This window comes from Ursus maritimus, unplaced genomic scaffold (genome assembly GCF_017311325.1).
Source record: "Ursus maritimus isolate PB19 unplaced genomic scaffold, ASM1731132v1 scaffold_35, whole genome shotgun sequence".
NCBI classification, from domain to species: domain Eukaryota; kingdom Metazoa; phylum Chordata; class Mammalia; order Carnivora; family Ursidae; genus Ursus; species Ursus maritimus.
The window spans coordinates 27,276,774-27,420,952 of NW_024426119.1; the positions used below are offsets into that span (position 1 = coordinate 27,276,774).

Consider the following 144,179-nt stretch of genomic DNA (forward strand, 5'->3'; position numbering starts at 1 on the left):
GATTCTTATTTCTTTGTACTTATCTGTACTTTTTGAGTCTTGTCTGTACAATGAGGATCTATTAGGTAAACCATTAATGAAACTACCCCAGTGCTTGAGTTCCGAGAACTACTGAATAAGCAGATCCTAGGGGAAAGTACAATAGAACCAGAGAACAGAATATCTTACCTCAGAGCATATTGAGATTTCCAGTAACCTAAGCTTGAATTGGAGTCCTAGCCTCAACGGGAGTTGGTCCCAAAGACGGTGTTCAGTGCTTCCACGACTTCAGTTCCAGCTATATGCTTGGGAGAGTACTTGATTCTCATGGGCTGAGCCTCTGTTTTGGAGAACTTCTCCTTCATGCTAATAACAGAAGTACAAAGATTCCTGTTCTAGAAGGTTAGATGGGGGTCCTAATCCTATTCAGTTACTGAAGAGGTAAAAAAAATTTCATCCCCTGTAAAGTAAGGGGTAAATTAGGAAAATTTGAAGAAGGCTTAAAAGTGGCAACTATCTTCAAAGCAGTGTAGGGTTATCACATGGAAGAGAAGAGCCCTGGGGGGCAGGCCAAATTAAAAAAAAAAAAAAAAGTGAAGTTATAGAGCATTTTACCTTGACTTGGGAACACCCCAACCATCAGAGAGGTTAATTCCTGAAGTAGGCTGCCTCCTGAGACAGTTCCATGTTCACCAGAACCAGATTTCCATGCTTCCGATGTGTAAAAGGGCCTTCGTTTATCGGGAGAGTTGGACCTCTGAAATTCTCCTAACCCAGAACTTCTGAGTTAGAGCCCTGGTGGGCTCTTGGCACGATTTTGGTTTATTTTTATTACAGCATGGTCCCTCATAGCCCCCAGGCTAACGTATAGCCCAAAAAAGCCAGCATATGATTCAACGAATCATTGACTGTGCTGCCGCTGCAGCTGAAAAGTACCCTCCCCTTTCTGGAGCTGTGTTGAGCCGGCGCAGGGCTGGTAAGAGCTGCTGCCCTCTTGCGGAAATGAAGACTACAGCTGCTTACAAGTAATCCACCGTCAGCACAGACAGCGCTGTATTACCTCACCTCCAAAAAGCTTAACTTTTTGGTGTAAGCACTGAAATTCTGGAAGCCTAGCACCTCAGGGCCTTTTGTTCACATTCACCACACCATTATGTCCCACAGAATACTGGAACTCTGGGCACAATATAAAATTCTCGTTTCCAGAGTCATCAGAAACTGCGGATGCCATTTCGGTTTATGAAGTGAACTTGGTTAACGCCACATTATGGAAAGAGCACCGGATTAACTTTAAAGGTCCAGGTGCTAGCTCATGTTCTGCCATTCCTTATCACAACTCTGTTAGACTGATAGAACGCTCTGGAGTTTGGAGATGCAATCCTCTGGGAGAGTGGTCTATCGCATACGTGCGCGACTTCCAGCTGCTCACCACAGCAAATGGCTGTCTATTCTGTTCTAGACGAGGGGACCCCCAGGCTTCTAACAAAGGGAACCAGACAGCTGGAGGTGTCATTTATTTGTGTCTCCAGCCTCAGATACAGCCACGGGCAGAGAGTCTTCTCTTCCTTCCCCAGGAACTGTGGCAGACCGATCAGAGACAGATTGCCCCGGTATCTGAAAACACTTAAGTTTTCCAGGCAGGTTTTGCCACTCTTGCTGAGAACACAAAGCTCTGGGACTGATGAGTCACTGAGAGAGATTTCTCACTGTGTCTCAACATCATCTGCTCACTGTTGCCACTGCAGGACTTTATAGAGGAGGGGGCAGCTAAGGACACCACACGGTTCACTTAAGCACTAGGCAGGTGTTCACCCCAACTTGATAAAAGGGTTTAGAATAAAACTACAGTTGGTAGCTGAGTAAGGCACGTAACTTTCATTTTAAAAACCCGTTTCCTTGTACTTAACTTTTTCCCAAAAAATCATTTTTCCCTTCAGAATTGCTTTGCCAAATTTTTCTTGTAGTCTACAAATGGCATAGTTTAGTCTGGAGAACTATTTTCTGTTGTTTATAGATTAAGCTAACTTTCCCTCAGTAGGGTTAACAATTAGAAAATCTTAAAAGCACACAATGCTTTGTTGACCTCAGAAATCTGAAAATAAAACCGCTCAGTGAGATATTTATTACATTGGTCTGAAAACATTTTTTCACTTACATGAAATCTCACAAACTGAAGTGACAGTCAATTGTAAGCAATAAATGTTTACTGAGTCATTTAGTTAGCCTGACCTTTGAAGATAATTTTTCTCTTCCCAGGTATTTTTAAGCTGACTGAAATATTTCCTTTTTTAAATGATGCAATCACAGAAAGAGTCCATGTTAAAACCTCACTTTAACTGGTCCTTTAGTTAGGTCTTATCGCTGGTACAAAAAGGCATATAATAAAAGTTTATTAATAAAAGCAGCCTGCTATGAGTGCCTACCACGGATCGGGCGCTGTCTAGTTAGAAAAAGAGTACTAGTACTAGACACTGTCTAGTACACAAAATCTCTGGTACTTCTAACCTTAAAAGGAACCTAGGCAAACAGACTCAAATTTGTTAAAAGACTAAACAGGGTCCTACAGTTACTGGCAGAACCAGAACTAGAACACAGGTCTACCTAGTTCTTCCCTGATTGAGCCTCTTCCTCTTCATCTCCTAAAAGTTGCCTTGAATTGAGAGAAATGGAAGGTCTCCACGATGCCACACCCTGGTCCTTAACCAGCATGTTTTCTTTATATTCTGGACATTTAAGATTTTATTTAAAGCAAGTTTTGGCTTGTTTCAATATGTATTTCATTTTCTATTTATCATCCTCTATCATTCATTGCGGATTGGTTTGAAACAACGCCATACAACACTTGTAGTAACTCTCAAGCTTGGATCAAAATACAGTATGTTGGAGATCTATTACTGTGGAAAGTGCTTGAAAGGGTAGAAAGGGTAGTCTGAAGACAGAGGATATAAAAATTGAGCCATGTCCCTATAACACGGGGCGGCTGGTTCACAACAGTGGTTATGATGTTCAAAACTTGTAAATCAAAGACATGCATTATTATATATTATAGAGCCACTTGATACTGCTTTTCTGATTAGAAGATACACAGTCACTTTAGGTAACTTCCATTTAATTTAACATTTATTTTCATTTTATATCCAGATGTCACATTTTCTACATTAAAATATAATCATGCTGACTCCCCCCACCCGCTATACCCTCAGAGAAAAAAGTGAAGAACTTTACACAACTGGAAAGATGGAATGCACAGAGAAGTTGCCATTGCACCAAGTAACAAAGAACACGAAGAGACCGAACAGTAGACATGGCAGAAGTGCATAGAAGACAGCTCAGGACTCACAGCAAGAAGAAGCGGCAATTAAAAGGAGAGAGCTTTTAAATGCTATCACTTGTGCCACAAGATTACCCCAAAAAGGCAGAGATGGGTCAGAAAACAGGATCAAATAGGGGATCTTCCAAAGGCTGCTCTCTAACAGAGTTTAAAATATCCATACACAGAAGAGCTTTCTCCTCCCCACCTTGCCCTCAGCATCTGGCAAACACTTGAGAAACTTAAACCACTGTTAGCATGTCAGAATGTAGAATGGACGTGGGTTTTTCTTTCTTCTTTTATTGTACTCCAACTCTTTCCAAGCAACAGTTCTATTAGTTATTTTAATTATGATTCCTCTGCAGGGAAACCCAGTAAGGATCATTAAGACAAGGCATCTCACTAGTATCAGATCAATGCCAGCTGTGCAAAAGCTGCAGGATTCTGTGTTACTCAGAGGGACGGAGAACAGTAAGACACAGGAGTCCCGGAGTCGTAAGGACTAAAGAGAAAAAGGAAACTCCTTTTCTAGTCATTAAATAGGAAAGAGCAGGTGGACAGTAAAAACCATCTGCTTAGAGCAGCTGCACAGACCTACGGGCACAGCAACAATCCAAAAACAAATGCTCAGGGAAGAGGCCCTCGGCTCTTCAGAAAGGAGGCTTCTTTTAGACCTGATCCTGGCTCTAAATTGGAGATCAAAGCATTATTACTTCAGACAGTGATACTCTTGAGGGGACTGAGAGGTAAGGTCAAGGAGATCCATATAATGAAGACATTATTAGGCAACTAACTACACCACTATGTACAAATACACACATCTGTAGGAAAACTTCACCTCCATCCCTGCAGCTACTTTAAAAAGAGCACTGATGATCCAGGTTTTCAGAACAGGGGATATTTTAAAGTCTGTCAGAAGTTTAAAACATTGCAACACTGGCACAATATGTTACCTATTTTTTGTTTTTAATTACAGGGAAACAAGGTAAACTCCAACACAAAGATGGGGGAACAGGGGAGTGCAAAAGGAATAAAGAAAACAGAACCAGTATTTCAAAAGTGTATCGAGCCAGCGATGAAAGAGCAGCTAATGCTTCGCAGAGTCTCGAGGGTAAAATTCACTCAGGGTGCTCTGAGGGATCCTCTTCAACATTTCTTTGGGGAAGATTCGGAGCAGTTGCCAGCCAATGTCCAAAGTCTCATAAACAGTGCGGTTTTCATAAGGACCTTAGACAAAATTGAAATTGAATGAATAAAGGCAAACTACTTCCAACTTATCAGTGTTATTATTTATTCCACTATATGACAACTGTGAGCGTCAAGTATTACCAAAAAAAAAAAAAAAAAAAAAAAAAAGTGACAAAGCAGTTAGGTCTCCTAACACTGGATGCAACCAAATGTGTAAGTGAGGGTACAAGAGAGTAAGTACCATTAGGAATCAGAGAAAAGGGAGAGGCCTGCAGACTAGAGGCAGTGGGCAATCTAGCGCGTGTGGGACAACTCTGTGGACAACTGGGTAGGATCTAAATACCTGGAGCAATGCAAACTAGAACCAGTGTTTTGTCTATGGATTATTGAGAAAGGCAGTTTTTCCAGGAACAGAGGATGAATGTGAGGGAGGGTAGTACAGACACTTAGAAAACCTTAAATGTCAACTGAACACCTTGAATAGGTCGGCTGTTTTCGAAGTTGTTATTAATTATTTTTAGTAGTAGAGTCATTCTTATCCTGCAAATAAATTCCATTTCTTAACTAAGGAATCAGAGTGGCTGGAGTTCTTGGTTCTTTTCTCCACCAGAGAATTTCATTTTTTATTTCTTTAAGGTATTATGGTTCTGCAGTAAAAAAAAAATTATACATATTTTGGGGGGGTTTAATGTTAATAAGAAATGCATCAAATAAATAGGAGAGTGTAGTGTGCATGATGCATTATTCCAAAGTTAACACATCCGTGTTGAGTACCCCTGAGGTCAGAAGTAGTGGCAAGGAAGAGACCAATCAAAACAGTTTGAAAATTGTACATGTGCCTATGGAATGAAAACCATTACAGCCTTTTTACTAGAGGGACAATCAAAATTAGTAATAAATTTATTCTGGCAACTATCAGAGGGATATAGGGAGTCAGGAAAAGTAATGAAAAAGCTGGCACTAATGACCAGGATGATGGGACAAGGGTTTGGATTAGGCCTTAAGACTCAAAGATGGTCAGAAATCAGTAGCTTTCCACATCATCCAAGAACTTGTGCAGATATACAATCTCTGGCCCCATCCAGTCCTACAGAATCTGCAATTTACCAAGATCTCCAGTTGATTCAAAAGCATATTAAAATTTGAGAAACACTGAACTAAGATACTATAATAGAAATGAAACCAGAATAGGATATTTTAAATAAGAACAACAGAAATTATTACATATTTGTTTACTGGAGAATAAATTTATAAAGTTACGAATAATACCCAATTACTGAGCTTGGCAATACTCATGCAAGAGGTAGACAAACTGAAAAGGGAACTTCTAGGCAGGTAGTCAGCTTAAAAAAAAAAACTTTGGGTTCTGACCATGCTGAGCCTGAGATGGCAGCATAAACAAAGGTATCCTCCTAGTTAGCAGTGTGGGATTAGAGCTTCAGAAAGAGGATACGGATCACACATAGCAATTTAGTTAACAGCAAAGGAAAAAAGTCAAAGCTGGGGAGGAAGGGGGAAGCACAAAAAGAACAGGGAGCTAGGCCTTTGATAACATAAACAATGAAGGAGCACAAAGATACAAAATCAGAAAAGGAGATGAAAATCGGTGAATTACAAAAGCCCCAAACTCCCAAAACATGAGGAGATCACTGCAGAGAGGTGAGGAGGAAGGAGAACCAGCAATGGAGGCGGCAGAGCAGAAAACCAAGCATAAGGAAGGAAAAAATTCAGATGGGAGCTAAATGGATAATGCACTTGAAGGCAGAGAGGAAGATGCCAGACGGCTAAGTGCAAAAGACATGACAGGAACTTGAAAGAACCTCTTCTCTAATCAGAAGGAAAATCATGTAGAGATCAATGCAAATTCTCTCAAAATGGGAAAGATGTCTTCAAAACTATGTATGAGCTTGTTTATGTTTGTAAGAAAATACTCATCTTACCCTGAGCAATGAAGTTCCTCTCAAACTTCTGCAGAAATTCCAAGTAAAGAAGATCATCTGAGGTTAGGGCTTCTTCTCCAACAACAGCTTTCATGGCTTGTACATCCTTACCAATGGCATAACATGCATACTGAAGAGAAAAAAAATATTTATATGAATACAGATTTTATAAATGTTAAAAGTAATCTGGGCTATAAATTGAGTATTTCTGTAGCTATCTTCATAAGAGACCACAGAAGAAATTTCATACTATTTACAAATACAATTCACATGAAGTTAATATGTAAGTATCAGAAAGATTTTATTATAAAGCAGTCTTATTGAGAAAGAGTCTTCAGGCATGCAGTCCGCAGACACTAACACTCCAGAAAATACACTTCCTTAATACATCAATGAGCTTACATTTTATAGAGCAAGTCAAAGTCAGAACTCATACCACAGAGAAATCCATCTCGAAGTTCAAGTAAATATTTGTGGTATGAGTAGGTTTACCATTTCTACTTTAAGGTCAAAGGTATTCTTATTTGTGCTTGGTGTACAATCTCATACAACTACAGAAACCAAGGATTATGGGGCGCCTGGGTGGCTCAGTCGGTTAAGTGTCTGCCTTCGGCTCAGGTCATGATCCCAAGGTCCTGGGATCGAGCCCCGCATCGGGCTCCCTGCTCAGCGGGGAACCTGCTTTCCCCCTCCCTCTGGCCCTTCCTGCTGCTTGTACTCTCTCGCTCTCCCTGTCAAATAAATAAAACCTAAAAACAAAACAAAACAAAAAAACAGCTACAGAAACCCAGGATTTCATAGAGTATATAAAGCTGTACCCCTTAGTGTTCTGATGACTGCTTAATTTCTTAAGTAAGAAATTAGAGTATCTTTTTAGGAATATTCTGTAATTATTACGGTTACTAATAAAAACCTAAAATGGCCTTATAGCTGGCTTATTTGTTTGTTTTTAATTTAGAAACTATCTTGTATAGCATTAGATGTGGGTTTCAAGCATATGATTTTTAATCTTGGTTATCAGCATCTATCCTTATAAAAAGAGAAGACTGTCTGCTTCCAATGCATGATTGTATCTTCCATATGTAACCTATACTAAAATTCTACTTGGATGGGGGATAAGTACAGTGATATGGGAGAAAGACAAGAGGTGTAACAGCAGAAAGAATGGACCAAGAAAGGTGTTCATTTCTTTAAACACCATCCTTAAGAGGATATACATACCAGCTGGTTCGATACATCGGCGTGATCCTTTCTGGTCATACCTTCTCCAATAGCAGACTTCATTAACCGTGATAATGAGGGCAGCACATTAATAGGTGGGTAAATCTTGCATAGAACATGAGGGAAAAAATATTATTTAAGTACAAAATTCAAGATTTACCAGTAGTAAAGAAGCATTTTGAAACTCACTCTCCCTTAAATTACATTAAACTTCTATTTATTTCTTAAAGGAGTTATAATATCTTCTCCTAGTTAGAAAATGAAGTGAGACTTTATGGCACAATATTTCTCTTGAGAATCAAACTCAGAAAGTGAACTCTACAAAAAACAGTACAAGGTGATACTGAAAAACTAGATTTTCAACATTTGCCTATAGTATCAAATCTAAATAGCCTCTAAGCTCTGACTGATATAATCACATACCAAATAAAAAATTTAACAGTAAGTAATTTCACCTAAAAGTTGATATTAGAAGCCAGCATCTGTTACGGAACCATCAATCTTTTTTTGATTATTCCAGTCATTTAAAAAAAATGGTATCTTGTCATTTAAGGACATGGATGGGCCTTGAGGGGATTATGCTACGTGACATAAGTCAGACAGAAAAAGATAAATACTATTATAATCTCACTTCTATGTGGAACCTAAAAAACCAAAAACCTATGAGCTTATGGATAGAGAGAGTAGACTGGTGCCTGCCTGAGACAGGGATGGGCAAAATGGGTGAAGGGGGTCAAAATGTACAAACTTCCAGTTACAAAATGAATTAAGTCATAAAGATGTAATCCAGAGCATGGTCACTATAATATAATACTGTACTGCATATTTGAAAGTGGCTAGGTGAGTGGACTTAGAAGTTCTCATCACAAGGGAAAAGTATTTATTTTTTAATTATATGTATTGATGGATGTTAACTGGACTTACGGTGATCATTTTGCAATATATATCAGTATAAATCATTACTTTGTATACATAAAGCTAATATAATGTAATGTCAATTATACATTAGGAAAAGAATAGAAAAAATATATTTTTGTATTAATAATAAGATTAGTAGAGATTATGGAATAGAATACCCCCCAAAATTCTTTGAGACCAATGACTCCATTTTAAGGCACAATAAAGAAATGTGGAAACTTAAATCTTAATCCTGGCACTCTTATGCACAACAGGATCTTGGTACACAGAGATGACAATCATATAACCAAATGAAAAACAAGTTGATATTTTCTAACAAAATAATTCCTAAGAGCAAAGTCAAAGTCACTAATCACTGAAGAGTAACTGAAGAGTAGACTTGTAAGCTTTAGAGCATTGCTTAAATGTCAAATACCTGTCTATTGTGCAGCTGTCTGTCCACGTAGATCTGCCCCTCTGTAATATATCCAGTCAAGTCAGGGATGGGGTGAGTGATATCTACCAGAGCAAGAGGTCTGACATTAGTTAAAGTGTCCACATCATATAAACAAATCACAGGAAGTCAGTGTACCTTACCTATAGCATTATATAAAACAGTGCTCTTTAAAGTGATTTTCTGTGATGACAGAAAAGTTCTGTATCTGTGCTGTCCAATACGGTAGCCAACAGCCAAATGTGGCTTGAAATCGAGTACTTGAAATGTGGCTACTGTAAGTGAAAAACTTTATTTCAAGTTTTATCTAATTTTAATGAACTTTAGAATTTAAATAGCCAAATGCGATTATCATACTGGATGGTTTTATTTACTGAGTTGCAGCACAGTTAGACATGCATTGGCACATGAGGTAAATAAGCTGCATTCAGAAAAAGTACTGTTTTTCCTAGTTTTTTCTCCCCAAAATAAATAAAACTCCATTTTAAACACGAAGTTCCCTGGAAGAGGTTTGCCAATTTAACATATACTGAGAGAACATTCTTAGTTCATAAGGTATTCAGATGGATACACACCATTTCAACATGGAAAATATAGTAATGATAAGCAAAACACCACTACGCAGCCAGCACCAAGACAGTTCGACAAAGCAAGACATTTCTAAGTTGGTTAAATTACATAAAGTTTATAGGTACTTTCTTTGAACAAATAAATCGTTTTCATGTCAGAGACAGTACAGTGTGAATTATGAATTCAGACTGCCCGGGTTCTAAAACTATCACTTCTTAACCTCAATAGATTACTTTACCTCCCTGTGCCTCAGAATACAGCATTTACCTCAAAGCTGCTGTGAGGATCAGATATTTATAAAGCACTGAAAGCTACTGCTCAATTATAGTGCGTTATTACTGTTTCTGAAAATACCCTGTAAAAGTACTTTTTAAACACAGATTAGGACCAAAAAGCAGTAATAGAAGAGGACTACTGACTTGTTTCACCCCCGAGCATACACTCAAACAGGTACTGCACTATGTACTGTCATATGCAAAGTCAAACAGTCACCTTTAAGCAGCCTCTGGTGATCACTCTGCCCTCAAAGTCTTATGGCATTTAAACTATTTGCGTTCTTCATTTGGCACTTAAGCTACCTCAACTTATTGGTGGATGTACATAAAAAATACCCAACTCAATCCAAAAGATAGAGTAACTTACATTAGAGAGTGAATTTAAAAAAAAAGAATTTCTTTATATCTAGATCAGTGTCCCACAAATAGCAGACACTCAGTAGTAACCTAATAAATGAAAACTGAAAATTCTAATTACAAAGAAAATTGTTTTTCTTCTTCTACAAAAGGATGATTATTATGGGCAGTTTACAAATGAAAAATTTCATTTAGATACAAATCACCTAGTTAAGGTAAACTCTTAAAGGATAAACCCTCAAAAGAATTTCAATTCCAAAAGAAATGACATAGGGGGAGAAAGGCAAACCAAGAAACAGACTCTTAACTACAGAGAAGAAACTGAGGGCTGCTGGAAGGGAGGTGGGTGGGTGGATGGGTGAAATAGGGGATAAGGATTGGAATGCACTTGTGATGAGCACCAGGTATTGTGTGTAAGTGATGAATCACTAAATTCTACACCTGAAAATAATATTACACTGTATGTTAATTAGCTGGAATTTAAGTAAAAACTTGGAGGAAAAAAAAAAGAATTTCAACTCAAAAAGGGAAATGTTCTCAGAATCAAGTCCTTATATGATTACATCTGCTATAATCCAAAGACCAAAAACTTACCATCATTAGGCATGGTGAGAATAGGGATTTGAGTAATGGAGCCATTTCTACCTTCCACTCGACCAGCACGTTCATATATTGTGGCTAAATCTGTATACATGTAACCTGGGAAACCTCGTCGACCAGGAACCTCTTCCCTGGCTGCTGAAACCTGACAGCAAGTCAAGGAGTAGGATGTCACATACCAGAATATGAAAAGCAAAGCTTAGAATACGTTTGTTTGAACATACCCAATTACAAAGTTGGAAGTATCATCTTTTACTTTTAAATACTATCTCTGGAAGATGATTTAAAAATCTAGCAACACAAGGTCAGATTATTCTGCAAAAAAATGTTGACAATTGGGGACCAAAAGTTTTTGCTACAATTATATCACCATAATGCAAATCTTCAATTAGCTCACTAGAAAAAAAAATGTGCTTGCAATTTTATAAATCAAAGGAAGTTATTTTTAAAACCAAGAGAACATTCTTAGTTCACAAGATCTATTTCATGCCATGGATCTTGCCATCTTTATGTAAGTGAATGCTAAAAAGGTCAAAAGGGAAGGAAATACATCCCAGGAATCATTTGATGAAGTTTACATATTTAATTTAATCCTCACAACAATCCTATGAGGAAGGTAATGTTGTCAACCCCAATTTACGGTTGGGATCAAAGGTCAGTTAAATAATTTCCCAAGATCACAGTGCCAGGAGTCCATTCACTGTACAAAATAAGAATAGTTATAGTCTTTCTCTTGGAGATATGCACATTAAAATATAGCTGTAATATTAATCTATGACCACCAAGAACCCTAGAGCATTAAGCCCAACTTTTAGGTGCTACTTTGGCACCTCCAAAAGAGTATGCTGTAGCAGTGTTATTCAAAGTGTGGTCTGCAGACCAGCTTTTGTTAATGTGCAATGAGATAACACAGAAAGTACGATAAGCATTTAAAAACTCTAACGGCAATCTGACAGATTAATTTTATGTCTGTTGACTCTAGTGAAAAAAGAAAAATCCCAGGCTTGTAAGTTGTGTATCTTCTTTAAAATATGCACTTTTCTAATAACTCAGTTTAATTGTACTTCAGAAAATTACTGGTCTGTGATGGACGGGAAAAAAAGTTCTTCACTGAAAAAGCACTGCAGCAGAGTGAGGTATGGTGATGGATCTTAGGGACTTTTAAGAAGCTAGATATTTATATAGTATGTCTCTTCAGAAGTCATTTTTCCCCTTTTTACATGTTTAAAAGAGTAACTTACTCAAAATTTCAGTAACTTGTATTAGAATGAACACTCCAAACTTCTGGGTGGTAACTGCTAGGACCTTAACACTGTTCCTAAATAAACACCAAGTTTTCTGAAGGAAAAGTTTCTAAAAAGGGTGCTGTCAGAGTATGCTCTTCATATATTTAAATACTAACATTACTAAAAACGAAATTCTAAAGGTTAAAAATTGACAATCTGGACAAAGACAGAACATCCTGGGAGAGTAACTGAATAAAGAGCTCGCATCATTTGCTGCCTTTTAGAATCAAGTCTCAAATGCATACAGATGTGACGGTATGATAACTAGGCTAATAATTTAAATCTCATCCTATAATCATTTCAACGAGGTTGACAGAAAAAGAAGTTGCGTTTTTCTTTTTGATTAATTAAGGTACTCTACTAATATATGAGTGATGAAGCTTAAAAAACATGATTAAAGAAAAACAAAAAACTTGTACAGAGACACAATAACTCTGAAAAGTAACCCATTTTGAGAAAAAAGTTACCTCTCGAAGTGCTTCAGCATAAGAACTCATATCTGTTAGGATAACCAATACATGTTTCTCACATTGATAGGCCAGAAATTCAGCTGTAGTTAGAGCCAAGCGAGGAGTGATAATTCGCTCAATACTGAAATGGAACATTAAGTCCTTTGTTACTCCAATGAAAAGGCCAAAGACAAAATAACAATAATTCTGGAAATTACAGACTCCCTTCAAAAGTTTTAAATAAATTGAGGAAAGTTATTTGTTTTAAGTAAATAAATAAGTTTATTTTAATAAACAAAAAAGCAATTATTACTTTAGAAGTTAAGTAAGCATTATGTATCTTCATAATAAGAACTACTTAATGCTGTAAAGTTAGATTATTTTAGAAATGGGCCCACAACTTCTCAGAACTATATTTCTCTCAAAATTGAGTGAGAAACAGAGAAGGAGGGAGGGAAGAAACAGGGGAGCGGCTAGACTTCTCAGGTAAGAGGAAAAGATCATTTGCTGAGTATGGTCTGGGTACTAGGTCATTTATACGTATTACTTCATTTAAAATGCACAACAACAGCATGAGACAAGTATTATTTGTTATATTTTCTCAAAGAGAAAACTGAACTTCAGACCCTATGTGATTTGCCCAAAGCCAAATAACCAGCAAGAAGTACAGCTGAATTTAATTAAACACAGCTCTCCCATTCCTAGCCTCATGTTGCTTTCACTGTAACATTTTACTTCCCTTGTCTTAGGTAACATTTTTTATCTGAAGCCTGAGTGGACAGAAAGAAATAGCTCTATTTACTTACGTTGGGTCATTAGCCAAGTTCAAAAAGAGGCAGACATTGTCCATTGAGCCATTTTCCTCAAAGTCAGATTTGAAGAACCGGGCAGTTTCCATGTTTACCTAAATAGCAATGACTTCATCAGTGCTGGGAGAAGAAAAATTCTCAGTATTTCTGATGGAGGCTAATCTATGGATCTACACTGTTCCTTCTTTTGAAGTCAAGTACCCACAAAATTTCACAAAAGCCAACAGAGTAAACAGCTTGCTTTGGGCATAAAGAAAATTATTCTTAAATTTTGCAGTCAAATGTTAAATTTTAATCCTGAGTTTACCTAAAAATGCCAAGTTGCAACTTCTCTGCCTAGAGATAAATCCAATGACGTATGTGTTGTTTTCTACATTGTTCTAATAAAATAAACAATCTTTTATGTCATACCAAAACAGAAAAAAATTATACTTACACCCATAGCAGCAAATACAATTGCAAAATTTTCCTCACTGTAGTCCACTACATCTTTGGATTTCTTTACCAGACCAGCTTGGCGACAGATTTGAGCTGCAATCTGATGAGAAGTACAAAAGAACTAAGTTGAAATTTAAAATAACACTTCTACAACAAGTTTTATCCTAAACTTTTTGGAATTGCAATTATATAAATGAAATGATGTTCTAAAGGACTTTACCCAAAAAGCTACTTTGTACTTTTTGTAAAGATTTGTAAGAATAAGCAGGAAGATGAATATCCAGTATGGAAAAAGATTCAGTGTAGTCAGATTATATTAACAATAACAATGAGTATTGTTGAAATGGGTATTGGGTACAAGTAAGTATTGTTGAAAACCTTCTATTTGGCTTCTTATTAACACTGAAGCATTTAGAAATTCTCCCTTGTTAAATTTCACACCAAACAGATCCTAGCTCTCACCTCATTGTGTGGTAAGCCAGCAGCAGAGAAGATTGGAATTTTCTGCCCCCGAGCAATACTGTTCATGCCATCTATGGCCGAAATGCCAGTTTGAATCATCTCCTCTGGATAGATTCGACACTGAGGATTGATTGGCTGGCCTAATGCATTTCCAAAAGAGAAAATTTTAAGACATTAAGACTATAACATATAAGCCATTCTTTCTTCTCTTAGAAAATCAGTTATTTTTTAAAATCTGAAACTGTTTAAGAAACTTTCCCATTAGTCTTTTGTAGGCTCACAAAATATATGGTAGGAGAACAAGTTCCTAAAATGAAATAAAACTATAGAAAATAAGAGAAAAATCCTAATTTAGAAGCCATTTATATTTCAAAGCTATTTACATTTCAGATATACCACAGTGATATTTTATAATATCTTAAAATCTTTTACATAAAATTTTAAGAGGATTTCTAGAAAACATAAATTTATTAAATAATAAAGCAATAAATATGGACCGCATTGGTTATCTACTTAAAGTATCACAAAAATCACTCTCTATTTGACAAAGATACAAAACAGAGGCTATTTTCTTCAAAACACAGAAACCCATTTATCATCCTACCCATAATGTCAAGGAAATCTTCAGCCAGTACAACAGGACCTCTGTCGATGGGTTTTCCTGATCCATTGAAGACCCGACCTGTGAAACAGTAACAAGATAGTACAGAGTGGACTAGGACTCAAACTGTCGTAATTTTAAAGGAAGACTCCATGGAAGTATGTTTAAAAGAAAACAGATCTCTGCTCAGAATGCATAACATCCATTTACCAAGCATATCCTCGGACACTGGTGTTCGGAGAATATCCCCAGTAAACTCACAGGACGTTTTCTTGGCATCTATACCTGATGTCCCTTCAAATACCTAGTGAGAAAGAGAAGGATTCAGAAGGGCAAAAGGAATTTAGATCATAAGTACTTAAGTATTATTTCTGTCTGTTCAACAGCCCATATAAAGTAGAATACATAAATGCATACTATTTTCAATATAACTAACAAAGAATTGTCCATGGTGATGACCCAAACTGCCAACCTCTAGACCAAGGATCGTGACTCTAGTCCAACTCCATCAAGCTAAGAATGTTTTTTACATTTTTAAAGGGCTTAAAAATAAATAAATAAATAATAAAGGGTTAAAAAAAAAAGAAAGGAAGAAGAAGAATATGCACCAGAGACCTTAGATGGCCCACAAGACCTAAAAAATTTACTATCTAGCCCTTTAGAGAAATCTTGCTGACACTTGCTCTAGATTACTTTTCAGGGGAACACGTTATTTGAGAAAACTGGCCATTTCCCATAATTGGTAACATTAAAAACCAGGTATTACAGGAGACAATTTAAAGAAACAGACTCGTATCTTGTTTTGGTTTCATCCTATAAGTTATAAATTCTGCCTTTCATCTCTCTTCTTCCATGTGATCATCTGCTTTGTTTAAAAAAAAAAAGCCATTTACCAGTGTCAGTGGAGCTAACTGGGCTAGAATGGATATAGCAGGCTAACATTTGGCAAGACACAAGAAAAAATTTTTTCTCCCCGCAACCAGTAATCAATCTCTAAAGACAGACTTACTCAATGATCTCTGGAAAAGAAGAGGTGTTCCTTATGTTTTTGTTCAACTGGCTAGGTTTTGAAAGTGATGCTTACCTGCACCACTGCTTTGGAACCACTAACTTCTAGAACTTGCCCACTTCTCTTCGTGCCATCTGGTAATGTCAAGTGGACAATCTCAGCATATCTGGGAAACTATACCAGAAAAAATACAGGATCAATAACCAATATTTAAAAGCTCCCCAAATTACTCTATATGCTCTATCTCTATCATAGCATGTATGCATGTAAATCTCCCCACCTCCCCAAACCATACAGGTATATACTGAGAGTTTGTAACATCCTCAGGTAGTTTACATCCTTTAAACACTTACACTGGCGCATATAATTTGGTAAACACAGTATAAGGTACAGAGAAAGGTCTTAAATCCATAAAACGGCAGCAATTAATTTTTTCTCCTGTGTATAGGTTTTAAACTGAGACTAAAGAAAGGCACAAAACTTACAATAACCACATTCCCACTACTCAGAACTGATGTATGCTTCTGGGCTGTGTGTGTACTCACCTGTATGCTTTGTGGGGAAGGGGATAAAATGCCAATTAAAAATACAGTAATCACTATTATAATAAGATAAATGCACCCCCCAAGTTCTCTTAACCAAGTATATATTCCTCTTTCACTTTTAGTATTTTAAAATGCAGGTTTCCAAAAATAGATTTTAGTGTTTTATTTACATAAATACTAAATATATTATCCTGCAACTTTTCATTTTCTTCACTTGACCTTATGTTTTAGACCTGTTATGGTAATATTTACCTCATTTTATCAAAATAATCTATTGAAAAGAACATCACTACTCTGAGTAATGTGAAGGAAAATATCACTCAGTTAAAATATGGTGCACCACTGATTGTAAAACTCTTGATTATGAAGATGGTAACATGGTGAATAAATGGACATCTTAGAATTAATGTTAAAATAAAACAAATGTAGTTAAAATGAAATGACACATTTTACTCCATAGTTCTCTAACAATGGGAGTTCAAAGCTGTTCCAAATGTATACTATGAGAAACATGCTACAAGAGCACTCTTGCACGCAGCTCCTCAGGCCAAGTGTGTTTTCCCTAAGGTAGCTGGTTACCAAGTGGTGGGCTACATACAGGCTGTGCCCATTCTGTAAATTTCCAAATTACTCTGCAAAGGAATTGTATTAATTTACAATCGCCCTAGCCATCTTTTCCCTACAGCTATGCCAATCTTACAGTACTGAATTTTTGCCATTTTGATAAAAATTAGCATCTTTCAAACTTACATTTTCCTAATACTAAACAACTTTTCATGTTCACTGACAATTCAGACTTTATTATCTACGACTGGCTTATATCTCTTCTTCACTTTTAAAATGGATCTGCTTTTTCTTTAACATGTAGGAGCTTAAAAATTCTGGATATTAACCCTTTTGTAAATATGCACTTCCACTCTGTATCTTGCCTTTTAATTTTGTTTATGGTATCTTTTCATACAGATGTTTCAAAACTTAAGTAATAAAATAACTTGCCCTCCTTTATGATTTGTGCCTTTTTTATCTTGTTTAGGAAAACCTTCTAATTTAAATTCATACAAATGGTTTTCGATTTTGTCCTCTAATAGGTTCTTCAGGTTTAGACCTTTAATCCAATTGGCTTTGTTCGTGGTATGCAATTTTATTTTTCTCATTTTCATTCTTTTTCATATAGAATGCCAACTACCCCAGTAATATTTACTAACCAGCACAACATGCCCTCTATTGAGTTGTAATGCTGCTTTTATCATTTACCAACTCAAATATCCAGCATGACAAGAATTGGTTTCAGGATGCTTAATTTTGCTCCACTGATATAATTGCTTACACCTGCACCAAATCTTTAATCTTAATTACTCCATCTCTAACGGATTCTGTTGCCTGGGTGGAATATATTCACCACTCAGAGTCTTTTTATTCACAAACATGGAATCTCCATTTATTTTAAGTCTTCCTTTATGTCTTTCAACAAAGTTTTATTTCTGATTTCTGTAGACTGATTCTTGTATCCAGCAACTCTGTGTTACATCATTGTTTCTAATAGTTTGCCCACTGAATGACTTGGTTTTAGTTACTTGTATCACCAAGAAATGATGACAGCTGTGCCTTCTCACTTTATACCCTTATTTCTTTTTTCCCACAGCACTGGTTAGGTTCTAAGTACAAAGATGGGTGGTGGTGGTAACAACCAGGCATCCTCATCTTGTTTCTGATTTAAATGAGAATGTTACCAGAGTCGCTTCTTAACTATGCTATTTGCTATAGGTTATGGTGGATATCTTTTAAGAGGTTAAAAGTTTGTTCTACTCTCTATTGCCAAGAGACCTTTCTTTTCTTTTCTTTTTAAGAAATGAGTAACTTTGGGGAGCCTGGGTAGCTCAGTCGTTAAGCGTCTGCCTTCGGCTCAGGGTGTGATCCTGGCATTCTGGGATCAAGCCCCACATCAGGCTCGTCCACTGGGAGCCTGCTTCTTCCTCTCCCACTCCCCCTGCTTGTGTTCCCTCTCTTGCTGGCTCTCTGTGTCAAATAAATAAACAAAATCTTAAAAAAAAAAAAAAAGAAAGAAATGAGTAACTTTATCAATTACTATTTCTTTATTTATCAAGAAGGCCATAAGCTCTTTCTAGTTTAATCCATAAATGAGCTGAATTAAGCTAAGTTACTGACATATTTCCTAACATCAAATCATCTTTGTAATACTGGGATAAATTCTACTTTGTCATAATTCTATTGATTTTTTTACATAATTATTTTTGCTAATCTCCAATACATGAGTGTACTTTTATTAAGAATTTTGGAATCTGTACTTATAAGTGAGGATAACTGTCTTTCTTCTTTTCTAGTACTACTGGTTTAGAAATTAAAAATATGCCAATTCCAGGAATGCCTGGGTGCCTCAGTTAAGCGCCTGCCTTCGGCTCAGGTCATGATCCCGGGGTCCTGGGATCAGAGTCCCGCGTCAGACTTCTTGCTCAGCGGGGAGTCTGCTTCTCCCTCTGCCTGCCACTTTCCCTTCTTGTGCTCACTCTCGTTCTCTGACAAATAAATAAAATCTTAAAAAAAAAAAACCCTGCCAATTTCATAACATGAATTGAGTAACAGTCTCCACTTTCTACTCTGACAGTTTATCTGTTCCTTGACCGTTTAAGTTAAAAAGCCACACTAAATCTGGTGTTATAAAACCATTCCTACAACTACATATAATTTATTTACCAGTTTTTTCCTCAGCTGGAGCTCTACTCCAGGCAAACATTCAATGAAACTTTTTGAACATGCTTAAAGTTACTTCCTCAAAGATGTTTTCTCAAGTCCCTCTCCTTACTGGCCCTCATAGCACCCCACACTTAGCCTTCATAACACTTACTAATTACGTATGTGTTTATCTGCATCATATTTGCTTCTCTACTACCTGGTGCTGCACTGGGGAGGACCCATTGTTCACCATCGTATCCTCCGTTCTGAGCTCAGTGCTTACCATAATTGAAACGTGAATATTTTGGGGGCACCTGGGTGGCTCAGTCGGTTAAATGTTGACTTCAGCTCAGATCATGATCTCAGGGTCCTGGAATTGAGCCCTGTGTTGGGCTCTGTTTGTCCCTCACCCTCTGCCCTTCCCCCTGCTCATGCTCTCTCTCCCTCTTCTCTCTCAAATAAATAAATAAAATCTTTATTAAAAAAAAAATGCAAATATTTTTGTTTTCAATAACATATTTACTAACAAAAAAGTTTCATGTTTTTAAAATATGAGCCAAAAATATTATCTAATAAAGATTATAGAAAAAAAAGTATTAAAAAAAAAGTGTCCTTGGGGCGCCTGGGTGGCGCAGTCGTTAAGTGTCTGCCTTCGGCTCAGGGCGTGATCCTGGAGTCCTGGGATCGAGCCCCACATCAGGCTCCTCTGCTGGGAGCCTGCTTCTTCCTCTCCCACTCCCCCTGCCTGTGTTCCCTCTCTCGCTGGCTGTCTCTCTGTCAAATAAATAAAATCTTTAAAAAAAAAAATAAAATAAAAAAAAATTAAAAAAAAAGTGTCCTATCTTTTCCTCAAAAATAGAAGTGTAGATTCCACTCTTTCACAAAACATTAATGGGCACCTGCCTAAACCTTGTACAAACTGAGTGCACTATATTGAGACTGTGAATCAAATTGTAGATTAGTATGAGACTGTGGCCCGGAGGTAAATGTTTAATCCTGAGGTTAATTTGTATAGGTACCTTGTCATGCATAAAAATATAATCTAAGTGATAAAACTGAAGAGACAATCCATTTTGCTCTTTCTTTTATGAAATGTTTTTTATTTTCTGCTTCCAGAGGAGTCGCATGCCAAACATATTTCATATTTCCATCACTTTTCTCAACAAATAATTGTGTACCTTTCCCCCTAAACCCCCCCAACACCAACCACTATATAATTACTGTTCTAGAGAGCATACTATATAAATTATTTTCTCTGAAGATATTTTGATCAGAGAGCTCAGGTAGGAGGCTTTCCCTAGGGTATTCAATTACGGTCTATATTCTATGTCACTTTTTGTATGATAACAGGTATGTGTTTATAATTCTTATGTATAGGTGTGGCTAAAAAACCAATATATAACTAAAGATCCTTACAACAAACTGAGTAAAAATTGTTCTTTGCTTTAGGGTTTTAATCACTGTTGAGATAATCTGTTCTTGTTTGTTAGCTGAATACCAGGGTCAGGGCCTCAAAGATAAAAGTAACTTTGTTTATTCACTCAAAGACCTAAGGTATTTGAGTGAAAAAGACAAAAAAGAAAAAAAAAGACAAATACTATTAACAAATAATTATAACACATGGCAATCTATGATAAGAGCCATAAGACACCATAAGATCGTATAGCTTATACGATAACCTATAGGTTATAAAATACACTCATATCTTATTGTTTTCCCTCAGTAAGCCTATGAGGTAGGATTCACCAAAAAAAAAAAAAAAAAAATTTTTTTTTTTCTTTTTTAATTTTGCAGATGAGGTATTCTAACAGAATCCATAGTAGATCCACTACTGGAATCCAGTGTTCTGACTTTTGATTTAAAACTCGTCTCCTATATAGCACTGACATTCAGACCAAAGAGTGGGTGAAAAATCATAACATAAAATGTAAAGTGTACTGAACAGGACTCAATGCCACGTTTTTACATAAATGGTTAAATGATGATCCCAGTGGTATTACCTTAACATGATCTAAGATCACTAGTGGACCATTGACTCCTGATACTGTCTTGTACGCTAGAAAGAAACATAGAAGAATCAGCTTTAGTCGAACAGGACAACAACCTATAATTATCTCTGTAGTATTACCAAAAAGGTCCTCTCTCTATGGCACCTATTATACTATGAAGCACTCAAACAGTCGCAAAATTTTTTTAACTGAATTTATAAAATAAACCTGTGCCTGTACAACTTTTCATAATCCACCTTCATCCAACCAAAAACATTTTGCATCATTATTTATTTTTTTTTAACATTTTGCATTCTTACTGTAAGTCACTTTAAGGACCCAGGATACAAAAACAAGGCACAGAGGAGCAGAGTTCTTTCAAGAGTTCCCAGTTTTATATGGAGAAAGGGGAAGAGTTAAGGACTGTAACAGATGTGTACAGAGGGTTTGTGGGAGCAGAGGAAAAACCTAGCAGTAGTTCTTACCTAGAAGAGAAAAGGAAATGCTTTAAAGAGGTGGCACTTAGCAAAGTAGATAAGGGAAAGGAAAGCCTCATCTTTAAACACAAGTGACAAAACTCGCAAAGGAAATCTGAGAAAATGTCATCTGTGAGGTAAAAAGCCATGATTAAATGATGTCATAAAAACTATAGGGAAAAGAGCTTTAGGAAGAGGGGAGTGGGCAATGGAACGAAAGGCCAGAGGTCAAATAAGAGCCTTAAAAAAAAAGTCAAATATTACCATCAGTTTAGAGGCTTCTATTTTCTACTGGAAATTATTCTCTAGGAATAAACTACCAGTCCATAAGGCAGTACTCAAATCCTTCATTTTACAAAGGAGGTAGCTATCCTACAAGCCTACCACACCTACAAACATGTCAAATGTATTGGTAATTAGGTATAAAACAGAATGCTCAGGAGACAGTAATTCTAACAATGTCAGAATTAACTAAATTTCATAATCACAACAACTGAAAAAAAATAAATGAAGAAAACTTACTACAAGGCATTGAATACGTTGTGAGAAACTGTCAACTAATTGAGAATTTTTCACTTGCTTGATTTCTTGTCTTGGGACAGATATTTCTGGCACAAATGTAGACTCCCAAGAATGAGGAAACCATTTAATATATCTAGTCTGTCCACTCAAGGGGCTTAAGAACTTAAAAACAATTTTTTCAGCCAAGAAGCAAGTGTCCTGGTACAAATGCTGCGAGCAGAAAAGCACTATCAGGGGCACTTACTTGTCATTCATACTCATAGGACATTTAAACCTGATACCAAATATTTGCCTGAATATCTGTAATCATAATTACCTCAACAGAGGCTCCCAAATGACTTTGTTAACTTTAGATAATAAAAGGCAAGCCACAAATTAAAAAAGTTAAGTTACTTGAATGGTTGATAATATAAAAAAATTAATAATTGTTCCCTTTACAGAAAAATCTCAGCTGCCACACTCACTTTTATGAAAATCTTCCCATTGTATGAAAATAAACTAATACTCTTAAAAATAATTACCCCAAAAAATTTGTCCTCATTTTTAGTGTGTTCGAACATTCAACTTTTCAATGACTTTCTAAAATTGCTACGTGGAAATGCAGGGGGAGCTACATTTAAAACATGTTTTCTTCGAACCCAGTTTTTAAAAATATAGAAACAACATCTCAAAACCTTCACTTAAAACAGGGACAGGAGTAGGGTGTGGGCTGTTGAGGTTGGGGAGAGGCTCTAGTTTTAAGATTTAGAAGCAACTGTTCTGAATAAAATGCAATCAACAAAATCCTTCAGGTTCTGAAAATTCTCTCTACTTTTTCCAGCATGATTTTCACCTCCTTTATTTTAACCTCTACAATAAAGTTGCTTCAGAATCTCATGTTTAAATTCAAGCTCATCTAAAATTATGAAGTGTTGCCAGTCACAAGCAAAAGCATGACCAAGAAAAAGAAACACTAGTCATTGTTTTTGCTGGAAACAGTGAATCAAGCTGACTTCTATTAAGATTCTACTTCATCAAAAGCAGTCTCTAAATTTGCAACAATGTACATAGGCTTTAACAAGCCTATAAATAACCATTCAAATTAACTGATTAATAACACCACCACCAACATACATTTAATAAGTACTTGTCAGGAATTCTCACTTAATCTCCATAACAAATCTATGAGTTAACTAATATTCCAAGTTTTAGAAGAGAAAAATGACACTCAGAAATCAAGTAACTTGCCCAAGGATCTGAATTTATATAGTCTGGCTCCAAAGTCACTTGTTCTTTTAACTCTGTACTGTAGCTCAAATTCCAAAACTGAACTCGTTGTTTTTTGTGGTCTGGTACACTCTTGTAATTATCTGCAAGGCTTACGTAGCTATACTACTCAAAATAATTTCACGCGTCTGCAACTTTAGTTATGAAAAAGTAAGCTATTTTTACTATTTAATGCACCGACAGTATTTCCCTTGTGTCTACATTTTGTCACTACTGCTAAACAATCTTTCTCTAATGGGAGTATAGCCACTGGAAGAGTTTTTAAGCAGAAAAGGGAGAATCTAATGGAGATGCTTACTTCAGCAGTTTCCCCTCACTGAAAAACACCAAAAAATGCAAGGAGACTACTTCAGATACAAATCAGAACTTAAGCAACATGCTTGATTTAAATTAAACTGACATATAAAAACTGAACTAATAAATGTTATAACCCAAACCCAAATAAAAATATCACCAAACTCTACATTTGGAAAGTTTTTCACACTTAACACAGAACGTCTTCAGACAGGTTACCTCATTTCAGGTTCACAAAATGCTGGGAGGTAGGCAAGGCTGATATACTCACTCTACACTTAAAGAAACTAAGGCTCTGAGAAATCTGTTACTAAAGGGGAGAACCAGACTTAGAACTGGTTTTTTGTTTGTTTGGCTCCCCCCCTAATTCTAAGGTTGGTATTCTATGACCATATAATATTTCTGAACTTAGTCTCCAACATAACTAAAAAATATAGATGACACAGTTTCTCACATCTGGATTATAAACAGGTACTAGAAGACAGTTTATATAGCAACTACAGCTCTTTTCTATGGTAATAAAATTATTTTAAAAAATACAAGCAGAGAAAATGATATCAAACACTATTTAACTCTAAACAGTATTTATCCAGCCTTCCTCACCATTATCATTAACAGCCCAAAGCAGAGAGAACAGTTTCGAGTAAGGCGGCCAAAGACATTAAGCTGCTCTTCTAAAAAGTCAAAACCTATTCACAAGTTATACAAACATTTCTATTTACCAAAATAATGAACACTCTTCTTATGAAAATTTCCAAATAAATAAGAAGTTAGGTCCACAGAGGATATCCAGAACTTCCTAGAACACTGACAAATGTTTACGTTACATGGTGAACACATTTTACAACCAAAATGTTACATCTTTGATTCTGAACTGTCAATCAGGCAATAAATATTTATGGAGTAATATTTCAAAACCAAAATCTACAAAGGTTTTAAGAAGCACATGTTTTGTCAGATGACATCCTCTTCCTCCTGCAGGATATGAGATTGTTCAACACTAGTAACACCACTTAATGATTGTGAAATTTTCAAAGAGAAAATTAAGACAGTAATTGCACAATAAGAGATCCAGTGCTCTAGCCTCCACCTTATTAGCAAAACAAAAACCCCAGCAATCATCTTCTATTGTGCAAGAATAGTAGAGACCCACACCCTAACAGGTGGGCAATGAGGGAGAGGTTCTAGAAAAAGTAGGCCTATGATTCCTTCACCTAACTTTTCATTGAGGCTACCTCTGCTTTATGAAATAAGAAACTTAAGGTTAGTTCTGATCTAAGGTCTCAAGAACAATGGAGATTATCTAATTCAGAATGTTCAGTGTCTAAAAGTTCAATATGTATTACTGACCTTTGCTTCAACTTTTAACAACAATTAAGTTTTCTTTCCTTGTGAATTTAGAAATTCAACTAAAGTGCTCAAGATTACTTTAAGGCTCCATATCTCATTTTCCATTTCTTGTTAACAGACCCAACATCGTGAAGTTGTTTTAAAACAGGATCCAATTTGTAGAGTGGTACTGCCATTATCAGTCCCATTCCTTCATTCAAAAGCACATATTAAATAACTATAGTACATGCCACCTAAGACTGTATAATCAATCTTTAGAAAAATTAAGAGGTTAATCAGTATTTATTCAGAAGCAATTAAAACTGTGGGGCTAGAATCAAGAATGTGGCAATATAAGCAAAGGAGGACATTCAAATTTAGTTAGCTGTAAGTCTAAGTACAGTATCATTTATGCTTTTTAGAATAACCCAGATACAGAAAAGCAACTCAACCAAGTGCCCCAACTCCCTACTCTGATTCCAGCCACATTAAAAATCTATTAAACTATTAGAACAAGGGGTTTAAATGCAACTTATAAAACAATTACAAGACACCTTCTATGTGTCAAGCACTGTGCTAGGCACTGAGGATACAAAAAGGATTCCTGAGGTTCAGTTTTAAGCATTATATTGCAACAACTTTGTCAGGAGGAATCTCATCTGGAATTCTTTAGCCATTGGCTAAGCACACAAAGAATACTGAAAAAGCATACTCATCTCCCTTAAGGGTTAACAATCATGGAATACTCTTGAAACCATTTTATTATTTCAGTTGATATTCTTCAAATTGACATAGAATGAATAATTATATGGAAACTGATTATCACACCCTTATAATCTTTTCCTAGAAGCACCACTAACGTCTACCTATCTACCCAAAGAAAAGCAAAGCATGCAAATGCAATTCATAAAAAAGAATGTGAATTGTTAGGTATAAATTTATTGTCAAAATCTATGTAAGAATGCAACATCTGTTAATTTCCTGGGAACATCCACTTCAGCTTATATAAACCTCCAATAGGCATTCTCAGATAATTCATATAATTCCCACTGTAAAGAGCACATCTCAGCAAACCATGGAATCAACTGTGTTTTCCTTCTTCCTCATACTGCAGTGCTGTCATATGACCTAGTGACAGATCAGGATAGGATTAGTCAGACTGGAGGGCGGCTAGACTGAAACCCTTCATCTGAAATTCTTTTTAACCAATGAGCCACCCACAAACAGGCATTCTGGCAACTAACCAGGGCAAACATAGACTCACCACCTGAGGAAACATCAGCTTTCCCAAGTTTTAAAAAGAGTCTATTTCCAGGGCTCATCCCCAATTCCAAAGGAAGCTGTGAAGAGATCTGGTTCTACACAATTGTATTGTTTAGTAATAAAAACATTTATTTTTGGAACTACTGGGTAGTCCACTTAAAGCCTCACTTATTAAGGCAGGTTTGTTGTTGTTGTTGTTGTTGTTTTTTAATAATCACAACACTTAAACATGCATATGATATATTTTGCACATAATACTATATAACATGGGCAAAGCTGCTTGGCTTCCCCAAGATAGCTTTGCACTTAATTGTGTTACATTTAACTCGTCAGTAAATGAAGACAATGGTAAAAAAGGACCAGCGAGAATTAAACGGAATTTTAGAGGCGCCTGCTGGCTCAGTCTGTTGAGCAGGCGACTCTTGATCTCAGGGTCTGAGTTCAAGCCTCGTGTTGGGCTCCACTCTGGGCGTGGAGCCTACTTAAAAAATAAAAATAAAAATAAAAAAAGAAAGAGAATTTTAGTTTCTGCTCTGCCAATAATTGTTTAAAGTCTGGCAAGTCCTGTCCCTCCCAGAACCTTCAGTTTCCCACTGTAAAATGATAGGGTTAGACTTGATGACCTGCAGGGTACTTTGCAGCTTTAGCTTCTCTGATATCACGGTGTCCTCCTGTGGAGCAGCCCCTCCACAGAACATCCCCCTCTGGCTGCGGGCCTGACCTCCATCAACGAAAGGACAGACCACGTCAGCGATGGCACTACATAGTCTCCCACGGCAGGAACTCCTGACCAGCCCTGAATATCTACACTGGTGGGAGGAGATGGGAAGGGGCGTCCCTTCGACCCGTACATACCCAATTGAAGTCAGGGAATGATTAAGACTGAAGAGAAAAGAAGCAAGAACCCCAGTAGGCTCCAGTCTAGGGAAGTTGAAGAGGGCGGGGCAACAGCCAGGAGCCCACCAACCCCAGGAGAAAGTTCTCGTCAATGTTCTCGCCCTCCGCCCACCTGTGTTACGAAAACATCACGTACACTCAAATCTCCTTCTAGGGACAGACTAATGAGTAAGAGTAGGTGGGATGAAAGAGGGAAAAATACCACCACCGCCCCCCCTCCCCCCTCCCCCCGTTTAAGCAGGTGAATGGAGGCAAAAGACTGAGGAGCAAGACAGAATTCGTCTTGTTCTCTGATACTCACTGAGGCGAGGCTGGGAAAGGTAGTTCCGGCTAACTGCCAGCGCTTGCTCCCGAGATCCTACCACAGGCCCACTGGTGGGCACTGGTAGCTCGGGTGCGGCCCCATTCACGATACCCCGCATCGCCCGCAGCGCCATCTTGTCTCCTCTGTCCCGACTGGCCCCGCAGTCGCGCCGCGCAGGCGCAGATATAGCAGGGGTGGTCTGTGCTCCCGGCTCCGCCCACGCGCGCTGCGGAGCCCGGGCCTCGCCCCTCCCCCTTCGCAGCTCCCCTCCGGCAGCCTCGTGACTCGGGTTCCGCGTGGGCGGGGTTGAGCCCGCGCACTGCCGAGAGGAGCTGACCAGCGTGCTGCGAGGGAGGGTGCTGGGCCAGGGACTAAAAGGAAGCGTTAAGAGGGTCCAAGAGAGAAAGGCAAGACTTAAGAGAGAAAAAGAAGAAACGAGGAAAAAAGGATGCGCATGAAGGGAGGGAGGGGGAAGAAAGGAGAGCACTTACAAGAAAAGGTCGATTGCTGTCCATTTTCATGACACTGAATGAAGAAAACTCTGACAGTGCTGAAAAAGCACTTTGAAAAACAAAACAAAAACATTAAACTTATTCTAGTGATTAATATAGGGAACTATGTGCCATCACTTCTTGCACTTTACTATCTTCCTATCCAATTTATTCACTTATGTATCCATCCAAAAAACATATAGTGGACTATTTAGGGCGGTGTGAAGCACAAAGTGTAACATATTTCAGTATTATTTTAGAGATAGAACTCATGCGAGAATGACTAGGTGTTTGTGGGAGGTGACAGTCCAGGCTTAGGGCCTGAGCGATTGAATTGATTGTGGTGCTGTTTATAGGTAGAGAATAGAGAAGAAAGTGAAAAACCTTGCGGGTCGTAGTGGAGGAAAAGAGAAAAGCTAATTGGGGATGTGTTAAGTTTCCAGTGGAATATTCTGAATGAGATTTCTATTGGATTATATAGGTCAGTGCCTCACAAGAAGATAGCTAGGCTAAACTGAGATCAAAATTTCTGACTTATCACCAGGTAGGTAATATGGAAATGAAAGAGGTAAGTCAGAGAATGTGTGTACTGTGGGGAGATGCTAAAGACCACCTCTAAGGGATACTAAGATCAGGGGATGAGCAAATGAAGAGTATCCTGCAATCAAATTTGGAATGATATTAGAGTTAGGAAACCGTGGAACACATGTCCTAGAAGCAAAAGGAAGAGAAAATCTTTTGGACAGATTATTGTATAATGCCAAAAAAAAAAAAAAAAACTGAAGAGAAGGCAAGTGATAGATGTATTACAAATATTCATTGTATTTGGCCATTAGAAAACCATTGTGCTGTGATAGGGAGATGGATGCTTAATAGAGAACAATAAACTTTTGCACATATGTGAAAATTTTAGGGTTTGAACTGCATGTCTGGATGGTATATTACAAATTAAGTGAACATTACTTGGTTATTTAAAGTCTATTCTAAGTGAATCTCATTTCCATGCCCTTTGGTATAAATGCCCTCAGCTTTTTGAACCATATCACTGAAGCAAGAAGTATTCCTTAATTCTGAGTGATATTGAGTATCATTTAGTATGTCTTAATAATTATAGAAAAGAAAGGAAAAACAATATGAGACACCATTTTGTTTTGTGAGAATGACAATTAAGTTGGCAAGAGCATAAGGAAACAAGAATTTTCATATTTCATTGCTAAAAGTATAACTGGTATGTTATCTAGAAAAACAATTTGGTGGTGTCAGACTCAGCTCTCTATCATCCGTCCATCTATATCAGTATATATAATAAATATTTTCAATTACATATTAAGTACATACATACACATCACATATATTATTATATGATATGTGGTCTATATTGATCTATATACATATACAAGGATATGTACAGTCATATTCATTGAAACATTTTGAAATACCAAAAATCTAGAAATAGTCTAGATACCCTTTCATAGGTTACGGCCTAACCAGTCAAAGGTATTCCTTAACCTTTGAAGAATTCAGCATACGCTTACGTGTTGAAATTAAAAACAAAAAATCCTTCAAAATAAATTATTACGTTTTTTAAAAAGTAATTGCAAAGTAGATTAACTTACATACATTTTAAGTAGGAGCACCTGGGTGGCTCAGTAGGTTGAATATCTTCCTTCGGATCGGGTTGTGAGCCAAGGGTCATGGCATCAGGTCCCGCGTCGGGCTCTTTGTTTGGTGTGGAGCCTGCTTCTCCCTCTGCCCCTCTCCCCTCTCGTGCTTTCTCTCTCTCTCTCTGACAAATAAAAAATAATAATTTTTAAAAAGTAGTATATATAGTATTGTAAGTATATATGTAAAAGTTTATATAAGTATAAAAGTAGTTATATATATAAAAAAGTATATACATAGGTATATGCATATATGTACATATGTGAGCAAATTCTACTTTTTTAAAAAAGATTTTACTTATTTGAGAGAGAGAGAATACAAGTGGGGGGGAGGAGCAGAGAGAGAGGAAGAAGTAGACTCCCTGTTGAACAGGGAGCCCGACATGGAGCTCAATCCCGACCCCAAGATCATGACCTGAGCCAAAGGCAGACGCTTAACCAACTGAGCCACCAGGCACCCCAAGAGAATTCTACTTTCAATTTAATAATCTGTCTGTGTAGTTTCAATCCTTTAATATATTTTTGCATTGAGTTTTTTCCATATATATGACAACTTCTTTTTTTATGTATAAAAATTACAATCTGATATTCTTATGTTAATTTTTCACAATAGTAGATATGTTTCAAATATGAATATCAAACTATTAGCTATTGTTACACCTGTTTTTCTTGTTTTCTAAAATTTATATTAAAACAAGTAATACAGTAATTTATTCTTATTTTTTTAAAAAAATATGCACAATACAAATAAGTCAAAAGTTTCTCTTGATTCCCACCCAGTTCCATCCAGAGGGAACCACTCTTATCAATTTGATAGGTATCTGTATAGATTTGAGGTGTGTGTAGGTATTTAATATAAATAGGATGATGTTGTACATACCATTCTGTGTTCTATGACTTGCCCTTTTCATTTAATAATAAATCCTGGGCATCATTCCATATCAGTACATAAAAATTTACTTCATTGATTTGAAACTTCACACAGTATTCCATAGTATAATTTACTGTAGTTGATTTAACATCTCCTTTTTATGGACACTTAGGTTGACTCTACATTTTGAATAACAAAAAAAAAATCCATGTGAATTAATATAATTACACCTTTTATCTTTTTATCTTAGGAGCAGTTCAAAATTCTTAATTTTTGAAAAGTTTTGTGTAATTGTTATTCTGCAAGCAGGAATCAGTTGTGGTCTACAGTGCAAAAGCAAAGTATTAACCTCAAAACTTATTTTTTTAATTTTTAATTTAAATTCAATTTCATTAACATATAGTGTATTATTAGTTTTAGTGATTCATCAGTTGCTTACAACACCCAGTGTTCATTACTTCGAGTGCTCTCCTTAATGCCCATCACCCAGTTAACCCATTCACCCCACTCACCTCCCCTCCAGCAACTCTCAGTTTGTTACCTATAGCTAAGAGTCTCTTATGGTTTGCCTCCCTCTCTGTTTTCCTCTTATTTTATTTTTCCTTCCCTTCCCCTGTGTTCATCTGTTCTGTTTTTTAAATTCCAAATATGAGTGAAATCATATGATATTTGTCTTTCTCTGGCTGACTATTTCACTTAACATAATACCCTCTAGTTCCATCCATGTCATTGCAAATGGCAAGATTTCATTCTTTTTGAAACCACTTCTTCTTCGTCCATTCATCTGTTGATGGACATCTGGGCTTTTTCCATATTTTGGCTATTGTGAACATTGCTGCTAGAAACATTGGGGTGCAGGTGCCCCTTCAAATCACTATGTCTGTATGCTTTGGAAAAATACCTACTAATGCAATTGCTGGGTCATAGAGTAACTCCATTGTTAACATTTTGAGGAAACTCCGTAATGTTTTCCAGAGTGACTGCCCCAGTGTGCATTCCCCCAACAGTGTAAGGGGGTTCCCCTTTCTCTGCATCCTTACCAACATCTATCTGTTGTTTCCTGAGTCGTTAATTTTAGCCCTTCTGATGGGTGTGAGGTGATATCTCATTGTGGTTTTGATTTAAATTTCCTTGATGCTTGCTGAGTGATATTGAGCATTTTTCATGTGTCTGTTGGCCATTTGGATGTCTTCTTTGGAGAAATGTGTGTTCATGTCTTCTGCCCATTTCTTGACTGGATTTTTGTTGTTGTTGTTGTTGTTGTTGTTGTTGTTGTTTGGGTGTTGAGTTTGATAAGTTCTTTATAGATTTTGGATACTAGCCCTTTATCCGATATGTCATTTGCAAATATCATCTCCCATCCTGTAGGTTGTCTTTTAATTTTGCTGACTGTTTCCTTTGCTGTGAAAAAGCTTTTTATATTGATGGAGTCCCAATACTTCATTTTTGTTTTTGTTTCTCTTGCTTGTGGAGATGTGTCTAGCAAGAAGTCACTGTGGCCGAGGTCAAAGAGGTTGCTGCCTGTGTTCTCCTCTAGGATTTTGATGGGTTCCTGTCTCACATTTAGGTCATTCATCCACTTTGAGTTTATTTTAGTGTATGGTGTAAGAAGGTGGTCAAGTTTCATTCTTTTGCATATTGCTGTCCAGTTTTCCCAACACCATTTGTTGAAGAGACTGTCTTTTTTCCATTGGATATCCTTTCCCGCTGTGTCAAAGATTAGTTGAATTAAAGTGGAGCTAGAATGAACTAAGGTAAGCAGAGAGCAGTAGGAGAGAGGTCTGGGCCAGGTTAGATAGAACCTTGGAAGATATGGATGGTGGTTTAAATTTTATTAATGTGAGTAGAAAGTTTTCTGAAGAAATAATATTATCTGATTAGGCTTTAAAAAGACATCTTGTTCTACTGGGCAAAGAACTGAGACAGAAGACAGAGAAACTGAGAGATAAGTTAAGATGCTATTTTAACTGGGTGAGCATGGATGACTCAAATTAGACTGACGGCTCTCCTACAGCACCTCCACAGCAATCTGGCCTTATCTCTGTCAGAGAACTCGGGCTCTAATGACAGCACTGGTATGTGTCCATTTATATTTTTCTCCTTTGCTGTTCCTTTCTGTAATCTCAGATACAGAGCAAGGGGGTTGGCAATGGGGTTATAGAGAAAAGTACAGTTAGGAGAAATACTATGAAAGGAAAAATAATAGAGGTAAGTCTAAGATTTCTGTAAAACAGGTGTCATTATCTGGGAACACATGGAAATCTTGACTCCTTATACAAAATGAACATTATTCATATGAGCATTTTTCATGGAGATGACCCATAGATTTTTATCAGATTCTCAAAGGAACATGGAACTCTTAAAGAAAACAAAGTAACTAAGCATCACTGAGTAATTGGATAAATGGTATATCCATTTATAGATTCACAGGTGTTAAGTCTAATTTCTATGATATAAATATAATTTATATGATAGTGTCAGATAGCTGATATTAATTGGCACCATCTCCAATTTCTTGGACAATTATAATTATTTTTATTTTATAATTCCTTAGGATTTTATGATTATATCAGCAGATAACTCAAAAATATTAGTCAATTGAAATTGAACATGAGAGTTTCTCCGTTATTTAGAGCATTAATATTTAAACACTTTTCCTCATGTTTAAAAAAATATTTTCTTAATATAAAAAAAGACAAAGGCCAAAACAAATATTTTACCCATAGAAAAATACAGATAGGAAAATATGGAAAAATTTTAGCTTCCCTAATAATGAAAACATTCAAACTGAAACAACCATAAGATTCTACCTCATCTGTTAAAATTATCAAAACTAACCAAATGATTTTTTTTAAGTGTTGGCAGGGTTAGGGACTAAGAGGTGCACCAACATGTTTCTCTTTCCTTTGTAAATTGGACAGACCCTTCTATAGAGCAACTTGGTATGGGTTAGGGATCACAAAACTATTCATAGTGCTTGATCCAATAACTTGTTTCGGTAATCTCAAGAATGAAATTATTAACCAAAGTTAATGCAACTATGTTTATAGCTTGTTATAGCAATACTATTATTCAACATAACAAAAATGAAGTAATAACCTAAAATGTCTAACAATGGTGAACCAGACAAATAATTTGTATCTATATCTATACATGACTATTAACAATTTTATATTTTAACTAATTTTTAAAAATTTAAGTGTAGTTGACACACAATGTTACATTAGTTTCAGGTGTACAACATAAAGAGTCAACAACTTTATATATTATGCTATTTTTGCCACAAGCGTAGCTACCATCTGTCACCATACAATGCTATTACAACACCATTGACTATGTTCCCTATGCTGTACCTTTCATCCCCATGACTTATTCTTCCCATAACTGGAAGCCTGTGTTCTAACTCCCTTTCACCCATTTTGATCATCCCTGTACCCCCTTCCCCTCTGGCCACCACCAGTTTGTTCTCTGTATTTATGGCTCTGTTTCTGTTTTGTTTGTTTTGTCTTGTTTTGTTTTAGATTCCACATATAAGTGAAATCACATGGTATTTGTTTCTCAGTCTAATTTAGTTCACTTAGCATAATACCCTTTAGATCCATCCATGTTTTTGCAAATGTCAGGATCTCATTCTTTTTTATGGTTGAGTAATATTCCATCACACACACACACACACACACACACACACACACAGAGATCATGTCTTCTTTATCCATTAAATTACTGATGGACACTTAGCCTACTTCCACTCTTGGCATAATGCTGCAATAAACATAGGGGTGCATATATCTTTCTGAATTAGTGGTTTTATTTTCTTTGAGTAAATACCCAGTAATAGAATTACTAGATTGTATAGTATTTCTATTTTTATTTTTTTGAGGAACTTTCATACTGTTTTCCACAGTGGCTGCACCAATTTACATTCCCACCAACAGTGCACATGGAGTTTTCTTCCATATCCTCACTAACACTTGTTATTTCTCGTCTTTTTGATGCTAGCTATTCTGACTGGTGTGAGGTGATACCTCATTATGGTTTTAATTTGCATTTCCCTGATGATTAGTGATGTTAAGTATCTTTTCATGTATCTTTTGGCCATCTGCATGTATTTGGAAAAATATCTATTCAGGTACTCTGCCATTTTTATTTGGATTATCTGGTTTTTTGGTGTTGAGTTTTATAGGTTCTTTATATATTTTGGATATTAACACTTTATTAGTTATATCATTTGCAAGTATATTCTCCTAATTTAGTAGGTTGTCTTTTTGTTTTGTTGATGGCTTCCTTGGCTGTGCAAAAGCTTTTTTATTTTGGTGTAATCTCAAGTTTATTTATGCTTTTGTTTCCCTTTTCTCAAGAGACAAATCCATGAATATGTTGCTAAGGCTGATGTCAGAGAAATGACTGCCTATGTTTTCTTCTAGGAGTTTAATGGTTTCAAGTCTCACATTTACATCTTCAAACTATTTTGTGTTTATCTTTCTATATGGTGTAAGAAAGTCATCCAGTTTCGTTCTTTTGTATGTAGCTGTCCAGTTTTCCCAGCACTATTTATTGAAGAGACTGTCTTTTTCCCATTGTATATTCTTTCTTCCCTTGTTCTATTTTTGTGCCAACACCACACTATTTTGATTATTATAGGTTAGTAAGATATCTCAAAATCTGGGATTGTGATGCTGCCATCTTTGTTCTTTCTCAGGATCACTTTGGCTATTTGGGTCTTTATGGTTCCTTATGAATTTTAGTATTATTTGTTTTAGTTCTGTGAAAAGTGCTATTGGTATTTTAATAGGAATTGCATTGAATCTGTAGATTACTTTGGGTGGTATGGACATTTTAACAATATTAATTCTTCCAACCCATGAGCATAGGGTATCCTTTCATTTGTTTGTGATATGTTCATTTTCTTTCATCAGTGTCTTATAGTTTTTTACAATATAGGTCTTTGACCTCTGTGATTAAGTTTATTCCTGGGTGTGGAATTGTTTTCTTAAATTCTTTTTCTGCTACTTCATTATTAGTGTATAGAAATGCAACAGATTTCTGTATCTTAATTCTGTGTCCTTTAACTTTAGTGAATTCATTTATTACTTCTAATACATCTTTGGTAGAAGGATTCTATACTTAATGGATACTGGTATACTTAAAATCCATTAGTTCTGTATTATATGTATATTATTTGTACAAAATAATAGTAAAAAGAGCTAAATGCAGATACAGACCAATTGCAATAGTATAAAACACTTTTGTACACTAATAAAAATCAGGAGACATTGTGCAGTGATATAAATAATTCATATTGCAGTATTTTTAGGGGTTTCATTTTTTTTCTTTTTAAGTAGACAGTAACTATCCAAACTCACATACACTCACACAGACAGTGTAATCTGAGGAAAGGGATTGGAATACAGTATTAGGGTTAAGAGCCTAATCTGTCTGGAGCCAGACAGATTTAAGTCCTGATTTTATTAGTTCTATGACCTTGAAAAAAATTTATTCGTTTATTCTTTCTAGGTCTCATTTGCAAACTGAGAAACATAATACTACCTTCTTCATAAACTTGTAAACCTTAAAAGAGATTAATGCCTTAAAAGAGATTAATTTGGCAAACAGCAAAAGCTAAATATGTTTCAGCTACTGTTATTATATTATATACTTTGATTGATTGGCCATTTACATATTAATTCCTATGTGTCAGGTTCTTTTCTATAGCTTTTATACATGGCATGTCTCCCTGACTAGTTTGTAGTAAGCAGACATTACATGTCATAATTTTCTTGTGTCTTTTATCTATAATACCTAGCAAGGTAACTTGCACATAGTATTTAATACATACCTATTAGATGAATCAAAATGTGTTCCTCCTTTCCTAAAGATGAGCAGCTCCTCACCAATCTTATACTTCCATACAGAGGTTTTTGGGTGTTTTTTTTCTTCCTAAGGAATACTCATCCTGTGTGCTGGTTATTGTCCTTTTATTATTTGTTGAAATCCTGTCCTTACTTTACCCCCGAGGAATGCAAAACCAGCTGGCCCCAGCAGTAGGGAATGTGATCAGAACATGAGACTCAGAGTCAGCAGCTCCAGTCTCAGTGTGGACTATCTTCTAATGACAGTGTGACTTTGGGCCAATCTCAATTCCTTCTGTCTCTGAGCATCCATATGTCAGTCAGGAATATTTTATGTGGATAGTTCTCAAGAATCTAAAAGAAGGCTTCTAGAAATCAACATCTCAGAAAGACATGAAAAACCTTATTCTTTTATTACAAATGATTATTGGGGAAGAAAATCAGAGAAGGGAAGTGAAAGAAAAGCTCATGCCAGTGATCTAATTTTCCCCATATACAGTGTCTCTCTCTCCACTTGCTGGAAAATTTTGATCAAGGAAAAAGCATTATGAAGACAAACCACAGCAGATTAGATGAACAGAGCTGTACATTTCCATGTAACAAGGCAAAAACCAGTATGAAATCATCGATACAAAATTGTTGATATCAGATTGGAAAGGAGACTAATTAATTCCCATGATGTGTGTGTGTGTGTGTGTGTGTGTGTGTGTGTGTGTGAATTTTCTCTTTGTTGTTGTTTTTTATGTTGGTTATCTTGAATTTCTGACCATCAGACGGAAAGTGAGCTTTATAGGCTGAAAACTGTATTTCCTCCTGAAAACAGATCTTTGGTTTTATTCTATATTATTTTCATTGTCACTGGGGTCACTGATGTGTTGTAGAAAGAGAGGGAACAATAGAGGGCCCCCTATTATCAGAGCAATCGCTACTGAGCAAATGGTACAAATGTCTAGACATGTAAATCCAAGAAAAAGACAATGGTTGGAAGTTCCTTTACCAGGTGCTGGCTGTTTCATCCCTAGTAGTGTGAAGTGGGAAAAAGTTTGAAACTCCAGGTGCCCTTTGTCAAAGCCTTTCTTTTTTTATTTTATTTTATTTGCCAGACTGAAGTAGACTTTTCTCATCCAAAATATTCCAAAAAAAAAGGAAATCATTTGGATAAATGCTGATGTGTCTATTTGATGGACTATTATTCAGACATTAAGACAGACAGAAAAAAATATCTTTCACAATATAGTCTTAAGTTGAAATTCTATATGAAATGGCATACACAGTATAATCTCTATTATCTGTATGGTACACATACCCTCAGAGAAAATATTGGAAAGGAATATATATACATGTTATCAGTGGTGGTCTCTGAGTTATGGGAGGTTTTGTATTCTATCTGTTAATATTTTTTTTTTGCATGAGACTCCATTACACTTTTTAATCAGCAATAAAATTAAGAATGTTAAGATGCTTTTTTTAAAATGGTAGTTATCGTTTTAATAGGTAGAGGGTTTGACTAGTGGTAAAATAGGTATACAGTTAGGCAAATGAAAAGTTCGTTATAACAGAGACCTGGAAGGAATCTGGGTCAAAGGAAGTTGTGACAGATGACACAGAGTCAGCATTTGATGAGAACTCATTGTTTTACCTCTAAGATCAGTTTATGATTATTTGACTTGGATTAGACCTTAAGAATCAACTAGACTTAACTTGACAATATACAGGTGAGGAAACTGAAGCTCAGGGAAGTAAAGTGATTTCCGCAAATTCCAGAAGCAAGATAGTAGCGGGGCTAAGAAGAGAATCTAACTGTCCTTAACCTTAGACCATGCTTTTTTGTTGTTGTTGTTCCACGGCTGCCCAGTTCTTGCTCTGTCACCTATGTATACATTTCTTTAAGTCTGGGAGATTCCCTCTGATGCAGAGTAATTAAGACTAAATTAATTCTCAGAGACGTGGGAGATTCTGATTCTCTGAAATGAGAATCTAAGACCCAGGCACTGACCTGGTGTCTGCCTGAAACTCCTCCTTTGGTTATAAAGATGACCTAGGGACAAGCTAGACTTAGAACATCTAGGATTCTCAGGAAAAAAATCTAGGGATTTATTCTGATCTGGATTATCTCTGTTTTCCCACTAGGTGTCATGACAACATGCCTATACTATCTCAATGCCTGAAAATGACCATCACTAGGAAAGGCCTTAAGTCCTGGCTTACTTACAACTTCATTAAAGAAGTACAGTTAAAGCTTAAATGACATTTTCTATCAACAAGTGCATAATGAACGAGTACTGATAATTAACGCAGCATGGTGCTAGGCACTAGAAAGCCTTCGGATAACTAGAGTACATGCTTCTGCTCCTAAGTGGTAAGCAGACTGGACTACTTTGGACTGAGCTTTGTGCTTTCAGGCAGACAGTTTCTTTGGTCCTACGTTACATCTTTAAAGTAAAGGTGACATATCTGTAAAATGTTATTTCTAAGAAGCTAAAGATTATATTGTGGTGACAAGATTAACACACTTGATTTGACGAAAAGGACATGCAAAACAGCGTGAAATGATATGCTGATTGTCTAACTGGTAAGGGAAAAGTCAGCTAAGCTTTACTTAGATTAGGTTGGTATCCATGGAAAGGCAGATCTTTTCAGTTAGACAGGATCTGGAAAGAATTTGGATTAGAGGAACATTAATTGGGTGTCTGATGGGAGTCGAGCAAGGCATGTAAATTCTCATTGGTAAACAAGAAGTAATAGCTCTGAAGCAGTTCATGGTGGATGCTCCATTTAGAAGAGGAATTTATTTTAGGGAACTTAGTGTTTGTAAATTCCACTCCAAAATAGAGTTCAGTTGGAGCAGAGTCAACATTTTACTGTTTTTCTGATGAATAAATTAGAATCTAATATTATATGTCTACTATGTGCCAGACACTCTTACAGGTATTCATTGTTAATCTACTCACTGCAGTGGGTTAATCTACTCCACATGGACTCTAGAAGTTAGCAAACTGAGGCACAAAGAAATCAAGTAGTTTATCCAAATTTTCATAGCTAGTGAATAGAGGAACCAGGACCCAAACTCTGCTAATTCAGGTGCTTCTTTTCTGTTTCCTGGTGTTTATAGAAATATATTTATAGAAAACATGGCCCTTGTTTTTAAGAGACAATACCGCTGGCCTCTCATAGCCTACTGAAGTCATGGATATTTCTATATACTCTCTGATCCAGTGCAGTGGTGCATGAGATGGTAGATTTTCCATCCCTGGTCTATGAATTAAGGTTAGTAAGGAGCCATGGCTGACGTTAAGATCCCAAGGGCCAGTGGTGGATTTCAAAATTCTCAACTCTGCTTGTGGAATTCTGCTCATACATCAAAGTGGGTGGGAGTGGGAGCTGAATTCCATATGGAAGGTCGAATTTCCTTATTCCCATTCTTAAGCAGTGAGGGTCTGGAAAGTGCAAGTCTCCTTCAAGGCAACTAATACTTCACCAGTCTTATGTGATGCTCAAAGAGGCAAGACAGTTCATCATCATTACCAACAATAATAACAACAACTACAACTGGTTATCAAGTACTTCTAATGGGCAAGATGCCGGGTACTATGTGGAATACAAAGATGAGGAAGATAAAACCCTGCCCTTAAGTAGTGTACAGTCTAGAAGCAGATAACTGCAATTCAAAGCAAAATGCCACAAGTGTAATAAAGTATCATATCTCTGCTTCTGGCTTTTGGACAGTCTTGTTCTTAACCAACTCCTGCATAGCTCCAAGGTGGGCACTAAAGAAAGGAGATGGAAGCACTGACTGGGAAATGTAGCTGGGGCTGCATTTCCTAAGCATAGTGGGTTTGAGTCACACTAGGCAGAGATGATGCACCCTAATAATCAGGGAAAGACAGCAGGCAGAAACTTGATAGCAAGGGAGGATTTTTGAAATGACATACTGAGAGGCAATAAGAAACTAGAAAGAAGGGAGGGACTTTACCAGGTTAGGTTAAAAGCAGGTAAAAAGTACAAGATAGGCAGGCGTGCAGATATGAGTCTTAGGTCTATACTGAGGAAACAAAGGAAATAACTGAGAGAGCAGGTGAGAAGCAACAGCTAGAAAAGCCCCCTAATTCTACAAAGGTACTCTACTACTGTCCTGGGACATCAGCAGGCTCCTCCGGTAGGCCTGGCTAAAGGAAATCCAGACTGAATTTGAAGGGACCCAGCTCCAGGGATGAGGAAGCTGTATCACAGGGCCAAATTTTATATCTTCTTTGGTTTTAAACATTCCCGAGTCTGCTATCTCCATAGGCAGGACTATATCCTCAAGAGCACTGAGGATCAAGAGATGTTGGTTGGGAATGGGGGAGTGCTGAATTTCCCCAATCTCCAGTCTGCTTTTTCATTTATTATCCAGTTTGCCTCCAGGGTCTCTACAATGCAATTATTCTATGAAGTTACAGCTTATTTTGAGTTTGGTTTTAAACCACCTCATTTCCTTTGATCTGAAATGAGCTCTTTCCTTACTTTACCAGGCATAGCAATTCTATGCCTTTTTGGACACAAATCCACCCCTACAGGGTTTACGATGCCATAAATCATAGCCATAAAGTAACATCTTCCTGGTTTTCTTTTCAGAAGCTTGTGACAGGAACCAAACCCCCCTAGTCTGGGGCTGGAACACTGACATACACACTTGTATATAAGAGGAAGTCTAAACTGATTGTTCAATATTTCAACAGCAAGAAAAACAGGAAGCAATGAGAAACAAAAGCACCCTCTAGGTCTGAGCTACAGGACCATCTGCTCTGGCAGGCCATGTCAGTCACAAGGTAAGTGTAATTATGTTATACACGTTATTTGGTCTGGAGAAAAAGCTGTCTGTCTGATGATGCTGTGCGCCAGCCACTTTAACTGGAGTGATAACAGAACCACTATCAAAGAGCCTCAAACTTCCATTTCAGTCCCAAATTGCTCTCAATAGGCTGTTCTGGCTAGAAATCATTAGTCTATATCAAGGACTCAGAGTTCACTAGTCCAAAAACATATAGACTGAGCTACTCCTTTTTACGGTGACTCTTTATTTTTACATTTTCTACTATAATTTAGATAATAAATAAAGAATCTCCCATAATTTGCCATTTAGCATAACCACTAGTAAAATTTAAGTGTGTTTATCCTATTTATATGGTTTTCATAAGCATATAATTACAATAAACATGAACTTTTAAACATTTTTTAGTTGTGCTCAAATATACATAAAATTTATTGTCTTAAAATTTTGTTAGGTATACAGTTCAGTAGTATTAAGTACATTCACACTGTTGTGCAACCAACCAATCTCCAGTTTTCCATCTTGCAAAACTGAAATTCTATTAGTTTAGTCTATTAGTTAAACAACAATTACTCATTTCCTCCTCTTCCCCCAGACCCTGGAAACCACCATTCTACTTTCTGTTTCTATGAATTTCACTACTCTAGATACCTCCTATAAGTGGGATCACACAGTATTTGTATTTTTGTGACTGGCTTATCTTACTTAACACAATGTCCTCAAGAGTCATCTTCAAGATTAGCATGTGTCAAAATTACCTTTTTTTCCCCCTAAAGATTCATTTATTTAATTGAGAAGGAAGGGGCAGAAAGAAAGGGAGAGAAAGTCTCAAGCAGACTCTGCCCTGTAAAGTCTCAAGCAGACTTGTCGCAGAGGGCAGAGCCTGATTCAGGGCTCAATCTCCCCACCGACCAGAGATCTTGACCTGAGATGAAACCAATACTTGGTCGCTCAACCAACTGTACCACCCAGGTGCCCCAGAATTCCCTTTCTTTTAAAGGAAGCACTATATGGATATACCCCACTTTTAATAGCCCACTGTATGGATATACCACATTTTGTTTATCCATTCATACATTAATGAATATTTGGGGCTACCTCTAGCACTTGGCAATTGTGCATAATTCTGTCATGAATATACACAAAATGTTATTTCCTACATTTCACTTCCCATTATAATAACTATGTATATGCATAGAGGAAGTTTTTCCAGGCTGATATATAGTCTTCATAATAATCTTTTCTTCTTTGTTTTAACAGAAACATGATAGTTCTTAAGCCCATGTACTTACACATTTTTTTTATAGTTGGATATTTGATGTTTGAAATTTTCAATTTTCCCTAAATGCTATAATAAAAATCTTGTACTTAACATATTCCCCACATATTTTAGCTTATTTTCTTAGAATAGATTCCTAAGAAGTGAAATTACTAGGTCAAAAGGTATGAACATTTTATGACTTACAAGACAAAAGATAGAAACTCAAATTCCTTTCTGAAAGAATTGTATCTGTTTGCATAGCTACTAATAGTGTATTAATAGTGCATGAATTTGCATTTCATTATATACGTATCACCTTCATTTTTTTTTCATTAAGAAATTAAACAGGAGGATGAAAAAACTGAAAATGAATTCAGTAAAGTTGCAAGATACAAAATCAATGTACAGAAATCTATTCCATTTCTATATGCTAACAATGAAGCAGCAGAAAGAGAAGTGAAGAAAACAATTCCATTTATAATTGCACCAAAAATAATAATATGTCTAGGAATAAACTTACAAAAATGTGAAAGACCTGTGTTTTGAAAACTATAAAGCACTGATGAAAGAAATCGAGGATAACACAGAAAAATGGAAAGCCATTCCATGCTCATGGATTAGAAAAACAAATATTGTTGAAATGTCTATACTACACAAAGCAATCTACACATAATCCAATCCCTATCAAAATACCAACAGCAGTTTTCACAATACTAAAACAAACAATTCTAAAATTTGTATGCAACCACAAAAGACCCTGAATTGCCAAAGTAACCTTGAAACAGAAAAGCAAAACTGGAAGTATCACAATTCCAGACTTCAAGTTATATTACAAAACTGCAGTAATCAAAGTAATACGGTACTGGCACAAAAGTAGACATATAGAACAGCAGAACAGAAAGCCCAGAAATAAGCCCACAATTATATGGCCAATTAATCTCTGACAAAGGAGGCAAGAATATGCAATGGAAAAAAGACAGTCTCTTCAACAAATGGTGGTGGGAAAACTGAACAGCTACATGCAAAAGAAAAAAACTGGACCACTTTCTTATACCATACACAAAAATAAACTCAAAATGGTTTAAGGATCTAAATGTGAGGCCTGAAACCATAAAAATCCTAGAAGAGAGCCCAGACGGTAAATTCTCTGACATTGGCCATAGCAACATCCTTCTAGATGTGTCTCTTGAGGCAAGGGAAACAAAAGCAAAAATACACTATTGGGACTACATCAAAAAAAAAGCTTCTTCATAGTGAAAGAAAACCAGCAACAAGACTAAAAGGCAACAAACAGAATGAGACAAGATATTTGCAAATGATATATCCAATAGAGGGCTAGTATTCAAAATATAGAAAGAACTTATACAAAACCCAAATAATTGGGGCACCTGGGTGGCTCAGTCAGTTAAGCATCTGCCTTCAGCTCAGGTCATGATCCCAGGGTCCTGGGATCAAACCCTGCATCGGGCTCTCTGCTGAGCAGGGAGCCTGCTTCTCCCTCTCCTTCTGCCTGCTGTTCTGCCTGCTTGTGTGCTCATGCTCTGTCTCTCTGTCAAATAGATGAATAAAATCTTTAAAAAAAAAAACCCCAAATAATTCAATTAAAAAATGGACAGAAGACATGAACAGACATTTTTTCCAAAGAAGACATCAGGATGGCCAACAGACATATAAAAAGATGCTCAACATCACTGATAATCACACATCTCCAAAGGCAAGAGAAACAAAAGATAAAATGAACTTGTGGGACTTCATCAAGATAAAAAGCTTCTGCACAGCCAAGGAAACAGTCAAAAAAACTAAGAGGCAGCCCACGGAATGGGAGAAGATATTTGCAAATGACACTACAGATAAAGGACTGGCATCCAAGATCTACAAAGAACTTCTCAAACTCAATACACGAGAAACAAATAAACAAATCATAAAATGGGCAGAAGATATGAACAGACACTTTTCCAATGAAGACATACAAATGGCTAACAGACACATGAGAAAATGTTCAAAATCATTAGCCATCAGGGAAATTCAAATCAAAACCACACTAAGATACCACCTTACGCCAGTTAGAATGGCAACAATTGGCAAGGCAAGAAACAACAATTGTTGGAGAGGATGTGGAGAAAGAGGATACCTCCTACATTGTTGAATGCAAGTTGGTTGGTACAGCCACTCTGGAAAACAGTGTGGAGGTCCCTTAAAAAGTTAAAAATTGAGCTACCCTATGATCCAGCCATTGCACTACTGGGTGTTTACCCCAAAGATACAGACGGAGTGAAGAGAAGGGCCATATGCACCCCAACGTTCATAGCAGCATTGTCCACAATAGCTAAATCGTGGAAGGAACCGAGATGCCTTTCAACAGATGACTGGATTAAGAAGTTGTGGTCCATATATACAATGGAATATTACTCAGCTATCAAAAAGAACGATTTCTCAACATTTGCTGCAACATGGACGGCACTGGAGGAGATAATGCTACATGAAATAAGTCAAGCAGAGAAAGACAATTATCATATGGTTTCTCTCATCTATGGAACATAAGAACTAGGAAGATCAATAGGAGAAGAAAGGGATAAAGAAAGGGGGGTAATCAGAAGGGGGAATGAAGCATGAGAAACTATGGACTCTGAGAAACAAACTGAGGGCTTCAGAGGGGAGGGGGGTGGGGGAGTGGAATAGGCTGGTGATGGGTGGTGGGGAGGGCACGTATTGCATGGTGCACTGGGTGTTATACGCAACTAATGAATCATCGAACTTTACATCAAAAACCAGGGATGTACTGTATGGTGACTAACATAATATAATAAAAAATATTTTAAAAAAACAGAAATGCAAATCAAAACCACAAAGATATCACCTTATACCTGTCAGAATGGCTAAAATCAAAAACTCAAGAAACAACAAGTATTGGTGTGGATGTAGAGAAAAATGACCCTCGTTCACTGTTGATGGGAATGCAAACTGGTGCAGCCTCTGTGGAAAACAGTATGGAATTTCCTCAAAAAGTTAAAAATAGAACTGCTCTACTATTCAGTAATTGCACTACTGGGTATTTACCCAAGGAATATGAAAACACTAATTCAAAAAGATATACACATCCCTATGTTTATTGCAGCATTATGTATAGTAGCCAAACCATGGAAGCAGCCCAAGTGTTCACCAGCAGATGAATAGATAAAGAAAATGTGGCATACACACACACACACACACACACACACACACACTAGAACTGAATATTATTCAGCCATAAAAAATGAAATCTTGCTGTTTGCCACAATATGGATGGACTTAGAGTATAACGCTAATAGAAATAAGCCAGTCAGAGAAAGACAAATGCTATATGATTTTACTCATATGTGGAATTTAAGAAGCAAAACAAATGAACAAAGGGAAAAAAAGAGACAAAGGAAGAAATAGACTCTTAACTACAGAGAACAAACTGATGGCTACCGAAGGGGAGATGGGTAGGAAATGGGTGAAATAATGAAGGGGATTAAGAGTATACTTATATTGATGAACACTGAATAACATGCGGAACTGTTGAATCACTATATTGCACACCTGGAACTAATATAACACTGTATGTTATCTACACTGGAATTAAAATTTAAAAAAATTAAATAGGAGGAGGATAAAAACTCATTTCTATTTAATAGACAACACTCTGATTATTAACAGTGATGAGCATTTGTGAGCACCCAGGCCTGGCTAGCCTGTGAGTACTAACATGGTCACAGTAGACCTATATAAGTATAATTATATATATCTATTAGAAGCATACCTTACATAGTGGGTGCTCAATAAATGATAGCTATTATTACTGTTGCCATTGTTCTGTTAATGTATAAAGTATGATTATTTTTAGCCTGTACCTGTTCTTTCAAGCCCTCAGTTGGCTTTCCAGTTATGTGGGGCATCCCCAGTTTAGTGGTATCTCAGAACAGTTTTCTTCACTGTGGAGGTGCTCCACTCAAGCCCTCTGCTGCTGGTGTTCCCTCTTAGTCATAGCTTTGCTTTGCTGGTAGCTTTCCTAAGCCACCAGGGTTCCAGAACAGCACTTAGGGTGGATAGCACAGTGGCAGAAGTGTCACCTGGGCTTCACGTAGGACACTACCTTATGCCTAGAGTCTTGTAAATGTCTTTATTAATATGGCTTCTGCATCTTTTGGCCACAACCCCGTCTCTTCATAAAGGCTCAGGCCACAGGGTATGCAAGGGGACAGTATGCCATGCTCCCTGCAGTAGGCAGAGCAATGGTCCCGGAGATGTCCACATTCAAATCCCAGAACCTGTGAGTATGTTACCTTACATGATAAAGAGCCTTGTGGATGTGATTAAGTTCAGGATTTTGAGATGGGGGGGAGATTATTTTGGATTATCCAGATGGGCTCAGTGCAATTACATGAATTCTTATAAGTAAAGGGAGTAGATAGGAAGCTAAGAATCAGGGAGATAGAGAGCATGTGTTAAATGAATTACTGCTTTGCTGCTGACTTGAAGGTGGAAGGGAGCTGCAAGCCAAGAAACACAGGCCATGCTACCCATCACCAGCCTATAAGGAGGGCACGTATTGCATGGTGCACTGGGTGTTATACGCAAGTAATGAATCATGGAACTTTACATCAGAAACCAGGGATGTACTGTATGGTGACTAACATAATATAATAAAAAATATTACTATAAAAAAAAAGAAACACAGGCCACTTCTAGAAGCTAAAAAGGCAAGGAAATAGATTTTTTCCTAGAGCCTCTAGAAGAATTGCAGTTCTGCAAACACCTTGATTTTTAACTCAATACAACATATTTTGGAGTTCTGACCTCCAGATCTCTAAGATAATAAATTTGTGTTGTGGTTTTTTTAAATTTTTAAAAAATTTGTAAAAAAGATTTTACTTATTTATTTGACAGAGAGAGAGACAGCCAGCGAGAGAGGGAACACAAGCAGGGGGAGTGGAAGAGGAAGAAGCAGGCCCCCAGCAGAGGAGCCCGATGTGGGACTTGATCCCAGGACCCTGGGATCACGCCCTGAGCCGAAGGCAGACGCTTAATGACTGAGCCACCCAGGCGCCCCTAAACTTGTGTTGCTTTAAGCCATTAAATTTGTGGTGATTTGTTACAGCAGCAACAGGAAACTCATATGCTCCCTTAATGTCCCTGCCTCTTCCCCTTATTTCTCTTTCCAGGTTTCCTTTAAAAAACATTTTCCTTCTTTTTTGACCCTAAATTGAAAGTCCCCAAGTTATTTAAAACAATTAGGAGGGACCACAGTTGGAAACCTCTGCTGCTTCTCTTGTTCTTTTGTGAATTGTTTATGTTCTTTACCCCACTGACGACTCTTAATGTCAGAAAAACATAGATCTATAGTCGTACTCCAAGACCCCACAAGGAGCCACACTCTCTCCTGTAGCCATTAATTCAGTCGTCCATACAAGAAGTATTTATTGGAGGCCACTATATGCCAAGCAGTGAACTAGCATTGAGATGCAGAGATGGCAGTACAGTCTATGCCTTACAGAGGAAATAGAGGTTGGATTTTTATGATTTGAGAACAACGTGTGTAGATTTGTTTTTTGTTTTTGTTTTTTGTTTTGGTCTGGTGGATGTTCTAAGATTTGTTTCTTTCTGGAAAGCAATTGGGATACGTGGAGTCTCTTTCACTAAGTAACAAGGGACAGGAACTATTCTCTGGCTTCATTCTATCTTCCAATTTATATTCAGACCTAGGCAAGAGTTAATGAATTCAATGATAGATAAGCACAGATGGAAAACAGCACAGCCCGGTCCATCTTTGCTTAGGATAATTTCCCCTCTCTTTATCCTCTCCAGTCCTGCTTTCCTGCCTCTGATGCAGAGAACTAAAGCTCTGAATGAAACCTGCTGGAAGTTCCAATTAAATCTTCGTGGACAAAGTGCACACATGACCTCCTCAGATAACAGTGGCAATAAATCCAGCAGAACTTCCACTCAGAGATCAGCGTCCCTTCTGAACTGCTAACAGCTGCCAATGCCTCACTGATGCCTCACACAACACGGGCTCTAAGGTACGGTTTTTCTTTCCCTGGACACATTTAATCCTTCCTTATAATTTGTCTCTCAACAGAGAATTTTAATTCTAAGGTAAAGTTTCCTACTGATTTGTTGGCAAATTCTTGGTTTGGTTTGGTTTAGTTGTGTTTTTTTGATCTGTCTTTACAGTACTTATTCCATTTTACATCTTCTAGTTTTCTATTGCTTTTTTTTTTTAAGTACCTTGTTTTTTTCCTTATGTATCCTAGGTAAATTTGTATTTAGACACACCTTATTTACATAGAGAAATAAAAGATTAAATGATTGCATGCATTTTCTGGTTAAAACTTATCTGGGAATTTGGTTCAGTGGGGACCTCTTGGTCACTTAGAACCGTGGTATGGGTGATGTTTTTATCCCAGCTCTGGTCTTAGAATAGAACAGAGTAGCTCAGGGCTTGGAATACTCCCAACATTTAGCATTCACTATTGAATTCCAGTGATAATCATTTAAAATTATTTACTTCTTGTAAAGTATGTTAATTATGAAAGGAGTTAATTAAAAATATTTACAAATTACAGAAAAACAAAAAGAAAATAATGTAAATCTGTGATTATAATAGCTGACACTTAAGTGTGTCTCTTTCTAATCTTTTAAAATACATAATTTTTTATATAATTGAGGTCAAGCTGCAAATACAGTTTAATATCCTTTTTAATTTAACACTATATTGGGTATTTCTAAGTCATTGAAATTATTTGAGAAATGATTTTTAAGAACTGTTTATATTCCACCATTAAAATATTTGATTTTTTCACTAACATAAATAATGCAGCAATTTGTAACTTTAAACATAAATCTTTGGCCACACTTCTGATCTTTTCCTTAAGATACGTTCTTAGAAGTAGAGTTACTGAATCAAAGGTTACATAAATTTTAGAGCCTGATGCATTTCATGACAGTAATATTAAAATGTGTATGATTGGCATTGTTGATATCACAACAGAAGACATACACACACACACAAATTCTTCCCTGAAACTGCTATTCCCTGGAGTTTAACAAAATACTATGACTTAATGCTGACTAATCACATGAAATCCTAAGTAGAGAACTAATCATGACAGTATTTTATTTACACACAGTAACACACCTTACAGAGCAGGGATTTATAGCTCAAACAACATAGAAGTCCTTCAAGTACAACAGAACAAGGGAAGATGGTGGACTATAATCCTGCAGGTTAAAAAACTTGGAGTTTCATTCCAGTTTGATACTAATTGTCTGAAACAGATCTCCTAGCCTCCAGAGTCTCATATTTCTCATCTGTGAACTGACAGTGTTGGTCTAGGTCAGTGTTTCTCTGTGGGAAGTACAAGCAGCACTTATGGCACATGACATATTTTGGGGTGGTACAGACCATAGGCTATAATTTTGGATTGGTGCATACACGTGAACCATAATTTGTTTTGTACGGCACACTTATTTTTTTAAAACAATAGTATTTTGGTTTTTAAAAAGAGTGGATTTAGAGGAAAAGATTGAACAAATAATAATACAAGTAGGCCTCAGATATTGACATAAACCATTGGCGTGATAGGCATTTGAGACACAGAGCTAAGTGAACAGAGCTAGAATCTGCTTAATGTGTTAGGTAGAATTCCAGATGTAAAAAGCCAGTAAGCAGTGATTTCTTAAAAGGCAATCTGAGAACCAGGTGGAATTATTGAGATGTATAGGAAGTGAGCAGAGACACAGGCAAGGAAATGGTTCAAATACCATCCTAGTATTTGCAACTACTTGCACTTTTCATTTTAATAGTGAGTTTCACTTGTCTGGGCAGAAATTCTCCCCTCTTCTATAAAGGCTACAGAAGACCTATAGCTGTAACAGGACCTTTCATAAGAAACTGGAGAAGACGCTCCCAGCCCAGCCATCACCATGCCCAGGGTGTTTTTGGATACTCCTCAGCGGTTGCTAAAGGAGGGGAGAGAGTCACGGAAGCTGGTACTGGTGGTGGTGTTTGTTGCTCTGCTTCTGGACAACATGCTGCTTACTGTAGTGGGTATGTTTGGGTGTCTTTATGCTGGGGGTTAATTTCTTTGGGCCCCAGCAGGTAGCATACACCCTGCCAAAATTCAGCAGTGAGTGGACTTGAGAATTTTTCTTTTTATGCTTAGAAAACACAAAATAGAAAATGAAGTTGAGAAGTGTTAATGGACTTGTCTTAGGTGCCAAGGTGGGGTTCAAGCTCTGTCCAACTGACCCCAGAGCTGGAGCTTCTTGCAGTATCCTTCCCTGCCCCTACCATTTCCATGCTCTGCCATCTCTATATAAGAGCTGAAACAATAAGACAGAGCCTACCTTCTTCAACCTCAGCTGTGAAAGTAAGCATCTGGTAACTTGAAATTTTCCCCACTCTCAGCATGCATGTCCAAGAAAAATTGTGAAAACTCCATGGGTATTGATATTGTGATTACTACTAAATGTTAGCAAGTAGATGATTGGCTAATACAGAATTCAGGAGTAATGAGGACCAATTGTATGTGGGTTGGAATTTAGGTACTTAATCTAATAGAATAATTTGGGCAGGTACAGTCTTTTAGTAGGCTTCAAATCATGTCACTTAGATACCTTCCTTGAATATGAATATAAAGCTCATAGTAATGCCCCTGAACCAATTAGTGTTAAAAAGTGTTCTTAGCTCTCATCACTTGTCCTTCTTGATTTTCAGTGCCCATTATACCCAACTTCCTATATGCCACAGAGTTCAAAGAAACCAGTGCTCCTCTGTACCTTGGCCCCACCACAATTTCTCAGCATGTCCTTACTTCTCCTGCCTTTTCCACCATCTTCTCCTTTGATAACAACACCATGGCTCTCGAAGAAAGTGCACTCAGTGGCACAGCGTGGACAGATGACAATACTGGCACCATCCCCCCTCCAGTCACTGGAGCCATCCCAGCACAACGAAACAACTGCTTGCAAGGCACAGAGTTTCTGGAGGAAGAGAACTTACGGGTTGGGGTTCTGTTTGCTTCAAAGGCTTTGTTGCAACTTCTGGTCAACCCATTTGTGGGACCTCTCACCAACAGGTATCTCAATGGGTGCAGTGCTCTACATGGTACTCACTGGCTCAGGAGTAAGAGGATGATAGGCTGAGGTATCATAAAGGCAGTTAGAAGGGAAAAGGAAGGAAAACTCGCTTGTCAGTCTCCAGGGCAACCAACTGTTTGGAAACCTGGTTACCCAAAGGATAACATGATATTGATGAACACATTTCATCAATATCAAATTTTCTTAGTGATGTAATGACTATTGAGCACCAAAAAAAGAACCGGTGATCAGAAGTATACTGCTGATGTTATTTCGGTACCCTGGAACACGGCTCCAAGGCAGGACTACTGCAATCTAGAGCACTGGCTTATTAGCAGTGCTTGGGATTATCCTGATGTTTCAAAGGGATATACACTCTGAGTAGGCCAGCCTTTCTGGAAAAGAGGATTTTGGCCTTGGTCTACGGGTAAATTTGCATGTTTGTTTGTTTACTTATACACATTAATATGTCATATCCTATCTGTACACTTGCATTCAGAGACGTGCATTTCCATGTACTCAAATAACTGCATTTCTGTTCCCGATTACATGAAAAAATATAGTCCAAGTATATGGATTCCTATTGGGACTGTATCTTTTTTCTTTTTAATTCTCTTTTAGGATTGGATATCACATCCCCATGTTTGCTGGGTTTGTTATCCTGTTTCTCTCCACAGTTAGTAAGTGATTTGCTTCCTCTTTTATTTCTTTCACTGATTACCTTAGATTTTTATCACATGCACTACAATGCAGAGAGTAGGGTCAAGTTAGCTAATTAGGCATTTGACTAAATGGCCTATGACAGTGATTTAAATCCTTTGCAGTTTTGGATACGGGCGTTAGAGCAGTATTGACAAATCAATCTGGAGTTTGTATATTCTGCTATAGAAGAACAGATAATTTACTTCCTTCAGCTGAGGAATATTGTAAAGGTTGTTTTAATAGATATGCAGATATATATGTGTGTGTGTGTCAGTAGTCCCTCGAATGAGGTTAGTCCAAATACCCCATCTTTGGGAAGAGGTTGTATTATTTTGATACACAAAGGTGAAAGGCCACCAGCCAAGAATCTAAACTGAACAATAGCAACTAGATAATACCAAAAAGTCTACTACCTTCAAGGACATTAAAGCTAATAGCTTAGAGAAATAAATTTGCTAAAAAAACAAGAAAGAGAAAGACAAATAGTCTATCCAGTATCAGATGAATGTTCTAATAAATAGACATGGAGTAAGAACAGTAAATAAACAAATTATGTCTGGAAATTGACCCCAAGAATTAAAATAAGAAGGAATGATGGTGGTGGGGAGGTTAACTGAAGGGAAGGCAGCCTCTGGAACTGTTGGTGGCTCCCTGATGCCTCTGCTGACTCTTCTTCCAGTAACACATCTCCTTCCTCCTGTTTTTCTTATCAACTTTCTGTTACTTTTCCACTTTCTCTGTTAGCTCCTCCTCAAGTTTTCTTCCCTTTCAGCATATGGCTTGACTCTTATCAACCAATGCTTAACAGGAGTTTGTTGCAGTCAAGGCTGGAGGGTTGCAAAGAACAGAAGCTTGATGTGTAAAGTTCTGAGAACTGCAGCTTACTTGTGAAAATTTTAGCTAAATCAAAGAAAATGAGGAAGTTCAGGTTAGAAATGTTTATTGAACTTCTAAAATCTCAGCCTATGCCAAATAGTGAATTAAAAACTAATAGGATTCTGTTTCATCAAATGAGACTCATAATTTTCTCCAAAAACTTTACGGAGCACATATATTATGTCTTGATGGCAAAAGCCACTGGGGGAAGATAAAGAATAAAATGACATGGTTCCAGCCTAGGAGTTTATGATACATGTCTGGGGAGATATAACAAACACCCTGCAAAATAGGATAATGCTAGAGTATCACAAACTCTTTAGCATATGGTCCTTGCTTGATTCTCTGCTATTAAATAATAATTATTATTTCCGTGCCATAACCAGTGTTGCTATACTGAGTTGGCCTAATTCTAGCAAATGTTTGGTCTTTAGGGAATCTTATGGGGCATCTCTTTAGGGTTTTTTAAATACTAAAAAGAGGTTGCTGATGCCCCTTACCACCATTAAGGGCCCCTAGCTGAGGCCCATGCTTAATGTAATTAGGAGCGAATTGGTAACCCATATTAGGGGGTGAAGAGAGAAGGAAATCGTTTTGGTTTTCCTAAATAGGGTGACCAAACATCCTACTTTGTCTGGGATTCAGGGGCCTCCCAGAATGCAAAATCCTTGGCAAACTGACACAAGTTGGTCACTATTCTCAAACGACATAGGTATAGGGGTGCCTGGGTGGCTCAATCAATTAAGTGTCTGCCTTCAGCTCAGGAGCCCGCTACTCCCTCTGCCTGCTGCTCCCCCTGCTTGTGTTCTCTCTCTCTCTCTCTCTCTGTCAAATAAATAAATAAATAAATAAATAAATAAATAAATAAATAAAATCTTTTAAAAAAATACTGTAATAAAGGATGTAGGAATAGTTAACCTTGAACAGACTGAAAATCAGAAGGCCTAGGAGAAGGCATTGGAAGCCCAGCAAGGAGAGACCAAGCACATGCATGTTTGGGAAACAGTGTAATCACATCTGGAAGTAATGGGAGAAGATTATAAGACAGCCAACAACCAAATGTAATGAAAGGGCTAAGGGATTCAAATTCTGCTGATTCAGATACTTTGGGAGGAATTCTTTCTTTCAAGGGCATTGTCTTAAAATGGAGGTGAGACATGTCTGGTTTTACCAAGCTTACCACCAGCACCCTGTAATTTAGTTTTTGATAACATATTCCTGTTTGGTACTCAGTTTTGTGTATGCTAGTCTTGAGTAGATGGAAGATGCCTTAAGATGCCTCTTAAAGGGCATGAACTGGGTGTTCTCTTTATTTCACATCTTCTAGTGTATGTTTGATATTACTTAATACATACACACTGATTTGATTTGGCTAAAATATTTTCCAGTACTAGATAAGAGGAAATATCTAATTGAATCACAAGATACTATTTTCTACCCAATCCCTATGGTCCTTCAATTACACATAACTTTTATTCCCTCGCTGTAGATGACCCAATGGGGCCCAAAAATGTCAAAGGTCAAATCTAGGTGTTGAATATGAAGGATTGAGAAGTAGGGTCTAAGGGCATTGTACTTTTGGACAGCCATGATTCCAGTGGACGGGGTATTGAGCTTTGGGCCTGAAATGTGAAAATCCAGACTTAACCCACTGTGTGGTGAATTGGTTTGTGTTTCTGTGGTTTCTCAGTCTTCATGTCAATTAAAACGCAATCCTGATTAAGGTGTGGGAGATTAGAAAGACAACTGCAAAAACAGGGGGCAATGATCATCCTTTATTAAAACCTATACATAGTGGCTTATATCTACAATCTCATGGGCACATTTTCTGGTGGTGAGGAAACAAAGACAATTTGCTAACTGGAGCATTCTTGCTATTTTCTACACACAGTGTTTGCTTTTTCTGGCACCTATACCCTACTGTTTGTGGCCCGAACCCTTCAAGGCATTGGATCTTCATTCTCATCTGTTGCAGGTAATGCTGACATCTTACACACACACACACACACACACACACACACACACACGCATACCCACACATATACATCTCTTACCATCTCTTACTACCTTCAGACCCTATAAGATTTATATGAATAGATAGGAAAGTATCCTAGTGGGCAAAAAAACCAAGATAATTGTAGAGTTATTATCAGTGTTCTAAATCCCCAAGCCTGACATAGCTTCCTCTGATAATATTTAGGTACAGCCAGCTCAGGTCAAAGCAAGCCCAAGGTAAAATGATGAAGTAAGCCAGGCTTTTATTTAATGCCCCTCTATGGTCTTTTCTCTGACCCCCTCTTAACATTTTATAAGAAAAGTAATGCTAATACTACCAGTAACACTACCACTTTGCAAAGTATCATCAAATACAATATTTAATGTAATCCTATGAAGTAGCTATTTTATGCCATTTTACACATGAGTAAATGATAGGAGAGCCCAGCCCATGCTGTCTTCCACATATCTTCTGTACTTTCCTCTTCCTTGGGCACCTCTGTTGAATATAATAGTGTTCTGTGTTTATAGATTTTCCTTTGGCCTACTCCATATCCATTCATTCAAGGAAACATGCTAGGAAATGATAAAATGCAATGAAATGCTGTATCAATGGACAGTGGTATTCTGTATTACCCTTACTTTTGCATTTCCAACAATATTATGAACATAAGGAGTGGGCAATGTGGGAGTTTGGGCGACCAGTGGGGACAGTATTTGTAAAATACTATGGGCTAAGTTTTACAAAACCCCTCAAACTGCAACTGTACATAAGATGATCCCTGAAGATATAATAGGGATAGAGGACTAAGAACTAACTGACCAAGGATTCAGTGAGAGAGGAAGACAGAGGGCTCCTATATGCTAACTCCATATGTCACTCTCCTTTCAGGTCTTGGGATGTTGGCAAGTGTCTACACTGATGACTATGAGAGAGGGCGTGCCATGGGAATTGCCTTGGGGGGTCTGGCTTTGGGAGTGCTGGGTAAGTGGCACCTGGTCCCAAATCTAGGTTCAAAGGGTAGGCTACTGCATACTTTTAGAAGATGGTTCCAGAAGGAAAGTGTTCCTAAAGGTCATGAAAGACAGGATTTTCTTTCCCTTTCTGTCCAATCATGTTTTGAGTCCTTCTGAAATTTTTCTCAGGAAAGGCAAAATCTCTTTCCCGTTAAGAAGCTTAATAGCCCATGAGGTCCTAGGAATGGAAGAAACCTAGTCTATTCCAGTGAGCAAATATCCCCATGTTAGCAGCTGCTGCCTTACCTCTGCTTCCACACAGGGCCAGTACTTTCAAAATGAGAGGAGCTCTGTGTCAGATTTTGTGCTAAATACATTGCAGACACAATCTCTTTTAATCCTCACACCACTATGAAGGAAGAATGACTGTCTCCATTATAGAGATGAGGACTAAAAGAGGTTAAACAGCCATACAAGTTTACATAGTTAGAAAATGCCAGAGCCAGGGTATAGACTCAGATTTTCTGGACTCAAACCTCAAACTCTGAGCCATAACATACTTTCTTTGAGGTTCATCCCTCATATAGATTGATTGACTATTCCAACAAGTCACATATTTTATGGAGCACTTACTATATGCCAAGGAGAATGCTAGCACACAGGGGACATAGGTAAGAAGCCTCACACATGGTTCCTTCCCTCTAGGAGCTCAGAAACTAGTTGAGGAGAAAACACCAGAGGTCTCTTCCTAGTCCATATCTCCCCCCCAACCCCAACACACACACACAACCATGGGAGAAGAGGCAACAAAAACCCTGCTCTTTGTTAATATCCATTTTCCCAAACACCCAAGTTAAAACTTTGGTTCATCCTGGTCTCCTTTTTCACTTCTCACTCCCAAATGGATAAGCCCATTAATATTCTCTAAAGCCACTTCCCCAAGGTCAGTTCCTCATCACATCTCAGTTGGAACCAGCCTACTGACTGATCTTTTGTGCCTTTCCTCCTTCCCCCAGGGTGCCACCAGAAGAAGCTTCCTATGCCCAGAGCTGGTGATATTTCTCTCCTGCTAAAAAACATATTTCCCCATTGCCCACAAAACCAAGCAGATGCTTTATCTGGATATACAGGGCCTTTGACTACTTGGTCTCAACATTCCCCACCTTTACTCTTCCTCTCCCAAATACTCATATTCTAGTGACTGAACACCGAATACTGATTTTCTTCTATTTGTTATCCAACCACACTTTAAAAAATTTTATTTAAATTCACTTTAATTAACATATTGTGTATTATTAGTTTCAGAGGTAGAATTCCGTGATTCATCAGTTGCATACAGCACCCAGTACTCATTACTTCAAGTGCCCTCCTTAATGCCCATCACCCAGCTACCCCATCCACCTATCCACCTCCCCTCCAGCAATCTTCAGTTTGTTCCCTATAGCTGAGTCTCTTATGGTTTGCCTCCCTCTCTGTTTTCCTCTTATTTATTTTTCCTTCCCTTCCCCTATGTTCATCTGTTGTTTCTTAAATTCCACATATGAGTAAAATATGGTATTTGTCGTTCTCTGACTTGATTTACTTCACTTAGCATAACACACTCTAGTTCCATCCATGTCATTGCAAACGGCAAGGTTTCATTTTTTGATGGCTAATATTCCATTGTGTGTGTATATACACACACACCCATATATATATCTTTATCCATTCATCTGTTAATGGACATCTGGGCTCTTTCTGTATTTTGGCTATTGTGGACATTGCTGCTATCAACATTGAGGTGCAAGTGTCCCTTCGAATCACTATGTTTGTATCCTTGGATAAATACCTAGTAGTGCAATTCCTGGGTTGTAGGATAGCTGTATTTTTAACATTTTGAGGAACCTCCATACTGCAACCACACTCTCTTTTATGACACCTCAATGCTCTTCACTTATACTTCTTCCCCACCTGTATTAGCCACTTGACAAAGCCCTTGTGGCCACCTGAACTCATTGCATGGTGTTTGTACAGCACCTTGTAGATTGCACCTTTACTGCTGAACTCTACTCTTTACCATGTTCTAATTATTTGTGTCCCACTACACCACCCCCACCACATGCATTTTCTCTACTAGAAAATGAATTCCTGAGAACCAGGTCTTCTTCATTTCTGAATCCCCAGAATCTTACATGGAGGTTCATTGGGTAAATATGGACAAGTCACACCAACTAGGAATTGGTCCTTACTTCTGAAATCTGTGCCTGCTTTGCCTTTCCAGTGGGAGCTCCTTTTGGAAGTGTAATGTATGTGTTTGTTGGGCGGTCTTCACCCTTCCTCATATTGGCCTTCCTGGCACTACTGGATGGAGGTAAGTCATCATAAGAGGTCACCAGCCAGATAATAGCTTAAGTCAGGTTGGGAATGCACATGCTGTGGTGTCAGTCTTGACATGCTTGAAAGATCAAGGACTGCTCCATTTTCAGAAAGAAGGAAGAAACTCAGGGAGTTAGATCTGTACATGATAGGGTGATATCAATGTGGCTGTTATTGGAGCCTCCAACTAATCAGTGAACAAAATAAACTGTCTCTTTCTCTCTCACTTTCTTTCTTAGCACTCCAGCTGTGTATCCTACAGCCTTCCAAAGTCTCTGCTGAAGTAAGTAGACACTAAGCTCCATTGCCAAGGGATATACAGAATGGCTATGTGCTAAGACCCCTAGATCATCCCTGTTAAACTATAAGAAGAAAGGTGAAGAGGAGTGGAGTCAAGGAAAGTAAGAACTATACTTGGATTCACAGATAGTGTCATATTTAGGGTAGCATTGGGGATGGTGGGGGAGTCTGATCTGATGTTGGACAAAGATGGAAGAAAGGCCTTATGAAGAACCAAGGAAACATTACAAAATTTATATATATAAACACAGAACCAGGAGACAATGACATTGGGACCTGTGTGTTCATAGTTAGAACACCTCAGAGCTAGAGAAGACCTTGGAGGCTGCTTAGATAATCTCTCCCCTGAGAACATCTTTGCAGATTATCATTCTATCATGGTTAAATATCAGAGCTGGTATTTGTCTGATTCCAACCCAAAGATGGCTTTGGGAAATCCATATCAAACCACAAAGAAGTACAGAAAATATGGGAAAGTTTGATCTAAAAACCCTGATTTTGTAGCCAAGTCAGACAGAAGTGTGGGTAACCTGGGAACCCACTATTTGCAATTGGGATCTGAAAGGAAGCAGTCTTGTGGGACTGAGCCTTTTACCTGAGGAGTCTGTGCTAACTCCAAGTAGTCAGTGTCAGAATTGAATTACATTATAAGACACCCAGTCAGTGCCCATAGAGAACGGAAGAATTGTTTGGTGGGAAAGCCCCCACATTTGGTACCAAAAGTAAGAGGAGAAATTATTTTCCTTTAGTATCTTTCTGAATAGTTTTGACTTAGATGGTAATGTTCTACATATTCAAAAAATTCAATTATTATTTTTCTGCCTGTATAAAACACCACTGTGTGTGTACCATATTTTATTCAATCCCCTATGTTTGAACATTTAGGTAATTTCCAGTATTTTGCAGTTATAAATAGTGCTACAATTAATAACCTTACCTATATGCATTTTTATAACATTGGAGGTAATCTATAGAATAAATTCCTAGAAGTGGAATTGTTAGGCAAAAGAGCTTAGTGGACTTCTTTATGTGTATTTTGTGATTTCGATCTGTCTCTTTATTGTGAATTATATATTTAGTTTTAGTATCTCTGAATTTTAATCCACTCCTGTAAGTATGCAGAGAGGTTTATTATATTAAAACTACTAAATCTATTATCAGATAGAATGTAGTTAGCACCACATATTAGGGCACAGTGCTCAGGAAGTTTGTTAGAGGGAGAAGTTTCAGCTACTGAGTCAGGGAATACAGTGGAAAAGAAGGAGCCATTTAAGACTGACTTTGAAGAATGGGTAGGAGTTGGAGCTATAGAGAGAAGGAAGGTAGTTTATGTAAAAATAACCAACCATGAACATGGTTGAGGCAAAAATAACCTGCTGGAATGCATGGGAGGAAGGTGGAGTGATTGAGTTTAATCGTAATAAAGATTTTCTGAGGGAAGGGGGAAATAGAACTGAACATGTAGGCTTGCATTTTAATCTAGATCTTCAAACACCTTCAACTAGACTTGCCAATATGGCTCAAAATGGTCAGAATGAAGCCTTCAGAATGCTTGAGGAGCCTTCTGTGCTCACCTTTGGGAATCAGCACTCTACCTGTGGTTCTCTCAGGGCAAACATTAGTGCCTGCAAGATCGAGTGGTGAGGCCCCAGACCAGGAGTCCAGATGCCCATCGTCCATTGCTGGCCTTGCTGACAATGCACTCTCATCTGGTTGGTGATCATTTGAAAGCAGGAATCATGTCTGGAATGTGTTGTCCTACTCTTTGTGACTCCCGGTGTTTGCCTTGCACACAGGAGGTGCACTGCCAGGTGACGCTGTGACATTGGGAAAGTCACTTTATCTCCTTTGACTGGGTGTCTGGTCTCTTCAGTAAAGGAGCTGACATACATGATCTCTAAGGTCCTGTCTGCATATTCTCAGATTCTATGACAATAGGAGAGATGTACACTGTACAAATGGAAGTTTTTTTGTTGTCCATGTTCTCAGAGTGCCAGGGGGACTCCTCTCCTTACACTTCTCAGAGACCCTTATATCCTGGTAGCTGCAGGTAAGCTGAAAATGCCTCTTTGGGCTGGGAGAGTCTGGGCTTCTGGGTAGGCCTGGTGGCTGACAGAACTGTCTCTCCAGGCTCCCTCTGCTTTGCTAACATGGGAGTGGCCATGCTGGAGCCCACATTGCCCATCTGGATGATGCAGACCATGTGCTCACCTGAGTGGCAGTTAGGTAAGTGACCATGTTCCCCAACTTGGGCTTGGGCAGAGGTGTGCGTCATGGGCCCTATCTCGGGTAATTGAGATGCACTATGAGGCCCAGGTCTTCAGGGTCACAGAGGCACAATGGGCTTCCTTTGTAGAATTAGCGTCTCTGTCCACACCTGTAAATCGAACCTGGGTGGGCAGGCAGCACTTCCAAGAAGCAGACCAAGAACGGCAAGAACGGCAGGGTGGGAGGGTTTTAGAGGGGCTATGGAGTGACAACATACCTAGCTATGTAGTACAGTGATGAATGACTTTTAGTCGAAAGATCGAGGTTTTCATTTCAGCTCCATTGATTGACTAAGTAAACTTGTGCAAACCACATCAATTTTCTGAACACCAACTTTCTCATCTCTGAAATGGGCATTGGAATACTGTCTAGTTCAAACAGTAATTTGAGAAATAAATGTCATAATATGTGGAAATGCTTTACACCTGTAGAATATTAATATGCACCACCATTACCAACCACACTTTTCCGTCTTCAACTCCCTTTCCTCCAGATTACCCTTTTGCTATCCTTTTACCTCTAACAAGGTGCTTATGGAGGCCTCCAGCCTCCTCTGTTTCATGGAGAGATGTCCTTGTGACTCATCTGGGTTGAGAGAGGAGGCTCTGCCCCTTCCCAGGAAGCCTGAGGAAAGGGAACAGAGAAGGCTACCTGCCATTCAGTAGCTGTAGGGAGGAGAGGCTGATGGGGCCAGAGGGGAAGTTGATAAGGACCTGATACAGCTCAGCATGCAAAGAAAAGCACTAAATTTAATTTTTTAGGGGACAGTTCTAAGCAAGGCTCCAAGCTGTACTCCTAGCCTCAAATTGAATTTTTCTGGGATGCAAATGCCTCTGACCATGACAATTAATTGAGTTAGTTGGTGCTTAATGCAGAAAAGCATCCTCTGCCCCAAGGCTATGACAGCTCAGGCTCTTGGTGCAGGTGGGCAAACACAGCTCAGAACAGCTCCTCCCAAGCTCTTCTTCATCACACAGGAGAGAATATTAAAAGGAAACCAGCATTCAATAACTGGTGAATTGTTGACTTTGGGTTTAATTAAAATTGTCATGACAATTTCTATTAGGCAGCACTGTTTCCTTTAGGTACAGAGAGGCATCAAGAGGCTAGTGAAACCCAGAGAAACTCCTGGGCTTATTCTATGCAGTCCTCCCACCGTCCTTTACAACTTTCCTCCATGCTATCTGCATCTCTAAGTCTAGCTTCAAAGGCTCTCACATGATCTGGAGAGCTTGTTAAAACTCAGAGTGCTGGGCCCCACCCAGAAATTCAATAGAATCAAATTTGCATTTTCTTAAGTTTCCTGGTGATGCTGATATGGTATCAGGGACCCTACTGAAAAATATTGTACTAAATGCAGACAACCTGTGAAAGCTGTTTGGAGAAGAGACCGCACTTTTGAGAGTGATTTGTAGTCTGTGACTGAGTACCTCTACGTGACCCATTTTATGCCTGTACTCTCCCTGAGGGGAGGAAACAGGCCCACCTGGGTTTGAATCCTGACCACTTACTTACTGGTTGTGACCTTGGATGAGTTATTTAACCTCTTCAAACACCACCTTTTTTTTTTTCATTTGAAGACATGGAGATGCTTTCAGGGTTTTTTTTCAGGATTAAATACATCTATGTATTCTAAGGGAATTAACACAGGGGCACCTGGGTGGCTCAGTCGGTTGAACATCCAACTCTTGATTTGGGCTCAGGCCATAATGTCAGGGTCTCGACATCAAGCCCTGCGTCGGGCTCCGTGCTCAGCATGGAGTCTGTTTGTCCCTCTCCTTCTTCTCCTCCCCCCCACCTCTCTCTCCCTCTCTCTCAAATAAATACATAAAATCTTTAAAAATAAATAAATAAAGGGATTAGCACAGTGGACGGAATACAGGACAGATATACTATGTAAATAAAAATTACTATTTTCATCATTGTTTTTGTTCACATTATTTTGACAGTCACAGCTATGTGTAATTCCCTGCTCCTTGGAAGATATGCTGTGAAAAATATATCCTTGTCTGTAGACATACAGTTTGGAATACCTATTTTGCACAAAATGCTACTGAGCTGCAAGCTATACCCAGGTCGTAAAGAACAAGTCACATTGGTTGAGAAAATCTCATTTAGGAAATTCCACATTATTTAAAACAATAGTAAGGAGATGTATCTAAGAAGATAGTGAGCTTCCTAGAGGTGCCTATCTCCAGATCTCAGGTAAACAATGGAGTAGTTATAGTTCTAAACTTTTAAAAATAATTAAACATAACAAGTGGGTACAGTTTGAAACATATTGCAGCCCTGTACAAATAGACAAATACACTAAGATACGCTTCATTTCCACCCCATCAAAGAGAATATTAAAATCAAACAAGCTATCAACTAGTAACTGGTGAATTGTTGACTTTGGGTTTAATTGTAATCATCATGACAGTTTCCATTAGGCAGTGCTTTCTCCTGTAGGTACAGAAAGGCGTAGAGAAGCTGGTGAGACCTGAAGAAACTCTCACTGCTGATTCTGTGCAGTCCCTTATGCCAGAGCCATCTGTGTTGTCATGCTGCTTGTGTGGGTATTGGAAACATACGAAGTTGGAAGGAGAAGGCCTGGGTTCAAGTCCAGACATTGTTACTTGCCAGTTACGACAGTAACGGTTAAGGCTGATGCTCAGAGGGCACTTATTCTGTGCCAGACACTGTGCAAAATGGGTGACATACATCATCTCATTTAAGGCTCACAACCAGCCCATCTGGTAGGAATTATTATTATCCCCATATTTCAGAAGTTTCTTAATCCGACCCAATTTCCAATTTCCCCTCCAAAAAGTCCTGGGCCTTGTAGAACCTCCTGTCATTGACAATTGTCCCCATGTCCTCAGCCTCTTTTTTAAACACTTCCATCATCTTCTTGCCCTGAGAGCTGAACGTTTCCTGAGAACACTGTTTCCCTGCTGTCTTAATGGAAATCCACGTTCCTCTTGGCTTTGCTCACCTTTGCTGCTTCTGAGTCATTTCTTCTTGTTATTCTTTTTAAAGATATTATTTATTTATTTGGGAGAGAGACAAAGCGAGCATGAGCAGGGAAAGGGGCAACGGGAGAGGAAGAAGCAGACTCCCTGCTGACCAGGGACACTGACTCTGGGCTCAATCCAAGGATGCTGGGATCATGACCTAAGCTGAAGGCAGATATTTAATCAACTGAGCCACCCAGGCACCCCAGAATCATTTCTTCTTAATTCTCCTTCAAAGATCCCAACTCCCTTGAAGATCATGTCATTACATTATACCCCCTCTCTACCTCTCTTCATTGCAATCACCTATTGAGGTCTTAGTTACCCCTTCTCATTCATTAAATTGTTGACACCTGGTTCATATTCTTTTCTCCTTTATTCCTGTTACCACTTTTGGTGGCTTCAATATCCAGGTGGATAACATTACCAACATCGTGGCCTATTATTTAACCTACCTTCTTGAAATAATCTTTTGCAATGATCTTTTTCTCCTTTCCACCTTAACCAATCAAACCTTCATATAATTTTGACCTTGGCATTAATTCTATCATCTCTGAAATTTAATTCTAAGCAGTCCAATTATCAACTCACATATCCCTGTTCAGGTATTTTAATATCCCCATATCAACAAATTTTGGCTACTCGGAGGTCTCCAGTCCGTTGGCCTCAATTCATTTTCTATTTCCATCACTTCTCATGTCCTCAATTTTTATTTACTCAGCTTGAATTCCATCATGATGTTACTCTTTTGTTTCTGTTTTTTTTAATAATTTTTTTATTATATTATGTTAGTCACCATACAGTACATCCCTGGTTTCTGACGTAAAGTTCGATGATTCATTAGTTGCGTATAACACCCAGTGCCCCATGCAATACATGCCCTCCTTACTACCCATCACCAGTCTATCCCATTCCCCCCCCCCCTCTGAAGCCCTCAGTTTGTTTCTCAGAGGCTCTTTTGAAAGTTAATTCCTTTGCCCTGCTCTCCCTCTGGGGTTGTCAGCCAGCACAGCATTGATTCTGGTTAAGCCAAGCTGGTTGCCTACTCCTTGCCTATGCATGAGCAGCACACTGGGCCTGTGGGAAAACACAGAGAGAGGCTATTGGTCTCACCTTACATTTACGGCTACAAATCTAAAGTAGGTTTTCACATTGCCCAACTATCTTTCTCTAAGTCCCCAGTTATGTTCTCTTTCCCACTTTCTGAAATTACTATTTTATACTTATCTATTCAAACCTCTTCCACACTCTCATCCCTTTACCTTCATCATTCTCAACTCCTAGTCATTGAGAAGTTAGAAGCAATGAGATGGGAACTCACATGTTCCCATCACTAAGTATACTCCTTTTCCTGCACTTGTACCAACATTCACTGCCTTCTTTTTATGGTTGAAACATTCCAACTCCTTCAGAGGCCAAACTACTACTACCACCACCACCACCACCACCACCATTACTTCTTCTCCTTCTCCTCCTCTCCCTCCTTCTCCTCCCCTTCTTCCTCCACCACGTCTTCCTCTTGTTGTTGTTGTTATTGCTGTTATTATTGTTGTTGTTGTTCTTCTTCTTTTCTTCTTTTCCTCCTCCTTCTCCTCCTCCTTCATTCCATCCCCTATCAACTATTTCATTGGCTATTTCTTATCACCTTTGTTATCTCCTCTTCCTTGCTAACTTTTAAAGGTAGGAGTCCTTGAAGGCTCAGACCTTGGATTTCTGTTTTTCTCTATCTGATGTTTCAGAGGTGATCCCAGCCCTTCCTATGGCTTTTAAGAAGCATGTATAAATCAGTGAGTCAAACATTTATATCTGTGCTTATGATCTGTCCTTGGAAGTCTAGACTTGTACACCCACTGCCTGACATCTCCAGTTGGATATCTAATATGCATTTCAAACCTTTAATGTTTCCCTCAAGCTCTTCCTCCATCTCCAGTAATTAAGACAAAATGAGTGATCCTTGATTTCTCTCTTTCTCTCACTCCCACCCAATCCAACCAAAAATTCCACAGACTCTACCGCCATAATAATACCTCTTGTTTTATTCCCTTCTTTCCATCACGACAGCTAAGACGGTGCATCATCTCTTTCTTCCTGGTTCTGCAGATAGTCTTCTGGCTTTTACTCTTGTCCTGTGAACCCATTCTTCTAACCACAACCAGAGGACTTGAAAAAAATGTAAATTATAATATGTCATTCCCCTCCAAGGTTTCCCATTCCACTTGCAATAAATTCCAAATTCTAGGCCTACGTTTTCTATGACTCTTCACTTGTCTTGTTGTGCTTTAGCCACACACACCTCCTTTCTATTCCTGTAACAGACAACTAGTTTCTTCTTTAACATCTTTGTATTTGCATTAGATGTTTTTATTTATTTGTTTGTTTCTGCTTGGAATGCTCTGTTTTGGTTATTCAGATCTTAGTTTAAATGTCATCTCTCTATAGATGTATTTTTTTTCTCTATAGATGTATTGATTTGATGATCCACTTGAAATCTGTAACAGACATTATGACATCTCAGTCCTAAATACATCACTTTTTAAAAAAAGATTTATTTACTTGAGTGGGGGGGAGAGGGGCAGAGGGAGCGAGGATACTAAGCAGACTCTGTGCTGAGGAACTTGGAGCCAGACAAGGGGCTCGATCTCATGACCCTGAGATCACAACTGGAGTTGAAACCAAGAGTTGGACGTTCCACTGGCTGCGCCCACCAGGCACCCCTTAAATACATCACATTGCATCTCTTGAGAATACGAATGTTCTCTTATGTAACCTTAATACCATTATCACATTTGAGAAAATTTAAAATATTCTGTGTATTTAATTCATATTCAATTTCCCCCAATTATCCAGAGAATTTTTTATGACTGTTTTTTATTTTCCTGGATAATGATCCAATAAGATTCATACTTGAATTTGGTTTTTATGTCCTTTAGTCTTTTAAGATCTTGAATAGTCTTGGGGCGCCTGGGTGGCTCAGTTGGGTGGGTGTCTGCCTTTGGCTCAGGTCATGATCCCAGCATCCCACTCGGTGGGGAGCCTGCTTCTCCCTCTCCCTCTGCCCTTCCTTCCTGCTTGTGCTTTCTCTCTCTCTCAAATGGATAGAATCTTGAAAAAAAAATCTAGAATAGTCTACTTTGCCTTGCCACGCATCACATCTTTTTTTTTCCCCCGGTAGCACTAACTTTTTGAAAACACTGGCAGGTTGTCTATAGAATGTTTCACATTTTAGATTTGACTAATTATTTCCTTATGATATAATTTAACTTGTTCCTCTCCAGACTGTTTATATGAACTAGAAGTTAGATGTGGTTAGATTGTAGAACTGACAATATTTTTTCTATTAAGTGGTAGAGTCTCTCCTCCCCTTGAGTCCAGGCCCAGCCATGTGACTTGCTCTGTCCAATGTGACTTTAACAAATGTGACAGAAGCAGAGGCTTGAAATGGGCTCATGAGGCAGGATTTGCCAGTCCTTGCTTCTCTTGGGGGCCCTGTGACTGAGTGGGCCAGCCCGCTGGCTGAGGAGCGATGTGTGGCAACATCTCCATACCCCTGGCCAACGTCAAGCATGAAGCTATCCGCAACTATCTGGCTGGCTCAGCCCAGAAGAATCATCTCTCTGATCCAAAGAATAATAGGAAATAATAAATGGTTATTCTACCCCCCCAAATAAATAAATGTCATGTCTCCTCAAAAAATCCTTACCAGCCCCAAATTGAAGTTAGCTCCATTCCTGGTCATAGTTCCATGCCACAACATTAAATGTTTTTCACACAACTTATTATTTTTCAAAATTACCTTTTTCTTTCATTTGTTCACTTGTTTATTGTCTGGTTCCCTCCCTTGGAATATAAACTCCCTAAAAGCTAATATTTTGTCTAATCTAATCTTAGAACACCTGACACATAGTAAAAGCTCATTAAAAGGAATGAATGAATGAATGAATGAATGAATGAATGAATGATGAATGAGACTCAGGGAAGGTAAGGTGCCCAAAGTCACAGAGTTAAAGAGTAGCCAAGGCACAGTTTCAACCCAGAACTGTGGCTTCAAAGCCCATGCTCTAGAGCACTTGACTCTACTGTCAGAGAACACAGTGTGACCACTGCTTCAGTTGACAGAATACTTGTAAATCTGCCAGTTTGCTCCTCAGTGTAAATTGGTATGACAGAATCAGAGCTTTGTTTTTGCCAGATGTGGATGTTAAAGCTCAGAAAGGTTTAGTGACGTGTCCAGGATCACTACCAGAGCAATGGAAAGAAAGGTGAATAGCAAGGCAGGATTTACACTTCCCAGGAAATATTATTTCTTTCCCTAAGGCTGATGATGTTTTTATGCTGATAATTAGAAGGATTTTATACATGAGAACGGCTCATTAGGGCCATTCTTTAGGAAATCTAAGTGGAGAGCTGGGAGTACATTGTATTAAAGCTAAACAAAGCCCTGCTCCTGAGGAAAATGGAAATGTAGAGCCTCACGTCAACTCTTCTGGGTTTGCACAAGGATCCCCAACACACAAAACAAAGTGGTTTGGAATCCTTGAAGGTAACAGAGAGACTTCACTGTCTTTCAGTAAATAAAGTATTTTATAGTAAACTGGGCATGTCCTCATCTTAGAACTGTGTCTTTCTTCAGGTCTTGCTTTCTTGCCTGCCAGTGTGTCCTACCTCATTGGCACCAACCTCTTTGGTGTTTTGGCCAACAAGATGGGTCGGTATGTAGCCTGGGAATCTGTGGAGAGTAACAGGAATTTAAGATGGGAGAGCCTTTTGAAGTTGTCCCTGCACCTAGGATAATGAACAGCTTCTCTGAGGTTGAAAGTGTAGGACAAGTATACATGCATAAAAGCTGCCTACAGGGAGGATATGAGTGGGTAGGTGGTGAGGGGTATATGGATAAAGGATGGCCCTGAGTTGGTTGTGAATATATGAGAGATAACCTTTACTTTCCAGATGTTTGTTGTCTAGTTGACAAGCTAAAATAACCCCACAGAGAACAGCTATGAAAAAGTTCAGTACTTTGGGGGTAGCGGTTGTGAAACTGTGTTCCCTGGAGCCCCAGAGAGTTCTAAAGAGGTACCTCAGAGACCACCAAGTGGAAAGGGTTTGAGGGCTAAAAAGTATGAGTCTGAATCTTATTCCACTACAGTGAGAACAGCTTTAATTTTATCTTTGAAGCTCAGCATACAGATTTTTAAAATAAGCTTAAAAACCCCTGCTGTAGGAAATCAGAAAAGGAAAGAAGTTTGGTATTTTTTGTGGGTTTTGAGATGTACCTTGAAGACCAGATAAAATATGAATAGGAAAGAGGTAGTATGAATTGGGAAACAGCATGAATTAAGTTTGAGGGTTACTCCCAAGGGGCAAGTACCTTCTGAGTAAGCTAATTCCTCTGCTAGAGGAAGAAAGAATATGTCCCATTGCACCTCCTCTGCTTCTACTATGGAAAGAGATATAGAGCCAGGCAAGGAGGAGGGCAGGGAAAGGACTCACCTTGTTACAAACTGATCATGTAGAGATGTCTTCATCTTCTTACATCCTAAGGGGTTCCTGGAATTAGGGGTGTAGGACTGGCTGGTGTAGTGGAGATAGGGTGGCAGGTGAAAAGGATTTCTCCCTTTAGCACAGTTTGCTGATGGCTCTTTTCTTCCAGGTGGCTGTGCTCCCTGATTGGGATGATTGTAGTAGGCACCAGCTTGCTTTGTGTAAGTACAATAAGGTCTAGGAGAGAGGGAGAGAGAGAAAGAGAGAACCCCAGACATTTAAAGACCGTTTTCTTCTAAAATGATCAGAGGATTGACTTGGCAATGACTGTTGGAAAGACTGTTTCTGCATGGGTAAGAATTTAGCTCTGGGAGAGATGCCACCAGGCATCCCATTAAAGGAGGTGGGGAAGGAGGGAAGAAGGGCAATGAAGCAGCTGTAGCCAGAGGTCTGAGGCCCTATGTATGGGCACATGAAACAATTCATGTTGGTATCTATTTCTGGGGCTATTGAAGTGGTTCATTTTATGACTTAATTTACTTGTCCCACCCTAACAGGACCTCATAAGCCAACAGGGGAACCATCATATGAGTTGCAGTCTCTGGTGCCATAATGTTTGGTAGAAAAAGAAAAAAATGAAGAGCTTTTCTATTTTCAAGAGCCCCGTTCAAACTCTCCAAGCCTTCATTTTCTCCTCCCCATAATGGGGATCATAAGCACACTTGCCTCCTAGGCTTGAAGGAGATGAGACTAGAGCCGAAAGGACTGAGTACAGTGTTCAAGAAAGGCTGGAGGTCTTGATCAGGAGCATGAGTTCCACTTCATTCCCAGCTTTGCTGCTTGCTGCTTGTGCAATTTTGAGCTAGATATGTCACCTCTTTTTGTTTAGCCTCTTTCTGATAGCCTCTCATAGGACTGTCCATATAAACTACAGCCCACAGTGGGCCTACAGTAAATCTTAACCTATAATTAAACCTTAAACTATAATTATCTCTTAGGAATAATCCCTAACATTGTTATTAGCCACTAACATCTAGATGGTATGTTAGACCTCTGAGGGTTAAATGTACTGGGGTGGCAGGTTTAGGTAACAGGTGGTCAATGAGGGACCTAAGGAAGCAGTGAAAGAGGAAAGGAAGTCTTTCAGTGGATGACTGGGAAGGCAAAAGAATGAGTTTCACAAGCTTGCTGATGCAGCACCTCAAAACATGCCACCTGTCCCTCTAGACTATGGGTAATTAGTTGTTGCTGTCTTTGTCTTCTTGCCCAAGTAGCTACCAAAGTAGGATTTAATTAAAATCTTTGAGTGTCGCTATAGAGAAGAGAGGAAACTCCATTCAGTGAAGAGTGAGGACAGAAGTGTGTGTCTGGGAGGGGGGTTAAAGGAAGTGGAGGAAGAAGTCATGCAATAGAGGAGGCCCATTATTATGTATAATGGAATCAAATATGAGATTTAGACTTAATCTTGCCACTTACTAGCTTTTTAACTTTGGACAAGGCATTTAACCCAAATGGCACCAATCTAGCTTTCATATCCTTAAAATAAAGGTAAAGATTCTTCTTCATAAGGGGAAGTGATAATCCAGATAGATAACACATGTGGTTAGCATGTGGTTAATAAATGCATATCATGTGAAAATCCTTCGCTTTTGCGGTGACTAATGGGACTCCTGATAAACTCTTCCTCCTTCCCTGCGGCAGGTTCCTCTGGCTCACAATATCTTTGGTCTTATTGGCCCCAATGCAGGTCTTGGCTTTTCCATAGGTAAGAATACTTTTAAAGGAGACAAAAAGCCCCTGAATTTTGGTTTTGGGTCAGATCAGAGGAGGTGTATGGAAAGGCAGAATGAGCAGGAGGGTGGCTGGCAATGGTGTGCACTCCTAGCTCCTACCAGGAATAGGTGTTAGTGCTGCTTGGGAGGATAGCAGACAAAAAGAGACAAAGGAAGGAGAAGAAGGAAGGGTACCACAAAAAAGGGAAGGGACTGTGGGTAGAGCTGACAGTGTCCTGTTTCCTTTGGCCACAGGCATGGTTGATTCCTCTATGATGCCCATCATGGGACACTTGGTGGACCTGCGTCACACCTCAGTGTATGGGAGTGTCTATGCCATAGCTGATGTGGCTTTTTGTATGGGCTTTGCTATAGGTATGATGGCAGGGGAGAGGGGAGCACCCAGGACTTGGTGTCCCATTTTCTCTTATCTGTTTACCAGCTGGGAGTAAAGCCAGGAGGTTGATTCTCCTTGGGTTCTGGAGATATTTGACTTTGGGACATCCTCTGGGCCACCCATTGCCCCTTGCACAGTATTTTCTGTGTGATTAAGGGTCAATAAACACTTGCAAATTTGGTTTACTCCTCACAGGTCCATCCACTGGGGGCGCCATTGTGCATGCCATTGGCTTCCCCTGGCTTATGGTCATCATTGGGGTCATCAACATCATCTATGCTCCTCTCTGCTACTACCTGAGAAGCCCCCCAGCCAAGGAGGAAAATCTTGTAAGAGGCTCTGACTGTTGCTAAAAGAACAATAATCTTCTGTTTGTTTTTGTTTTTCATCTCTCTCTCATTGCTTTTCATCGTATGCTATTTCCTCCCTCTTTGGAAGTCTTTTTTGCTTCACCATATTTTCTGATCCCATTTTCACCTTTATTTTTCCTTTGTTCTTCTTATTTTCCCTTCTTTACTAACCACTTCTCCTCTTATACTAGATGGTTAAGAAGAGCCCTAAGTAAAGAATAAAAATGAGAAGCTTATAAAGAGTTGGGGGCAGGGGCCATCAAAGGCATCCTATACTTTAGTTACCGGCAACATGTGAGTCAACAAATTATCTCCCCAAGGTGGGCAAAATTCCACTGATTCATTCATTCATTCATTCATTCATTCATTCATTCATGTCTGCCATTATCCTTACCAGGTCATCATTTAAAGTACAAAAGCCTAGGGAAGAGAACCATAATTGTGATTTTAGTTAATAACATACTTTACTTTTATTGCAACATGAGGACCCTAAGGGTCTAGGTGGCTTAATGATGGATGTAGGGGCTGATCATAGGGATGGAAAGAAGACAGGGAGGTCTCATAGGGAAAGTACCAGTTTCAGCTGGCTCCCACCTGTAGCTTATACTACCACTGTTAGAATTCAATCAAAAACATACCAGATATTTGTCTTGACCGGGGTTGTTACACCTAGGTGCCTTGGGAGGCCTGTGCCTGTAAATGAAGCAGGAAAAGAATCCTATGCTTGTTTCTTGAATCTTTTCTGAGCAATACTAGACTTGGATGAGCTAGTGAGGGAAGGGAACAGGGAGAATGGTAAAAAAATATGCAGTAATTTCTCTTCCTGTGTCTCGCTTCAGGCAATTCTGAGCCAGGACTGCGCCATGGAGACTCGAATGTGTGCAACTCAGAAACCCACAAGGGAATTTCCTCTGGGGGAGGACAGCGATGAGGAGCCCGGCAGTGAAGAGTAGTAGGAAGAGGTGGTCTCTGAACCTTGTCACATGTGGATCCATCAGCCTTGGACTTTAGTGACCAAAGTGACCACCTCTTTCCCTGATCACCAGATCACCACGGGCAGCTCAATAAGCTTCACGTCCCTTTTCCCTTTGTATCTCCTGTCCTCCCCTCCACAAGTGCCATTCCTTACCGGTGTAACCCATAGCTCTTCCTCTAAGCTTTCTTGCCTCAGGTGCCCATCTTTCATGGGAGGGCATAGTGATGCTTTCTCCTACGCTGTTGTGAGGCTGATTAAACTTGAGCTGGTGGGTTCTGCAAGAGTCACTTATTCCACGGGAACAGCAGTGAGCACAGTGTGCCCCTGAAATCAGTGGGATGATTGACAAACCTCATTTCAACTGTTATCTGATTTTCTTTGGCTCATTCCCAACAGACCATAAAACTGTTGTCCTCTGTTCTTCCATGTGGTCTTTCCTGAGTTTTCTCAGCGGAGTTGAGAAAGTGTCCTCAATGTTATACTGCTGCCAGATTGCCAATTTGGGAAATCGTTTGCCTGGTTTTTAGAAGCTGAGTGGTTTTTCTGTGGCTAAACCTATAGCTGCTGAAGTGATTCTGCCCTCAGCAAATGGAGGGCTGGGGTTACACCTTTCCTAAACCTCTTTGACTCAGAATTAAAAGCAGGAGGACAGAAAAAAAAATTATTAACTCCAAGATTTTATTGGAGGAAGTGAAAAGCAACTGCCCTGAAATCCCTTCCCACAGTGGATTTCCTACTCTAAGGATTATAATGAGGAATTGTTCTCACTTGTTAATGAATAAGTTACTACCTAATTCAGACATGGTAGACTAAATGCTCTTTTATAGCAAAAGAGAATGTATAGGCAAATACATAGATACTATAAATATTTTGACATTTTGTTACTTTTTGAAACATTTATTAAATGTGGGGTTTCAAAGAGATGAGAGATATGGCACCCACTTATAAGTAGCTTCCCATCTATTTGAGCAAACAAGATATACACAGTATAAAATTGGTCAATACACTCTGTTAATATATGCTGTCTGTTCAAGCACAAAGAGGCAGGGATACTCATAGTCTGGGTGGGAATAATGGTGGAGGTGGAGGCAGAGCTAGGAATGGAAAGACCCACAAGTATAGGCTGTGGGGATACCTGGATATCAGATTGAGATGTTCAAACTTTACTCTGAAATGATATCTGGGTCTGATCATCGTACTCTTACGCGGGAGTTTGGTGGGCTCAGCGCAAGCCTCAAATCACCAGAACCCTTTCAAGCTGAACCTCAATGAATCCTTATCACTTGGACAATGGATATCTGATTTATGATTATGTTTTTAGAGTGTTAGTATTAACTAGGCTTACCTGATTTTCAAAACCGGGTGTGTTTATGTTGTCTTTTAGTCAAGATATTATTTATCTCAGAATTTGAAGAATCCAGAGGTAAAATTAGAAAATCCTTTGTCAAAATATGTAAGCTGTAACTAATTGTAGACTGAGTGAATGGCCACTGGACCCCTCTACAAAGTGGGAATTAGGATGCAGAGGAGCCAGGGCACTGACAATGGTGCACTGCTTACTCTCACATGGGGAGGAGGATTTGTAATAAAGAATGGACTCACCACAAAACTGTTAACACATTTACAAAATAGGAAGAATTTTTAAAAGAGCAAATCATCCCTGACTTGCCAGTTAACATTGCTTAAGCAACATAAAACATATATTTGGGGAAAACAATGGTTATAAATTATAATTAAAATCATAATTTATTGTAGAAAAGTCAAGACCACATACTACAAAGTAAGTCAAGGAACTTTTTTTAAAATTTTAGATCACAAATAGATCATAAACACAATCTATGTGTGGAAGAGTATAAAAAGGAGGATCCCATAAAAATAGAAAATTGGATTGGTCTTTATTAGTGGCTTTATAAATGATATGAAGAAAAGAATGTATTATAAACTACTCACATTCACAGGTGCAACTAAATTCTTCTAAACATGAAAATATCAGTCCAGCAAAAATGAGCCACAGTGTTTTGTTTTGTTTTGTTTTGAAGTAGCATAAGACATCAGATGACCTCCCATGTGGAAAGGATAAAGAAATGCATTTTCCCCTTTGGAAAGAGAGAAATTGAAGAGACCATAAACATGTTTATAGGATGATAGGCTCTGAATTATCAATTATGATGCAACGGAGAAGATAGTGGGACTAATGAGACATTGTGTTCAATAGGCCAGAGAAATACTGGGCATTCTCAGAGGGAGTATTGGAAACAAACCAGAAGACATTTTGTTTCCAAAGTACAAAACCTGGGTGGAAGCCACAGCACCACAAATTAAGGCAATGACTGTGGAGATGGAGGAAATGCAGAGGAGGCACAGGAGGTGATGAATCAGTGGCCGGGAGAGTAATCTAGAGAGACAGGAAAATTCTTACAGGGAGGGACCCAAATCTGAGGGGATATGATTAAAGTAGCTAAAATATTTAAGAAAGTTCCAGTCTTGGTGACCAGAGTCTTAGAACACTTCCACAAAGGGCCACTCCAAAAGCACTAGAGAGCTAGGATGAGAGTTAATATTAGGGAATACTATCTCCCATTGTATTATCTTACTTATGGAATTCATTATTCCAAGATATAGCCCAGACTGACTTAACTCCAATCCTGGAGGCAACTCTAAAATGCTTAAGTCTGTCCTCTGAGGGGTGCCTGGGTGGCTCAGTCATTAAGCGTCTGCCTTCAGCTCAGGGCGTGATCCCAGGGTCCTGGGATCGAGCCCCACCTCGGATTCCCTGCTCCGCAGGAAGCCCACTTCTTCCTCTCCCACTCCCCCTGCTTGTGTTCTCTCTCTTGCTGGCTGTCTCTCTCTCTCTCTCTGTCAAATAAATAAATAAAATCTTTAAAACAAAAACGTCTGTCCTCTGAGGCTGACACGAAGAGAGGACAATGCAGTCCTTCCACCTAGCATTTCTGGGTGCCCCTGGATGGGACGTGGCCAAGTACTGTGTTGTCTCTAACAGCTGTCTGTCCCCCCCACAGGCTGAGCTTCCTGGGCAGTACTCCAGAGCCACTGTTGCACAGCTCATCCCTGCCGTCTTGTCTGTGGGAGAAAAACTTTTTTTAGAACAAGGGAGGACTGGAACAAAGTAGCTTTGGAACACAGCACTCTCCACAGTCTTAAGGGTCTTAAGAGAGGAATGATCATGGGTGTAAGGTGATAGAAAGAGTTTCAAGTCAGGAGCAGACAGGCCTAATCCTCATGTTTTTGCCTAGCTCTCCCATGTTCTAGCTGTGTGGCCTGGTATAGATCATTTCATATCTCTGGGCTTTCGCATCACCATTTGCAGATCTTTCTGTGTTTCCTTCCCACCACTGGCTCATTTGGGGGCATATTCAGTGAGGGCCAGGGGCAGGGCCTTGGGAGGAGCCTGAGTCAAAGCTGAGAGGTCAGTTCAGTGTTCCACATCACCTCAGAAATACAAATGTTACTCGAAGTTTTAATTTCTGCTTTCAGGAAATTACCGGAAATAAAATGTGCTTCTTCTTTCTCCTTCTCCTTCCCATTTTTGTCTTTGTTCTTCCTCTGGAGAGTGAAGAGCACAGTGTTAGGAGAGGCAGGAGGAATGAGCAAGGACTATTGCATTTATCCTGCATAGTGAGTCCTCATGCAGTCTCCTGAAATCACAAGGGAGAAGAGTAAAGTTGGATCGAATCTTGCTTGTTTTGGTTCCTCAGACTCTTGGCCCAGTTCAGTAACTGGCAACCTAAAGGAAGGGGTTGCAAGGTCCTAAGTATGCAGTGGGTCAGCAGACAGGGTAGATGACACAGTAGGTAGCTTAGCAAATCTTCACAAGAAAAAAAGGAAAGTAAGGTATACTGCATGAAAGTGTGCAGGTGGTATGGTGCTCAACCGGGATCTACCATGGAATCATGACATGGCATGTCAGGGACCTGGGGAGAGGAAAGCAGTCTTACAAAGCAAAGCAGTGGTACAACTCCACTACATAAAAGCAATGTCACAATAGAAACTTCCTTATTTGTAAGGTGAGAATAATAGTAATGCCTTCATAACAGAGTTGTAGTGACGATTAAATAAGATAATAAATTAATAAAAACATGCTTTATAAACAGTGAAGTCCTATTTAAGTGCTACTTTCTATTACCAGTTATTCCAACTCTTATTTCACAGTAGAGGAAATTGAGGTCCAATAAGGGAGAACGAGCTGCCTGAGATCACCCAACTAGAACGAGGCTTATCCAAATCCCTTACAGATACATGATTGGCAAATATTTTCTCCCATTCTGTGGGTTGTCTTTTCATTCTCTTGATAGTGTCCTTTGGAGCACAAATGGTTGTAATTTTGATGAATTCCATGTATCAGTTTTTTTCTTTGTTGCTTGTGCTTTGCAATCAAAGCTAGCAAATCATTGCCTATTTTACGGTCATGACGACTTATATCTGTAGGGCACATGATGATAAGCACTGGCTGTTATACGCAACTGATAAATTATTGAACACTACATCTGAAACGAATGGTGTACTATAAGTTGGCTAATTAAATTTAAACAAAAAATTTAAAAAACAACCAAAAAAAAAACCCCCAAAAAAACAAAAAAGAAAAGAAAAAAAAAGACTCATATCCGTATTTTCTCTTAACAGTTTTTAAGTTTAGCTCTTACATTTAGATACAATCCATTTTGCATTCGTTTTTGTATATGGTCTGATGGCGGGATCTCACTTCATTCTTTTATATGTGGATATCCAGTTGTCCTAGCAGGATCTGTTGAAAATACTATTTTTTCTACCATTGAATTGTCTCAGAACCCTTTTTGAAAGTCAATTGACTTCACATGTCAGGATTTATTTCTGAGATACAATTCTATTCCATTCCATAAGCCAGTATCTCCCTGTCTTGATTAAAATAACTTGATTAATGTAATGTAATCTCTATGCCAGCATCTCTCTGTCTTGATTAATGTATCCTGTCTTGATAAATCAGATAGTTAAAATGAAAAAATAAGTAATTCAAGTGCATAATAATAATAATAATAATAATAACAATAAAAACAGAAGTCTTTTGCTTCCTGCTTCCTCACCCTTGAATCCTATACTCCAGTTTCAAATTTTAGGTAATTTATTTATATATTTAGTTAGTTGGCTTTCTTCTTTTGTCTTTTTTTCTTTATATCTAAGAAACTTACTTATCCAGCTCTTTCTTGATTTAATATCTTTCTAAAATTATTTTTAATTGTTTTTAAATTTTAATTCCAGTGTAGTTAACATACAGTGTTATATTAGTTTTGTGTGTACAATATGGTGATAAAATTCTATACATTATTCAGTGCTCTTGATGATAAGTGTACACTTTAATCCCCATCACCTACTTCACCCATGGTCCACCCCTCTGGTAACCATCAGTTTGTTCTCTATAGTTAAGAGTCTGTTCTTTGGTTTTTCTTTCTTTCTCTCTCTCTTTTTATTCCTTTACTCATTTGTTTTGTTTCTTAAATTCCAAATAGGAGAGAAATCATATTGTATTTGTCTTTCTCTGAGTTATTTTGCTTACCATTATACTTTTTAGCTCCATCCCTGTTGTTGCAAATGGCGAGATTTCATTACTTTTTAAGGCTGAATAATATTCCACTGTGTGTGTCTGTCTGAGTGTCTCTGTGTGTGTGTATACCACATATTTTTTATTTAAAATCAATTAATTAACATATAATGTATTATTAGCTTCAGAGGGAGTGATTCATCAATTGCGTATACACACAGTGCTCATTACATCAAGTGCCCTTCTTTTTTTTTTTAAGATTTTATTTATTTATTTGACAGAGAGAGAGAGACAGCCAGTGAGAGAGGGAACACAAGCAGGGGGAGTGGGAGAGGAAGAAGTGGGCTCCCAGCGGAGGAGCCTGACATGGGGCTCGATCCCAGGACCCTGGGATCATGCCCTGAGCCAAAGACAGACGCTTAACTACTGAGCCACCCAGGCGCCCCTCAAGTGCCCTCCTTAATGCTCAACAGCAAATTACCTCATTCCCCCACCCACCTCATCTCCAGCAACCATCAGTTTGTTTCCTAGAGTTAAGACTCTCTTATGGTTTGTCTCCCTCTCTGATTTTGTCTTATTTTATTTTTCCTTCTCTTCCCCTATGTTCATCTGTTTTGTTTCTTAAATTCCACATATGAGTGAAATCATCTGATATTTGTCGTTCTCTGACTGGCTTATTTCTGTCAGCATAATACCCTCCAGTTCCATCCAAGTCCATATAAATGGTAATATTTCATCCTTTCTGATGGCTGAGTAATATTCCAGTGTGTGTGTGTGTGTGTGTGTGTGTGTGTGTGTGTGTGTGTGTGTGTACCACTTCTTCTTTATCCATTCATCTGTCAATGGACATCTGGGCTCTTTCCATAGTTTGACTATATGGACATTGCTGCATAAACACTGCGGTGCATGTGCCCTTTCAAAACACTATGTTTGCATCCTTTGGGTAAATACTTAGCAGTGCAATTGTTGGTTCATAGGGTAGTTCTATTTTTAACTTTTTGAGGAAACTCCATACTGTTTTCCAGAGCAGCTGCACCAGTGTGCATTCCCACCAACAATGTAAGAGGGCCTCACCAACATCTGTTGTTTTCTGAGTTGTTAATTTTAGCCATCCTGACCAGTGTGAGGTGGGATCTAACTGTGGTTTTGATTCGGATTTCTCTGATGCCAAATGATGGTGAGCATTTTTTCGTGTGTCTGTTGGCCATTTGTATGTCTTCTTTGGAGAAATGTCTGTTCATGTCTTCTGCCCATTCCTTGACTGGATTTTTTGTTTTTTTGGGTGTTGGGGTTTGGGTGATAAGTTCTTTATGGATTGGGGGTACTAGCCCTTTATCTGATATGTCATTTGCAAATATCTTCTCCCATTCTGTAGGTTACCTTTTAATTTTGTTGACTGTTTCCTTTGCTGTGCTAAAGCTTTTTATATTGATGGAGTCCCAATAGTTCATTTTGCTTTTGTTACCCTTGCCTCAGGAGAGTTGTCTCGCAAAAAGTCGCTGTGCCCAAGGTCAAAGAGGTTGCTGCCTGTGTTGTCCTCTAGGATTTTGATGGATTCTTGTCTCACATTTAGGTCATTCATCCATTTTGAGTTTATTTTTGGGTATGGAGTAAGAAAGTGGCCCAGTTTCATTGTTCTGCATGTGGCTGTCCAATTTTTCCAACAGCATTTGTTGAAGAGACTGTCTTTGTTCCATTGGCTATTCTTTCCTGCTTTGTCAAAGATTAGTTGACCATAGAGTTAAGGGTCCATTTCTGGGTTCTCTATTCTGTTCCATTGATCTATGTGTCTATTCTAGTGCCAGTACCATGTGTCTTAATGCTTGCAGCTTTGCAATACAGCTTGAAGTCCAGAATTGTGATGCATCCAGCTTTGGTCATCTTTTTCAACATTCCTTTGGTTATTCAGGGTCTTTTCTTGTTCCATTCAAATTTTAGGATTGTTTGTTCCAGCTCTATGAAAATGCTGATGGTATTTTGATAGGGATTGCTTTGAATGTGTAGATTCCTTTGGGTAGCATAGACATTTTAACAATATTTGGTCTTCCAATCCATGAGTATGGAATGTTTTTCCAGGTCTTTGTGTCCTCCTCAATTTCTTTCATAAGTGTTCTCTAGTTTTCAGAGTACAGATCCTTTACCTTTTTGATTAGCTTTATTGCCAGGTATCTTATGTTTTGGGTGCAATTGTAAATGGGCTCAATTCCTTGATTTCTCTTTTTTCTGTTTCATTGTTAGTGTAACTGAAATGCAACTGAACCTCTGTGCATTGGTTTTATGTCCTGCCACTTTGCTAAATTCCTGTATCAGATCTAAAATTTTTTGCTGGAGTCTTTTGGGTTTTATACATAGAGTATCATGTCATTTGTGAAGAACGAGAGTTTGACTTCTTCTTTGCCAATTTGAATGTCTTTTATTTCTTTTTGTTGTCTGATTGCTGAGGCTAGGACTTCCAGTACCATGTTGAACAGTGATGAGTAGACATCCCTAATCGAGTTCCTGACCTTAAGGGAAAAGTTCTCAGTTTTTCCCTGTTTAGCATGATATCCACCGTTGGTTTTTCATATATGGTTTTATGATATTGAGGTATGTTCCTTCTATCCCTGCACTGCAGAGAGTTTTTTTAATAATTATATTTTATTATTATAAATAATAAACATAATAATAAACTACATCCCTAGTTTTTGATGTAAAGTTCCATGATTCATTACTTGCATATAACACCCAGTGCACCCATGCAATATGTGCCCTCCTTACTACCCATCACCAGCCTATCCCATTCCCCCACCCCCTCCCCTCTGAAGCCCTGTTTGTTTCCCAGAGTCCATAGTCTCTCATGGTTCAGCAGAGAGTTTTTATCAAGAAAGGAAAATGTGTTTTGTCAAATTATTTGTCTTCATCTCTTTAAGAGGATCATATGGTTCTTCTTGTCCTTTCTTTCATTAATGTGGTGTATCATATTGACTGATTTGTGGATGTTGAACACCCTTGCAGCACAGGGAAAAAAGTCCTGCTTGGTCATGGTGAATAATCCTTTTAATGTACTTTTAGATCCTATTGGCTAGTACCTTGGTGAGAATTTTTGCATCCACGTTCATCAGGGATATTGGATTCTCCTTTTTGGTGAATTTGGTCATTGCCCGGTTTTGGGATCAAGGTAATGCTGGTCTCATAGAACGAGTTTAGAAGTTTGCCTTCCATTTCTATTTTTTGTAACAGTTTCAGAAGAATAGGTATTAATTCTTCTTTAATGTTTGGTAGAATACTTCCAGGAGGCCATCTGGCTCTGGACTCTTTTTGTTAGGAGTTTTTTTTTATTAATGTTTCAGTTTTTTGATGGTTATGAGTCTGTTCAGGTTTTCTATTTCTTCCTGTTTCAGTTTTGGTAGTTGATATGTTTCTAGGAATGCATCCATTTCTTCCAGATTGCTTAATTTGTTGGTGTATAATTCTCATAATATTCTCTTAGAATTATTTGTATTTCTGTGGAGTTGGCTGTGATCTCTCCTCTTTCCTTCGTGATTTTATTAATTTGGGTCCTTTCTCTTTTATTTTTAATAAGACTGGCCAGGGGTTTATCAATCTTATTGATTCTTTCAAAGAACCAGCTCCTAGTTTTGTTGGTCTGTTCTACTGGGCTTTTTTTTTTTATTTCTATATCATTGATTTCTGCTCTAATCTTTATTATTTCTCTCTTCCTGCTGGATTTATAGTAAGGGATTCTCTAGTGTCTTCTATGCTTTTTCAAACCCAGCTAGTTTCCATGTAATCATTGTTTTAAATTTTATTTCCAACATCTTACTTATACCCATATTGATTAAGTCCTTGGCACTGAGGACTACCTACTGTTCTTTCTTTTAGGGTGAATTTCCCTGTCTCGTCACTGTGTCCAGAAAAGAAAGGAGGAAAGGAAAAGAAAAAAACACACAACAACAACAACAACAACAACAACAACAACAAAAACTTCAAGAGGTCTTTCTGGTGTATGCCGTGTACACTCTGCTGTTGTGTTTTGGCTGCTCTTTCCCACTGGTCCTTCCTCTACAAAGTTCTTGCTTGGTTTTTGTGGGGAATAGAAAACATTTTCCCTTAAATGAACTGACAGCAATTTGACAATACACCTTTGTGAACAAATTGCAACATTTATTTTTTTCTTCCTACATGAATCTCCAGAATTCAGAAACTCTCAGCAAATATTCTTATTTCTTATGGCAATATATTTATTTGCATAAGTTCAATTAGAATTTGTTCTCTTTCTGACAAGACACAATTGGAAACATTGGTTATATTACCAAGGCTTTGTCCAGAATGTCATATTTCAGAAAGACCTGCATAGACTCAGATATGATCAGACAGTTCTAAGGATCTAAGGTTGACTTTATGGAGCCAATAAAGCCCCCTTGGAAATATTAGCCTGATGCCTTGCTTACAGAGTTCCCAACATACTTACCAGGTGAGTAAAGAAGGTCATTTCTTGATAGGTGTAGAAATCTCATGATATTTTTGGGGACCTTGAGAAGAGAGTAATTCACCCAAATCGATAGGTATTACAGGCAAAGTCTTATGGCAAGTATTTGGCTTGGTTTCTGACCTCCAGAGGCTATTAAAGTTCAATCTAGAGATTCCTTATGAAAAGTTCCAGCAAACAAGTTTTATTTATTTATTTATTTATTTATTTATTTATTTATTTATTTTCTTTCAAAGTTTTTCTTCAATTCCAGTCACTTAATAAACAGTGTAACATTAGTTTCAGGTATAGAATTTAGTGATTCATTACCTACATACAACATCCAGGGCTCACCACAAGTGCACTCCTTAATACCCATCACCTATTTAACCCATCCCCTTGCCCACCTCCCCTCCAGCAACACTCAGTTTGTTCTCTGTAGTTGAGTCTGTTTCTTGATTTTACTGTCTTTTTTCCCCCACTATCTTCATTTTTTTTTCTTTAATTCTAAATATAAGTGAAATCATATGGTATTTGTCTTTCTCTGATTGGCTCATTTCTATTAGCATTATACTCTCAAGATTATTCCATGTTGTTTTTGCAAATGGCAAGATTTCATTTTTTTTTTTTTTGCTGAGTAATATGTGTGTGTGTGTGTGTGTGTGTGTGTGTGTGTACCACTCTTTTTTATCCATTCATCAGTTAATGGACACACTTGGACTATTTCTATAATTTGGCTATTGTTGATAATGCTGCTGTAAACATTGGAGTTCATGTATCCTTTTGAATTCAAATTTTTGTATCCTTTGGGTAAACACTTAGTAATATGATTGCTGAGTCATAGAGTAGTTCTATTTTTAACTTTTTGAGGAACCTCTATACTGTTTTCCAGAGTGGCTGCACCAGTTTTCATTCCCATGAACAGTGTAAGAGGGTTCCCTTTTCTCCAAATCCTTGCCAACATCTGTTGTTTCCTGAGTTGTTAATTTTAACCATTCTGATCCATGTGAGGTAATATCTCATTGTGGTTTTGATTGGTATTTCCGTGTTGTTGAGTACATGTTGAGCATATTTTCATGTGTCTGTTAGCCATCTGAATGTCTTCTTTGGAAAAATGTTTATTCATGTCTTCTGGCCATTTTTTAACTGGATTGTTTGGGGGTTTTTTTGGTGTTGCATTTGATAAACTCTTTATGGATTTTGGATATTAACCCTTTATCAGATATGTCATTTATAAATATCTTCTTCCATTTCCAAGGTTGCCTTTTATTTTGTTGGTTGTTCCCTTCACTGTGTAGAAGCTTTTCACCTTTTCTTTTTCTTTTTTTTAAATTTAAATTCAATGAGCCAATGTATAGTACATCATTACTTTTTGATATAATGTTCAATGATTCATTAGTTGTGTAAAACACCCAGTGCTCATCACATCACGTGCCCTCCTTAATGCCTATCACCCAGTTACCCCATCCCCCCACCAACCTCCTTTTCTGCAACCCTCAGTTAGTGTCCTGGAAGTTTTTTATCTTGATGAAGTCCCAATAGTTTATTTTTGCTTTTGTTTCCCTCAGCAAACATGTTTTAAAGTGTATATGGTCAATCGCTATTCTTACTGCACTTATGTAAATAATCAAACCAAGTTTTTTTGAGACCAGATTTATTGACATTAGTGTCAATTTGACTATCTTTGGTAAGAATGAGGGTGGTTACAGAGAGAAAGCATATCTCACTAACACATCTTTGTAGGTATTAGATTTTAATACTATCTATTATAAACTTAACTAGATCCTGATTTCCTCTAGTGTCCTCCAGTTCTCCCAACTTTCTAACTTGGAATCATTTGGGAACTAAAACTGCCTTTTTTTTCTGAAGACCTGCAAACTAAATATCAATAACTTGAAGTAAAGAAATCACCATAATAACTCATTCATAGACAATCTTTGTGCTTGCTGCTTTATGGGCTACTGACAAGATCACCAGAAGCATTTGAACTACAAATCGGGAACATCTGTCAGATTGCCTCTACCTGCCCTCACTCTATATGAAGATTCTTAAAGTCTGACATCTAGAAATCTTCTCAACTGGCTACCGTTAGAACCCAGACACTGGCTTAACATTTAATCCAATTATCGACTATTGTTTTTCCTTTATTTCCATAGAAATGCCTTTCATTTAATACCTGATTACTTGAGCCATAGGCCTAGCTTTGAGAATACACCTGCATCACTCTTTTCTGAAATGACTTTAACTAAACTGACTTATTGTCAGAACAAAGCAACTGGATCAATGAGATGAAACAACCTACCAGCTCAACTTTTAATATGTGATACTCCCATGGAAGTTTCAGATGGGGGACTGAAGGGGATCAGGACAGCTACCCCCTCCGCAACCACGAATGTGCCACTTTGGCATGTGGATTATTTTGAGCTGAAGTCACTTGACACCTGTGGGCTCAAAAAAAACTTCTGTCCCTCTTTCCAAACCATGAGAGACTCTTAACTACGGGAAACAAGCTGAGGGTGGCTGACGGGGAGGTGGGTGGGGGGATGCGGTAACTGGGTGATGGGCATGAAGGAGGGCCCATGACGTGATGAGCACTGGGTGTTATACGCAGTGTTTCTTGTTATACTGATGAACTGTTGAACGCTACATCTGAAACCAATGGTGTACTATGTGTTGGCTAATTGAGTTTAAATTAAAAAATTAATAAATTGGGGGTCTTTCCCAGAATAAGTGTTATTCACAGAGATAAATTTTTTGAGTGGCCCAGCTGTATGTTAGGGCAGACACCTAATTACCAAATATCTGCACTTCTTTTCATCCTGTCATGTGCATTCTTTTCCCCTGAAATCCCAGACCCTATCCCCTTCTCTTTAGTTCAGAATGATATATATATACCTTATTTTGCCTGATTGTCTTTGGTATTTCCATGTCTATGTGGATTCCCAAAACATATGCCTGTTAAATTTGATTTTTTCCTGTTAATCTGTATCATGTCAACTTGATTCTTAGTTCAGCTAGAAGGACCTTTGAGAAGACAGGTATTCCTCCTTCCCAACAACCTGCAGAGTCTCAATTGCTTTCAGCTCAAAATAATTTTCCTGTAAAGTGGCCCATCTTTGGGCCTTTGGCCACTATAAAACTGTAAGATAATAGATTTATATTGTTTTAAGTCACTACATTTGTGATTGTTACAGTAGCAATATAAAACTAATATATATATATATGTATATATATAATAGTTGATGAAGAAAGAGAATGTTGAATAAATGGGTAAGAGGATGGGATTAGGAAAGATTCATTTTATAGAGATCCACCAGGAGGAGCCCCAACCACACTAGAAACCTTCCTTGGAAGCATCCAGCTCTTTCAGTTTTAGGGAGTTTTCTTCAGGCATTAAAAACTGTTACTCCACAAAAAGGCTCAAGGGAAAATTGTGAAATGTTTGTTTTCATCATTTTTTAAATCTTCTTTCAATTCAGAATGCACAGGCATCCAGAGACTGCGTATAGCCTCTCCCAATTTTAGGACTGGGATCAGCTCTCTGCTGATTCTTTTTTTTTTTTAATAATATTTTTTATTATATTATGTTAGTCACCATACAGTACATCCCTAGTTTTTGATGTAAAGTTCCATGATTCATTACTTGCATATAACACCCAGTGCACCATGCAATACGTGCCCTCCTTACTACCCATCGCCGGCCTATCCCATTCCCCCACCCGCCTCCCCTCTGAAGCCCTCAGTTTGTTTCTCAGAGTCCATAGTCTCTCATGCTTCATTCCTCCTTCTGTTTACCCCCCTTTCTTCTTCCCTTTCTTCCCCTACCGATCTTCCTACTTCTTATGTTCCATAAATGAGTGAAACCATATGATAATTGTCTTTCTCTACTTGACTAATTTCGCTTAGCATTATCTCCTCCAGTCCCGTGCATGCTGCAGCAAATGTTGATTCTTACCTGGCCTGGGGTTCCTGAGGCAGCTCCCCAGTATTAAACTGCCAACTGGCTTTCTGTGAAATAAAACTTAATTAGCCCTATCATTTCAGTACAGCTGGTGATCTGGAAAGCTAGGTTATGCTACCCTGTTCATTGCTGCTGCTTCCCCTTTTATCTATCTCCATCTCTCTTTTCCCCTCCTTCCTGAAAGCCCTTAAAAGAAGAATTTAAATGTATTGGTTCATTCATTCAGTCATGTATTTTCACGACCATCATTATCATTTATTTGGCTCCAATATGTATCAGTTACTGTACTAGAAAAACAAAGTTAGACAAAACCTAGCTCTTAAGAGCCCAGCAACTCATTAAAGAAGGTCTTGGGGCTGAGGCTTTATTCACAGAAAGATGAAAGTGCTACAGATGCACAAAGGGCACCTCAGTTCAACCATTTTTTGGGGAAGGAGTTGGAAGAGAGGAGAGGGACTTGGCCAGAGGAGGTGATATTTGGGTTGGACCTTGAGGGATGAATAAGGGTGTGCTTCTCACAAGGGGAAGTGAGCAGCACAGATGAGGAGGCATGGCTTTTCAGGAGTGATGGGTCCTTTTGAGGGCTTGGAGAGCTATGTGAATGGTGGAAGTGGTTGTAGGCCATCCAGTAAAGAACTCTGTAAAGAGGCTTAAAAGCCAATCCATGGAATTCTGACCTTAAATTATAGTGAATCAGGGTTATTTAAGATTTTCAGTCATATCCTGATATGGCCCTGTTTGTACTGTCAAGGGATCTCTTTGTCAGTCATGTAGAGTTCCCACTGAGGTGGGGATATATTATGAGCACGAACATCCACTGGGTGTCTCTTTATTACAAGTGAGAAAAGAGAAGAACTCAAAAGGGGCAGCAGCTGAGATAACAGAGGACACAGGATAAATAAAAGAAAGTAGAATTTATAAAACTTTCTGTGAGTGAATGTGAAGACTGAGGAATAGAAGGAGGTGTCAAAAAATATGGCTTCCTGACTCCAGTTTATGGTATGATTTCTATGGTGATGCCTTTGGCCAAGAGCTTGAATAAAGATGAAGAAACAGCAAGGGGATAGGCTTTATATTAGAGCCAGTGAGACACACAGGAAAAGAATGGGAAGAAATAGAGCAGCACCAACAAATCTGGGAAAAAAATGAGTTTGCCTAAGTTGAGAGAGAAGACAGTGTAACGACGTGGTGATCAGTAGCATTGAATGCCAAGGAAAGGCCAAGAAGGAAAGAGGCTGAAAAGATACCATTATAGATGACAACTAAGAGTCCCCTAGGAGGACTTGGGTTAAAGGACGTAAGAACTGGACATGGGAGGATAAAGAAATTCAGCAACACTGTGATACTACTTTTCCAGAGTTGGAACACCAAAAAGGAGGCTATAAATAGGGGGATAGGCGAGGTGCAGAAAGTTGGCTTTTTAAAAATTTTTATTGTTTTTAGAATGGAGAGAGTTGAATACTTTGTGGGGGCTGAGGGCAAGAAGCCAACAAATAGGAAGAGAGTGAATGTAGTCAATACAATGTAAACAACCAAAGAAACAATTATGATATGATTACCAGCAGTCCTTGCTGGCAAGCTGTTGAAGGAAAGTTTTCAGTCATAGCACCCCTCAAACCCTACCAACAGGGCCATGGTCTCCTCCTTGCCTGAATGGGCAGCCTGGCTCTTCCATGTCCCAGGGGAAGGGATTGTATGAAGTTTTTGATTTCTGGGAAAGATTTGAGAGAGAAGTGGAGCCAGACAGTCTTGGGTCACTGTCCCTGTCTACAGTCACACTAGGCAAGCTAGGTCACCTCTGTGCCTCAGTTTTCTCCTATGGGAAAATGAGATTAACATTTCTTTTTCAGGGGCTGTGGTGAGGCTTAGCAGCATTGCACCTGAAACGTTGCCCTCAGATGTGGCAAGGAAATTCTAAGTTTCTTATTTTCATACTTATTCTTAACAAGGTGTTCCTGACAATAAGATTTCTTCCTTCTCAAGTGTTGCATGCAGTCCTGATGGTGTCTGCTCATTTCTGTGTTTATATGTATCTGCAGATCTTCTCTACATACATCAATGTTTGGGCTCTTACTAGCCAGGACATGGAACTCCTGGTTACATCAGTGTGCTTGATACTTTGTAGAGAGCTAGGCAGGTTGAGTGCTCGAAAACCCAGCTAATGAACTGTCTTATTTGGTAGGCTTAGGGAGGGAGCTGAGTGGACCAGCCACAAGAAAAACAGTATGTTTACCATTAGAAAAATACTGGTCCTGCCATCTTTCTTAGAAAGCCCTCTCTGGTGAGTCAGTACATTGGACTGTATTGAACTCCCACAGGAGCTAAGCAGCAGATTCTCCTGGCACAGGCCCTGCAGACAATTTCTCTGCTTGCACACAGTTCTTGGTGTCCAGCAGTATTTAGCAAACCTAAACTTCTATTCTGCAAATTGAAAAACCTGTCTGCTAGTTTTAGGAATCTTGTTTTTCCCTTTCCTGTAAGGGTAGGTCTCCAAAACTTTTCCTATTGAAGACTTAACCTTAAGACAGGGAATTATGGATAGAGGTAAGGCTAATAGGAGATTTGAACTAAAGGGTGCTGACAGAGAGAGGGGATGACAGGGAGAAGAGAGTGGCAGCTGGCAGGGCTCTCAGGAGCTCTGGGAGTCATCTCTGAGCCCCTTCAAGCACCTGGACAGTGCTTTGGATATAGAAGTTATTCAAGTCATGTTGATGAGGGAATGAATACATGAGGGCATGAATTAATAAATTTGAATTTGACTCATTTACTCAAGAGACAAAGACCAACATGGAATAGCAATGAAAATGGGCTTGGAAAGAGATACACTGATAGATCATAGTACTGGGGACAGAGCAGGGTGACTATGTGGGCTACCATGTATGTTTCAGTGTGTGCCTAAAGCCCATCAGCCTTGGAATTTGGTGTGCTCAGTCTCACAGAGCTCCAAATGCCTGTGTCACTTGCATTTCACAGCCACTGATGTGATGTAGGGAAAGTGGAATTTAGAATATAGAGAAAATCTTTCCTAAAGAGACTTCTCAGGGCTTATCTCTGGCTTGGAGAGACCATGTAGGGAGTTATTGTCACAAAACCACCCACCATACATTTTCACTTGGGACATGTAAATGCAGCTTGTCAAACTTGAGATTGAGAATAAGAGTATCCTGGTGATGTGCTCTGGGAATCTGTGGATTGACTGATGCAAAGGTTGAATAGAGCAAGTACAGGGTAAGCCTAAATTAAAGGCTATTGTAATTCATTTATGGCATTGTGGTTTGTTTCTCTTGAGGAATTTCCAGGCTTAGCTCAGTGAGTTGGGCTGAATGCTTTGGCTATATCAGCAGCGGCCACCAGGAAGCTATGTCACACAGCCAAGAGAGTCTGTGGTAGGTGTCCACAGCAGGCAGCAACACTGTAACAGAGTTTAAAAGGTGCCTCAATGCTTCTTGGGCCTAGAAGCATCAGGTCAGTCAAAGTCCTTGATTTTGGGGAATTTATCCTCAGTTTTATTCCTCTGTGGCCCTAACTGAAATTTTTCAGAAGTAGCCTATAAAACCTTGTACCCTGCCATAAATAAAAGGGCCCATTTTTCCTTCCTTCTTCCCCAGAGTCTAAGAATATTTCACCTTAAGTGTGGTAGAGAGGTGCTGAGACCACTTTACTTAGATAGGTGTTCAGCTGTTAATTTATTCTCTTGGTTAAAAAATTTGTTTCTACTATTATGAGTTACTTTAATTCTTACACGTAGCATCTTAATTTAAGCATGCAAAGGCATGCCATTGAATGTATGGAGAAACGTCTTCAAATTCCCTAGGGAATTACCAGGAGACCCAAGGGCTTTCAAATCAAGGACAGTTGCACCTTGGGCCTCACTAGGAAAGAGCAGGAGCTCCTTCCTTCCCCAGTAATCTGAAGGAAACAGTGGTCTGTCCCACGTGAGAGATATTACCTGGAAAGAGAGAGATCAGTGGAGAGCATCAGGAACAAGCACAAATATGAGAAGCACTGGAAGCATTGACCCCCAGGTCTAGTTCTTAGCAAAGAGAATAAAGAATGTGGGCAGCCTGCATTGTGGGGAATCCCTCACTGATATAATGGGGAGAAATGGGAAGAGGCTCATTGGAAAGAGACACCAGCCAAGAAGAGCAGGAAGCCATGTTGAGGTATTTCTGTGTTGTATATTTACACTCCAGCCCGGATATAATGGGACTACTTTTTAACTAGTATCCTCAGAACTTTGGGAACCAAATTCCTTACAGTTGCAATAAAAGAACTTTTTAAAAAAATATTTTATTTATTTATTTGACAGAGAGAGAGAGACAGCCAGTGAGAGAGGGAACACAAGCAGGGGGAGTGGGAGAGGAAGAAGCAGGCTCCCAGCGGAGGAGACTGATGTGGGGCTCGATCCCAGAACACCGGGATCACGCCCTGAGCCGAAGGCAGACGCTTAACGACTGAGCCACCCAGGGGCCCCAATAAAAGAACTTATACTAAGTCATATTTGACAACAAATAACATCTGAGTGGGATTTCCGGTCGGGGATTAGAATTTATTTAATCAAACCAAAACTTATTGAATAGTTAGTTACACATGCAGAGTGCTGTGCTAATCACAGCAAGGAATACAGAGATGAAAAAGGTGTGAACCTACTTCTCCAGGAGCCCTCGGCTGCTAAGTGAGCAAGATCCATATGCCAATAATCCGGAAAAGAACATAGTTAAGACCAAGATACAGGCCCAAGCAGCATGCTGTGGAAGTATGATGTTGGAGAGGTTGATTCCAATAAATGTGATCTACTAAGACTTAGAGGAAATAGCATCTAAACAGGGCTGTGAGAACCCTGTTTTGCCAGATTCAGGGCAGGGATTTGGGCAAGGCAAGTAAGGCACTTTGACTAGGGTGCAAGATATAAAAGAGTGCTACTAAAAAACTCAGTTATCAGATGAAAGAATAAGGAAAACGTATGTATGTATCTATATAATGAAACATTAAGTATCCATAAAAAAGGATGAGACTGTGCCATTTGACACAACATGGCTGGCCTAGAGGGTTTTATACCAAGTGAATTAAGTCAGACTAAGACAAATACCAAATGATTCCACTCACTAGTGGAATTTAAAAACAAAAACAAAAACAAATGAATAAACAAAAAGCAGAATCAGACCTATAAATACAGAGAAAAAACTCATGGTTGCCAGAGGGGAGGGAGGTGGGTAGTTGGACAAAATGGGTGAAGGCAAGAGGGAGATAAAGGCCTCCAGTTATGGATGAGTAAATGGCACAGTGGGAATAAAAGGCACAGTGTGAGGAATACTGTCAATGTTAACATAATAGCATTGTATGGTGACAGATGGTAGCTATACTTGTGGTGAACATAGCATAATGCATAAACTTGTCAAATCTCTGGGGCACCTGGGTGGCACAGCGGTTAAGCGTCTGCCTTTGGCTCAGGGCGTGATCCCGGCGTTATAGGATCCAGCCCCACATCGGGCTCCTCCGCTATGAGCCTGCTTCTTCCTCTTCCACTCCCCCTGCTTGTGTTCCCTCTCTCGCTGGCTGTCTCTATCTCTGTCAAATAAATGAATAAAATCTTAAAAAAAAAAAGTCAAATCTCTAAGTTGCAGACTTGAAACTAATGTAATGTGTGTCAACTATACTCCAAGAAAAAGAAATGAAAAAACAGGAGAAAAAACTCAGTTATCAAGGTAAATAGTATTTTAATGAAATATTTTTTAAAAATTGAACACAAAAAAGCCCACGATGAACAGAGCATCAAAATTTCAAAAAAGGATGTTTGTTTGTTTTATAGTGCTTCATTCTTTTTTTAAAAGATTTTTTTTATTTATTTGAGAGAGAGTATGAGAGAGAGAGAGAGAGATCATGAGCACGGGGCAGAGGGAGAGGGAGAAGCAGGCTCCCCACTGAGCAGGGAGCCTGATGCGGATCTCAATCCCAGGACCCTGGGATCATGACCTGAGCCAAAGGCAGACACTTAATTTCCTGAGCCACCAGGCACCAAATAGCCACCCAGGCACTGTATTCCTATATAATGGGAACAGTCAGTTTCAATCAGTTCCTGGGTTCCTAGTTCCTTACCATATAAATAATGGGGATTGACAATGACCTGCAAACAAAGAGGAAAACACAGAGCTTTATACATAGTCATATTTTTTTAATTATAGGGCTTTTATTAACTTTTGCATTTGATTCCAAATATGAGAGCATACTTTGATAAGTGTCTATGAGGGTGTATATTTTTCCTCCAATGTAGCTTGGCACAACACTGGCCAGGCTGGTAAAGAGGGAAAAGACACATAGAAGGAGAACAGCTTGAGCAAAGGTAGGAAGGACTAGGCCCACTGGGGTTATGGATAACATGTATGAGATGTAAGGAGAGAAGCTTGAACAGGTTAACGAAGAGACATTGTGGAGGGCTTTCAAAAGTGTTCTGAAGATGTTTGGAGTTAATGCTGTAAACTCTTAAAGACCATAGAATGTTTCTGAATAAGGATGCTGAGCACAGTCACTTGGGGCCAGTAAGTGCAGGGGCAGTAGAAAGCAGTGGTCAGAGAGGCAGGAAACAGAATCCCAGAGAGCAGCCACTGCTGAATGGGCGTGCACTCTATATCAAGCCTAGGTCCTCAGGATTAATAGACTGAGCTGTTAATCCTATGCTTTCTATGGATAACATCTAACAAACCAACATTCACTTGAGGACAGAAAATGCATTGTGGACTTTCCCCATGCAGAAACAGTAGCCCCACTGAATTAGGTCACTTGTCTAATACTCACACGCTTATTTTCCTCAGCTGCTGACATCTCTGGGCCACCTGGCCTTCCTCAAATTCTAGGTAGAAGTGCAATGAGTTCCCAGAAGTCAATCCCTTCCTTCCCGCTATTCTTGGAATTGTTTCAGGACACATTTCAAAGAGTTAGAACCCCACTTTAGATGTAGAGGGAGTGGGAAACAAGCCCTCAACCATTTTGGAGGGCTTTTTTTTTCTTTCCCACATAATAGTAGACATGCTAAGAAAAAATAAAGCTTTTGCAAAATGTGGACTGATTAAGAAAGAAAACTTAGTTTGTAAAATGCTTATATTGTTAAACCTCCCAATCCTGACTCAGCTTCCTGAAAATTCACAGTGGTTCAGGATGGAGGATAAACTGACATTAACCTTTCTGATTATGAAGAAAGGGCTTTTGTGAAGAACTTGTGTAAACGGGATGGAAGGTTGGAGTTTCAAACTTTTGGAAGGGTGAAAAACTAATTTAAATTTTGTCAAGAATAAGGACTACACATGGGGCACCTGGGTGGCTCAGTCATTAAGCATGTGCCTTAGGCCAAGGGCGTGATCCCAGAGTCCTAGGATCGAGCCCCGCATCGGGCTCCCTGCTCCACTGGGAAGCCTGCTTCTGCCTCTCCCCCTACCCCCGCTTGTGTTCCCTCTCTCGCTGGTTATCTCTCTTTCAAATAAATGAATGAAATCTTAAAAAAAAAAAAAAAGGAAAAGGACTACACATGATTATCCAATTACTAAGGGAATTGGCAAATAATTTCTATTTATACATTAAAGACTCAAAAAGGAGTTTTCTTGAATAATCTTTTTAAGAAACATTATTCTACTTAGGATATGATCTTGAGGATATAGAGCTGGACCTCTTGAATTATTTTCAAAAAGCATACTTCCATAAATATAGATATATCTTTCTTCAATTGGCCTGAAAGACTAAGTTGAATTCAAATGAGACAAATTAATATCTTGATTATCAAGTCCTGTGGGGGATGCTAGGGTGTTTAAGGCCTTGCTCTCCAGGAGGGTGAGTTATACTGTTGGGAAGGTGGGAAGTAAAACAAGAGAAAATGTTACCCAGCAAAAGACTTAAAATATTTGTCTGAGTCAGCTCAGGCCGCCATAACAAAATACCATAAACTAGCTAGCTTAAACAACAAAGATTTGTTTTCTTCCAGTTTTGGAGGCTGGAGGTCCTCCTGGAGATTAAGGGCCAGCATGGTTAGGTTCTGGTAATGGCCCTCTCACCGGCTTGCTGATGGCTACCATTGCCTTGTTCTCATTTGCCCTTTCCTTAGTGCCTGCCTACAGGGAGGAAAGAGAGGGAGGGAGGGAAGGAGGGAAAGTGAGGGAGAGAATAGAGAGAACTCATAATCTTATAAGAGCACTGATTTCATCAGACCAGGGCACCTGCCTTCATGACTTCTTCTAACTTTAATTATTTCCCCAAGACCCCTCTTTAAATACCATCACATTGAGGAGTAGGACTTCAACAAATGAATTTTAGAGAAAAGCAGACATTCAGTCCATAGCAGTACTGAAGAGTACAATTGTGGGAGGTTGACTGGTTGACTGAAATGAAATATACAGAATATTTCTGAGACAGTTCAAAGGATGGAGAGATCACTTCATGTGAAGGAAGGTACTATTGAAGCTATAAGATTTGAACTGCACTCTCAAGAAGAAGCTGATTTTATGGTGTGCAAAATAAGCCAGTCAGAGAAAGACAAATACCATATGATTTCACTCACATGGAATTTAAGAAACAAACAGATAAAAATAAGGGAAGGGAAAAATAAAAAGAGAGGGAAGCAAACCATAAGAGACTCTTAACTCTTAACGGTAGAGAACAAGCTGAGGGTTGATGGAGGGAGGTGGGTGGGGGATGGGCTAAATGGGGGATGTGTGGGCACTTGTTATGATGAGCATTAGATGTCCTACGTAAGTGATGAATCACTAAGTTCCACTCCTGAAACCAATATTACTGTATATATAACTAACTGGAATTTAAATAAAAACTTGACACCAAAAAAGAAAAAAGAAGCTGATTTTCAGCTGGGCCAAAAAAGCTCGGAAATATATCTTAGGAAAGCAAACAGATACTTTGAACAAAACACCAGTGACAGTGGTAAGAGGGAGGGAATGGGATAGGAAATAAGTCTTGTGTTGAGCAAAATGGGAGCCAAAAAAGGAGCAGTGTGCTGACTCTGGGTCATAAGAAACCAAGGTTGGGGAAAGTTGGCCTTTATCGTACTGATGGTAGGAAAGGAGCTCCATGACAATGATAGTCCAGGAAGATGATGTTGGCAGGGCTATGCAAGACAGAGAGGGAGCAGTGGGAGACAGGCCGACTGGGGAGGAGGCTGCAGCAGTGCTCCCTCCTGGGAGAAGCAGAGCCTGAGCCAGGGCTTCAGGACTTGCATTGCAGTTGCCATATTATAGCTGTTAATTCCTGACTGTGTTTTCTCTTAGAATTGAGGAGATGGCACAATCTGGTGTAGGGTGCAGAAGTCCAAGGGGCTCTTTCAAAATCTTTATCTTGTTTGGACCAAGGAAATGAGAGAACAGCATGAGGAGAGCCAAGAAGCATCTGGCAGCCCAGAGAGACCGTTAAGCAGATATCTCAAGGTGCTGGCATGTGTGTATCTCAAGCATCCAATTTTGAGGAGATACACTGCATTTGAGAGATCACTATGGGATTGAAGTGGTCAGTGGTTGAAATCTGTTTTCTCTGTTTGGTAGGAAGCATGAAGACACTGACAGAAGACAACTTCTATGTTGCCTCTCCTACATACAGGGGAAGGGAGCTAGAGAAAGAAGAGGGAATTGGCCTGATTTTGTAAGATTCACTTTTCCACTAAAAAACAAAGCAAAACAACAACAAAACCCCCATTCTCTTTCTATCCAAACAAGATATCACTGGATAGTTCTCTCAAAATCATTTCATAATTCACAGTGCTGAGCCAAATCCTCCTAAAATATATGACCATTTTTCCCCTGAGAGCTGTGGTAAAGACATTTCATTATGTTTGGCAAAGAAAGCTAAAGACACGTCCTTTTAGGTGAAAGAGGACCTGATCAAATTCTCCACACAGTTCTGTAAGCCCAAATCAAGAAAAAAATCCAAACCAATGGCAAGCAGTATCTGCCTTGATTTTTCCTACAAGTCTGCTACTTCAGTGCCCTAGATGTGGTCAAGAAGTAGTCCTTTCTGACACTAAAGCCAATGGTTTCTGGAGTGTGGTCCATGATCAAATCACCCTTGCCCTGCAGAGCCCCAGGACAGGAAGTTGGCTGAAAAACTGCCTGGCCTGAAACTTGGTCTGTTGAAGCAGTAACATTGTATCATGTCTTATCATATGTCAAATTGTGTTCAGATCAAGACAGAGCGTTCTGTTTCTGAGCCACACAGTGCATTCAGTTCTGAGGAAGGGAACAATAACACTTCTGGCAACCTCCTATCTCCTTGTGGGTCTGGGACAAACAAAACCACAGACAGGGTCTCCTTTGGTCCTGAGAGGATGGAAATTTAGTATAGGATATGCAGATGAAAGCCCCTGATGGTAAATAATAATAATGCCACCTTAAATTTTGTGGTACTTTACAACATATAGAAACCCTCTCACTTGATCCAGATTGAATGGGGCAGGCATTATTTACTCCACCACATAAATGAAGACACAGATATTCCATGAGGTTCAGTGTCATGCCCAGGTCCCTTAACTAGTAGATGGCAGAGTCAGAATGCAGATCCAGGTCTCCTTACCTCAGTACTTTCTGAACACTAAAAGAAGATTCTGTAAAATGTGAACCTATTTCCTTTTCTGAGTAAATGATCTGTAAAAATGGTGGTTACAATAGTCATTTATAATACATGTTTGACCTGATTTTTAACCAGCTGATAATCATCATTTATGATTAAAGTAACAAAACACCTGATTTTCTGTTCCTTCCAATCCTGGCAGAAGAAGGAAAGGAGAGAAGCTCTGAGCTAAATTTACTGTTCTACTTTCTAACAAAAATTATCTTTCCACTCCTACCTCTCTACCACAAATGTTCAAAAACATACCTCTAGCCATTTCTAGATCATTTACATAAATGAAAGCTGATTCGCATGCCAACCCCTCAACCCCCCCCCGCCCCCCACCAGATCCAAGAGTTTGGAGAAGGAAGGGGTGGGGAGGCAGAATATGTAGCCATACATTTCATTTCTCTTACTGAGTTCACAGAATTTGTTTCTTTTACCAGTTCTATGAAGAGAAGCTCTGCTTAATTTCTAGCCTGGAAATGGAGTTCTAGCAACACATTCTTAAGAACGAACTTCCAAAACAAATCATAGACATTCTGGGTTGTCACAATAACATATTATTTGGGTAGTATCTATTTCTTTTTAGAATCTGCAACTGGAAGATCCTTGTAAAATCTTCAAATTATTCTCCTTCCTCTGGTCTAGATTCTATCTTAAATCATGTAACCTTCCTTTTTGAGTTATGTTAGCATAAATGTATACATATGTACATACATGCATAAATAACATTTTAAAAAAAGCAAACCTAACAAATATTTCTGAGAGTTTGGTGTCAAAATATGCAAACGTTTCCCACAGTCCATAGTCTCTCATGGGAAACAAACTGAGGGCTTCAGAGGGGAGGGGGGTGGGGGAATGGGATAGGCAGATGATGGGTATTAAGGAGGGCATGTATTGCATGGTGCACTGGGTGTTATATGCAAGTAATGAATCATGGAACTTTACATCGAAAACCAGGGATGTACTGTATGGTGACTAACATAATATAATAAAAAATTATTATTAAAAAAAGAGTAAAAAATATGCAAATGAAATTCTAGGTGACACTAAGTAAAATGGAATTAAAATCAGTGATCAGAAGCACTGGATAAGAGCTTGCAGACCATTTAGCCCAGTGTTGTGCAGTGTTTTCTGTCCAGACCTTTGGCAAATATAAAGATCTCATAGCCTCTTTCTAGGTCAGTCAAAATTTAAAAAGTGTTGCCATTAATTACACGATTGGTGGGAATGCCAGGCTGGTATAGCCACTCTGAAAAACAGCATGTAGGTTCCTCAAGAAGTTAAAAATAGAGCTACCCTTTAAAAACAAACAATGAGTATTAAGGAGGGCACGTATTACATGGTGCACTGGGTGTTATACGCAACTAATGAATCATGGAACTTTACATCAAAAACTAAGGATGTACTGTATGGTGACTAATATAATATAATAAAAAATATTATTATAAAAATAAAAATAAATAAAAACAAACAAAAAATACAGACAAAGCAGAGTTTTGACCTATTGCATTTATTTATTTATTTATATTTGTTTTTAAAGCAACACTTTTTTAAATTCAATTAGCCAACACATAGAACATCATTAGTTTCCAACGTAGAGTTCAGTAATTCATCAGTTTCATACAACACCCACTGCGCATCACATGATGTGCCCTCCTTAATACCTGTCACCCAGTTACCACATCCCCCCCACACACCTCCCCTCCAGCAACCCTCAGTTTCTTTCCCAGAGTTAAGAGTCTCTCATGGTTTGTCTTCCCCTCTGATTTCTTTCCATTCCATTTTTCCCTCCCTTCCCCTATGATTCTCTATGAAACCATATGACAATTCTCTGATTGACTTATTTTGCTTAGTATAGTAACCTCCAGTTCCATCCACGTTGATGTAAATGGTAAGATTTCATCCTTTCTGATGGCTGGGTAATCTTCCATTATTTGCTGCTAGAAACATTGGGGTGCACATAACCCTTCGAATCACTATGTTTGTATTCTTTTGATAAATACCTAGTAGTGCAATTGCTGGGTCACAGGGTAGCTCTATTTTTAACTTTTTGAAAAATCTCCATACTGTTTTCCAAAGCTGCTGCACCAGTTTTCATTCCCACCAACATACACCACACCTTCTTTTTTCAGTCATTAGTTGATGTATACTTGGGCTGTTTCTATAATTTGGCTGTTGTTGATAATACTGCTGTAAATATTGGGAAGCATGCATCCCTTTGGATTAGTATTTTTTTTATTCTTTTGGTAAATACCTAGTAATGCAACTGCTGGACTGTAGTGTAATTCTATTTTTAACTTTTTGAGGAAACTTCATACTGTTCTCCAGAGTGGCTGCACCAATTTGCATTCCCACCATTAATCTGCTTTGTTTTTAAATCTCATATCATCTCCCCACCAATTTTTGATATGCCTCTCAGAATAAAAATAATCTGAATTCAACCACAGCTTTGTATAATAGAGGAATCAGGCCAAGAAAAGGAAAGTGACTTGGTCAGCAGTGTGACCTAAGAGAGACCTGAACTAGAGAATCAGACACTTATATCAGGTTCAGATACTCACTTTAGCCTGTATGATCTTATAAACACCTCAGTTTTTTCATCCCCGAATGGATTTAAACAGTAACAACACCCTTGTTTTGCATCAAGATCAAGACAGATAATGGAAGCCATTTGAGGGGGAAAACAAAAACTATTTGCATTTGGTATGAGGGATGCTCACTATTACTCTAATAGGAAGTGATTGATAAAGTGATTATTGCTCCAATAGGGGGGTTCCCAACATTTGGTTTTGGAGACTATCTATCTTTCCACCTCACAGTTTATTGTTCAACTTTCCATGACGCTTTTCGATTCTTTTCTGTGGAAGTCAGCTGTTCCAAAGCTTAGACTCACCACATTTTTTTTCCTGTTAGGACTCCTTAAAGTCTCTGCATGAGATAAAAATTTAGAAGCTGAATCACTTCCTGAAAACACACACTTGATGTGTGACTGAGGGATATGGGCAGAGCTGCTTGAGGCCCAGTGACACGGCTGCACATAGAGCTGAACAATGTCTCCTTCCTGCCCTGGAACGCAGTGCAGCCAGGGCCCTCAGAAGAGAAGCAAAGCAGGAACAGTATCAACAGCAGGAGCACCCAGCAGGATACAGAGTTAGGGAAGCACTCTTTTCAGGTAGTGATGGTGGCACAGCACCCTTTGCAAAAAGTAGCTTCTCAGACACAGACCTCCATAAGGAAATAGCCTCAAGAGAGCATGAGTCCTATTGGCACCAACATGAAAGAATCCCCAGTGGTCAAACCTGAAATGATTATAGAACACATGGAATAAAATAAGGATCCTGATGTCCATACTCATATATGGACATATAAATAAAGAGTCATTAAATAAATGGGGGAAAAGAGAAAGCTCTTTCTTAGTGTAGGATTCCAACTAATAAATGCAAAGGGACTGATAGAAATGAAACATCACCATTTGGCAAACAGAACAGAACAGTGATTACTGTTACAGGCAAGAGTCATCAATATAGACTAAACTTAATTGACAGTGTGATGAAAACACGGTGTTTATGTGTTCTCAAAATATCTCCCCACAAAATGCTTATTAATCACAAAAGGAAAAAAAATAGTAACTTTACTATGGAGAAACTTAACAGACAGCACAAGAATAAGCAGTCAAAATCAACATCATCTGTAAAGGGGAAAATGACATCATGTGTGTCCTAATACGCACTGAAAAGGATACATATCACTCCATGATAATCTTGCTTCCAATGCATAACTTAAACTTAAATCATGAGGATTCATCAAACAACCCAAAACTGAACAATACTGTATACAGTCAGTGCTTTGAGAAAGTATCAGGGTCAAGAAAGACTGGAGAACTGTGCCAGATTCAACGTTACTAAGAAGAAGTGACGATAAAAACACAATATGTGATTCTGGATGAGATAGTGGAGCAGAAAAAGTTACATTAGTGAGTTATTAATAGACTACATAATAGTGTTATTTATGCAATGTTAATTTATTCACTGTGATCATTGTACTATGGTTGTATAAAATGTTATCATTTGGGGAATATGAGTGAAAATATACTAGAATTCTTTGTACTATTTTTGCAACTTCTATGTAAGTCTGAAATTATTTCAAAATGAGGAGTTAGAAAAAGTAAAACAGAAAAGAAAAAACACAAGTACTTGTGAAACTTTCCACAGTTCCAGAAATAACGGAGGTGGGGGGTGGGGGTGTGGTTAGGAGGTCTTTGGTAGGGTGTGGGAGAGTGAAGATGTCCTAGGATAGAAGTGTCTATTACCTTTTGGATATTGTATTAAATCTAACACTTCAAATTTATATATAGTTTATATGTCAATTTGGGGGGTAAAAGGAACAGTGCATATAAAATGCATAGAACAGCAATGGCCTATGGTAAGTGCTTAATAAATGCTAGTCACTGCTAATGTCATCTTCATTGCTGCTATCGTTGTTACAAGCTGGTGACACCTAGAGGTGTTCTGGTTACACACACACATTTCACTTGGAAATTTTCACACCTCCATATACCTTTTATCCATGTAGATTTCTCTCTTAGTTTGACTCTGATTGATTGATTGATTGATTGATCAATTGATTTATGTGTCTTTAGCCACTTTGCAAGATACAGAATTAGAGAATGAATTTGAATTTACTCTACTAAACCTTGGATGGAGGAGCTGATAAGCAGAAAAACAGCTAAATCAGTAGTGAAAAGAGGAGAGAATTTTTCCAAAAAATGAGGGACCCTCAAAGAACATCAATTCTACCCAAAGTGTTTCTCTAGAGAGAATGAACATTCACATTCAAAGTGGTGGGATCATTACACAACACTTAGTCCTGCATCCCAGTATCCACTGTCTGTGGTGGACCTAACAGGGTAACTGTGTAACTTAATTTTGACAGTGAAAAGGGTACTAAAAATAATTAGCAGAAATTAATTGGTCTAGAGTAGGTGTAAACCAAGATAGTCTGGTGCAAAAATGATATACCCAAACCTTAACTAAAAAGTGATACTAGCTAGTGTACAAGTCCTAAATCATCATGTGGGGGCAGCCTGCATGCCCCTTCAGATGGCAGGCAACTTCTTCCACAAAGCCTTGCTGGCATCCAAGCAGAACAGACTAAATGGCTGTTTATCCCGCCCCCGCCCCCCGCTCCCCAACCTACACACACGCTCACTTCTTTCTCTGTGCAGTCTTGGCACTGTGCTGGGAAAGGACCTTAAAGTTCCATTCAGATTTTGCAATATCATTGTCATGGCCCCACTCCTACCAGCCCTTGCATACCCTCAGTCTCTGCCTGTTTTGGGCTGGGGGTGTAGCTGGTCCAGTACACGAGATGCCTTCTGCTCAACAGTGATATGAGGGGTGCTAGAAGAACCCTGCAGCCTCCCAAATAGTCCTCCACACACTCCCATATGCTTATCTTTTAAATTCCTTAATAGAAGATAAAGCTTCTGCCCAAGAAACGGGGAGATGGGGAACAGGGAGAGAATAGAAAAAAACAATAAACTTGCAAGTTCTGGGTTTTAGTCCTAGCTTGCAGCTTGGATGTTTATCACTTGCCCTTTTGAGAGTCGTTTAACTTTCCCAGTGACAGGTTTTGCTTGTCTAAAGAGGGGACTTTGAAACTTGCTGTGGACATCCCAGAAGCTTCTTTGATAACTTAATGACTTAACATATGTGAAGTTGCTGTGTGCATGTTGGCATTGTTCTCATGAGAGCTGGTGATCAAATGCACTTGTTCCTGGGAGAAGGGACATACTGAGATTACAAAAAATGGAAAGCATTGATAGCCCATGGTTGGAGAATTGGATGCTGGCTATTGTACTTAGAAATATATTTGAAACATAAGTTTAGAAATAAACAGGATTTTGAATTGTTTTTGAATATTAAAAATTAATATTTGTATATTTCATAGATATCAGTTATAAAAAGTACAATATGGTCTATCGTTTTCTCCTGCACTCCCTGAAACTTAAATCACACCAAGAAAAGAAGATAAAAGCAAATTTCTCTTGGCTCCTGGCTTCTTGATTCTATCACTAATGTTATGGAGTGCCAGGTAATTTTCTGGTCTTACTCTTAACAAGATGTTCTGAAGGGAAGCAACAACCGGGAGATGGACCACACAGTCATTTGAATAGAGAAAGTTTAAAATAAAGAGTGATTAACTAAAGCAGGACATTGAATTTATGGGGAATTGGTTACTAAGGAGGAGGAAAAAGAGGCCTAAAGAATACAGGATTGCAGATATCAAGAGCAGTCACTCTCCCTAAGGCTGAAATCGAGACCTCCTAGAGGGCACAGCCATGACATTGCTCAGGTAACATGCTGGTTGAACTTGCTGGAAACCTGCTCCCTGGGTGCTAGGGAGAGCTGCTTACAAGGAGATGCCATGCCTCAGATCTCATTGCAAAGCTTCCCAAGGAGTTGCCAAGGAGTGGGACCAGTCATTGGACTCTGCAGGAGCTGGGTGCTAAAGGGGTCATTCACTGCAGGAGTTGGATATTTGACAGACCATGCACTGCCAGAGCTTCAAGAAAGGAGCACTCTGGAACCAAGAAGAAAAAATCCCCTTCCTCTGGCAGCGTCTCTCCAGCATTTTCTACTAACAAAAATTAACACTGGTGCCGACTGGCAAAGGCGATGTATTTGCAAGATCCAGCTCCATTTACACAAAGTGATGAAGGGTGAATTTTGAGCTGAAAGGCAATAAATTGATAACTGATACAGACTGTGACATATTACAAGAAATATCAGGCTACTCTAGACCTGGTACTGTGCCTCACTGAATGTAGGGCCTCAGGCAGGTTCAACTCTGAGCCTCAAATTCCATGATTACAAAATGGAATCCTATATACTTATCCCTCAAGGACATTGTTAAGGTCAAATCAGATAAAGAGTGGGAGTTGTGTATCAGTAGTAAGAGGAGTAGCAGGGTCCAATGACGGGTCCCTCTCTTTGGCAACTCCTTGGGCAGCTCTGCAGTGAGATCTGAGGCATGGCACCTCCTTGTGTGCAGCTCTGCCCGGCACGCCAGAGGCCAGGTAGCACTATAACCTACTGCTTAACATGATGGATTCCAGTGACAGATTGCCTATATCCCTGTTCTCTACATACTAACGAGGTGACCATGGACAACCCACTTACCCTCTGGGCCATATTTTCTTATGTGTAATGATGACACTTACCTCATCATTTCATTGTTGGGAGAAGTCAGTCAGAGTGTTTGCACATATTAAATGCAAAATAATATAGTTATATGTTTACTTTCCCCTTACTATGTATTCACTCACTTTTATTTATTGGTGCCTACTATTTGCATGTATTACGTTAAGTGTTGTTCTAGAGGCCCAGAAACTGAGTCCACTTTGAACAGTGGGAGGTATAACATTTTCAGGGATGTGGTCCCTTAGCAGGAAATGCTGTTCATTTCTCTCAAGACCAGAAAAGCCACCCATAATTACTCAAATTTCTAAAATTAACCTAGTGTGGTTTCCGTAATTCTGAGCATTTAAACTCTAAACAAGCTTTTATTTTGAAAGAAAGTTTTACAGTAAGAATTTTTCAAAATATTTTCTGGATTGAGGTTTTTCTATGTCTTTTTTTTTTTTCAATTAACAAATATTTATTGAACACTTGCTCAATGAATGCCAGGCCTGGCTGTCACACTGCATAGGGACAAATAAGATACTTCCTCAAAACACACAACCAAGAGATATAAGATGCTGGTGTTTTACACATTAAAGTGATAACGAGTTTCAGTCTTATGAGTACACATTTCATATGGCCGTTTATCTGTGGAGTTTCAAAATGTCTTAATTCCTGTAGCTAAGTATGAAGTACGCAAACCACTTAATAACAATTCCTTTGCAGGGGTGGGGTCCACCAGGACTGTCTAGGCTTCACTGGTACCATTCTGCTTTTAAATAGTAAATGCTGGAAGGGGAGATGCCAATAGGAACTACATTAAGACAAGGTCAGAGCCCACTGTGTCTGCACTGGCCTTTTTAATTATTTCCCTGATTGGAATCTGTTTGCCTTCTAATCCTTCTAGTGAAGGGATTTTCAGCCTCGGCACTGTTGACATTTTGCACTGGATCATTCCTTGTTGTGGCAGACTGTTCATTGCATTATAGTGTGCTTAGCAGCATTGCTGGCCAGTATTTCTAGATGCCAGTAGCACCTCAGTGCCACTCACACACACAAGTCTCCAGAAGTTGTCGAATGTGCCCTGGGTGCAAAATCACCCCTGGTTAAGAGCCACTGACAGCCACTGACAAGAATCTTCCTGAAGCAAGCCTTTTAACAGCCTGAATGAAGTCCACATTCTTTAACTTGGCACTCAAGTTTCTTCAACAACCTGACTCCTATGCTACCCAGTCTTATTACTCTCCTTTTAACTCCAAACAATAGATCTGCTCACGTTCCCAGAGTGTTTCTTTTACAGCTTTTCAATCTTACTGTCTTTTCCTTGCATTTCCATTTCTCTCTGCTCCCACTATCCAAGAAGATTTGAAAAGTGGAAAGATATAATTTGTTTTTGATTAAAAAACCCTCAATATTGTAAAGAGGTCAGGTCTCTTCAAAATCATATATGATTAGTATGATCCCAGTAAAAATACCAAGATAAATGTTTTTTAGCTTCTAGACTAGCTTCTCTTAAATATTAATACAGAAAATAAACTAGTGAGAATACCTGGAAAATTTTTGAACAGAAGAGAATTTAATAGATAATTTAAAAAGTATTTCAAGTCATTGGAGGAATGATGATTTATTCAATAAATAGTTTGGGGACAACAACTAGCCAGCCATTTGGAAAAAAATAAATCCTCACTTTCTTTTTTTTTTTAAGATTTTATTTATTTATTCATTCATTCATTCATTCATTCATTCATTCATTCATTTTGAGAGCCAAATGAGTGGGAGGAGGGGCAGAGGAAGAGTGATTGAGAGAATCCCAAGCAGACTCCACACTGAACACAGAGCCAGATGTGGGGCTCAATCCATGACCCTAAAATCATGAACTGAGTCAAAATCAAGAGTCAGAGGCTTAACCAACTAAGGAACCCAGGAGCCCCAATGGGCACCTCCTTCCTTCCTTCCTTCTTTTCTTTCTTTCTTTCTTTCTTTCTTTCTTTCTTTCTTTCTTTCTTTCTTCTCCCCCTTCTTCTTCTTTTCTTCTCTTTCCCTTCCTCTTCCTCCTCCTCCTTCTTCTCCTTCTCCTCCTCCTCCTTCTCCTCCTTCTCCTCCTCCTCCTCCCTCATTCTCCTCCTCCTCCTTCTCCTCCTTCTTTCTATTTTACTTAGTTAACATACAGTGCAATATTGGTTTCTGGAGTAGAATTCAGTAATTCATCAGATTCATCACTTACATTCAACACCCCGTGCTCATCATGAAATATGCCCTCCTTAATACCCATCACCCATCTATCCCATCCCCCCACCCACTCTCCCTCCATCAACTCTCATTTTGTTCTCCATTGTTAAGAGTCACTTAGGTTTATTTACCTCTCTTTCTTCCCCCCTTCTCTTATATTCATCTGTTTTCCTAAGTTTCACATATGAGTGAGATCATTTGGTATTTGTTTTTCTCTGACTGACTTATCTCACTTAACTAATACACTCTAGCTCCATCCACGTTGGTGCAAATGGCAAGATTTCATTCTTTTTGATGGCTGAATAATATTCAATTATACACACACACACACACACAGAGATGTGTGTGTATAAACACAAATACATACACACACACACACATATATATATATATAGATAGATAGATATCAACTTGATCCATTCATCAGTCGATGGACATTTGGGCTGTCTCCATAGTTTGGCTATTGTTGATAATGTGCCATAAACATTGGGGTTCATGCAGCCTTTTGAATCTGTATTTTTGTATCCTTTGGGTAAATACCTAGAAGTGCAATTGCTGGATCGTAGGGTAGTTCTATTTTTAACTTTTTGAAGGACCGCCATACCGTTCTCCAGATTGGATGCACTAGTTTGCATTCTCACCAACAGTGTAAGAGGGTCCCCCTTTCTCCACATCCTCACCAATACCTGTTGTTTCTTGTGTTGTTAATTTTAGCCACGCTGACAGGTGTGAGGTGGTATCTCATCATGGTTTTGATTTGTATTTCCCTGATAATGAGTGATATTGAGCATTTTCTCATGTGTCTGCTAGCCATCTGGAACTCTCCTTTGCAAAAGTGTGTACATGTCTGAAGGATTAAGACAACTTCTTAATAATGATGGTATGTTAAACTCTGGAATAATCAAATACTTCACAATACTAGGCACTTAGAATCTAGGAGTTGGAAAGAAATTTATCAAGGGAAAATAGAATATCAGACATAGATACCACCTAGTCACTTTGTAGATAAGAAAGTGAGACCCAGAGCAATGAAACAAATCACCCAAATTACCCAACTAGTTAGCAGCAGGGTTGAGACTAGAACCTAGGTCTTAAGCAACAAAAGCGACAACAGTAACAATAGCAAAACAATCTTTGCTCTGAGCAGATAAAGGACAAATGTAAAATAAATTTTAAAAGAATTTTTTGTACAGTTCAGTAAAGCAAGCAACTTATATTTCTGTAAGCTTCTCAAGCTGGCAAATTACATTTCCTATTATCTTGTTGTTTTCCAAATCTATCTAGAGATAAGAATTTCTCAGTTCTCTGGAAAACATAGGAATCTGGGTAAATTGTTATTATTTTTTTAAATAAGCAGTTCAGGTAGTTCTTATGACTAAGCAAGCTTACAAAATACTGTTTATTTCATCCTTAAAACAAGCCTATAAGGTAGGCAAAATATATATTTTTAATTATCATTTTACAGATGAGCAAAGTGAGGCTCACTGAGTTTAGACTTTCCTTTAATCCTAGAGTAACATCTCTGAGCTCCAACAGTCCTTTTACTATTAATTTATCTTTTTCTCTTTTGTAGTCTAACTTATGATAATTATTCACTTTCAACAATTAGAAAGGGAATATTTTGTGAATGCTAGAATGTCTACATCCTAATTAAAGTTGCCACTCATAACTGTGCTGGATGAAACTCTGCTCTTTAGGTCACAAGGAATGAGTTATTGGGGGTGGACATGAACCAGAACCTAAATGCTTACATAAATCCCACCCAACTCTTTCCATTTTAGAAGAAAAATACAGAATTAAAAGCAGAAAGAGGAATTTTGCAATTCAATGAACTAATCCTTGCCTGCTATAAATAACCATAGTAATCATTTTGTTGTTGTTATTCTTATTTGGAAGGCCTTTTCTAAGACTTTGTGAGAGGAGGAAGTAATTGTATGAATCATGCTGCTACTTGACTTCAAAAAAAAAAGAGTGAGAAATAATTTAAGGAGAAACGGGAAAGTAGTGCCTTGAACCTACACATATCCACCAGAAATTGGGACAAGGTGTTACAAGCTAAACTTGTTCAGATTGGAGAAAAGTCCCCTCTGATCATCCCCCAAGAAATCTTTCACAGCCTTTCCTCTTCAACTACAAAGTGTAGTCAAATTTTGAATAGTCAACATTAGGGAATTAGCCATTTCTGAAGGTCAATTTTAATTTTAATGGGTGAGGGCCTATGCCTTTAAACACCAAAATATGAATACTTTCTAGCTGTTTTGAATAGAAATCAATTTAAAATATATGTTTGCGACTTTTGTACAGATGACAGTGAGGAGTTTCTAACTTTTTCACATGATTAAAGGTCATCACCACAAATATCAGTCCTAGTAAGTTACTGTAAAGACAGTGATTACAGTCAGACCCTAAGAAGTACATTTGAAATCATAATGATGGTCTTTTCATCCCTAAACTAAAATTGAGGGGCTCCTGGGTGGCTCAGTCGTTAAGCGTCTGCCTTCGGCTCAGGGAGTGATCCCAGGGTCCTGGGATCAAGCCCCACATCAGGCTCCTCTGCTGGGAGCCTGCTTCTTCCTCTCCCACTCCCCCTGCTTGTGTTCCCTCTCTCCCTGGCTGTCTCTCCTCTGTCAAATAAACAAATAAAATCTTTAAAAAAAATAACTAAAATTGAATGGTCTTAAATTGATGTACCTAGTTTTTAAGTTGCTGTTGTTTAAAGAGATTTTAGTATCTAATGAACTTTCATAAGACTCTTTTCTGTAGTGAGATTGAAAGTTCCTAAAAGGCAGACTGTGCACTGACTCCTGACCTACACAAATGGTGAAATAACACATGTGTGTTTTCTTAAACTGCCAAGTTTATTATAATTTGTTATGCAACATTGGGAAAATAATACACTCTTATTATGTGTCTCTGTTTAATAAAAATTTCCATAAGGACAGAAATCTTTTCTAGTTATCTTCACTGATACACCCTAAACTTTCAGAACAGGTACATGGTAGGTCTTTGATAAATATTCGTTGAATGGATGAAGACAGGAATAGGTTATTAGAATGGTACCAAATTCTTAACACTTTAACAACTTAGCAAGAAAAGAATACTCAGAAGCCAGAAGGGTGCAAATGTTCAGACTACTTTACCTTTACCTTCATTTCTCTAAAACGTAAATACTATAGACATAACTGTGGTTACATCCATGAATAATCTCCCCGAGTTATGGAGTAAATGCAGATTTCCAAGATGGGCCAAGTTTATAAAATATAACTCCATATAGAAACACATGAAAGTGATAGCATCGGTTCAGTTATGGAGTCGTTATCCACACACAGCATGTTCATAGGCAGTTAATCTTGTAATTTGCTATAATGTCAGTTTAGGGTTTTGAAAAAATTCAACATGATTAAAATTCTATCAAATTATGTCCTAAAAGTATAAATGTATTACATGAATGCATGCATTTTTAGTTCTTTTCTATTTTGTTTTGTGTTCAGTCATTTCTGCATTGTGGATGACCTATTTTTAAATACTGAAACTACCAACTTGTTTCTATAAGAATCCGTATGGGGTTAAACATTTTTGTTTTTTATTTTAAAAATTTAAAAGCTAAAACACATGTTACAGAAGATAAATACAACATATATTTTACATGGTGACAAAATATATTATTTACCAAAGAGGCTAAACTGCTATTTGTGAGTGCATGAGATTATGTGTGTGTGTAGGTGAATATTTTTGAATATTTATGCATACATTTTTGTATGTGAACCCTTGTCCGAGGGCACTCCATTTATGGTTAATTTCCACTCACATGAATTTTCCAAATAGGAGTCTCCTTTGTTTTGTTTTGTTTTAATATTTAATTAATTAATTAATTAATTTTAATATATAAAACTTTATATCAAGTATATTATAAACTACTTCACTATAAAATAAACTTACATGGTTACATTATTCCATGAAAATTATTCCCATCCCTATAAAGTGAATTTGCATATAGTTCTTTTTCTTTAGAATATAAGATAGGTTATAATTATTCAAAGGCATTGTATTTTTATCTTCCTTGAAGTTGATAATAATTTTGTTCCATTTTTAATTTAAATTCAATTAATTAACACATGATGGTTTCAGAGGTAGAAGTAGAGGTCAGTGATTCATTAGTCTTATATAATACCCAGTGTTCATTATATCATGTGCCCTCCTTAATGCCCATCATCACACTCTCAGGTATTGACCCAAGAAAAATAATTTTTTCACACTAAAACCCAGACATGAGTGCTTATAGCAGTTCCATTGCTGATAATCAAAGACTAGAAATAATCTGAATGTCTTTCAACAAACAAATGGATAATTTAATATTCATACAATGGAACACTATTCAATAATAAAAAGGAGTAGGCTGTGGATACACAAGCACCTGGATTGATCTCAAGGGCATTATGTTGAGTGAAAAAAGGCAGTCTGTATGATTTCATTCATATCACATTGCCCCAAAGGCAAAATTATAGTCATGGGGACAAGTTAGGTGACAGTGGGAGGACGGTGTGACTAAAGAGGGGCCCCTGAGTTATTTGGGGTGATGGAACAGTTTTGTGTATGTGTGTTAAAACTCATATAGATGTACACCAATTTAAAACGTCAATTTTACTGTATAGGGGAAGTAAAAGAGTAAAAGAAAAAAAAATACTTTCCTGGTAGTGTGGTCTACGGGGGAGCTAGCAGTGAGCAGATTCAATTTTCTGGTGAAGGTGGTAATGGAGGCATCCCCACCTCCAGGGCAGCTCCCAGGAAGGAGGGTTGAGTTTTATTCTTGGCTGTCCAGCTAATCTACCTGGTGTTCCGACTCTCTCAGAAATCCTGTACACTACCAGTAGCCTTTAATAAACCCCTTCTTGTTTGAACTTAAAAGTGCCCATCCACCCAAATTCTGACTTAACTATTGGGGGAGAGGAGATGGATTTTTAAATTTAATTTTTTTCTACACATTCAGGCAGTTCTAATGTGCAGCCATGGATGAAAACCATGGAGTTAGACCAAGAAAATAAAGGTAAAGTTCAGGAAGATTTTAAGATTAGATAGTATTTTTCTGATGGGTGGCAACAAGCTACAGAGGGCATTGGGCCAGACTAGGGAGTGCCAGGGTTGTCTGGGCAAGAGGCAGTGAGAAGTGATCCAATGGCATCTGTTTTGCAGCCTAACTGGGACGGGTCATCAGGAGATTAGCCTTGATGCTTGTTTCACAGATTGTAGCAGTGAGGCTGTGGGTGCTGGGGAGGTGGTGGGGGTCTGACAAAAGCGGGCAGAGCTCTATGGATCTTCCCCTAAACTATTGCAATGGCTGTGTGGTTGACAAGCGAGACACAGGGAGTTTGATGGATGTTCTCTGTCAAATCAACCACCAGAGGACATGAGCAAAGTAGGAATATCTTGCCCTTTACCTCTAATAATAATAGGAGACAAAATGTAGTAATGGAAACTAATATAATTAAACTCACTTGACGTATACAATAACACATTTATAGTACTTAAAATAGTGCCTAGCACATAGTAAGAACTTAATAAAGGTTAAAGGAAAAATAAAAAGATAATGACTTTGAAAACACATTTTTTTCCTGTGTATCAGTGTGAAAAGTTGTTACATCTTCAAAGTTTATACCATTGACAAAACCACCTTTTTACCCATTAGATCCATTTTCCTGGATCTCTTGGGACCCTGGGAAGAGTCCATGATTTGGCAAACTCTCAGAATAGCTCTGTTTATGCCAAAAAGTTCTCTACAAATACATTTCAAAAGACCCATGATCCAGAAAACATTTCTGGGACTCTACATGGTCGAAAACACAGGCAGAACACTCCAAAAAATGTTCCACTAAATCTTTTCAGGCTCTCCAGTGTTTGGGGTTTATTGGTTCAGAGCCTGTCTCTCTTTGTCTCTCTCTTTTTCCTTTATTTCCTTTATCCCAACAGAATTCTGTGAAAGGATCACTCCATGGGAATAAAGATCAAGAAAAGAATGTATCCTTATGAACATCTCAAACAGTTAAGTTTCTTATTGAATACCATAAGGCAAATTTTATGTCACTTTGGAGATAATCTAAGATGTTCGCTAGAAATTAGTCCTCACTGTGTGCTAGGTACTGTGCTTTGCTCTATCACCTACAATGTTGTTATTTTTATAACAGTCTTGTGAGTGAATCAGGTGAGTAATGAAAATTTTATAGATGAAGGAGGTAAGGCTCAGAAAGTGACTTGGCTAGGGCCACAGAGTTAGTGGCAGGGCTAGGATTTCAACTCATCTCCTCCACCAGCAGACATTTCCTTTCCCCTTAATTTTGTGATCTGCAGTCTTACTCTGAAATACAGTAGTCAGTAAGTCACTGTGAGCAGTCGGTGTCCCCAGGTAGCCTCGTAAGTGTTTGCTTCCTCTTGGAAAGGGTCGTCTGGTAAAGATGATCTTCATTAGGTCTGCTTTCAGCTGTTTGCTGCTGCCTCACCCATTTCCTAGGGCTCAAGTGTCCCAAGGGTTTAGGAGCCCAAAGTGGTGCCTCAGTACACCCACATCATCGCTCCCTAAACTGATGTGTCTGTAGGCGCCAGAGTTCTGAACCCTGCTGTATTTGTGTTTCTCATCTTCCTCTGTCAGTCTCAAGAGGAGGAAGTGGGGAAATCACTGACCTTTGACATACAAGGTCTAAAATGCCTGGTAATCAGATAGTCGTGCCATCTCTGTATCATCATCACAATTGGGGATGTAGTGATGGAGCACGCCCGCCAGTTTCTTTGTCAGAGTCCAGCTTTTCTGTGGCTTTCCTGAGGGCTCTGCCGTCTGAGTGGTAAAAGCCTATCTTTTACTGCAGTGTTTAGAAATAAGTTAAGGACTTTTAAAACTGAAATGGGTCATCTTATACAATTCATTCATGAAACCTAAAGGAGGTCACACAAGTAAGGAGGTTTGGACTAAAAATTAGAGCTAGGTCTCTTGTCTCTTTATTCAGTCCTTTTACTGATAACAGAATGAAGGGCTATTTTTAGAAATGTTAAATTTCTATCTAGAAAGCAAAATAAGATTTTCTAAATAATGGGTTCAGATACTTATCCCTTTTCTGTGAAGTTTCCAAAGCTGGGTCAGACTGTGAATACATAATAATTTCTTGTACTGACACAAATAAAAAGGGTTTTCAGAGATACAATCTCTTTTATTTTCTTCCTAATTTTTATTAAGCCCTTAATATATGCTGGGCACTGTTTTAAATACTTAAAATGTGTTAACACATTTAATCATATAAGTTTTTATCATCTCAGTTATGACCACATTAAAGATATCATTGGAAAATCATAGTGATAGCCAGAACTTATGAACAGATGCTGAATTAAGAAGCTAACCCAAACTTCTCTGAGCTCTAGACTCAAATCACCTTCTCTTACTTCAGTATCTCTTCTTCAGTGTTTTGATGGCACCTCAAGTTCAACAAGTCCTAAAGCAAGCACATGCTTACACGCCCTCCCCTGCCTCCCCAGACCAGTGTTTGTTCCTCACCTCAGTGAATAGCACCTATTACACACTTCCTAGACTGAGGAGTTACCCATGCCTTCCTCTCCTTGGCTCCCCATTTGTAATCCATCACCAATTTCTGTAGATTTTACCTCCAAAGCTTCTCTCAAATCTATTCATATTTGTCCATCTCTATCAGACTACCCTATTCCAAAATACCATTATTTCTCATTTAGATTTTAGCAGAAGCTTCCTAATTTGCCTACCCTCTTCTACCCTCATACTTCTTAAATCTGCTCTGAAAATTGCATACAGGGTAATCTCTTTAATAAGACAAATCTAAAAATATTCTTTCTTCAAACATGGTAATAGCTTCCCATTGTTCTTAGGATAAATATAAACACCTTGGTATGACTAACAGGGTTCTGCATGATCTGGCTGCTGCTTCTCTCCCTCAATTTCTTCCACATTTCCCTCCTACTTCAACTATACTGTTCTTCTTTTAGTCTTGTTGCATATCATATTCCCTCCAGCTGCAGGACCTTTGCACACAGTTTCATTTTCATGGATTGCTTCTTTTCCTTATCTAGTTAAATCCTGCATCCTTCATATCTTGGCCTTTCCTAACAATTCAGATTAATTAAAATCTCTCCCATTCTATCTTCTCAACACCATGGACCTCTCATTTATAAGATTTATTGTAAGTATATTTTTCATTTATTTGTGTAATTCGTATCTTTCCTCCCCACTAGACAATAAACTCCATAAAGGCAGTTATATCTATATTTGCTGAAAATGGTTTATCTGGTGCCAACCATAATTCCTACCCTATAGAGGACATTCATTTTTTAGGCATTATCTGATAGATTAATGAAATCAATATATAGATTTTCCCAGCATGATAGAGATTTTATTGTGTTGTTACTGCTATTTCAGTTCATCTTATACTAACTACAGAGAGTCTTTTACGTATGATGGAATCACAAACTCAGATGCTCATACGATTAGACAAGTTCCCCTCATCTAAAGGGAGAAGCTGTGAGAAATCTATGCTCTGAGATTTTTCAGGAGAAACTGTATGTGTGATTTTTAAAAATATTTCTTATAGATTAAATATATACTGGGAGGATTGGCCAGAAAGATGAGGGGGAAGAAGTGGGGAAAGTTTGTTACATGCTACTAGGTAGGTGTAGTGGTTGAATTGTGTGCCCCCTAAATTCATGTCCACCCAGAACCTCAGAATGTGACCTTATTTGGAAATAGGATCTTTGCAGATATAATTGGTTAAGAATTGAGATGAGATCATATTGAATTAAAGTAGACCCTAAACCCAATGACTGGTGTCCCCATGAGGAGAGGAGAAGAGATAAAGAAACTCAGAAGCAGAGATTAGAGAGATGCCTCCACAAGCCAAGGAGAGCCAAGAATTGCTGACAACCACCAGAAGCTAGGAGAGAAGCATGGGATAGGTTCTCCTTCAGAGTCCCTGACAGGAACCAATCTCACTGATACCTTGATTTTAGACTCTGGGCTTCATGAACTGTGAAGAAATAAATTTCTGTTGTTTTACAATATGAAATTTCCTCAAAAAGTTAAAAATAGAACTATCCTACAATCCAACAATTATACTACTAGGTATTTTCTCAAAGGATGCAAAAATACTGTTCAAAGAGGGTACATGAACCTTGATGTTTATAGCAACTTCATCAACAATAGCCAAATTATGGAAAGAGCACAAATGTCCATTGACTGATGACTGGATAAAGAACACACACACACACACACTGGAATATTACTCAGCCATCAAAAAAAGAATGAAATCTTGCCTTTTGCAAGGATGTTGGAGCTGAAGTGTATTATGCTAAGCAAAATAAGTCAGTCAGAGATAAACAAATACTGTATGATTTCACTCATATGTGGAATTTAAGAAACAACAGATGAACATATGGAAAAAAAATACAGCCAAACCAGGAAACAGACTCTTAGCTATAGAGAACAAACTGAGGGTTGCTGGAGGGGAGGCTGGGGAGGGAGGGTCAAATGGGTGACAGGTTAAGGAGGGGAGGGGTTGTGATGAGCAGCAGGTGTTGTATGTAAGTGATAAATCACTAGATCTTACACCTGAAACTAATGTTACATTGTACGTTAACTTACTGGAATTTAAATAAAAACCCAAGGAAAAAAAGAATAATGCCATTTCAATGAATGAATGTGTTTAACAGAAGGTACTGCATTTAAAATACTCTGTAATGGCACATGTATGTATAAAAAATGTTTCTAAGAATGCTTATTCATTGCATTTTTTAGAAAGTTCAGTGTAATTTTATACAAACAATGTGTTAACCACAGTGTGGTTCATGGATCACAATATACACAATCATATGAATACAAGATTTTCTAAAAGTGGTGGGGAAAAAAAACTGTTGTTTTAAGCCACTCAGTTTATGGCAGCCACAGGAAACTAAGCAAGGAAAGAAAAAGAAAAAAAAAACCAGGACTGAAAAGCGGTAGATAGATTTGGGCACATGATGGTCATGAGAGGCCTTAGCAAGTGACATTTCAGAGGAGAGTTTTGAGAAATGAAAGGGAAGTGAAAAAGTGGAAAGCCTGTGTCTATGCCTGCCCCAATTCACTCAGCTATCCACCCTGTCCACCAATCTATGCTGTGAATAGGAGCTTCCAGAGCAGACAGATGCCCTGGGGCATTTGCCTGCCTACAGTCTGCCTGCAGGTGTGTGTCTGAGGTACACAGAAAGAAGGGACTTCCAGTTCTTGGCTACCTCTTGCGGAACACATGAAACTGGCTGGGCTCAGGACCAAGAGAGAGTTTGGCTCTGCTCAGGGCCAATAACATGATGAGTGAAAGAGGTGGAGGGGCCTGGGAGAAGGAGGACAGAGCCAGGTAGGGGCAGAGAGCAGCCAGGGAAACCCATGCAACTGCAGAGGCCAATCCTAGCACATGTGGTCAGAGAGCCCAGGCCTTGTCCAGGCAGATGTTAAACTCAGGCATTGCTTAGAAAAGCACATTGGGAGGCCAGTCCAGTCGGTGGGGAAGCTGGCAAGGGAGTCTAAGCAGTAGGTGATGAAAGAGTCATCATATGAAAGTACCTTGTTATTCTAAGAACTATGCCTATTCTCAGCCAATAGCTGGAGAATCGTGCACCAGGATGCAGTACTCTGGTAGAGGAGCATGGCGGGAAGGGTCTGGGTCTACGGTGGGCCACTGAGCCCTTCATTACATGACACTGAGTACTTCTGACCTGATTCTGAGCAGCTCGTCTCTAGCTGCCTCTCTCAACTGTACAGCAATATCACTTAACTTTCTCTTATGTGTTCATTTCTTTATTTAGTTTGTATATTGTTTACATGACTGTTTATATAGGATACACACTTCTTTTCTTTCTCAACCTAGTACCTACAAACTCAATAAATACTCAGTAAATTAATAATAATTCAACAGGTTTGGTCATTATAGAGAACTCAAACCAATTGTCAGAAATGGACATTTCCCATATCCTTGGAAAGCAGGATTTTAAAGGAATTATCCTTATGGTTGTTTCTTCCTTGTCTTTGTGAGAATAATGACAGTATTAACTGAACATTTTCTTTTCTTTTTTTTTTAAAGATTTTATTTATTTTTTCGACAGAGATAGAGACAGCCAGCGAGAGAGGGAACACAAGCAGGGGGAGTGGGAGAGGAAGAAGCAGGCTCATAGCAGAGGAGCCTGATGTGGGGCTCGATCCCACAGCACTGGGATCACGCCCTGAGCCGAAGGCAGACGTTTAACCGCTATGCCACCCAGGCGCCCCTAACTGAACATTTTCTAAGCAATAAACTATGTAATTCTCATGCCACAGTTCTTTCAACAAAAGCCTGGTTTCTATTGGTTAAAACATAAATTAAAAACAATAAAATTATACCTCAATAAAATTATTTTTAATGTGTTCATTATTCCCTTAAATACAGATAGTGCTTTTATGTGGCCTTTAGTTCAGAAATGGGGCAGCCACTGTGTATAATTTGGCAAATGGTAAGATGACCCTAATTAGGAAAACCTTCTACAGATTCATTCATTCCTTCAAACAAAAAGTATTCCTTAAGTGTCTCCTGTGTGCCAGGCACTGTTTGAGGTACTATCATGGAACAGAGAAGCTCTTGTCTTTAGGGAACATAGACACTGAACACATGTGCAAACATCATTTACAACAGTGCTGAGAAAGAGTTACAAGATATAGAATTAGAGCAAGATAAGGTATTCAGTGGAGGCTTCTATGAAGAAATGGGACCGAAGTGAGTAGAAGCCAGGATGAGGTGAAAGAACAAGCCAGGGATACATTTTGGAGAAGAGGGGTGCCGCTGGGGTGGGCATATGTGAAAGCCTTGGAGCTTCTTGGCTTGCTTGAGAGAATAGCCAGCAAGCTAAGGAGTGGGGGGAAAAGCTGGAGAAAGTAAAAGTTGAAGAGGGATCCAGAAACCAAATTACATGCAAGCACAAGGGCTTTACATTTTATTTTACATGTGAGGGAAGCCCATGCAGCTTCTCAGCTGAGTAGTGATATGATTTGACTTAGATTTTAAAAGAATAATCTTGGCTGTATTTTGGAGAATACATTGTTAGGGAATGTAGGGGAAGAAAAACTTTTACATCTAAGCTTCTAGGTTTTGTGACTAGTCTAACAATTAAAATGACCTAAGACAGAATAACAGGAGAAAAAACAAAATTATGTACATGTAGGGGAGCCCCATAAAGATATAAGACTCAAAAGGCAGCCAACAATTGAGGCTTCTATACCATCCTGAGCTAAGAAAGGGGTAGAGGTCTAGGGCTGCAGAACAGGAAGGCAATTCATAGGAACGTGAGAGGAGGAAATGTTCCACAAACAAATGTTGCCCTGCACTGCAGATTAGTTTCTTAGGCTCAGAAAAAAAAAAAAAAAGGTTATCTCTGGTAATAGCTTTCTTCCTGGTAACATGTATATTTATTTCTTTCCAGTGTAAATTTCCTTTATAACAGCAGGCTTTCCCACATAGGGGGAAATTTGTATTTCTTTTTTTTTAATTTTTTAGTTATTTATTTATTTATTTATTTTTAAAGATTTTATTTATTTATTCGACAAGATAGAGACAGCCAGCAAGAGAGGGAACACAAAGGGGGAGTGGGAGAGGAAGAAGCAGGCTCATAGCGGAAGAGCCTGATGTGGGGCTCGATCCCATAACGCCGGGATCACGCCCTGAGCCGAAGGCAGACGCTTAACCGCTGTGCCACCAGGCGCCCCGAAATTTGTATTTCTTTTAGGCTGTTTAAAAGATGCTAAAGAGCTTTTCCTGAGTCTGATGGATTTTGATTTTCTTTAGCTCTAAATAAGCTTCCTGTCAAAGTGGAGTATTTTGTGGGGTGGGAGGTTGTTTTGAACTCCTTCATGGGCAAGAGTGGAAGCAGAGAGATAAGTCTAGAGGCTTTGCTCTTGTCTAGGGGATGGTATCTGGGACCAAGGAAGTGGCAGTAGAGATTTGGTCAGATTCGTGATATAATTAAAAGGCAGTTGTAGTGAATTGAATGGAATCCCCCTGCAAAAGAAAAAAAAAAATCCATGTCAAATCCCTGGAACCTGTGTTACCTTCTTTAGAAAAAGAGTTTTTGCAGATGTAATTAATTTTTTTAAGATTTATTTATTTATTTGAGAAAGAGAGAGAGCACACATGAGCAGGGGCAGGGGCAGAGGGAGAGTTAGAGTCCTCACAGACTCCCTGCTGAGCGCAGAGCCCGACGCTTGATTCCAGGACCCTGAGATCATGCCCTGAGCCAAAATCAAGAGTGGGACACTCAACCGACTGAACCACCCAGGTGCCTCACTGATGAAATTATCTTGAAATAAGGAGATAATCCTGGATTATCTGGGTGGGTTCTAAACCCAATGACAGATAAAAGATACATAGAAACGTGGCACACAATAAAGGTTCTTGCCCACACCTCCCCTCTCCCCAGTGTCTTCTGATTGACCCTGTGCTTACTCATGTGGCCTTCCCATGTGTGGTGTGCCCCTTCCCTTGGGAGCTGTGGGTACAACAAATTCTCTTTTCAATGGCAGTCATTTCCTGATCTGTTGGTCTTGTCATACCTAAATAATAATAAAACCTGTATTTAAAACAATTGCTGCAATGAGCAGGGAGGTTTGGCCTCAAACTGCAATGACATAGCACTAGACTATTCTTGCCTTGCTAACTGGTTTCACTAGATGGCAGCGCCAGCCTGGGAAGGTCCCCTGCCTGCTGGTGTGCATTTGTGTTGTGGCTGAAAGTGCTATTTGTTGCATTTGAGGGGTGCTGTCTAAATTCAGAATTCAAAAGCTGAGTCTTCCTTGAATTCCGAGCTGAGCTGAGCTACTCACCTAGATTCTGGGGTGATGCCCGAGAGACACCCCTTTTTATATTGACTAATTGGGGTTACCAAAGGCTCCTCCAAAGGGAGCAAGGTGTGACTTCCCTCCAAGTGCCAGGAAAAGGGCCTGATCAGTCAAGCAGTCAGCAGTAATATATGGTAGGGCAACTGAGTGGCTATTTTCCCATGCATTCCCACCCAAGTAAAGAGAGAGTGCTTGCTCTTCAGGGGTACTTGTGAGTTGTGAGCTACCCATAGGATCAGTGTGAGGGCATCTATCTCAGAAACCATGGCATCCTGAAAAAGGTATTGTTTGGGACTTAAATTCTGTGTGGTTGCTTACCTTGCAGTTGCTGCAGTTTGTCCCCTGACCAGGGGGATGTGAAGGATCACATTCTTGGAGACAGATGGCACAATGCTTAATATGAAAAAAAAAAAAAAAGAAAACAGAGGGAACACTTTATCCTTGCCCTACGTAAGGCCCCTGAGGAAGTTATGCAATTGATTCAGGGATGTAAAATGTTGGGATCATGTCCGTGGACAACTGCTTACCAGCATACCAAGGGCCTTATGCTCAAAACACAGAGCCTCAAAAATACTAAGAAGGCCACTGTCACTCTCCTTGGAAGTGGATCTAGATCCATTAAAAGGTAATGGGGACACCCTAGAGAGGGAGGCCTCCGCTCATGAACAAGGCCACTAGGCATTACTGGCAGTTTATCCAGTAAACACTTAAAGGATAAACAACAACTGGGGACAGATAGGAGACCAAAAAAAAAAAAAAAGTGAAAAGGTACTGGTGGTTTGGATTGGTGAGGGATTAGGGCTGCTATAGTACGAAGTACAAATCCATGTCCCTTGAAGTGAGAGGTTGTTGACTAAGAGGAAGGCCTCCAGGACCCTTGCCCTCCCTTTCTCCCTATAACCATCTACAAGGCCCATACTGATTTACTAGCAGAAGACAAAAACTAAAAACCATGGTTCAGATGACTAAAAGCCTAAAACAAAAACTAAAAGCAAGAAACAAAAAAAGAGAAAAGGAAAACAAAACAATACAAAGCAAATACCTGAATACAGGAGAAAATAAAGGTAAATAAATAAATTTTATAATAAATGAATAAGCAAACAAATAAATAAATGTAAGAACAAAAGTCTACAATATGACCCATTGGAAATTCAAAATTTTTATATTAAAAGTTTTATACTAAAATTTATGTATAACAAATAATAATTACATATAACAAAGTTTATATACTAAAATAATTTGAATAACAGAAAAATACAAAAGGGTGCTGATTGACTTTTGTGTCTATAGCAGAGCCTCTAAGTAATTCTTGCATTTGCTAAAATGCACTCAACTGACAGTGTCATAGACTTAATGAATGCTGAGGCTCAAATTATAGTTCTACCTGGGGATACCGCTAAATTTGTACACTGTACCCTCTATAATCTTAAGAAAGTAACTAAGTATAAAATAGAAGAAATACATAATGGAGCCAAACCTAAGGTCTTTGGCATATTTCATGTATAGAAGGGGATGGCCTCCTTTGTCTTCAATTCTTTGCCAGATGCCATAATGCTAGAGGAGGTCACCCTTGCCCTAGACCACTTGGCTACTTGGGATTAATTTAGTGAACAGCAGTGGGAGTCGATAGACTATACAGGTTCCACAGCCAACCATCAAAATAATGGAGCTTAGTGCGATGTTGTTGCTTTCCAAAGATCAACACGATTAGCCAAACTTTAGACATTCAGTCATTTTAGCATTGGATACCCCTAAAAAGAACTCCACCTTACCCCAGGCTTTAATCTCTCTTAATCCAAGATACCTTGAAGGACTTGCATTGAGTACCAACTACAAAAATTTTTACCTCATCTTTTCCCTATGTGTAAAGCAGGATATGTCTCACATCCTTATATATAAAGACTCAGGATATATGAGATTCTTTGTCTTCCTTTCTCTTTATACATGTTTGATCTTGCTTCTGTTCCATAAAGGCTAAAGACCAGATGGAGAATGCATATTATTACCCTGGATTATTGACCGTAGAGTGTCCCATGACCCAGGTAGCTGCTCATCTAATATGGAACTCATTTGAGCATAAACTTCCACCTCACAAAATCAAGGCAAAACAAAAACTGTCAAGTGCTGCTGAACACTCTTCTGTCGACTATTGGTCTCATTATTATTGGTCTGGATGCTTTCATTGGTTTGCTTTCTGGAGGCCCAGCCTTCCAAGTAAGCCATTATTTTAACCAGACATGGCAAATACTGAGGCCTATGTGTTTTCTAGTTTGGGTGAAACAAGCCCTATAATCCAAAGACTGTCTCTGATGAAACCAACCACTGAGGAAAAGGGCCCACACCTATTGGCTAAATTGGAAAGCCTGCCTACACACGAATGCTGGAGCTCCAACCTCAGCCACATATTTTAATTGCCAAGCAATCTGAGAGCCTATTAACAGCATACTGCCCCTCCCGGATCAAGCAAAGATAGTAAACAACTCACTCTGCAAAGGCATTCTAAAGCAAAGAAGCCAATCCTAAGCTCACACCCATAACCACCTTTTTCTATTAGGCTCTCACACTCTGAGCCACAATCCACAGGTCCTAATTACCCCAAGACCAGGTACCAGACATCTAGGGACAGCCCCTATGTACCACTGCCTGCTGAAATTATTCCAGCCAGCCAATCTAATGTCTGTTCACCCTGCCTTGCCTGCTCCTTCCAATGGAAACCACAGTAAAGGCTCTTGTTCCCATTTCCCTCCATTCCCTGTGTCTCTTGACCAACCCTGGTACTTCCCTGTGTGACTTTGTGTAGTATGGTGATGGGCCCTCTTTTCTTGGGGTCGGTGAGTGTAACAAATTATCTTTCCAATGACACTGATCTTGCTGTACCTAAATATTAATAAAACCCATATTTAAAATTACCTAAGCCTAGGGGCGCCTGGGTGGCACAGCGGTTAAGCGTCTGCCTTCGGCTCAGGGCGTGATCCCGGCGTTATGGGATTGAGCCCCACATCGGGCTCCTCTGCTATGAGCCTGCTTCTTCCTCTCCCACTCCCCCTGCTTGTGTTCCCTCTCTCGCTGGCTGTCTCTATCTCTGTCAAATAAATAAATAAAATCTTTTAAAAAAAGTTACCTAAGCCTGGTCACTCTCTCTTTCAGACTCATCAAAATGAAAGCCCCATGGCCATCTCTTCAAGATGGTAATGATAAAATTTGAAAGTTTCTGGGTACATGAGTGAATGGCTAAGAAAGAATTCTTGAGACATTTTTGGTGCAAAAAGGTGATTTTATTATAGCACAGGGACAGGACCCATGGGCAGAAAGAGCTGCACTGCGATTGTGAGGAGTGACTGATTATATGTATTTTTTTAATTAGTGGAGGTTAAGGATAGTGTAAGTCTCTAAGGAATTTGGAAGAAAGGTTTTCAGGACCTTGAGGGGCTAGCTATTTTTAAGATAAGGTTACTTCTAGTCTTTAATAAAACAAACATTAAGGCACTAAGGCAGCCTGAGTTCCCTGAGAAAGGTCATGCTCCACATGTTTCAGGTATCTGTCAGTGGGCTGCAAGCTGTAAGGAGATTTAAGTTAAGCTACATTTCTTATGCCTTTGTTTCCCTCATCAGTAAGGTGAACTTTCTGTCTGCTCTACAGTGAGTCCCACTGGTGGCCTTGCTGCCTTGTCCCTTACCCCACAGTGCCCTCCTCTCCCACCCCAACAATGCTGTACCCAACCTGGAATGCTATATCCTGAGCTAGGAAGAGCCTCTTCCTTCTACTGTACTGAGGCTGGTTGTGAGGGTGCATTTATTTTATTTTATTTTATTTTATTTTATTTTATTTTTTTATTTTTAGCAATTGATAGTTCATTTATTTTAAAGTGTTCCATACTTTTTAAAAAAAGAATGAGATTCATCTTTCTTATTTTTGAAAATTTTTCATCTTTAATTCATTTTTCAAAGTTGGCATTTATGTTTTCTAACATATTGTTCTTCTTTCCCATAATTATATTTAAATGTCTTTTGTTGGGTGCCTGGGTGGCTCAGTTAAGCATCTGCCTTCAGCTCAGGTCATGATCCCAGGGTCCACAGGGAGCCTGCCCCTCCCTCTCCCTGTGCCTGAATGCATGCTCTCTCTGTGTGTGTCAAATAAATAAATAAAATCTTTAAAAAAAATAATAAGTCCCTCTTGTTTACTCAGAGCTCAATGTGTCTGGCTTCTCTGTGAAAGGACCTACTCAATTGGAGGAAAAGGACTCTCAGAATTAGGATTTAATCTTTTTTTTTAAAGATTTTATTTATTTATTTATTTGACAGAGAGAGAGGCAGCGAGAGAGGGAACACAAGCAAGGGGAGTGGGAGAGGAAGAAGCAGGCTCCCAGAGGAGCAGGGAGCCTGATGCAGGGCTCGAACCCAGAACTCTGGGATCATGATCTGAGCTGAAGGCGAATGCCCAACGACCGCGCCACCCAGGCGCCCCTAGGATTTAATCTCTAAACAGATTAATAAACTTAAAAATACCTGGTGACCACCTGATCATCCTTTTAATTTCATTTAATTTTATTTTTTGTTAAGTTGATTAATAATTTGTGTTGACTGTAATTTATCATCTGTACATTTAATATGGAGTTTTCCACCCAGTTTTATTGAGAAATAATTCACATACATCATCATATGAGTTTAACATACAGCATAATGGTTTGCATTCTTTTAATTCTAAAAGGCAGAACCTGACTTTTCTTCTACTACTAATATCCCTTCATTTGTTCCCTTGAGATATCTGATGGTGACATGAAGAAACTACCTTCACATGGGGAAATCATCTCTCAGAGGCTTAATGTTATTTTCCTCTTTACTATTAGAAGGTGATAATGTGTATGTGCGTATTTTACTCACTCACTCTTGCCTACAGGCTGATGAGATGAGGAACTTTGCTTCTGGTCAAGGCAAAATAAGTTCGGTGAAGTGTGGGTGGGAAAGTGAATGACTACCACAATACCCACCAGCACCGCCACTCAAGCACTAATGACATAGGCTATCTACACCATGAAGGATGTGGATCGAAAAGAGCAGAGTGCTGGTGGGGACTAGACATTACCTTGGTCAGACTATTCTTGCCCTTGAGATTGGGCTGTGCTTTTTCAAAGTGACTCATTTATTATTTTTTCATCATTTTGTCTCTAATTATCTTATTATGAAATTCTAAGTCTCAAAGCTAAATCAAAGCTAGGCCATTGGTATTTTAGTGTGGATTGTACCACACAATGCAGCACTGAATTATTTCTACCTTACACTGGTCACCAAGGATCCCTCTACACTAGAGTTAACTTCTCATCATTTTGGTTTCAAGCTTCTTATGGGTAGAGACTTCTATTTGTCCTTCACAGTATGAGTAAATAGTAGATGCTCATCAAATGCACAGATAAGTATGTGGTCTTATCTTTTATCAACTCACATAAATAGAATCAGTAATAATATCTCATGTATCTTTGGGTCAAAATCATATAGAATAACGTCAACACGTCAAGGGGTTCCCAATTGAGTTAAGAAATTAAGTTCAAGGGGCGCCTGGTTGGCACAGCGGTTAAGCGTCTGCCTTCGGCTCAGGGCGTGATCCCGGCGTTATGGGATTGAGCCCCACATCAGGCTCCTCCGCTATGAGCCTGCTTCTTCCTCTCCCACTCCCCCTGCTTGTGTTCCCTCTCTCGCTGGCTGTCTCTATCTCTGTCAAATAAATAAATAAAATCTTAAAAAAAAAGAAATTAAGTTCAATTGTCAAAAATGTGGGCTTAAGCACATGATGTTGATGTAAAAACACACAATCAGCCATTCATTGCTCTCTTCACACATTTGCAGCTTTATGAAAGTTATCAGTGTCATAGGGTTGAGTTTCTACTGCCTCTGTTCTGAATGGCCTATGGGAGAGATGGCATAGGAGACAAGTTCTCCCATTTCTCAACTTACAACAACTGTAAACTCTCTGTTAGGCAAATAAGCTGGAAAATCAGCTATCAATGACCCAAAAGCAAATCCATAACTTTGACATAAGTGTATCCCAATCTTTCCGATCTTTTTTACTCATATATTTTTCTAACATCCTTATCAGTTGGTCTCCCTAGGTTCAAGCTGCTCAAAGTGTGATCTATGGACCAGTAGCCCTGACTTCCTCCAGGAGGTTGTTGGAAATGCAGGATATCAGATTCACTAAGGCCCATATCTACAGTCAGAATCTGCATTTTAATAAGATCCCAAGGTGAAGTAAAAGTACATGTAGTTTCAGAAACACTGTTTCAAGATATCTAAAGAATCTATTTTCATCTTGTGCGGTTTTTGCTGTTTAGGGATTTTTTTGTTCCAGTTTTTGGAAAAGGTAGAATGGGATTGGGGGGGGAGATGATAGAACTTCTAGTCATTTGAGTTTTTGGCTCTAATTTTAGCTAAGTCAATAGTGGTTCCTGGTCTGTAGTTTGCTGTACAGTAATTGAGAGAAATAAAAAGGATTGGACCTGTATTTCAACCAATACTAACAATGTGGAACGAGCAAATGTAAAGTCAAGATGACAAAGGATTCCAAAATCCAATAAATTAAAAAGTCCTTTGTCATAGTAAACCGTGTAGAATGTCCTCTCCTTTTCTATTAAGTCAGCAAACATTTATTGGGAATTTGTTAATCTCTGGGTCTATAAGAATGAATAGAAGTCCTGGCATCTTGAAAGCTTCATGATCTAATTGAAACTCAAATAATGTGACACAAAGGGCTAGAGTTAATTCATTTCATATGGGAAATTCCAACAAGAGAGTATATTAATTAGTTCCTGCTTACCCAAACCCTACATACTCTTTCCTGCTCTTTCTAAACCTGTTTCTTCAGCTATTCCTTGGATTCTGTGACCACCCCCCATGTCTTTATTATAAATTCTCCTGTGATTGATTTGGGTAGAATTGGTTTCCGTTGTCTACATGAAAATGAAAATCTCCTTCACAGAGCTGCTGTGAGGATAAAATGAAATAATGTAAATGAGGCACTTAGTAGGGTCTAGGCCCATTAGAAACTCTCAATACATTTAGTTATTATTATTACAGTGATTGGAACTTTGAAGCAGTCACTAGAGAGAAAAGTAAAGAAGAATGGCATTAAATAGATTAACTTAATTAAATTAAATAGATTCTTGCTCTCTCTCCTAGGAACACTAGAAGCTTTTGAACTGAGACTAAATCTGGCTCCATCTGTGAGTCAGACCTCTTTTTATGACTTTTATGACCCTTGACACAGAGTCTCAGTCCAGTCACTGGTAGTTTTTATATTTATTTTTATGTGAGTCCAAAATGAATTTACTCTCTACAAAAGGAGAACCAGTTTCTGCCCAGAAACTTCCACTTCCTGTAGCACAGTTCCTCCAGAGTATTAAAATAGATATTAAAATAAATAACAGAACACAGGAAACAGGGTCATATTGGTGATAGTGATCCTGAGAAGACATCATGCTCTTCTTGTTTCCCTTCCAATGATTTTACACTTTCTGGTGGATTCATTTGTTGGAAATTACAGTCCTCAAAGATCTGACATACACTCAACGCATATGGGGATTTTGTATATGATAAAGATGGTGTCTCAAAATCAGTGGGGAAAAGTACTACTTGATAAATGACAATTGGGTGACCATCTGGGGACAAAAGCATTAGATCTATGCTCCAACCATACCATCACATAAATTTCACATAAAACCAATATTAAAATGTAAGAAAACAAATTTATTAAAGGGCTAGAGGAAAACATGGAAGATTTACTTTTATGTCTTTCGAGTGGAAAAGCCTATCTAACAGTGACTCAAAATCAATAGAGATAAAAGGTTGATAAATTGACAACATAAAAGTTTGGAGAGTTGTGTATGATAAAACACACACACACACGCCATAGACAATCTAAAAGACAAGTGTTAAATTGAGAAGAAATATTTTTCAAATCATATCACAGATGTAAGGTTAATCTCCCTTTAAAAAAAAAAGAAAAGAAAGAAAGAAAAGAACAAAACCTAACAGAAAAGAAACAATTGAGAAAAAAATAAAATAGTAAATGGTTCCTATATATAGTCCATTTAGGAGCGAACTTGTTGGCAAAACATACAAGATTTTTTGGCAAGAATGTGGTGGGAAAATGAGTACTTTCAGACATTTCTGCTGAGAGAATAAGCTAGTACAATCCTTATAAAGGCCAGTTTGTCAATAAATGTTAAAATTACAAATACTTATACTTCTCCACCTGGAGATTACACTTCTAGAAATTTGTCCTATAAATATATTCTTGTATACATGAAATAATTTATAAAAGCAAAGATTAAAAGCAACTTAAATTTCCATCAATAGGTAACTTAAACTATGGTACCTTCATACAATAGAACCCATTCAGTGGTTAAAGAGAAAAAGGAAATGAGAAAGCTTTTTACGGACTGAAATGGAAGTTTCTCTCAGATTTATTAAGAAAAAAGCAAAGTAAAGAACAACGGGTATAGTGTGTCACCATTTGTGGTTAAAAAGGGGGTGGGCAGAGGAGAATGTATTTTGAAATGTGTAAATGTCTGCCAGCATATGCATCCAAAATTTGTGGGAGCTTACACACACACCCACCCACACACAAACTATTATCATAACAGGAGGAGAGTGGGAATTGGGGATGGAGAAGGAAGACCTTTCACTGTTATACCTTCTCTCTCTTTTTTTTTTTTTGAAATACTTAAATACATTGTTTAGCCAAAAAATAATAATAATTAAAACAACATTAAAGAAATAAGAAAAATAAAATAAAGGTCCTGTCTTTTAAGGAAAACTCACAAATTCAAGGCCTTCCATGTGCTGAAATTCTAATGAAAATAATTAGATGACTAACATTTGTAGAGCCTGTACATTAATAAAGTGTTTTCCTCTACTCTTTGATCTCCTTGAACTGTATTATTTCTTCCTTTATTCTTAAAACAACTTACAAAGTTGGTTTTGTTGTCCCCATTTAGCAGTAGCTGAGAAAATTGGGGCTCCAAGGTTCACAAATCCCCAAATCTCACATGCACTACCACAGAGACTGAGACATAAACCTGGGCTTCCTTGCTGCAGGTTGACTTTATTTCTACCATGTTATGCTGCCTTGGGGCACTTGGCCTTGGCTCTTGCTTGAGTGGCTACACTCTACATGTTTCCATTGTCTTGTAGAATGCAGTCCATCCTGATTCTCTTGAGTGATGATACAGATTCATGTGCTGATCCTATTGCAAATCAAGGTTCCTGGAGTCTCCTTCCAGCACAGGAACATAAACTATCAAGGGACATGATAAACACCTGACTGAAAGAACCAAATGCCTAGCAAAGATCAGCTGAATTATTTAACTAATTGAGCCAACTGTGGTACATTTGGATATCTTCCTAATTCTTGACAAGGAGCAAAGTCATAACATGAAATATGAATGGGTGGAATAGACAAGAAAAGGGGAATATAAAGAGTAGTGAGAATTTCAGCCACTGCAGGAAGAATCCTAGAAGACTCATGAAGTATTGGTTCTGTTAGGAATTTGGAGATGCACAATTCCCTTATTTTACAAATTATAATAGGAAACTTTCATAAGCCTATATACGAGGTACTTCACATTTAAGTGCTTCACATTAATAGTTCATCTGATTCTAAAATCAACCTAATGAAGTAGATACTATTATGCATCTCTTTTTTTATAGATAAACTGAGGCACAGAGAGTTTAAGAAAGTCAATAAAGTCACACTGGTAGTAAGTGGTAGAGCAGGCTATTAGAATCCAGACAGGCTGTCCTGAATCCATATTCTTTTTTTTAAATGTTTTTTTATTATATTATGTTAGTCACCATACAGTACATCCCCGGTTTCCGATGTAAAGTTCGATGATTCATTAGTTGCATATAACACCCAGTGCACCATGCAATACATGCCCTCCTTACTACCCATCACCAATCTATCCCATTCCCCCACCCCCTCCCCTCTATTCTTAACCATTAAACTTTGAGGTAAAGTGATTTGCCCATCTCAACTAGTGAACCAAATGAGTGAGTAAACCAAATGGGCTAGGGTCCAGGTTTTCTGCACTGAAGTCCAGAGAGCATCCAGTGTAGACCCACAGGCACTTTAGGACAAGGGAACTGTGATGGAGTTACGAAGATATATCAGGAAGAGAGGGAGAAGGAAAGAGAGAGAGGGAAGGATGGATGGAAGGGGAGGGGAAGAAAAAGGAAGGAAGGAAGGAAGGAAGGAAGGAAGGAAGGAAGGAAGGAAGGAAGGAAGGAAGGAAGGGACAGGCCATTTTCCTTGTCTTCAGGGTGGATGGTCCAGCTGCCCATTGGCTTCCTTCTATTCACCTACAGACCAAAAGCTCTGATGGTCTGCTATGGGATGTTTTAAACAGATCTCAGAAGAGTGATATCATTTCATCATTTTGGCCAAAATTTTACCAGGGGACTATATCACCCTAGCTACATCCTCTTTCCAGTTCTGGTCTTCTCTTTCATTAATTAAGAGGAAATTTCCCTGGTTAACAAAACTATGCTTCTTAGTTTTTAGAAGAATAACTATTTGCAAGCATAATTTGTTGAACTTTCTACATACATTATCTCATTTGGCCATTATTAATCCCACTTTAGAGATGAGAAAATTGAGTCTCGGGTAGATTAAGTAATTTGCTCAGTCATATAGCCAGTATGAAGAAAAACTAAGATTTGGATCCAAGACTGATTCTTAGTCTGTTCAGGCTGGTATAACAAAACTGAGAAACTTATAAACAGACTGAATGTCTTACAAAAAAAAATTTATTTCTCACTCTGGAGGTTAGGAAGTCAAGGTACTAGATTTGTTGGTGTCTTCTGAGAGCACACTTCCTGATTTGTAGACAGCTATCTTCTTTTTATTATTTTTTTTAAGAGAGAGAGAGACAGAGAGAAAGAGAACAAAAGCAGGGAAGAGGGGTGGGGGGAGAGGGAGAAGCAGACTCCCCACCGGGCTGAAAGCTCAATGTGGGGCTCCATCCCAGGACCCTGGGATCATGACCTGAGCCAAAGGCAGCCGCTTAACTGACTGAGCCACCCAGGCGCCCACAGCTATCTTCTTGGTGTCCTCACATGGCAGAAAAGGGTCAGGGGGCTCTGTGGGGTTTCTTTTATAAGGACACCAATCCAATTCATGAGGGCTCCACTCATGACTTAATCATCTTCCAAATACCACTACATTGGACATGGAGGGACGTATGAATTTTGGAGGGATGCACTCAGTCTATAGCAGATTCTGAACATATGATGAGGTGTTGCTTCCCCATAGCATATTATAAATCCTAAAGCTACTTTCTTATGGTGGGAACATTCAAGTCCTAATGTTGCATCCACCAATTTGAGAAAATAAGCTATACGTGTGTATTTTCAGGTGGCAAAAGGGTGGCCTTTCTTTCCAGCTACTCTCCTATTCCCATCAGGCCAGAGACTGACTTTGACAAGATCACAGTGAATTTTTATCTTTATGTACGAAACTGACCCAGAAGCAAGTTATTTAAGAATAATTTAGCACCTTCTTAATCCAGTCATCTGTTGAAGGGCATCTCGGCTTCTACCATGATTTAGCTATTGTGGACAATGCTGCTATGAACATTGGGGTGCATATGGCCCTTCTCTTCACTCCGTCTGTATCTTTGGGGTAAATACCCAGTAGTGCAATTGCTGGATCATAGGGTAGCTCAATTTTTAACTTTTAAAGGGACCTCCACACTGTTTTCCAGAGTGGCTGTACCAACTTGCATTCCCACCAACAATGTAGGAGGGATTCCCTTTCTCCACATCCTCTCCAATATTTGTTGTTTCCTGCCTTGTCAATTTTTGTCATTCTAACTGGCGTAAGGTGGTATCTTAGTGTGGTTTTGATTTGAATTTCCTTGATGGCTAATGATTTTGAACATTTTTTCATGTGTCTGTTAGCATGGTGCACTGGGTATTATATGCAAGTAATGAATCATGGAACTTTACATTAAAAACTAGGGATGTACTGTATGGTGACTAACATAACAAAAAATATTATTATAAAAAAATTCTCTCTATTACAGTAAAAAAAAAAAAAGGAATAATTTAGCACCATGTTCTAGGCCAGAAGAAAATACTCAAAATTAGAACATAACCCCCAAAGGAAAATAGGTTTCTTGTTTATAGAACTTCATATATGCCTCATATTTCTATAGCATGGTAGGTTTTTTTAAGTTGCTGAGTTCTGACAATGTGTTTTATAAGAAAAACCTACAGCATGGGAGAGAAATCAATGGACATCATTTTTTTTTCTTTTACAATAATCAACAAGTATTTCTTGAATGCATAGTAAACATTCCATTCTATGACGTGGTTCTACCTGTTATCTCTCCCTCATAAGGCTCTTACTGCTCATCTTATGTAACTCACAGCTTTTTCTGAAGTATGTCTTATTTTGTTAGTCAACAAATGGGGTAAATAACTGGCCTTACATTTCCTAATGCTCTTGCCTGGACAACAACCAAGGGGGATAAATTAAAACTTTAATAAATGTCCTGTAGCTTTAAAAGGAAACAGAGCGAAAGTCAAGTATACATATAGCAAAGTGCTGTTACACACATTATTTTAGGCAAAGCCATTTCAACTGAAGTGCAGAAGACATCCTGTTAAGGGGGAGAATTTGTGTTTTTGAATGGCTTTTCCCTTTCCATGTATCTGCCTAACAGTTTTCTAGACTTTATTCTTGGTTTGTGATACAAAGCAGATAAAAATCTCTGCCTTCCAGAAGCTTATATTTTGTTGGGGGAAGACAGAATTTACACATAATAGCAAGTAAATTAAGTTGTTATTAAGGAGGGCGCGTATTGCATGGTGCACTGGGTGTTATACGCAACTAATGAATCGTGGAACTTTACATCAAAAACAAGGGATGTACTGTATGGTGACTAACATAATAATAAAAAAAATATTATTAAAAAAAGTTGTTATTGGCAAGTGATATGTTTTGGGGGGAAAACGTGCTAGCCGGTAGGCAATTTTAAATAGAGTGTCATCTAGGAAGACTCTGCTGAGAGTTGACATTTGAACAAAACCTAAAGGAGATTGAGGGAGAAAGGCAAACTGATATCTTGGGGGAGAGCCTTCCAAGCAGAGAAAGGGGTAACTGGTAAGGCCCTGGAGTAGCATGGGGAGCATATAATAATGAAATGACCAGAGTGGCTAGAGCAGAGAGAAAGAAGTGAGGGTGGAAGGAGGTGAGGTGAGGTGTTGGGAGACAGGTAGTGTGTGGGCCCTTATAGGTCATCAAAACATCATGCTTATACCAACTATAGCCTCATTTGTAATCCCTATCATTAGCAAAGCATTTTCTGCTTATTTTATGTTCTTGATCAAATTTGAGCCTACTTTGGTGGAGTAGAAAAGTGTAGCAGATATCATTGAACTAGAAATGAATAACCAGACTCAGAAAATATTGAATAAATTATCAACTTCTAAGAAAGTTATTTCACCTGGATTTGACCCTATGTCTCCTCGTTTCTAGTTCTTTCTTTTTTCCACCATATCTTGACTTTATCCCAGGATATCTATTCTTTTAAAATGTGGAGCAAATAAAAATGCAAAAAAACTCTAGGTCATTTATTTAAAAGATTTAAAAGGCACAGAGGGAGAGGAAGAGAGAAACTTAAGCAGATTCTGTGCTAAGCACAAAGCCAACTCGGGGCTCAAACTCACAATACTGAGATCATGACCTGAGCCAAAACAAAGAGTCAGCTGCTTAACTAACTGCACCATCCAGGTGCCCCAACCCAAGTCATTTTTAGCTTTGATACAGTCTCACTCTTGCACCATTGTCCATTTTACTATCCACAGCTGCAAAGGAGTGCAAGTTACACACTGCCCAGCCCTACTGGGCACCATACATATAGACTACACGTGAATGGTGCTTCCTGAAGTTGAGCCAAGTGCTGGCCCTGCCATTATCTATCAGCTTTCCTTATCTTGACTTTATCTCTTATTTCTAGCTCCACACTTGCCCTCTGAACTCAATGGCAGAACTCCATCTTCCCAGTTTTGACTCAATATCCCCTCGATAAAATATGGTTTGCACTGGCATTTTGACAAATAACTGGCCCCAACCCAGCCCAGCCTTGAACCTCATGTGGAATGATTTGCCTGGTAGGCATACTAGCTGTTCCTTTTCCTTCCTGTCCTCACTCCCATGCCCAACAAGATATGGGATAGTTCTGTTCCACATCCATTTATCAAGGTTTGAGAAAAATCAGCTCATAATCTTAGACAGTTGGGATTTATCTTTGATTCTTGTGTTCATTGCAAACCTCCCCAAGCCCTGGGCTGTGAGGTTTTTTTTTTTCCTTATGCTGTCTTTGCAGGGTCTTTGACAGTCTTTTTCACAGATCACTAAGCTTGAGCCATTTTGATGATTGGACACTTCAGAAACATGAGAGACTATGGACTATGAGAAACAAACTGAGGGCCTCAGAGGGGAGGGGAGTGGGGGAATGGGATAGACCGGTGATGGGTAGTAAGGAGGGCACGTATTGCATGGTGCACTGGGTGTTATGCACAACTAATGAATCATCGAACTTTATATCAGAAACCGGGGATGTACTGTATGGTGACTAACATAATATAATAAAAAATCATTAAAAAAAAAGAAAGAAATGGACATTCATTAAACAAACAGATCTGCTAAGCTAATAAACTTTGTTTATAAACAAAGCTAAGGAAATTTCCTCTTATAAAATCTCTCACGGTATTGAGCTGTGTGAGGAAAGCAGCTGTTTTCTCAAGGGTGTTTGGGTCCCTAGTCACTGCTGCAATTTACAGTGCCTGTAGCCATGTACTTTCCCATGCCCCACCTCCTGACTTCTGGGTTTGTAAATGATGTGAGAATCCTTGAAGCTACAGAACTGAGACCTCTGGCAACAGATTGCTTCTATGTCTCAGTCACCATAAGAGCTGGTTTCTGACATTGCATTCTATTTCTCCACTGAGGATGCCCTGTTCTTTCTCAATTAAACCTCTTTTTCCTTTCTTTAATCCTCCAGTCCTAGATCCCCTTTGATCATACTGTTCTCTTAACCTAGATCCAAAAAGCCTGTACTGGTGAAAACAGAGGCATCCTTTATCTCTTAACATATGAAATAACTATATTACAATGTAATTACGTATAATGCAAGTATACCATAGCACAAGTATGAGTCATCACAGGAAATTCCCACAATAGGGCAGTCCAAATTCTCTTGCTCTCCATGCATGCTTTTGGTTCCCTGATTTCTCCCAAGGAAATATTTTCTCCAATTTTTCCAGTGAATTAAGCATGGGTGAAATATCTTTATTGTAATTCATAAGTGTTGTTTTCTTACTTTGAGATGAGCCTCAAATCAAGATTTGAAAATACTCTATGAGAAAACATTCACAAAGTAGGCCAAGCTGACTCTTGTGATATTGGCACAAGACAGAATTTCTGAAATGGTGGGCAACAGCTACTTTCCTCCTCCAAGGATAGAAGTATGTAAAATCTAAATTACTCAGAATAAGCCCCTGGGTTGAGGCTTTTATTCTATTGTTAAAAGATTATCAAAAGCTACAAGTGGTTCATCTGTTAGGATATGAAATAATATTAAGTACCATCTCAGAGTATTAACAATTAACAATACTTTGTATTAATAATAGTATAACTATTAAGTATTAATGTATATATATATTGTGTGTACATATATATTTTATATCTATCTATCATCTATCTATCATCAATCTATCATCTACCTATCTACATGCTGATGACTGGGAGAAAGAAGGATGTGGAGGGGAAGTTTAAAATTACCCAAGGAGTGTCATAATGATTCACAATGAAATACGTGTTTCCAGCTCCAAAGCCAACATGCAAAATAATCCTTTCTAACAGAAGGAATGCTGAAATAGTAGAAAACACAGCTGCAATGTAGGATTCCTCAGGTTAGAGAAGGGACATGAGGGCACAAAGAAAAGCTTGCCTAAGTCAACAAGTAAAGCAGAAAGTTAGCATTTTTTCAAAGAAATTAGAGATTGTTAAGCCTCCATACAATTTTTAGATTGAACTTTGAATATGTGTCTTTGAAAAGAGCAAGGATCCCATGCCTGGATAATAAGGGACCTGAGAGTAGACCATGAAATTCAACCTGGAACAGGATGAGAATGAACCTAACAAAATAGGCCCCAGGATGTGTGGGTGCAGGAATTAGCAGTATTGAGACAAGAAATAGAGAAAGGGCACCAGATAAATTCCAGCAGTTTGGCTAAGGAAGTTTCATGAGAACTCTTGGAAATTTATGTCAGAATTACACTAATTTTTGTAATCACATGCAGTCACTTCTCATTATTCACAGTAGTTATGTTCTGTAAAGCCATCACAACACTTAGTAAACACTAAAGCATTACACTTAGTGGAAATACAGGGGCAGGTTCCTGTGAGCTTCTAGTCACATTTTCATCAGCTAATAGTACATGACCTTGTTTTATGTGTGTTTAAAGACCCTTATTTAACGTATATTGTTGATTCATTAATATTTAATCATATCCAACAACACTATAAAACATGCCAAAATGGAACATACCTAACACATATTTTTTTTTCCCCAAAAGGCACATCACAGCCTTCTTGCATTTAAGAACACTAAATAACACTTCAGAACTTTGCTTAGGGAGAACTTTAAACAGTGAAATCAACAACAAAAAGCACAAAAATGCAAAAAAAAAAAAAATCCAAAACAACAGCACCAAATAGGCCACAAAAGGGACACTTGGTTATAGTATGAGAACTGAAGCAAGAAGTCAGTGTTGCCTTGTTTGACCTCAGCTGGGAGCATGCATGCCAGATGACTCAAACTTTCTTATGCCTTGTGCATATCCACAAAGACTGTGAAAGTGGCACGTTTATTGATTTAGGGTTATAAATAAATTTTAGCAAGTAGGTAAATTTACAAATATGGAAACATAAATAATGAGAATTTACTGTATGTGCATAGCTTAGTCAGTATATATGGTAAATGTATTATTCTTATTCTAGAATGTGGTCTTCATTGAGTCCTTTTAAGATATCACATATAGGGGCGCCTGGGTGGCACAGTCATTGAGCGTCTGCCTTTGGCTCAGGGCGTGATCCCAGAATCAGGCTCCTCTGCTGGGAGCCTGCTTCTTCCTCTCCCACTCCCCCTGCTTGTGTTCCCTCTCTCGCTGGCTGTCTCTCTGTCACATAAATAAATAAAATCTTAAAAAAAAAAAAGATATCACATATAGATTCCAGGGCTAGGTAGATTCATCCTGACTGTACATATCAAGCCTTAGGTGTCCAGAGTGGCCAAGATTAGGTAAACAGAATGTGTTCAATAAGGCTTATTCAGGCCTGGGTACATTGACTATTACTCAGATGCATTTGTCAGTAGGACCTCAAGACTGAATAGATGTGAGTCTATGCACTCAGACTGTGGCAAATTCATCTCCATGTGGATTGATGCAGTCTCAGGTGAAAGGGGTAAAGGCATCACCCTCCATCCCTGGCCTGGATAGAATCCAGGAGTTGGAACTGTCTGAACTCATTTTTTAGTATTGCTTCAAAACCCCCCTTAAATAAACTTCCAGTGCTGAGGCAGTAGGAGCAGCAGAATCACCTGCCTCCTGGGAAGCAGCATGCGAGGCTTCATCACTATTTTTGGTTTCCATTATCAGATTGGTCTGGCTAAGGGTCATTGCCTCTCCCTGATTGCATCCATAGCTCTTCTGCTATGTTTCAGTGTTGCACTTCCCAGGACCCTGAAAAGCCAAAGCCAACTGGTATCTTGAACAAAAGTAGGAAAATTCTCTGTGTTAGTTTCCCAAGGTTGCCATAACAAATTATCACAAACAATAGGAATTTATTCTGTCATATTTCTGGAGGCCAGAAGTCTGAAATCCTGCAAGGCTATACTTCTTCCAGGGGCCAGGGGAGGATCTTCTTTGCTTCCTCCAGCTTCTGGTGGCTACAAGCATTCCTGGGCTTCTAGCCCCATAGCTCCAATATTGCCTCCATTTTCACATCACTGTCTCCTCTGTATGCCTATTATCTGCATGTCTCATATAAAGACACTTGTCATTGGATTTAAAACCCACCCAGATAATTCAGAATGAACTCATCTCAAGATTTTTAACTTTACCTTTGCAAAAGACTTCCCCTTTTTAAAGATTTATTTTATTTTTATTTTTTTGCTTTTTAATTTAAATTCAATTTAATTAACATATAGTGTATTATTAGTTTCAGAGGTAATTTAGTTATTCATCACTTGTGTATAACACCCAGTGCTCATTACGTCAAGTGTCCTCCTTAATGCCCATCACCCAGTTACCTCATCTCCCCACCAACCACCCCCGTCCAGCAAACCTCAGTTTGTTTCCTATAGTTAATTGTCTCTTTGTTTCCCTTTCTGTTTCTCTCTTATTTTTCCTTCCCTTCCCCTATGTTCATTTGTTTTATTTCTTAAATTCCACATATGAGTGAAATTATATGGTATTTGTCTTTCCCTGACTGGCTTATTTCACTTACCATAATACCCTCTTGTTCCATCCATGTCATTGCAAATGGCAAGATTTCATCCTTTCTGATGGATGAATAATATTCCATTGTATATATATATACACACATACCACATCTTTATCCATTCATCTGTCAATGGACATCTGGGCTCTTTTCATATTTTGACAATTGTGGACATTGCTGCTATAAACATTGCAGGTGTCCCTTCAAATGACTATGTTTGTATCCTTTGGATAAATACCTAATAGCGCAATTGCTGGTTCAGGGTAGCTCTATTTTTAACTTTTTGAGGAAACTCCATACTGTCTTCCAGAGTAGTTGTACCAGTTTTTATTCCCATCAACAGTATAAGATGGTTCTCCTTTCTCCACATCCTTGCCAACATCTGTTGTTTTCTGAGTTGTTAATTTTAGCCATCCTGACTGGTGGGAGATGGGATCTCATTGTGGTTTTGATTTGGATTTAACTGATGCTAAGCGATATTGAGCATTTTTTCATGTGTCTGTTGGCCATTTGTAGGTCTTCTTTGGAGAAATGTCTGTTCATGTATTCTGCTCATTTCCTGACTGGATTTTTTGTGTTTTTTTGATATGGAGTTGGTATGTTCTTTATAGATTTTGGACACTAGCCCTTTATCTGATAAGACATTTGCAAATACCTTCTCCCATTCTGTAGGTTGACTTTTAGTTTTGTGGACTGTTTCCTTTCCTGTGCAAAAGCTTTTTATCTTGGGGCGCCTGGGTGGCACAGTGGTTAAGCGTCTGCCTTCGGCTCAGGGCATGATCCCGGCGTTCTGGGATCGAGCCCCACATCAGGCTCCTCCGCTATGAGCCTGCTTCTTCCTCTCCCACTCCCCCTGCTTGTGTTCCCTCTCTCACTGGCTGTCTCTCTCTCTGTTAAATAAATAAATAAAATCTTTAAAAAAAAAAGAGCTTTTTATCTTGATGAGGTCCCAAGAGTTCATTTTTGCTTTTGTTTCCCTTGCCTTTGAAAATGTGTCTAGCAAGAAGTTGCTGTGGCTGAGGTCAAAGAGGTTGCTGCAAATTCTCCTCTAGAATTTGATGGATTCCTGTCTCACATTGAGGTCTTTCATCCATTTTGAGTTTATTTTAGTGTATGGTGTAAGAAACTAGTCCAGTTTCATTTTTCTGCACGTGCCTGGCAAAAGACCCCTTTTGACATTCATGGGTTCCAGGGATTGATATGGACATATCTTGTGTGCATGCGTGTGCGTGTGTGCGTGTGTGTGTGTGTGTGTGTGTGTGTGTGTGTGTAGAGGGCACTATTCAGCCCTTTGTACTCTCCTTTCACATGTTCTTATAGTTTTGTTTTCACCTGGTCATTAAAGTGGTCCCCTGGCCTTAGAGTAAAATGGAAAAACAAACAAACAAACAAAAACCCACAACTCCTTTTTTTTTTAAAGATTTTTATTTATTTATTTGACAGAGAGAGACAGCCAGCGAGAGAGGGAACACAAGCAGGGGGAGTGGGAGAGGAAGAAGCAGGCTCCCAGTGGAGGAGCCTGATGTGGGGCTCGATCCCAGAACTCCAGGATCACGCCCTGAGCCGAAGGCAGACGCTTAACGACTGAGCCACCCTGGCGCCCCCCACAACTCCTTTTAGTTTTAGTCCAAAAGACTTTATTTCCCAGGTCCCAGATAAGTCCCAAGCTGGACCGAAGGATCAGTCCTTAAGAATATATCTCTTCTTTTTTTATAAAAAAAATTATTTTATTTTACATTATTTTTTCTCTTTTTAAAATTTAAATGCAATTAACAATTGTATAGTACATCATTAGCTTTGGTGTAATGTTCAATGATTCATTAGTTGTGTACAACACCCAGTGCTCATCACATCACATGCCCTCCTCAATGCCCATCACCCAGTTACCCCATCCTCCCACCCACCTCCCTTTCCACAACCCTCAGTTTGTTTCCTGGAGTCAATAGTCTCTCATGGTTTGGCTCCCTCTCTGATTTCTTCCCATTCAGTTTTTCCTCCCTTCCCCTATGGTCCTCTTCACTATTCTTAATGTTCCACATATGAGTGAAACCATATGATAATTGTCTTTCTCTGCTTATGGATATTTCTGTAGGGTGTTTTTGGATGAGATTTGTAGTAAGTAGATGGACATCGAGTAAAGCGGATTGCTCTCCATAATATGAGTGAATCTCTGAAGGCAGAAAGAAAACAAAAGCCTGACCTCCCCCAAGCAAAGGAGAATTCTAGCAGCAGACTGCCTTAGGATTTCATCTTCAGTATCAGTTCTTCCTGGTTTGCCAATAGACTGCCTTTTTACCAAAACAGCAGCTCTTCTGAGACTCCAGCCTGCTGGTGTCCTCAATCAGATTTTGGACTTGCCAAGGCCCCACAATTGCATGAGTGAGTTCCTTAAAATTAAATCACACACACACACACACACACACACACACACAGCCCTTACTGGTTCTGTTTCTTTGGAAAGCTCTGACTAATGCACCCATGCTGTACCAAAGCCCAAACACAAAACCAGTGGCAAAAATACTGATTATTTTTAACTTGACTAAATTTGATATGGCTTTGCTCACTATTGAGTTAAAAGGCTTAGTATTCCGAAGTATTGGTGAGGATGCGGAGAAAAAGGAACTATCTTGCCCTGTTGGTGGGGATGCAAACTGGTGCAGCCACTGTGGAAGACAGTATGGAGGGTCCTCAAAAAGTTAAAAACAGAACTACCTTGTGATCATGCTACTGGGTATTTAGACCAAAAATACAAAAATACTAATTTGAAGGGATACATGCACTCTGATGTTTATAGCAGCGTTATTTATAATAACCAAACTATGGAAGCTGCCCAAGTGTCCACTAACAGATGAATGGATAAAGAAGGTGTGACACATATATGTGATGGAATATTATTCAGCCACAAAAATAATAAAATCTTGCCATTTGCAATGGCATGGACAGAGATAGAAAGTATAATGCTAAGTGAAATAAGTCAGTCAGAGAAAGACAGATACCATATGATTTCACTCATGTGTGGAATTTAAGAAACAAAGCAAATGAGCAAGGGAAAAAAGAGACAGAGAGGCAAGCCAAAAAACAGACTCTTAACTATTGAGAACAAACTGATGGTTACACCGGGGAGGTGGGTGGGGGGTGGGTGAAATAGGTGATGGAAATTAAGGAGTTCACTTGTCATGATGAGCACTGGATAATGTGTGGAATTGTTGAATCACTATATTGTATATCTGAAACTAATATAACACTGTATGTTAACTATACTGGAGTTAAATAAAAAGTAAAAAAATTTTTTTTAAACGAAGATGCAGTGGTAAGGGGGAAAAACGTCTTAGTGTTCTTAAAAGTCATGTTGTGAAGTTTATTTTTATGTCCCACAATCTCAACAACAAACTCAGTTCACTTAACTGGATGCCTTATTTTTATATTTAGTTTGTTGGTATGAAGTTTCCTCATGTCTGTGATTGGCATCACTATGCAGTTTTATAAGCAGGAATAGAAGTTCCACTTAGCTTTGTCCTCAATCAGTAGAGGTGGTCTCAAAGAGCAACATAAGCATCACGAGGAACATGTTACAAATGAATACTCTCAGGCCCAACCAAAACCTTCTGAATCAGAAGCTGTCAAGGAGTTTCTTTTAACAAGCTCCCCAGGTGATTTTGATGGAAGTTAAAGTTTGAGAATCAATTTCCCACAATGAAGATCAATGTCCTTCCCCAATTACCTCTATTGACCAGTAGGGTCCTGAATAGAATCCTTTTAGATTAGCTATTGAAAAAAATATTAATTTCGTGCAACCAGAATTGCAGGTAATTTATAAAACAGTTCCAACCTGACTTTTGTTACACTTAAGAAATTAGCAAACGTGATAAAAAAATTTTTTATTCAGTACTTAACACTTAATTCCTCTTCATTCCTGTTTTGTGACTTCCCTCATGCTTTATCCTGTCACCTAAATTACCTTACCCTCTCTCCAATTCATTGATTAATCATTCAAGGCCCAGCTGACGTCCTATCTTTCTCATGATGTCTTTTCAGCTATACTGCTTTCTCTTTTTACCAAATACCTCATTGGATTATTGCATTTTCTCATATGTAACTCGTTTCTCATTTCTCAGTGTGACTTAGCATTGGATTACATTTATATTTATCTTTTCTCCCCTCCCTGGGCCCTACAAATTATTAAAAACCTCTGAAGGGTAGGGTATACAACTTTAGGTAGTTGTACATTTCTATCTTGGTCAGCTCAGGTTGCTAAAATTAGTCACAAAGTGGGTGGCTTATCAACAACAGAAATTTATTTCTCACAGTTCCTTTAGGTCTGGTTTATAAAGCATGCAGCTAATCTCTAGTTTACTCTACTCCAACTGCTATATTTTAGAATCAACCCTATTTTTCCAGACTATAAGATCAAGTCTCTAAATCATAAACAAAGGAATTTTCATAGTTAGTACCATCTCTTCATGGCTGGACTCACACAAGTTTGGAGAGGTTGGAACTATTGAAGCCAAAGTTACTCAGACCTTGAGGTGTCCAAGGTCACCTGGCCCAGAATACTTGGTATTTTTAGAAACTGGTGTAGAGTTTCTATTGAGAAATGTGAGTGTGATAAAATTACTTCCAGTAGTATTTCTTGGCTGAACCGAATAATCTTGAAGGTTGTTTTGTGTTATGATAATAAGGTGAACAAAGTGTATGAGAGTATGGGATCTAATGAATTTAGAGATTTTTTTTTAAAGATTTTTTATTTATTTATTCGACAGAGACAGCCAGCGAGAGAGGGAACACAAGCAGGGGGAGTGAGAGAGGAAGAAGCAGGCTCACAGCGGAGGAGCTGGATGTGGGGCTCGATCCCAGAACGCCGGGATCACGCCCTGAGCCTAAGG

General features: G+C 38.7%; 2 protein-coding genes and 1 long non-coding RNA gene across 3 annotated transcripts; 1 reads left to right on the forward strand and 2 right to left on the reverse strand.

Moving 5' to 3' along the window:
- Positions 1 to 4,238: 4,238 nt before the first annotated feature.
- ATP6V1B2 (ATPase H+ transporting V1 subunit B2) lies at positions 4,239 to 27,595 on the reverse strand. The gene is made up of 14 exons (XM_008705920.2): positions 27,418 to 27,595; positions 21,082 to 21,137; positions 15,921 to 16,019; positions 15,047 to 15,140; positions 14,840 to 14,917; positions 14,236 to 14,375; positions 13,772 to 13,873; positions 13,333 to 13,430; positions 12,545 to 12,668; positions 10,786 to 10,936; positions 8,972 to 9,054; positions 7,639 to 7,743; positions 6,418 to 6,547; positions 4,239 to 4,516 (listed from the first exon to the last, which is right to left on the reverse strand). Exons 1-14 carry the CDS (start codon positions 27,551 to 27,553, stop codon positions 4,377 to 4,379), a joined length of 1,536 nt encoding a protein of 511 aa, XP_008704142.1. The 5' UTR covers positions 27,554 to 27,595; the 3' UTR covers positions 4,239 to 4,376.
- On the reverse strand, positions 25,880 to 27,407 carry LOC103676706. Its single transcript, XR_572185.2, has 2 exons — positions 27,075 to 27,407; positions 25,880 to 26,084 (listed from the first exon to the last, which is right to left on the reverse strand). It is a non-coding gene; the product is annotated as an uncharacterized LOC103676706 (long non-coding RNA).
- A 20,604-nt stretch (positions 27,596 to 48,199) lies between the features above and the next one.
- On the forward strand, positions 48,200 to 73,292 carry SLC18A1 (solute carrier family 18 member A1). The gene is made up of 16 exons (XM_040620670.1): positions 48,200 to 48,404; positions 50,213 to 50,434; positions 51,104 to 51,464; positions 52,087 to 52,145; positions 54,935 to 55,018; positions 55,931 to 56,023; positions 58,256 to 58,345; positions 58,590 to 58,633; positions 60,640 to 60,700; positions 60,781 to 60,876; positions 68,545 to 68,623; positions 69,562 to 69,613; positions 71,094 to 71,157; positions 71,420 to 71,539; positions 71,757 to 71,890; positions 72,751 to 73,292. The coding sequence occupies exons 2-16, from the start codon at positions 50,311 to 50,313 to the stop codon at positions 72,862 to 72,864; spliced, it is 1,575 nt and encodes a 524-aa protein (XP_040476604.1). The 5' UTR covers positions 48,200 to 48,404; positions 50,213 to 50,310; the 3' UTR covers positions 72,865 to 73,292.
- Positions 73,293 to 144,179: the final 70,887 nt, after the last annotated feature.

Bases quoted from the DNA above. Each gene is read 5' to 3' on its own strand.
- ATP6V1B2 (XM_008705920.2), bottom strand. From the start codon at position 27,553: ATGGCGCTGCGGGCGATGCGGGGTATCGTGAATGGGGCCGCACCCGAG. The intron at 16,020-21,081 runs GTAATACCACTG...TTTCTGGTATAG, and splicing joins TGATCTTAGATCATGTTAAG to TTTCCCAGATATGCTGAGAT. The intron at 13,431-13,771 runs GTAAGTATAATT...ATTGCTATTTAG, and splicing joins TTGTATTTGCTGCTATGGGT to GTAAACATGGAAACTGCCCG.
- SLC18A1 (XM_040620670.1), top strand. From the start codon at position 50,311: ATGCCCAGGGTGTTTTTGGATACTCCTCAGCGGTTGCTAAAGGAGGGG. The intron at 51,465-52,086 runs GTATCTCAATGG...ATTCTCTTTTAG, and splicing joins GTGGGACCTCTCACCAACAG to GATTGGATATCACATCCCCA. The intron at 69,614-71,093 runs GTAAGTACAATA...TCCCTGCGGCAG, and splicing joins TAGGCACCAGCTTGCTTTGT to GTTCCTCTGGCTCACAATAT.